Source organism: Myodes glareolus, chromosome 14 (assembly GCF_982192425.1).
Source record: "Myodes glareolus chromosome 14, mMyoGla1.1, whole genome shotgun sequence".
NCBI classification, from domain to species: Eukaryota; Metazoa; Chordata; class Mammalia; order Rodentia; family Cricetidae; genus Myodes; species Myodes glareolus.
The window spans coordinates 57108661-57252839 of NC_142039.1; the positions used below are offsets into that span (position 1 = coordinate 57108661).

Here is a 144179-nt window from a genome sequence, read left to right on the forward strand (position 1 = left end):
CCATATTCATGGAGGCATGAAAGTATGTTAACCTGAGGAGAGGGGAGCTAAGAAGATAGCTTAGTGTGAGAATGTGCATGCTTCAGGGGCACCAGGACTGAGTTGATCCTCAGCATGAAAAACCAAAATTGAAAAGACAGGATTTCTGGATATTCGCATAACTTAGCTATTGGCTCCAAGTTTTGACTGAGTCACTCACCCCCTAAGTAGAAATACTCGATGTTTCCACTTGTCTCCCAAAGGCACCTTCCCTTCCTGGTTTGCCAGGCAAACATCTCTGTCACTCACCTAGAAAGATCCTCTTTGTCACCTGTCCACCTACGCCACAGTCAGGCTGCCCTGCTGATGCTTCCCTACAGAAAACATGGGTCCTTCCACTGTAAAACTATCTCAGGTTTACCCTCTCTATCTCGTCCCCACTACGCTGTTCTACTGAGAAACTTAGACTGGAAATGGTATTTGACTCCGTTGGGTTTCTTCTGCTGTGATGAAATACCATGACTGAAAAGGAAGGTGGGGAGGAAAGGGTTCATTTGGTTGACACTTCCACATTGCTGTTCATCACTGAAGGAAGTCAGGACAGGAACCCAAGCAGGGCATGAACCTGGAGGCAGGAGCTAAAGCAAAAGCCACAGAGGACTGTTGCTTTCTGGCTTGCTCCTCATGCCCTGCTCAGCCTGCTTTCTTATAGAACCCAGGACCAGCAACCCAGCATGAACCATATAGAACCCATAACACCACCCACCATAGACTGGGCCCTCCTCCATTGATCACTAATTGAGAAAATGCCTTACATCTGGATCTCATAATGGCATTTCCTCAACTGAGATTCCTTCTCGCTGATGACTCCAGCTTGTGCCAAGTTGACACACGAACTCAGCCAGTACAATGTTAGGTGGTTTTTTTTTTTTTTTAACTCTTTAGACTAGACAGTCAAAGATCAAGTGGGAAGCATATTTGATGTGTGGTGAGCGCCTGTATCCTAACACAGCAGCAGATTCCATAGTCTCTTCAATAAAGGTACAAACCTTATGCATTCTGGAACTCTCAGGATACTACCACCACCCAAAATCACACACATACAACAGTACTCCAGATTGTTTCAATACAAAGACTAGAGAGGAGGGCGGTGCATATTTATACCATAATTCGATCTATTGAAGCCCCTCTCTTTCTCTATACCAGATTAAAAGGCTGCCCATGATGAGGGCAAGGTTCTGTGAATCTCTATAGTTGTTATTTTAGTCTCATAATTATTAAAAAACTGATAGGTGTTCCCCCAGGGCTTACCCCCTTCTACTTGGGCCTCAGTTGGTCACTAGCCTCCTACAGAGTGATGGTGTTTTGTTGTGGTGACAGTTTGCTTTAGCGCTCTCTGATAGGGTATCATACAGCCCAAGCTGGCTCCTCCATTCATACTGTATTCAAAGATGACCTTGACCTCATAACCATCCTTCTTCTACCTGAGTGCTGCCCAAAACCACAGGTGTATGCCACCAGTTTATGCACCACTGAGGCTCAAACTGCGTTTTTGTTGTTGTTGTTTTTATGTAATTTTTTTATTTTTCCATTTAAAATTCCCACTTCCTCCTCTCCTCCCATTCCCCTCTCACTCCCCAACTTCCCCTCTTCCCTCTGTCTCCAGTCTGAAGAAAGGGCAGGGTACCCTGCTCTGTGGGAAGTCCAAGGCCCTCCCCCCTCCATCCAGACCTAGGAAGGTGTGCATCCAAACAGACTAGGATCCCAAAAAGCCAGTACATGCAGTAGAAACAAGTCCCAGCGCCATTATCATTGGCTTCTCAGTCAGCCCTCATTGTCAGCCACATTCAGAGAGTCCAGTTTGATCCCATGTTCATTCAGTCCCAGTTCAGCTGAATTTGGTGAGCTCCCATTAGATCAGGTACACCATCTCAGTGGGTAGATGCACCCCTCGAAGTCCTGACTTCCTTGCTCATCTTCTCCCACCTTTTACTCTTCAACTGGACCTTGGGAGCTCAGTTCAGTGCTCCGATGTGGGTCTCTGTCTCTATCTCCATCCATCGCCGGACGAAGGTTCTATACTCAAACTGCGTTTTGATAGCACTAGATGAGCGCTTTACCCACAGTGTCTTAGCTCCAGTTCCCAAGGACCACGTTTACAATAGACTCAAAGTCTTCAGGTTGGCTTACGTGTCATAAAAAAAATAGAAATTGAAAAGCGCTGTTGTCATGATGGCTAATGTCCTTGCTATTGATAAACATCTCACATCAAGTAGCTGGGCTGTTGTTCTATACCTGTAATCCTAGAAGGCAGAGGCAGGAGGCTCCTGAGCGGAATAGCAGCCCGCTACATAGAGAGTTCAAGGTCAACTGTCAGTACATATCAGACCTTATGTTAAAGAATTATTTTCACTTCAACTTAAAATAACCAAACACTTAAAACTTTCCAAGACAGGTGCTAAGAGCACTTTCTACTCATGCAAGGGACCCGAGTTCAGTTCCCAGCACCCATATGGCAGCTCACAACTATCTGCTTCTCAAGTTCCAGGGGATCCAATGCCCTCTTCTGACTTCCACCAGTGCCATAACACACAAATGTATAGTAAAGACATCCATACATATGAAATTAAAATAAATAAGCCTTTCCAAAGATATGTGACCCAAAGCTAGCTTCTTATAACCAATGCCGATTAAATGAAAAATCATACTTTAGAAATCGGCTTGAGAGAATTCCTCTGCCAAGAACTCACCTCTTCTGCAAAGGTTTATCCCAAATATTCATCCCAGGGCCCAGGACAGACCCATGTATCTGTCATCACAGCTCCCTTCAACCTGCATCCGCTATGAGCTGCACCTGCTCCAGCCTGCTTACATGTTCAACATGTAACATGAAGCATCTCCAGAGGGACAAATGAAAAATCAAAGCAAAGGGGCTGGGACGGTGACTCAGTGGTCAGGTAGAACACTTGCCTAGTATACACAAGGCCATGGCTCCCACCACCACCCCCCTCAAGCTCTATAAAACAAAACAAAGCAAAGGCAAAAACAGAAGAAGAAGAAAGAGGAGGAGGAGGAGGAGGAGGAGGAGGAGGAGGAGGAGGAGGAAGAGAAGAAGAAGAAGAAGAAGAAGAAGAAGAAGAAGAAGAAGAAGAAGAAGAAGAAGAAGAAGAAGAAGAAGAAGAAGAAGAAGAAGAAAATGGTGAGGTGAAAGATGGCGAGAGTGAAGAAACGGGCAAGCAGTCTGGAGTGAGGGACCTAGAAACCCACAAAGAAGATCGACTCTGACTCTGATGTGGAAAGAAGGAATGGTGCTCTCTCAGGACGCTGGATGAGCATGCAGGACACTGTGCTGAGTGAAATAAGCCAAGGAGAGAGAGAGAGAGAGAGAGAGAGAGAGAGAGAGAAATCCAGAACTACCTGACCTCACTTACCAATGGGATGTGTGAAGTGGGGGCTCAAGGAAGCAGAGTAGAGGTTGATGGGCTGGGAGTGGGCAAGTGTGGAAATGTTGGTGGAAAGGGGTTTCTGTGGTAAATTAGGTGTAAGTTAGTATATGAGCCTAGTACTGAGAAGAATGAAGCGAGAGAATCACCGTGAGGAAGAGGCCATGCTGGGCTACAGAGTGAAACCCTTCTTCCCCCATGTCTCCCCCCCAGAAAAGAACTAAACTCTGGGGATCTCATACATAGCCTGGTAAGTATAGCTAATAATACTATATAATATACTTTAAACTTGTTAAAACTAACACAGTACACACAACACGAGAAACTAGGTAAGGTTATAAATACATTAACTAATTTCATAGTTGTGTGTAGATGAATTAAGTCACTATGTTATAAACCTAAATTGTCTACAATTTTATTCTGTCACTTGAAGGTTGAGGTAGGAGGATTGCCATGAGTTGGAAGCCAGCCAAAGTCTCTAAAAATAAAATAAAATAAAAACAAAATGTATTCAATCCTATTTGTCAAGTATATATCAATAAAACTTTTTTAAAAAATGGAATATCCATCGAAGAGTTTAGAAAAAACCAAGTATGGTGACACATTTCTTTAATTGTAGCATTTAGGAGGCAGAAGCAGACTTCTGTAAGTTCAAAGCCAACCTCGTCTACATAGAGAGTTTCAGGCTGGTCACGGAGGGAAAAATGGGAGGGAAGAGTTTGAAAAGAGTAAATCTATCATAGCAGAGAATGGGGGGATCAATTATTATTCCTTTCTCATACCTATTATTTGTCAAGTCCGACTGCAAATTACTTCTGACGACCTTTCTTCTTTAGTCCTATTTTGTTTTGTTTAAATTACAGCATTTGCATACTAGCAAAGTAAATACTGCCTAATAATACCTGATTTTAAATACACCAATTTTTTCCTCCTTGATTGTATTGCTGGGGAACAAACCAAGAAATTCATATATTCTAGAGAAGCACTTGACACCTGAGCGATACCCGAGGCTCATCTATTTTTGCTGTTGTTTTGAGTAACTGGTAGGTGGGGACGACCTTGAACTGATCCTCCTCTGCCTCTGCCTCTACCTCTTGTGGGCTAGGATTTCAGGTGTGTGCCACCCTGCCCACCTCCCACACATATTTTTATTATAAATAAATAAAAGGAATCTGTCAAGAGGAGAGTTGAAAGATGAGGGAGTTGGTGGAGCCGGGAATGAGGAGAGGTGACATTGTGGGAAAGAGACAGAAACTCGGCCTGCCTCGAATTGGGGCACTTGTTCCAGAAACTGCAAAAGCTGCAGGGGATGTCAAAGTCAGTCAGGAAGGGAGAAAGGTAACAGCATTGGACACCATTTTAACTTCTCGGTGTGGCCCAGCATACCTATTTCCCCAGCCCTTGAGGGGGCTGAGGCAGGAGGATGGATAGTTTGAAGACAATATTGGCTATATATTGAGATTTTGTCTGAAAAAACCGACAAACACAAACATTATTTTAAAATTTTTTAAAAAAATAAGAAATCTGGACTTCGAAGATCACCAAAGGACCCAGGGGGACCTTCGTGGCAACACTGTATGTGAGTTAATTACATCAGCAATATTTAGTAGGGACTTGTCGTGGGCCAGTCACATGCTTATATGAAATACCACAGATTAGATGACTTTTCAACACAGAAATTTACCTACCTCAGTCTGGAGGCAGAACAGTTCATAGGAAGATCCGACAAGTTTACTGTTTGGCAAGACCTTTGGCCTGATTCACAGAATGCACCTTCTTGCTTAGTCCTTGCCTAGAATCAAGAAGAAACTCTGGGAATGGAGAGATGACTCAGTCATTAAGAGCACCAGTTGCTCTTCTAGAGGTCGTGAGTTCAATTCTCAGCAACCTCATGGTGACTCAAAATCATCTATAATGGGGTCTGAGACTTCTTCTGTCCTGCAGACCTAATGGAAGACAGAGAACTCATATACATAAATAAATAAATCTTTAAGAAAGAAGGAGGAAGAGGAGAAGGAGGAGGAGGAGGAGGGAGGGGAAGAGGAGCAGAAGGAGAAGAAGAAGAAGAAGAAGAAGAAGAAGAAGAAGAAGAAGAAGAAGAAGAAGAAGAAGAAGAAGAAGAAGAAGAAGAAGAAGAAGAAGAGGAAGCAGAAGAGGAGGAAGAGGAGGAAGAGGAGGAAGAAGAGGAAGAGGAAGAAACAACTGTGTCCCCATACTAGACACTAACACCTTAGAAGAAACCTCAAGATCTAACCACCTCCCAAGGCCCTGCCTCCCGAGGCCCTACTTCCTGAGACACCATCATGTTGCAGGCTAGGGTTTCAAAGTATGTACTGGGATGTGGCAAGGGGAAACACCTTGGAAGAGAAAGACCAGCTGAACTGGGGCAGTAGTTCAGGTGAAAGGTCAGGAGATATGAGGAGCACGGCAGCTACGGAAGGAGGAAGAACGTAGGTCTGAGAACCTCACCTAAAAGGAACCACCTGTACACCAGAGCTTATCTCCCAGTAAAAAAGGCTTCTGTGATTCATAGGATGCAGAGGCTGATGCTGAATAACCATACGCTGAGGCTTCTGGCCAGAGACTGCACAGCTGGTGACAGCATTATTCAGGAAGCAAGAGGGGGCAGGAGGACGCCCAGCTGGTTCAGAGAAGAACACCATGGGCCTTGGTTGGGACACACAATAAACTGGAGGTGTAGGTAGCGTCTTGGGAGTAGATGACGAAGGAATGTCACAATTGCTGGTGCTGTCTAAATGGATGAAATCATCTAAAGAGAATGGGCAGAGGAGAGAGAGAGAGAGAGAGAGAGAGAGAGAGAGAGAGAGAGAGAGAGAGAGAATTCCTCTGGTTAGAAACGTGCAGTATGGAAAAGGGCCAAGATCCAATGGTACCTTCAAAAAGGAAGATTTTGTGTTTAACAGGAAATGGACATGTTCATTGGCTAAGGGAAACAAGCTAAGAGAGACATAGCAGTAGACTGTTTAGGAGCAGTAGGATGCTCAGAAAAGAATGTGGTGGGCTGAGCTATTTACATCAGGAACTGACTGAGGAGTAAGAACGTGGCTAATCAAGGATGAAAATGAGGGATACTTTGTCATCATCCTTAAAATCTCCATGTCCTCTGTGAAGAGGAAGTGGAGTTACCATGAGGAGGCAGATCAAGTATGCAGCAATGAGTTGGAGTCTGGAAGAGGCCGACTGGCGTAAGGAAAAGGCAGATGTGAAGAATGGGGAGAGAGACCAGCTTTCTGGAGCAGTGCCTCTGTAGCATGAACTGGTCTGTTGCTGGTCTGCAAGAGCTGCTGCGCCCAAGAAAAGGTGGACGCCTCTGAGAGCCTGGAAATGTTCTAGGTGCTGTATTGCTTCATCACTAATAACCTAAGCTCCTTGGAAAAGGACCAAAGGATGGTGACGGGGAGAGTGGTGATGGATTTTGTGGACCCGCCCATTTGACATCTAGCCGCTCCTTCCTCCTTCCCTGCTCTAATGAGGAAGGTGCGCAAAGCTGGAACTCCAAGTGGGTGGAGGGGAGAGCTGCCTCTTTCACACCTTCCTGCAATCGCATGTCACCTCTGCTCCTTCCTCCTCTGCCTGGCTGCCACACCTGGTTCCCATCAATTCAGGGATGTGATTATCAGGAGAAACGGCGGAAAGTGCCTCGCCGGCTATTACAGAAAGAGTGACTCAGTACCTCAGACCCTGGACCAGATGCCCTGCTTCCTTTCACTCGCTTGTCTTCTGCTACAGCATCTCCCTGTGAGGAGCAGCACAGCTTGCATGGACTAGACTCTGCCAGGATGCAGCCTGTTGGACATGTTAGAACACAGGCACAGTGAACTGTCTCTTCCTATCCACATTCTGCCTTCTGATAAGACACCTTACTACAGTGCAAACCCCAGACCGTCTTCTGGAAAAAGCCTTAGACGTGGTGTATTCTAGCCTCCCACAGGAAGCCTCCCTCTCTCGTTCTGCGGTTTGAACAATCCAGGCCTCCGCAGGCAGTTTGCTCCGATGCACATCCCTCGCACTGAAACAGACCCTGAGGCTTGTTTTCCAGGCAGCCAGGAGAAAACATAGCTGCAAAAGTGGGAAACCTCCCAGCTCTCCCAGCTTATGCGAGTCCTCCCTGGGATGAGCAAGAGAAGGGTCATTTTCCTAACCTGACCAGGAAGAAAGACAACGCCAGAAGCATGGCTCCAGTGGGGTCCTGGGAAAGGTAGCCCTTAGGCCATGACTCCAAGAAACCATAGACAGTTTGTCAGCCTTAAACTACCCAGTGGGAGGACACAGCCATGTTGGGTCCTGGGGATATCCTCATGTCAAGTCCAAAACTGTTCAGCAAACATTTGTTTAGATCCCGAAATGGATGCCAAAGTATATGCCCTACTGATGCACATCTCTGAGGGTGATAACTCACAAATCACTCTGAAATTACAAGGTATCTGAGGAAAAAGCTTCCTCATCCAATCTTAATGAGGCTAGCTGGCTAAATCTCTGGTTTCCTTTCAGACTGGTAGACGGACTTACTATGGCCTGCCATGATTGGCTGTTCCTCATCTAGCTGAAACCCCTGTTCCCACTCCCCCACCTGCCACAGGATTGTGCTCACCTGAAGAGGGACAGGGCATTTGATCAGAGAGACCCTGGCAGCACATCTCTACTGCAAAAGCCCCAGCTGTAAGGTGACCTGGGACATTGCTGGCCTGGAGACAGCTGCCTGGAATACCAGTCTAGAAGCAGCAAGCCACCTCCTGAGAACCTCCTTAGCAAAGCAACAGCCACCAGGACTACCGATCTGCCCTCCTGGGCATGTGTATGGTGAGCAAGCAAACAAGCAGAGACAAGAACCTTCATGAGAACTCAGGAAACTATAAATAAAGAAGAAAGTAGGAGCCAAACCTGTTCACACGAAAGGAAGCCAACATATGGAAGAAGTTACTGGAACAAAAAGTAGAAACAAAGGACATAAATGAGTGCAACATATTTGTTGTTTGGTTGGCTAGAACGAGGGCCAGAGCAGACACAGAATGAGAAAGGAGAGAATAGGCCAATATCTCCCTTTTCTGTATCATGCACTCATTAGTTCAACAAAAATGTCAGAGAAATTAGACAATTGAGAGGTGAGGCAGAAAGATCATGAGTTCAAGACCAGCCTTGTCTTTAAAATTATAATATGAGGGCTAGAGAGACGGCTCAGAGGGTAAGAGCACTGGCTACTTTTGAGAAGAATCAGATTCAATTCCAAGCACCCACAGAGAGGCCCAAAATCATCTGTAATTCCAACCCGAGGGAATATGACGTCCTTTTCTGGCCTCCCTGAGCACTGCATGGATGTGGTGCACAGACATACATTCAGGTATACACATACACACACACACACACATAAAATAAAAATAAGTAACCCTCCCCCAAAGATTGAGAAATGTGATTTAACAATAAAACGATGGTATAAGGGCAGGGAATTTAGATTAGTGGGTAAGAGTACCTATGCAATCATAGGGACCTGAGTTTAGAGCCCCTAACACTGTGTAAAAAGCTGAGTGTGACTCTACACATTGTAACCCCAGCACTGTGGGGAAGACAGGCAGGAGGATTGCCGCCATTTGATGGCCGCCAGCCTAGTTGGAAAAACAATTAGATCTAGGTTCAGTGAGAAGCATGTCTCCAGGGGTTAAGGTGGAGAGCGATGGATAAAGATGTCCAATTTTCCCTTCTGGGTTCTGTACACACATGCACATGTATACACACACACACACACACACACACACTGATGAGTACCTAGTAGGCGGACAGGATAAAATTCAACCTGGTCTCTATTCTTAAATTTCCTCCTGATTAGTATTTTCATTGCCTAAAGCTTTTTCAGTTTAGGGTTCTATTAAAATTCCATCACAGGGCACTGGTGAGATGACTCAGAAGTTTAAAGCACTGGCTACTCTTGCAGGGGGCCCAGGCACAGTTCCTAGCACCCACACAGTGGCACGCAACTGTTAACTCCAAACCCAGAGGATCTGACACCCTTTTCTGGCCACTGCATGAATGTGACGCAATACAGCTACATCCATGTAGGTGGAACACCCATATACATAAAATAAATCTTTTTTTGTAAGCAACAGCCTGACTTTTAAAAGCAAGCCACACCCACGTGTAGTGTGGAGCACTATTTTGACAGGGTTCAGAAGTATTTGATCACTAGTTAATTAGAAATTTAAGCAAGAAGGTAATAGTCATGAGACCTAGCAATTCGCGGAGTAACCTGTACTTTTCTGTAATCTGGAAAACATTTGTGCACGAAGGAAAACAACATAAACGACTCTCCCAGACATTCGCACTTACAGCGTATTGAATAAAAAGGAAAATGCTTTAAAAATTGTATTATGTTGTGTGTGTGTGTGTGTGTGTGTGTGTGTGTGTGTGTGACACAAACCTGGAGTGAAAATCAGAAGACAACGTCCAGGAATCTCGTCTCTCCCTCTACTGTGTGTGCCCAGATATGAAAGTCAGGTTTTCAGTATTGACAGCAAGTGCCTTTACCAGCTGAGCCCTCCCACTAGACCAAAAAAAGTCAACTATTAAAAAAGCTAGAAACATTTTGCCTGCGTATTCCAAATTCACAAAAAGTTATAATCACAGTTAAATGTACTATATACAGAAATCCTTTGGGATTTGAAGTTCAAGTGACATTTTGAACTGCCATTATAATATTATATAGTTTTAAGAGATTTTTCCATTAACTCAGGGTTTGGTTTTGTTTTAACACACCATGTGGGAACATTGAGGTTGAACTCACAGACTCAGAGCAAGAAGTAAACAACTGCAATGCCGGTGTTTCCTAAAGTGAGCAAACCTGTCAGCGTTGGTGGTGCCAAGCTGTTTCCCACACAGCGGCTCTGCTTCTCAGAGCCCAAAGCCCATATGTTGTGATGCTCAAACCTGCAGAGCCAAGCTGTGCCGAGCAGTACCACCTGGAAGGATAAAAAATGTAAAAACAACACAGAAAGTAAACATGAACTCGGCCTTCCGGATGCAGAAAGAGCATCATTCTGTCTGTTTCTCCATAAAGTGTCCCGCATAAAAGGGACAGTGTGATGACACACGCGTGATCCCTGAAACAATCGCCTTTAAAGCCTACCCAACAGCCAGCCAAGATGACAACCCTGGCGGTGTGGCAGTACGAGCAAACTATGTGAGTCTCCAGCCCTCCCCCAGAAAGTCCCCACCCACACGGGAGAGCAGATCCCTGTCAGCAACCTACTATTACTCCCTGCCTGGCCAGCTTTGTTTCCGTGTTGCTACAGCGTGCATAGTTCCCATGGGTGCTAATGGGACTTCCCCGCAGACACATAAAAGAACAGCACCTTGAGCCCGAGCAGAAAGGACCTTCTGCTGAACTCAGACATTATCTCATTAATTGACTTCACAGCCTGATGAAGTAACTAGGGGCCAAGTACTATGGTGTCTGGGACCAGAGAGAGAAATTGAGAAACCTCTTGTGTGGTACAAAATCAGATGTTTAACAACAGAACTGAGTTAAAGGCCTCGGATCCCCAAGAATTCAGGGCTGGAGAGAAGGTTCAATGGGTCAGACTCTTGTTGGGCAAAGTTAAGGACTTGTATTTGGATCCCCAGAACCCACGCAAAGCTGGGCATTGTAGGGTATGCATCTGTAATCCCCAGGGCATTGATGGTGAGATGGGGGGACAGAGTCAGGAGAGTCCCCAAAAGCTTGCAGGTCAGCTAACCTGTTGTATGCAGCAATGAAGAATAAGAAACCTGTCTCACAGTGCAGGATGACAGGCAATACCCTAGGTTATCCTCTGATATTCACATACATACCCACAGTGACACATGCATGCCTGGTCATGCACACACACACACACACACGCACACACACACACATGCACACATGCATGCATGCACACACATACATCACATGGAAGGGGAGAAAGATGAGATTTAATAGATAGATAGATAGATAGATAGATAGATAGATAGATAGATAGATAGATAGATAGATAGACAGACAGACAGGTAGACAGACAGACAGACAGACAGACAGACAGATGAATATGGAGCCAATCTGTCCAGGGCAGAAACCATACTGCCATCCTGAATCCTTGTGATTCAGCCTTTCTGAATAACAACACTTGAACACACATGACTAATTTCAAAGTCACTATGAAAATGTAAAATATCTCCTCATTCATAATGCTTGTGCTAATTATATGTTTCAATAGAGTATTATTTTCTATACATTGGCTTAAATCAAAATGTAATTAAATTTAATTTCATCTGCTTTTATTTAATTTTTTGGTCTGTTTATAGCTTCCATCAATTGTACACTGGGCAGAGCTGACCTGGAGTCTAATGAATGCCTTTTCACTGTGACATGTAGTCCTCTGATGCACAAAATTTACTTATGATAAAGAGTTCTGGGTTCCAGTCTCACCTCTACTGCCATCTACTAGCAAGCTGTTTAACCTTAGCTAAGTCTAACCTTGGCAAGTTCTATGATCTTGAAGTTAGGAGTTTTGAACAATTGGTTCCAAAGACCTGGCAATGACTTGAATTCTGCACTTCTGCATCCTGACCAGATTCCAGACAAGTCCTCAGACGTTCATTTTTAAAACAAAGCATGGAGCTGTCTTCTTGTTTACAGGTTCTGCTCTGTTTTCAATGGGATCCAGATGAAAGGATGGTGGGACATGGCAAGAGAACATTAGACCAACTTCCAGATGCAGGCACACCCAAGAGATGTGAGAAACCTAGAAACAGGATTTCTTTGATCCGCTGATTGGACGTCTCTATCAGTCAAGATGGCTTGGCTATGCTGCATAAGAAACAACTGCATCTCCATGGACGACTCAAAAAAAAAAATGACTATTCCTTGATTGTGCTATTTGTCCATTTTGAATAATCAGGAGAGTTCTCACCATAACCTCTGGGAACTCAGGCCAATGGAGAATGACAGTCTCAAGCCATACCAGTGGTTATTCATGATGGAAACATTGTGACCCCGATCATTTCTGTTTTATTTCATCAGTATCTTATTAACCAGAATTGCTTATGTGGCCCTGTGAACCAAAAGAAAGCCAAGAAGTCCGATCCTACTGCCTGACTTTGCTTTCTGTTAACTCTAACAAAATACCTGAGATTTGAAAAATTAATAAAGAAAAGAGGTTATCAAGATGGCTCAGCAGTTAAAAGCACTTACTGCTCTTGCAAAGACCAGAGATTGATTCACAGAACCCAAGTTGGGCAGCTTATAACTGCCTGTGACTCCAGTTCCCTCTCGGGCCTTTCCAGGCACCCACAGGCACATGGACACACACAACACACTTCAAGTAAATCTTTAAAGGAAAAGAGATTTGTGTAGTTCATAATTATGGAGGAAGAAAAGTTCAAGGGCACAGGGTTGTTACCTGCTTAACATGTAGAAAATGCCTCAAGGTGTATTCCAGCATGGGAAAGCCAGTTTCCATAAAGCAAAGATATGTGGGCAGAGGAATCAAAAGTATAACCTAATGTTTCTCTTCTACCCTCCAGTTCTCAAATAACCACTCTGAGACTTATATTATTGTAAATACTTGACCAGTAGCTCAGGCTTATTATTAATTTGCTCTTACATTTTATGTTAACCCACATTCCTTATTTATGCTCTGCCATGTGGTAGTACCTTTATTAACATGGCATGTTCATCTCCTGCTCCCTCTGCATCTGCTGGTGACTCCTGACTCCACCCTTCTCTTTCCCATCATTCTTAGTTTGGTCACTCCATCTGACTGCAAGAAAACTTGATTTGTCACAACACAAAATATCACACAACACAAAAGACATTGGCGTACTTTGTAAAAAACCTTCTCTAACAGGAATTAATCCAGTTGCTTGGCACCAAGCTTATTCCCATAAGACCCAATGCAGTCTTTGAAAGCGAACCCATTCTCTGAAGCCCTCTTGACCTGACCACTCCTCTCCTCCCAGCTCAGACACACCTCTTAAAGGTCCCAGCATCTACCAATACGATGACATTGAGAACCAAACTTCTACTATGTGAGCCTTGAGGGACAAACCATATCCAAAAAAGAGTGTGCCCAAAGGTTGTAGAGGCAGAAATGTTTGCTGTACAGACATAGGACCCCTGTTTGCCCTTTAAAAAGGAACCAAAGTATGTCCCTAGAGTGTCCCTGGTTTTTGCTTCTTAAGCACCAGTGAGAATCCAGCAATATGAATGTCAAGTCAGAGGCGGATGAGAAACCAGGACTACTTTGTCTCAACATTTTTTTTCAGACACTTTATTTTTATTTTTAATTATGCATATGCATGCATGTGGGGTGTGTGTGTGTGTGTGTGTGTGTGTGTGTGTGTATACATGAGTGCAGGTGCCCTCAGAGGCCAAAAGAGGAAGTCAGATCCTTTGGAACTAGAGTTATAAGCAGTTGTGAGCTGTCAGACATGGGAGTTGGAAAACAAACGTGGGTTTTCTCCAAGAGAAGTACTCATGCTGAACATAGTGGTACACACCTTTAATCTTTAATCTCAGAACTTTGGAGACAGAGGCAGGTGGATCTCTGAATTTGAGGCCATCTGGTCTATAGAGTAAATTTCAGGACAGCCAAGGCTACACAGAGAAACCCTGTCTCAAAAAACAAAAACAAACAAAAAATTAAATAAAAAAGAAGGAATTCCTTCTAATCAGTATATCGATTTTTAGGATATTTGGGAACGAATGCAAGCGTTTTAACTCTATGCTTCACATTCCTGACAAGTCGATCCCCATAATATAAGGCCATTCTCCACAAGCCCTTTTCCCAGATATCCTTAGCCTGGCTGATCTCCATCCTAGCAACATTAAACAAATACCACACCCAACCCTCTAACTCTCTTCTCATCACCCAGCCTGTCCTCAGGATAGTGCTGAGCCATCTCTGTGGATGTCTGCTCAGAGGACAACTCAACTTCAAACTGATTTCTGTACTCTGTAGAGATTTCTGCCTGGGACCGGCCCCTTAGGTGGCCTCATGGTTCTCCATAGGATAGCACAGTGCAGGAATCATAGGCTAGACACTGGGTTTTTTCATTCCGCTAATTTATACCATACAGACCTGGCTGTGCACACTAAGCAGACACACAAACAAATGAAGAACAATTACCAACTGAAAACACTGAAGGGCTCAACACAGCATGGGCTATTCTGCTACGAGATGGGTACCTCTCTGCAAAGCAGTCCCTTCTAGCCAAGACACAGGAACATAAGAGAGCTTGATGCACTGAGACAGACATTGTGGGGGTACCCCTTCTTCCCCCGGGGTCACACACACAGTGTTTCAGCTCAAGCAGCTAAGGTACAATCTGAACCTTGAGTCACCGCAGCTAGCTGTTCTTCCCTGGATATTCCTAGAATCATTCCCCTGCTCCCAGGTGAAACCACCCCACCGGCTCACCCAAAGGTACTCAACAGTCCTGTGGTTGTTCAGGTGGCGGGTGGAGAATGGTGGGTCAGAAGCCCCTCTGCAAGCAGACTTTGCCCCCAGATACTTTGCCCCCAGGAAAGCTCAGGTTGGCACAGCGAAGTCCCACAAGCCTCCCTGCCTCAAATAAATTGTGGCATGAAACACACCTAAAAACAGGCCAGATCCACTGCTCCTCCAAAACCTGTGCCAGGAAGTTTGCTGAGTACTTCCGGCGTACTAGCTCATGTCATCCTTTCTGCAGCCTTTGACGGGGCTTTTGATTATTGTCTCATTTCGCAAGAGAAGACATGGAGATTTTCAGCAAAATGACTTGTCTAAAGTCATGCAAATAAGAACTATGAGGATCAGGAGTTAAAGCCAGGGATTCAACCCAGGTGTATTAGTCAGGATTCTTCACAGGGTTAGAATCAATAGAAATATATTAGATATGGACATTGATAGATTGGTGTGTATGTGTGTTTGTGTGTGTGTGTGTGTGTGTGTGTGTTTTGATATATGTACATGTTCATGGGAGTACAGAGACCAGAGAAGGCCATCAAGTGTCCTGCTCAATCACTCTCTACTGTATTCCCTTGATATAGAGTTCCTCACTGAACCTGGAACTAGACTGGCAGCCAGCAAGTCCCAGCAATGCTCCTGTCTCTGTCTGCCACAGCACCAGGACTACAGGCACACAGGGTATATGTAGTTTTTTACACAGGTGCTTGGGATTTGTTTGAACTTAGGTCTCACCCACTAAGCCATCTCCCCAGCCATAGATAAATATATTTTCAAGGATGGTGTCTTAGTCAGGGTTTCTATTGCTGTGAAGAGACACCATGACCATGGCAACTCTTATAAAGAAAACTTCACTGGGGTAGCTCGTTTTCCATTTCAGAGGTTTCAGACTATTATCATCATGATACACGCATGACAGCGTGCAGACAGACGTGGTGCTGGGGTAATAGGTGAGAGTCTTACATCTTGCAGGCAACAGGTAGTCAACTGAGATATTGAACAGGATCCTGAGACTGTAGCATCAATCATCAGACTGCACTGAGCTCTTGTCTCCTCCTACCTTACATTTCTCTCAGCCTTACATTACACTCCACCCAGCCTTATCACCCGTCTCCACCTCCCTCGTGCTGAGATTAAAGGTGTAAGATCCCAAGTGCTGGGATCACCTTTGTGTGAGCTCTGTTTCTCTTTTAGACAGATTCAATCTCACTTAGCCCAGGGTGGCCCTGAACTCAGAGATCCCTCTCCCTCCTGGAATTAGACGTGTGTGCGCCACCACTGCCTGGCCTCTAGAAGTTTGGCTCTGCACTGTGATCTTCATACAAGCTGTATTTGTTAAAACACAAATACACCTTGTCTTACAATTAAAAGTAGCCAAGGTTGACCAGATGAATCAGTGGGTAAGACCACCACTAGGCCTGATGACCTGAGTTTAATTCCTAGGTCCCAGCTGGTAAAAGAGAGAGAACCAACTTCCACAAGTTGTTTTCTGATCTCCATACATGCTAAGTACACCCCATCCTCATCCCACCAACACAGAAGAAATAAATAAAATGTATCTTTTTAATTTAAGTAAAATAAAATAAAAGTAGCCAGGTATGGTTTTAATCCCAACACTCAGGAAGCAGATGTAGGCAGATCTCTACACGTTTGAGGCTAGCCTGGTCTATATTGAGTTCCAGGTTAGCCAGAACTAGATAGGGAGATCTTGGCTCAATAAACAAATTAATTAAATAAACAAAAAGTGAAAAGGGGGTTAGGATATACCTCAGCGATAGAGTGCTCATCTCGCATGTTTGAGACCCTGGATTCACTTTCCAGCACTGAAAAACTGAAGTGTATTAAATTGATGCCACATGGGTCATTTGATTAGCAATGTCCATTCTGAACCCCTCTGCCTTGCCCTGCTTAGTCTCTCCCCATGAAAGCTGCTGTTTTTTACTGTGGAGCAAACACTGTGGGTTGGCTGCTTCCCATCCATGGGATATTTTAATCAGTCTTCTACCTTGGAAATTGAAATGTCAACCTTCAGAGTCCAATCCTGTGGCCATCTCCTTTTCTGCCTACCCTGGCCGTCAGACAAGTTCAGAAGAGAACCCAGACAGAACTGAAGAATGACATCTTTCCTCGAGTCCTAGCACTAATTTACTAACATATGTATCCAAAGGATCACAATTAGCGAGTGCCCCAAACCAGGATAATGGGACCTCACAGAAAAACAATATGATGATTCCTGCCTTCCCATGATCCAATAGAATACTTGACATAGTGGGTGATAAGTAAGTGCCTGCTGAGAGCTGTGGCTTGCATAGTCAATGTTTCTCAAAGGCCTGGGGGTTAAAGACATGAGTCTGGTCATGGTCTTGCTTTTAATGGTTTTGGGTGGCTGGTTGGTTGGTTGGTTGGTTGGTTGGTTGGTTGGTTGGTGAGTGGTTAGTGGATGGATGGGTGGGTGTGTTTGTGGTTATTGGGTGATTGTTCAGTGTTTGGTTGGTTGATAAGTGGTTGTTTGGTTGCTTGGTTAGTGGGTGGTTGGTTGGTTGACAAATGATTGGTTGGTTGGCTGGTTGGTTGGTTTGTGGGCAGGTGGTTGGTTGGTTTTAACTAAAAAAAATTGAGACTCACAGCTAGAGAGATGGCTTAGCAGTTAAGAACAATTATTCCATTCCAGAGTATTCCAATTCAGTCAACAGTGCCCTCATCAAATGGCTCATAATTGCCTTTAATTACAGCTTCAAGCGATCCAACACTCTCTTCTGGCCTCTGCAGACACCTGCACTCATGTTACATACATTAACACAGAAACACACATATACATGATAATAAAAATGAAAATAATTTTTTTAATTGAGAGTCTTAGGCTAAGAAATATTCATGGAAGAGAGAGTGGGGACTGTCTACTTCAGATCATCAAAAACTGGAATTTCCAACTGGGCAAGAGCTCCTGCCTAGCAGGTAGAAAACTCTATGTTTGATCCCCAGCACCACAAACCCAAGATGAATTAAAAAAAAAAAAAACTTGAATTCCAAGAGTGCAATAGAAAAGCCAAGCATGTATGAAACATATCTTTTTGTTGTTGTTGTTTAGTTGGTTGGTTGGTTGGGTGGGTGGGTGGGTGGGTAGGTGGGTGGGTGGGTGGTTTTTTTGAGACAGGGTTTCTCTGGGTAGCCTTGACTGTCCTGGAACGTGCTTTGTAGATCAGGCTAGCCTCAAACTCATGGAGATCCACCTACCTCTGCTGAGGTGTAGGCCACCACCACCCAGTTTATAAAGCGTAACTTAATCCATTGACTCATTTGTGTCATAGGAAAGGAAAAGCAACAGGAACGCAAATCAAGTCTCTACCACTAGAAACCTCACCTGACTGCCGAAGACAAAGGCCTGAGACGAACAGACAAAGAGCAAAGAGGAGAGGTCCCATCACAACTCGCCACAGAGATTCAGCTGCAAAGAGATTGTAGTATACAGAGGTCTTCAAAGACTAGCCCAGTTTGCACAGACAGAAAGAAAAAGGAAGAACATATCAAACCAAGGTACTTTTGGAAGATTTTTTTCCTTGATGGGCTTCAGCCAAAGCCCTGTGTGTTACCTGGCAGCTGGAAGCTGTGTAGGTTCACACAAGCACCTGACAGGAGAAGGGCTAGGGATAGGAGACATTTCCCAGCAGCCAGTGCAAGTTGAAACAACCTGAGTGCCCTCGGCCTGAGGCAGGGAAGTGGGCCTTGTCACCAACCCGAGTTTCCCAAGGCTCTGAGCTGTTCATCCGCCAGGATCCCAAACTCCTCCAACAGGTCTTAGAGGGTGATTCACCTAATTTCTGAATCACAGAGGGATGCTGTCTGTCGTTCCCGTTTCTCCTGTGGTATTTAGTCACACGGCAGCACTGTTGAAAGGCACCGTCCTTCCAAGCCTTGAGAGAACATGACGATCAAAGGCAGAATGTAAAGTCTCCCTTGATATCCATGTCTGCGGGAGGTTAGGCCATGGCTTATTGTTCAGTGTTCACATTCTGTTTTACCACTGCCCCCTCCCAGCATGCTGAAGACTTGACATCTTTTAGGACATAAAACAACATAGTTCATTTTCACACTGAATGAATCTGATTTGATTTACTGGTTCCTTGAACTCACCCTTCTAGAGATTTTTGTGTCAAGCTTATGGACCCCGAAAAACGTGGCTTAGCTGTCAATTCTGAAACCTCCCTACCTGGTTTTTTCCAAGGTAACTACTGCTGTCATGCCATCAAGAGTGGCATTTACGCCAGACAGTGGTAGTGCACACCTTTAACCCCAGCACTCAGGAGGAAGAGCCAGGTGGAACTCTGAGGTGGAGGCTAGCTTGGTCTACAGAGTGAGTTCCAGAACAGCCAGAGCTATACCGAGAAACCCTGTCTTGAAAACCAAAAGATAACAAGGAAAGAAAATACAAAAAAAATCCAAGAAAGAAAGAGAGAGGGAGAGAGAGAGAGAGAGAGAGAGAGAGAGAGAGAGAGAGAGAGAGAAAGCAAGAAAGAAAGAAAGAAAGAGAGATGGAGAGAGAGAGGGAGGCATTTACTATCAAAAACTGTTTTTACAAAGAAAACTAAGGGGATCTAAGGTTTGTTGCTTTCTTTTGTTTTGTTTCCTATGAACAATAGTGTCTACTAGAGGGGAAAAAAAAACAATAGAGCATCAGAGCCCAAGTCCCATCAAGGAAATCAACAGTAGGTCCTAAAGATCTATCAGGACGTAGTGTGACGGGAGGTGGTGGTGTACACTTTTAATCCCAGCTCAAAGGAAGCAGAGGCAGATGGAGCTGAGTTCAAGGCCCGCCTGGTCTACAGAGCAAGTTTAGACAGCCAGAGCTACCAAGAGAAAACCTGTCTCAAGACACAAGCAAATGTAGTTTGGCGCTTCAGAGAATCTAACAGCTGAGTCAAATAGGGTGATGTGCGCCTTGTAATCCCAGCCCTTGGGAGACCAAGGGTGATGACTTTAAGGACAACCTGGGCTACATAGTGAGTCTGAGGGGAAAGATGGAAGCTATAGTTTAGATGGTAAATTGCCCAGTGACCTATGCATTAGAGGAAGGTAGTGGCTCTAAAAGGAAGGAACCTAATGGAAGGTTTTAGGTCACTGGGGACACACCCTTGAAGGGACAGTGAGACTCTAGCTCCTCCTTCTTCCTCTATTACTTTCTAGTCCCAGCCAGGGAGAGGGGAGCACTTGTTCCACCATGCGTTCCCACAACCGTGTACCACCACGTGCTCAAAGTGCAAGCATTGAGGGGAAACCTCCAAATCTTTGGGGCACAACAAACCTTTCTCCCTTATAAGCTGTCCACTGGCGTATTTGTTGTAGCGATGGGACATTGACTGGGAAAGCCTGAATATCTTAGATTGAGGAACTTGGCATCATTCACTACAAGTCTGAAAGAGCAAACCCAGTAGAAATACCCTCAGAACCTAAGAAGAATTTATCCAAGTCAGAAAAGATGCCCTGGAACATTCCAGAGAGGATTAAGATTGTCAAAGCCAAAGACTGTTTCAACATTAGCAGCTTGACTAGACAAGGTTTTGATAAAGTCTCTTTTACCCTTTGGAAATGTTGGTGCAGAAATAGAAGCTGGATTAGAACACAGTTCTAGGTAAGCCAAACTCAGGCTAAGGACCTACTCAAAAATATTTACGTCCTGTAGGTAAGTAGTCCTTTGATGTAAACAAAGGCCCCTGGACTCAACCAATAGCTGGAGGCTATTGAGCAGCCTAGGTGTGTGTGTGTGTGTGTGTGTGTGTGTGTGTGTGTGTGTGTGGTGTTTTAAGAACATACTCCACTGCCAAGTCACGCCCCTAAGTTTACAATCTGTCTTTGGTGCTGGAGATTAAACTGAGGGCCTGCAAACGCTAAACCCACATTCTACTCCTGGGCTATATATCCCAGCTCCTTTTTTAACTGTTCTGAATGTGTTAATATGACCTTCTATAACAGAAGCTAGCATGAACTAAAGCTGTATATAATGAAAATGGAGAGATCAGGGGAATTTAGTGTTCATTTAACTTAAAATTAACTTATAAAACATAAAAAATTCATATAAATAATGCCACCCACATTATTGTCCATAGGTAAATCGATGTTCTTTCTCTTCTTTCATTCCTTCCTGTTTCATTTTGATTTTATAAGTCCAGTTTGGATTTATAAACCAGGCTGTCTTTAAACTTCTAATCCTCCTGCCTCAACCTCCCACATGTTAGGATTACAAGTGTGCACCATCTTACTGGGTCTTTTGACATTCTTCGGCAAGAAAAGGCTTCTTTGCTCAACTTCTGTACCTATTATTTCTGCTACCTCTGTGGGATGCCCTTCTGTACACTGTGAATATGTTTTATTACCAGTGGTTAATAAAGACCATGCTTTGGCCTATGACAGGGCAGAATATAGCTAGGCAGAAAATTCCAACAAAGAGACAGGGAGAAAGAAGGTGGAGTCTATAGAGATGCAAGCAGCCAGGAAAGCAAGATGTTAGGTAACAAGTCACCAGCCTCATGGTAAAATATAGACTAATAGAAATGGGTTAATTCAGTTATAAGAGCTAGTTAATAGTAAGCCTGAACTAAAAAGCCAAACAGTATGTAATTAATATTAAGCCTCTTGAGTGGCTGTTTTAAAAGTAGCTGCGGGACCAGGCAGGATGAGAAACCACCAGCTACATACCTCATTCATTAGGTGCGCACTCTTGGTGACATAAACAATATCAAAATGCTTCTGTGACCATAAGCCTAAAGATCAAGGATGGTAATTATGGCCCTACACTCAGTACATTACCTAGATATTATATCTACCAGCAAAGTCAATACCTCTCCCTGCATATAGCTTCCTTCTCAAGAAACCTGGTGCATACTTTGCTGAACCGTTATTCAATTAATAGATAAATGAATTCATTTTGTGCCCTTATAGTTTTTATCATAGTTGACTTTTCCTAAGATTAAATTAAGAGGGTTTTATTCCTGGAAACAAGTCCACAGAGAGCTTCAATATGTGGTTTTCTGAAGAGCAGGCTCCAGTTACATGTATCTTTAACAGAGGCTGCTATCCTGGAGACTCCTTGGAATCACTAAGAAAACACACTGTGAATTCCACAGCTCCCAGTTCTGTCGGTGACGGTGACGTGATATTAAGAGGCAACATAATTACTAATTTATGAAGTGCTATTGTTATCAATTCTAGGCCATGGGGAAGTATGCAAGGGCAGTTAGGGTCTGCACAAGGAATAAATACAAGGATCACTGCTCTGCAGTTGGCAGGGCTGGCAGCAAAGACTGGTGGTACGAAACCGATCAAGGGTGATGGTTCAATGTAGGACGTCAAAGAGCAAGGGACCCAGCAAAATTTAGATGTCAAAATGCCAAAAAAAAGATGCAAGATCCTGATGGAAAATAATTGGTGCTTATTTGCATATAATTTCGTCTATGTTTGGGAAGTTAATTGAGGTCAAAATGAACATTAAATTCCCCTTGGCTCATGTATTTTCTTGTATGTATCCTCAGTCCCCTGCAGCCTCTGTTGAAGGAGGTCACACTAACCCACGCACAGAAGGCATGAAAGAGAGATGAGTCTAGCATAGCAATCGAGTGTGTGCTTAGCATTCTTTTTTTCTTTCTTTCTTTCTTTCTTTCTTTCTTTCTTTCTTTCTTTGTTGTTATTTTTCAAGACAAGGTTTCTCTGTGTAGCTCTGACTATCCTGGAACTCGCTCTGGAGACCAGGCTGGCCTTGATTTCCCACAAAGATCCGCCTGCCCTTGCCTCCCTAATACTGGAATTAGAGACATGTGCCACCACCTCCTGGCATGCTTAGCATTCTTAAGTCACTTAAAAAAAATTAAAAATCTCCTTGATCCTGCCTAAGCCCAAGTTTTCACCCTCCTATACTGCTAAATTTCCTGGTCCAGCATCTCTCATGTCTTGCTCACCTTCCCGGCATCTTCTCCTCTACTCCCTTCCCACATCCAGGATGGGAATCCAAACCAGGACCTGTGCATGCGAAGCAGGTACGCTGCCAGTGAGCTACATCCCCAACCCTCCCATCTCCTCCTTAATGTCAGGTACCAGTCAGAGCATTCACAACCAGCTAATGTTTACCAGCCCTCCTCAAGATATCCCTTACTTTTTAAACAAGGCATCTGAAATGCAAAGAGGTTGAGTATATAGGCCAAACCTCCAGCTGATAACAGGAATTCACATCAAGCCCATGACTCTGAAAGCCACACTTTTAATTAACCCCATGCTGTACTGAGCCACTCCTGCAGTTATGGGAGCACCAAGTTCACCATACTCAGATGGCTGTCTGAGATCTGGACACCTGTCACTCTAAGCATCTCACCTGGCTGTGCAGCATCTAGGAGATGGCAGACACATAGAAGGTCATCCTGCTCAATTGCCCTTCCCTACCAGCCAAAAAGGACATCTGGGATTCAGAAGCTTGCCTCCTCAGGCTACCCTGATTTCCAAGAATGTATACTTTGTAAGGTGAGAAGCTCTGACATTCCCAGCCTCCGCTGACGTATTTCTCCTACAACTTAGTGCAGAGAATTACAGTGTTCTAACACTGAGGTAGATAGAGGGTGACAAAAAAAACAAAAAACAAAAAAAAAAAAAAAAAGAACTTGTGCCTTTGTGCTTCCTCTTCCTCTCTCCCTAACAAATAGGAAGAAATACTTCTCTGTTGTTGGAGGCTGCTTGTTCATTCCCAGCTGCCCAACCCTAAAATAATCACTCAGAAACCATATTATTTGCAATACTGTTTGGTGTGTAACTTACACACATTTCTGGCTAATTCTGTCTCTCTACTCTGCCTTCTTCCTCCCAGCATTCAGTTCAGTCTTCCCTGCCTAGCTCTATTCTACCCTATCACAGGCCAAAACAGCTTCTTTATTCATTAACCAATAAAAGCAACACATATACAGAAGGACTTCCCACACCACTTCTCATCAAGAGGGGATGGAAATGATAAGATGAAAAACAATGTGTAATAAAAATAAAAATTTGTAATGTATATAAATTAATCAATGACATCAATGACCACAATATAGAGACAAGATTAGGTAAGCTCATAAGGCAGTTTGAATGAGATGTCCCCCTTAGTCGATAGCATTTGAATACTTGGTCCGCATTTCATGGGTTTGGGAGATGGAGTCTAGCTGTATGAAGTATGTCACTGGAGGCAGATTTTGAGTTTAAAAGTTCAAACTGTTTGGAATTCATTCTGTGTTTCATGCTTGTGATTTAAGACGTGAGTTCTCACAAGGTATGGTGGGATCTAGGGAGGCAGAGGTAGACCTCTAGGAGCTCCAGGTCAATCTGGTCTACATAATGAGTTCCAGGACAGCCAGAGCTATATAAAGAAACCCTTTCTAAATGAAATACATACATACATACATACATACATACATACATACATACATAATTAAGAGGTAAGCACTTAGCTTACTGTGATCTTCAAGAACCCACTTTCTGTAGGAGCTGTCATTCTGAGAACTGTTGTGGAACATTATTTTAAGATGTATTTCATTCATTTATGCTGTGGAACATTTGCTTAATGTTGCAAAGATGTGTTACATTCTTTTACGTTACATTTGTTTAACTCTGTGAAGTGGAGTTAGATACTTTGCCTGCCTAAAACACCTAATCTAATCAAGATTTAAACAGCCAATAACTGGCAGGCAGAGATGTAGGAAAAGGCTGTTTATTCATCTCCCGGCTGCCCAGACCTGAAATAATCACACAGAAACTATATTAATTGCAACACTGCTTGGTCAATAGCTTAAGCATATTTCTAGCTAGCTCTTACATCTTTAATTAATCCATTTCTATTATTTTATATTTTACCATGAGGCTCAAGGTTTACTGGTACTGCCGTATGGGTGTCTTTCTCCTCCAGCAGCTACATGGCATCTCTTTTTTACTCTGCCTACTTTTCTCCCAGCATTCAGCTTAGTTTTCCCTCCTAGCTCTATTCTGCCCTGCTATAGGACCAAAGCAGCTTTATTCATTAACAAAACACATTCACAGCATGCAGAAGGGAATCCCACACCAGAGAGAGAATAAAGAGGAGGAGAAATCTAGGAAAGGTAAGGTCAAGAAGTGAGAAAGGAAGGGGCCATCCACCCAGCCACACAACCAGACATAGAATAAGAAGGAAAGAAAAGTTATACAGAAATAGGGAAAGGTAAAATCTCAGAGGCAAAAGGTAGATGGGATAATTTAAGTCAAGAAAGGTTGTCAAGAAACAAACCAAGTTAAGACCAGGGTTTTATAAAAAGAAAACATCTCCATGCATGATTATTTGGGAATTAAGTAGAGGCTCCTAAAAAAAAGTTCCAAGAGTAAGGAGTAACATATCCAACTATAGAGGACTTCCATACATTTTGGAAGACAAGCTCCAAACAATCCATCACAAACAGGGTGGAGAGAAATTTCTGAGTTTTCTTTCATACAGTTTTAAATATATACATATATTATGTGCCAAAAGAAACACAGGACATTTAAAAGCCTAAAGGACTTTAATCACAAATGAATTAATACATGACTGCAAAGGGTCATTCTCCATTCTGGCTAAATTCTACAACCTTGCTGTACAAGAATTCTCTAGCCAGGCAGTGGTGACGCACACCTTTTATCCCAGCACTCAAGAGACAGAGGCAGGCAGATTTCTATGAGTTTGAGGCCAGCCTGGCCTACAGAGTGAGTTCCAGGACAGCCAGTACTGTTACACAGAGAAACCCTGTCTTGAAAAAAAAAAAATCTCTAAAAGAGGAGTGGATCCAGTTGGGAGGGGAGGTGGGGAGTAATTGGGAGGAGTAGAGGGAGCAAGTCTATTGTTAGGGTTTCTTTTGCTGTGATGAAACACCACAGCCAAAGCAGCATGGGGAGAAAAGGGTTTGTTCAGCTTATGCTTCCACATCACAGTTCATCATCAAAGGAAGTCAGGACAGGAACTCAAGCAGGACAGGAACCTGGAGGCAGGAGCTGATGCAGAGGCCACAGAAGGGTGCTGCTTGCTGGCTTATTACCTCATGGCTTGTTCAGTCTGTTTTCTTACAGAATCCAGGACCACCGGTCCAGGGATGACACCACCCATAAAAGGCTAGGCTTCCCCCATCAATCACTAATTAAGAAAACGCCCTAAAGACTGACTTTGGTCCAATCTTATGGAAGCATTTTCTTAATTGAGGCTCCCTTCACTCTGATGACTCTAGCTTGTGTCAAGTTGACAAAAATCCTAGCTAGTACAGAGGGGAAACTCTAATCTGGGTCTATCATATGAAAAAAAAATCTATTTTTTTCTTTCTTTTCTTTTTAATTTTTTTGAGACAAGATTTCTTTATAAAGCCCTGACTGTCTTGAAACTCAATCTGTAGACATGCCTGGCCTCAAAATCAAAGATCCTCCTGACTCTGCCTTTCAGAGTGCCGGGATTAAAAGGTATGCTATCACGCCTGGTGAGATAATAATCTATTTTCAATAAAGGAAGGAGGAAGAAGTCTGTCTATACCTGCTTAATTTGAAGTTGGTTTTGCTGAGGTGGGGCATATTTTTGTTTGTGTATTTCTTTCCCGGCATATTCAAAGTTTAAAATATACGTGTACACACACACACACATACACACACACATCTCCACACCAGGGAAGTGCATACATGCTTACACAAACCTTCAGCAGTTCTGCTGTTTTCATTACTTTGATGCAGTCACAAGGGGACCCACACCTCACCGCCTCCCAGAGTCCTTGATTCGGTGCACCACTCATTACGGTTTTGTATTCTTCTCTTACAAATACGGGAAAGGGGCACAGAAGCATCACCTACGATCCTCCTTTTCCGCATCTACTAATTACCTAATAAAACCTAACCGTTGCATCATTGATTCTGATGACACTCATTCACCTAGAAAGCTGTGGAAGATTTCAGCAGCAAAAAGGCAGCCATGCACACAACAGCTGATACTTCCGTGGTGATATGCTGGAGGAAGTGGTCGGTTACAATGAACAAGCAGGGGCTGGAGAGAAGCCTCAGCAGTTTAGAGCACTGACTGCTTTTCCAGAGGACCCTGGTTCAATTCTCAGCACCCACATGACAGCTCATAACTGCCTGACACCAGCACACAGACGCACATGCAGGCAAAATGTGAATGAGTATGAAATAGAAATAAATTACAATGGAAGAGCAATTAAATTGTGTGCCAGCAACAATTTAGTATTTGGGGAAAGGCTAACTATCCTTGGGAGTGGGTGGCACATGCCCTTATTCCCAGCACTCGGGAGGCAGCGGCAGTCAGAGCTCTGAGTTCAAGGCCAACCTGGTGTACAGAGCAAGTTTCAGCACAGCAAGTACTGTTACACAGATAAACCCTATCTCAAAAATAAATAAATAAATAAATAAAATTTTTAAAAAGGGGGGGGAAGGGAGGGAGAAGACAGTATGGTGGAACATGCCTGTAGTCCCAGCACTCAGGAAACTGAGGTAAGGGGACTGTCATGAGTCTGGGATCAGTTTGAGCTCCTGTGTAAGACTCTCTCAAAAAAAAAAAAAAGTAAAGAAAGTAAACACCTAACTATGAAACTGAAAAACTGAAGCCAGCTTAACACATGAAGAACTAAGTTTAGTCAGCTAGTTTCAGTCCATCCATCTTTCCGTCCATCCATCTGTCTGTCCACCCATGCGTGAAAATGTCTTCTCTAAATGTCCATCCTTCCTGCTAATCTCATCTGATGCTTTTGTCTAATGTTTTCCACTATCAAACAGGGAAACTTTCACTCACTATTCCGATTGCAGCAGCAGGCGCAGCTCATGGGTAGAGCACACATCTGGCATGCACTAGGCATGTTCATCGCCAGCACCGGAAAAGAAAAAAGAATCTGTTTGACCATATATATGTGTGGTCATATGTGTGTGTACACACACACACACACACATCAGGGTCTCACTAGGTAACCCTGGCAATCCTGGAGCTCCCTTTTTAGGCTAGGCTGGCCTTGAACTTACAGAGGTCCACCTGGCCCTGCCTGCCTCCCGAGTCTTGGGATTAAAGACTCGGCTTCACCTCACACTTATGGTTGTTCTGATGTGCTACATTCTGCCAATCCCCATGTGGAGTGGAGACAGAAACAAACCTTATCTGCCCTCGATAAACTCACCATCTGGTGAAGGAAACAGACTTTAACAGTTAATGTGCTTTGTTAACTGGAATGGCATCGTACCTGGAGTGCTCATGGTGACATGTTGAATAACTTTATGATAAAGATAAGGGCTACTCAATAAACACGGATGGCACTGCTAGGCTTGTGCGGATTTAAACAAAAGTAAGGCAATGTTAAATAAAGTTACAAGACACGTGCACTAAAAACTGAGTGGAAGAGACCAATGTTGCTGACGGAGGAGACACTGATGGTATAGGTGCTGGGGTGTGGCTCGGAGGTAGGACTCTTCCGAAGTGTGTGCTACATCACCAGGCTGCTAAACAAAGATGCTACATGATGTAAATTTAATCGATAGGAATAAATTCTGAAATTTCTTTGACGAGAACAGTCAGATTCTAGGCTGAGCAAGGGCAGGACAGAACCCCGTAAGTTCCTAATGCATCAAAAACACAGCAGAAGCTTGGGGCTCCTCTGCCTGTGGCCTTGGCAGTTCTTTCATTAGGACAAAAAGTCCAGGAAATCAGTTTTGGTGAGGTCAAAGCCAGTTTAAGAGGTGTGAAAAGAAAGGGAGCTCCTAGAGGCTGATGGGAAGGCACTTGGTGTAACTGAACTTGGGCTCAGGAATATAATTGTCACGTGAACTCTCCCACTTAAACACAGTATAGACTGAGGCAGGGGGGCAGGGAGACTAGATCCGGGGATATCAGGATGGAAATATCTTCAATAGGTCATTCTTGAGCATACTGACAACCACCCTGAGGTTTTAAGTCACTCTCTAGTTTTACAATAGACTATTTCATCTCGTCTAGCTGGGAGTCAAGGAGATGTATATAAGACATTGTAAGCCAGACAGTGGAGGTGCATGTCTTTAGTCCCAGCACTTGGAAGGCAGAGACAGGTGAGTTCAAGGTCAGCCTGGTCTACAGAGAGAGCTCCACGACAGCCAGGGCTCCATAAAGAAACCGTGTCTCAAAAAAAAAAAGGGAGGGGGACACTATATATAATTATGTCCATATTACAGATGAGAAAAATGGAGCCATACCCATAGTAAGTAGCTTGCCCACCGCGGAACACTGCCCGCCCATCGGTTTCCAGATCACCAATTTTTCCCCTAGACCTCAGCCAACCAACTTCAAACAGGTTCATCTTTAGCTCACACTGGGAAATATTTACTCAAAAGCAGCTTTTATTGTAACTAAAACATTTTGTCTTAGTTAGGATTTCTATTACTGCAATGAAATACCATGACCAAAATGCAAGTTGGGGAGGAAAGGGTTTATTTGGCTTGCATTTCAGTATTGCTGTTCACCACTGAAGAAAGGCAAGGAAGGACTCAAAACAGAGCAAGATCCTGGAAGCAGGAGCTGGTGCACAGGCCATGGAGGGGAGCTGATTACTGACTTGCTTGCCCTGGCTTGCTCAGCCTGCTTTCTTATAGAATCCAGGACCAGCAGCCCAGGCAGGGATGGCACTGCTCACCATGGACTGGACCCTCCTCTATTCATCAATGAATAGAAAATGCCTTACAGCTGGATCTCACTGATATATGTCCTCAGCTGAGGCTCTTTCCTCTAATGGACCCAGCTTGTGTCAAGTTGACACACAAAACCAGCCAGTACACCTTTGAAATACTTGGAAGTTTAAAAGCCAGTGTCCTGGCTCAATGGTTAAGAGCAGTTGCTGTTCTTGCACAGGGTGGGAGGTTAGGGGTTCAGATCATAACTGTCTATAATTTCAGTTCCAAGGAATCAGACATCCTCTTCTGGCCTCTTTGAGGCACCAAGCATGTACATGGTGTACATACATGCATGCCAGCAAAACACTCATATGCAGAAAATAAAAATAAGTCAATCCTTTTCAGTCCAGTGCCTCTTCCCTCTTCCTCTTCCTTCCTCTCTCTCTCTCTCTCTCTCTCTCTCTCTCTCTCTCTCTCTTTCTCTTTCTCTCTCTCTCCCTTCCTCGCAGATCCAGAGTGAAGCAAATGTTAGTAGTCAACTTTTAAACTTTTGAAATGGTGTCATTAAAGGAGTCCCAGCCACAATAACATGACTACAATTGAACAGTCAGTCCTAATATGGTGTGAATGGGAAGAATTGTTGTTCCGTTAGCGGAGGAATGCGGGTCAGCCTTCTCAGGCCTCCCTTGCTGCCTAACAAGTGGCTTTTGTGTCCCTGTCTGTGTGACTACGGAATGCAACTGGGCAGGCAGTCACTTCACACGCAGGGTTTCTGTGTAACGGTTTATATCTACCCATGGCCCCCTCTGCAACCCTCTGACCTGTGGGGATCGAAACGCTATTCCAGCGGGAGACACTGTGGGCTGGATACTTTTCTCAGTCTGTGGCCTCGGTTTGGGAAGTCGCTAACTCCCGGCGGGCTTGCCTTTGTACTTGGTTGGCAGGTTTTCTCCTCGCACAGCCTACCAGGTTCATGGCCTCCTTCGGCACTTTACAGCTACTCAGGCTGTCTTTGTGGGTGGCAGGGCTTTTTATTTTTTAAACTTTAGTGAAGGGGAAACAGAAGTTGTTATCATTCTTTGTAAATGGGGCCATTTCGGGGGGGAAAGTGATTTCTGAGGCCATTTTTGCGCCCCTCTCCCTCAGGCTGCCCTTCTCCCATTACTCAGTAATTATCATTATTTCTGCTTTCTTGATTGTTCGAGTCCAGCTTTTAGCACACTTTCCAAATTTGTCTTATTCCCACCACTTCAGCCTTTACACGGTGAAAAATTCCTTCCAAGCCGGTCTCCGAAACTCCCACGTCTCAAGCTCAGCCATTTCTCAGGTTAAGCTTTGGACAAGATGTAGAAGAGGTAATTACAGATCGTCCAAAGAATAAAAACTCCAAACCAAAAGAACAAATTACGCACAGCTTGGGGAGGAGGCTCATTGCTGTTTCTGTATATTAAAATATGATTCCTTGCCCTCTGCGTGAATGGAGGGGAGCATGCTTGCCCACCTCACAGCCATCTGTGTGCAGAGGGTAACGCGAGAATTCATTTGTGCCCAGTCCCAACCATCTCTAGGTACCAGGGTTTATCTAGAAACTTAGTTTTCCAGTAGAGAAACTGAGACCAGAAGTTGGCTCCCCATGCCTCTCCAGAGATAACCTATGTCTGAGGCAGCCACAGGAGCAGTTGAGAATTTGCTTAGCTTTTTTTTTTCCCCCCCCTGAGATACTTGGGTAGAGGTGTCTCTACCAAGACACAGATCTGGGCTATTTTGTGAAGGTGTTAATGATCGAACCCAACACTCCTGTATCCTAAGCATGCAGTCCACCACTGAGCTACAGCTCCCTATCTCCAGTCAGGAGTGTTTTTTTGTTTGTTTGTTTGTTTGTTTGTTTGTTTTATTTGTTTGTTTTTCAAGCTAGGATTTCTCTATGTAGCCCTGAATGTCCTGGAACTCACTGTGTAGACCAGGCTGATCTCCAACTCAGGACCCTTCTGACTCAGTCTCCAAGTGCTGGGATTAAAGGTGTGTACCACCACACCCACCATAGGGTGTTTTTCATTTGTAAAATAATGACAAAATTTTGGAAACATGAGCCAGGCTGGCCTAGAACTCACGAAGAACTGTTTGTTTCTGCCACCTCCTAAGTGCTTGAATTAGAGGAGTGTCCAACCATCCCTGGATTGCCTTTTTTTTTTAGATTTTTAAAAATAAATTATGTGTATGAGTTTTCTCTATATGTATGTGTGTATGTGCAACACATGTATGCCTGGTACCTAAGGAGGTCAGAAGAAGGCATAGGGTGCCTTGGAACTGGATTTGTGGATGGTAGTTAGCCACCCTTGGGCATTAGGAATTGAACCCAGGTACTCTATAAAAGCAGCAGATGCTCTTAATCACTGAGTCATCTCTCCAGACCTATCACCAATGATTTAAAATATGTATTTTTTATTTTATGTGTATAAATACTTTGCCTACATGTATGTATATTACTAAATACATGTCTGAGCTGGTCAGAAGAGGGCATCGGAGTCCTCGGAGCTGGAGTTATAGACAGTTGTAAGCTGCCACGTAGATGCTGGGAATTGAACCAGGGTCCTTTGGAAGGACAGACAGTGCTCTTAACTGCTGAACCAACCAGCTCTCCACCTTCCATCTTCCACGTCCTTGTTGTGTTTTAGCCAGTTGCCCAGTCTCTTTTTTTCCCCCTCGGTGCTGGGTTGAGCTCATTGCCTCACCCATGTATTCCACCAGTGAGCTCACGCCACAGTATCGCTGGTCTTAAACAGAAGCAACCAGAATTCCCGAGTAAAATTCTTCCAGCTTGGCCAATGGCTCACCAGCTTTTTATTTCATTATCAGCTCCTCCAAGGAGAGGAAAATAAATTCAATTTAAAATCTAACAAGAGAAATTAAATCAGAAGGAATACTGTGTTGTTGGATAGGGTTGAGCACAGAGGATCACAGATCATTGTAGTAGCTGAGATTATTTTGTTCCCCCAAGAGACAAGTTTTGCCCCTTTCAGGGCAACGTCATCCCAATTGGGAACGCATTCCCTAGCATAATTCCATATATCAAAATGAGTAAGTCCCACTTGATGTATAAAACATTACTGTTCTTTTGTTGCACCCCTCTCCCAACACACACACACACACAAAAAAAAAAAACAGCCTAGAAATTTCTAAATAAAACTTTTTTAATCCCATCAATGGAATTCAAGTTTGAGTAGATGCAAGAAACGAGGTATGGAGACCGATGGCTGTAACCCCTAGGAAGCCAGAGTGTCTTGCTAGATCTGCCTCTTCCTTGATTGATGAGAATTTCAAACATTAAAGACACCTCCAGGTGTTGCCCCAGACAAGAAACTAGTGTGCAGAGACACTAAAGAGTTTCAGAACCCTCAGGTTTGCCCACGTTTTGAAGGATGACAGGAGCAGGAGGCAGTCACAGAGACCCGGGGTTTGTTTGATGTCTTTGTGGCCATTCCTCTACTAGACACAATACGGTGTGGGAAGTAGTAATTATGTCGTCTCAGAGCAGCATTGCAAATTTCCGCACAAAAATGAACACTTAACCTTTCTCACTGTAGTGCCTGGACCAATTGCTAAGAGCGCAGGCAACAGCAGGGCTAATGGCCCGGGCAAGGCAGAACAGAGCACCCTGCAATTAAAAGGGAGGAGGATAACCCAAAGGAAGATTGTGGAGGTGGGCAGTAGGCTCACCCACTCCTGCCAAGCCTAAGACCCCACAAGATGCAGGAGGAAAAAAACAACGACTCACCTTATCCCAACAACTATTTCCTTCATTTAGCCAACGCCGTCTTTATACCTTGCTCTCGCCAAATCCATCACCTCCTGCACCCCAAAGCAACACTCAATGGAAGCTCAGTCAACTGTGGCTGCTGTAGAGCAGGCTTTAAGAAATCCAAGCGGCATAGATTAGAAGGCATGCAAAAATAAGTGTAAGAACGCAATCACGGATGGGGTTAGCACTTCACAAGCAGGCTCAGTTTTATCTTCGCCACCCTACAGCTAGGAAAGCTAAGATGCCTGTGGAACTCCTCCAGACTTGTGCCCCAGAGACCTGAGTTCCAGGTGGGGCACTGTCAGTCACCCCTGAGTGTCTAAGGACACTGGATTTGCCTCCTCTCAGCTTTCCTTCGCTCGCTCGTTAGAAAGGATAAAAGGCAAAGTCTGGAGCTGTAGTTCTGTGGTGCAGCTTGTGTAGCCACAGAGGGCTGGGGGAACCCTAGACTTTCTCATCAAAGATGGCTGAGCGTTTGTTTAGGATCTCGAGGCACCTGACAAAGATGATGGGCTGAAATCCATGAGAGGAGAGGAGGGAACTCTAAAGAAAGACTAGGGAAACGGGAATATATGGAAGTGGAAGGGAAGGGAAGGGAAGACTATCTGTGAGGAGAAAGAGAAAGAGAAAAATGGGAGACGGGACTAATGAGAGAGGGGAGTAAGAGGTTGTGAGAATAAGACCAAAGTGAGAGAGAGAGAGAGAGAGAGAGAGAGAGAGAGAGAGAGAGAGAGAGAGAGAGTCAAAATGGCCCAATGTACTGGATGCAGTGATGCAGGTATTTAGCCTGCACTCAAGAGAGGCAGGCTGATCTCTGTGAGCTCCAAGTTAGCCTGATCTACACAGTAGATTTCAAACCAGATGGAGTCATAGAGTAAACACTGTCTCAAAACACGCAAACAAACCAAAAAGCAAAAAAAAAAAAAAAACTGTAACGAAACTCACCAATTTGTAAGCTAACTTTTAAAATACATGAAAATTTGAGTTCTAGGCCAGTCTCATGTACACAGTGAGTTCCAGGCCAGCGGGGAGACATATGAAGATCCTGCCTCGAAAATACATAGATAGATAGATAGATAGATAGATAGATAGATAGATAGATAGATAGATAGATGATTGATAGATAAGTAAAAAAATAATACGTGGAGGGGGCTGGAGAGATGGCTCAACAGTTAAGAGCATTGCCTGCTCTTCCAAAGGTCCTGAGTTCAATTCCCAGCAACCACATGGTGGCTCACAACCATCTGAAATGAGATCTGGTATCTTCTCCTGGCCTGAAGGCAGACACAGAGACAGAATATTGTATACATAATAAATAAATAAATAAATAAATAAATAAATAAATAAATAAATAAATAAATATTTAAAAAATAATACATGGAATATTAAGATGTGCAAGTCAAGTTTTTTTTTTTTGTTTCTTTTTGCTTTCATAGACCGGGTTGGCCCCGAACTCACAGAGATCTGCCAGCCGCTACTTCCCGAGTGCTGGGATTAAGAGTGTGCACCACCACCGGCTGGCTCAAAATGACTTTTGATTTCTCTAGCTCTTGAAGAGAAAGAGGAGCCAGGTGTAGCAGCACCCACCTGTCATTCCTGCATTTAGGAGGTAGAATTAGGAAGATTGGGAGTCCAAGGCCAGCCTCACCACCAAGTTTGAGGGGAAACTGGATTGCCTGAGGCTCTGTCTCAACCAAACAAAACAGAGAAAGACAGAAGCAGACAGAGAAGCATCAGAGTACAGTTTGCTTACTGTAACCTTGTGATCGGATGCATTTGTGGAACACTGACCATACTGCGCCCTTGAGATTCACAGTCTCACTTTGGAATGTTATCAAGATTTATTTAACCCAATTTAGTTAACCTCCTGCGGTAGATCTTCTCAATTTTTCTCTTTGTCAACACACACCAAGGTAGGCATAGAGATGCCCAAATAAAGTTGGAGTGTAGATCAGTGGTAGAACTGGTGCTTAGCACCTGATAGGCCCTGGGTTCAATTCCAGAGAGAAAGGAAGGGAGGGAGGAGGGAAGAAAGGAGGAGGGAAGAGGGGGAGAAGAAACTCACCTGCTCTGGAGCTCACGCTGATCAGCTTGGCTGATCTCTTCCTCTGCTTGGGAAGGCGCCTTTCTCCACACAGGGTCTGATGAATCTTGAGTCTATAGCAAGCTTTCCCTGACAAAAAGGGGCAATTCCGAACCCCGCTTTCCTTCTGACCTGCTCTCTTCTGCACCTCTAGATGTTTGCTGTTGCTGCTGCTGATGCACCTGCCAGGGAGGCTGCCTAGTCCCTGTCTAGAGAAGAAGCGGCCAGCGACCTACCTGGAAGGGGTACAATGGAGTATGGCTGCCCTGGGCCCCAGCCACCTGGTCAGTGCTAAGGCCATTGTTACAGCTGCTGTTTTAATTATGAGTGGAGGTTAAGCGGCACCTTCCTTCCTCTGCCTCCCTTCAGCGGCAATGATGTATGGTTACTTTTGGGTAACTGGATTTCATTAACATTTATGAACTCTCATAAAGTAGTAGAAAAAGCAATTTGTGTGGAAGAATTTTCCACCTCATTAAACAGTGTTCTTTGGTGGGGGGGGGGGGTCAAGCTGATATTTTGTTGTTGTATTTTTTTTTCTTTTGTAGGTCCTTTGTCCTTCTCTTAGCCCTGGGGGGTAGGGGGGTGAAAGGAGAGCTGCCCACATACACCTGGGTCCCTGGGATCCTAGAGAGGGCATTCTAGAGGGATGGTAGGTTTCCCACACAAGCTGTGGGCTTTTAGCACTCCCCAGAGCCTAGGTACACACACCCTTTCCTCCTGGGCCAAATCCGGCTCCTTTGTGATGGGACCTGATTGAGGGTCGCCTGCAGTTACTATCTGCAACTGGCTTCCACACACATCTGGGACCTAAGAGGACTCAAGCTACCTGACCTTGAATAGGGCTCCAGCATTTGGGAAGCCAGGCTTCCAGATGCTGGAGAAGAGGCTTTGGTTCTGTCTTTTCAGTATGGAAGTTATATAATTCTATTGTGTTTTCTGCACACAAAATGCTCCAAATGGAGATAGGAGGTGTTTTACTGGACCCAGGGTGACACCTCCATTGTAACTGTACCGGAAATGCCTCACCCACTTTCAGGCCAGGACTCCTATAAACAAGAGCACTGCTAAATCCTGGTACTGGGGACGGGGACAACTGAGGTTTGTTTGTTTTTTGTTTTTTTTTTCTTTTTCTACTCCTGGTCCAAAGAAATTGGGGGTGTGGCCAAACTGTGAGGGAACATAGTTAGAAACACTCTCCTTTCTAGGTAGATCCACCCCCAAACCCCCAAGAGGAAGGAAATACACCTCACCAGAACTCCAAGATGTCACTGCCTGAGGACACTAAGGACCCGGGTGACAGGTGCTGGGAGAATTTAACATGCAAAGATTCTAGCTCATTCTCTAGTCTAAATGTAAACAGTAGTTCAAACCCAAGAATCTGTAAGTTCCCTACGACAAGGAAGCAAAAGCTCTCCCAAAAAACAGAAAGAAAGACAGGAAAAAAAAAATAGTTATTTGATCCTGGGAGCATGCCGTTCAGACAGCTCTGAAATTAGATGGTATTAGTGGAAGCTCTGAAGCCTTCAGGTGACCAGGACAAGCCCAAAAGCATCTGCCATCTATTCTGGGAAGAGGTCTGTATAGACCGCCCCCCCCCCCATCTCCAGGCGGCAGCGATCTGCTGAGTCAGCCGCGGGGCGCCCGGGCTTAGCCGTTTGGGGGGGGGGGCAAACACTGTGCTCCCTTGACTGGTGTGTTGACTGGGTGGTGTAATGATTGTTTTGTTTTCTGATATGTAATTACTCTTTGTCGTCGCTATTACGAATCCACTGAGCTTGACTGGAACAGCAAGATGGAATCAAGTTTGGGATTGGGATCCAGTGCGTGGGAAACACCGGCTTCTCCCCATGCCTAGGACAAACACGGACCCTCCTGGCATCCCTAGCTCATCAAAAGGGGGAGAGTCTGGGGCCACCTCACTCTAATTTGATAGATTAGAAGCTATCAAACCTGATTCCATACCTCACACCCACTATTCCCAAAATGACTATGAGTAGGGAATTCCTAAGGATCCTTTCTTCCACATTGGTTTTTTTTTTTTTCCATTTTTGAGTCTAGGTCCCATGGATCACGGACTGACCTGGAACTCTGTGTGTAGCCTATGACAACTTGAACTGCCAATCTTCCTACCCCATCTCCTGAGCGCTGGGCTTACAAAAATACACTATCATATTCAGTTTATGTGACTCTAAGATTCGAACCCACGGCTTCCAGCATGTTGGGCAAGCACAGGACTGAGTACATGACGGGGTCCTTCTCCTTTTCGAAATATCTCCAGTGTGTTTATAAGAAACAAGAGGGTGGATAGGAAGGAGGGAAAGGAAAGGGAGGAGGGAGATTGAGATGTTCTTGTTTGGATGCTGGGAACTCCTTTTCCCACTTATTTTTTAACACGCCCTGCCTAAATTAATCCCTAGAAATAGTACAGCTTCAGCACCCGTTACCCTGCTAGGCTAGCCTCGTTCTCTCCACCTATTCAGGTAACAGCTTCTGCCCCCCCCCCCGCCCTCCGCCCCCCGCCCTCCGCCCCCCGCCCCCCGCCCCCCGCCCCCTCCCACCGCAAGGTTGTTTCACCCTTAGATCAGGAAAACGAACAAAGAACAGACTCCACGCGCTTGTCTCCCAGGAACCCAACACTGTAGGGTCACACTAGCAGAGGCTCCAGGCCACCAACAAGGTTCAGCGCTCTCCTGAACAGTCACCCCTGGCTTGTGCTCCTCCAGCCATTCGCGCCTGTCTGGGATGACCTAGTGGTCAGCCCACAGGAAGAACTCGCCAACCCTAGTTAGAAGCGGGAGATCCCTGACCACAGAAAATGATTTTCTTTACCCATTTGTCTCACAACTGTCAGAGTAACTCTGTCTCCTTGGCGGCCAAGAGAAGAAGGTGTTAACAGTTCTTCGCTGGGGAGTCTCCCCCGCCCCAAATATATCATTCTATGGTCATTCTATGGCTTTGCCGACGCCAACCACTGGTCCCTAACCTCAGCCACCTTCTCTCGTTGAAATATGCACATCGCTCTTCAATAATTCAGATACCTGGGAGATTGGACAACTATAATTTTTTCCAAACACCCCAGCATCCGGGTTGTCATCCATCATTCTTCTGTTTTATTTGAGATGGGCTTTGTGTGTTTAGCGGCCCTACCCTGTACCATTTGCATGCGGCTATTTAATGGGCATTTATTTTAGCTTTGAAGATCTGCTTTAAAAACCTAAACCCAGAAAAGAGGGAACGTCGCTTCTCTTGTGATTCAAGTAGATTTGCCTTTGGGGCCCATTGCTTTGAGCAGAAGGGCCCTGCGGGGCCTGATTACACATGAATTTTGATTCTGGGCTGGGGCACGTCATGGAGATGGTTCAGCTCCCTCAAACTCATGGTTTCTTTTTAACCAACCATGCTCCGGTCAGTATTCGTGTAGGACACAAGTAATTGTGCCCCAAATGTTTAAATAAATCACTGATGGGTGAAATCGCTCGTGCTCACTTAAAGTGCAACGTGATTAAAAGATTATGAGTTTGAAGCTAATATCTTTGTCTCCCGGTTCCTGGATCCAAATCTTGACATCAGAAATTTTTCAACTACGACTATCTTGAAATGTTCAGATACAATAGGTTTTCTATGGTCAGTACCTTAAAGGAAATCTCTCAAAAATAAAAATGGTGTGTGTGCGTGCGAACATTCATGATGGCAATCGTGGTTTTCTGAGAAAAGGATGGAAGAGACACGGAGGAAATGGGGAGAGGGTGCTAGCTTGTGGCATCTTTTATTTTAAAAAAAAGTACACGAGAAGGGGAGGGGGCGCCTGTGGCGGGCGCTACGTCTGCGAGCTGATTACTGGGGCTCTGAAAGCCGCTCTATTCCTCGCACGGTGGGTAAGTCCTTTATCGGGGGACGCCCCGGCCTCGCCCGCAGCCATCAGTCGCCCGGAGGCGCTCGCTGGGCCGGGGCGCGGGAGCTGCTCGGCGACTCAGTAATGACCCGGGTTCGCCGCAGCTGCGCCCTGACCCTTTGTGATGGCGCCGATAGCGCTCGGATGAAATTATGTCCTTCTCCGGGTGTGAAATTACCATGTTTATTAATTGAGCTAGACATTAGCTCTACCTTTTCTTCCTAAGCCGTGAAAATTTGTGATTCAGAGCAAATGGTTCTCCGACAGACGCGGTGCTCCATGTCCCACCCCTCCCCTCCCCTTCCCACCCCTCCCCTCCCCTTCCCTCCCCTCGCCTCCCCACTCCTCCCTTCCCCTTCTTTCTATTCCCCCTCCCTTTCCCTGCTCCAACTCCCTTCCCCCACGTCCCGTGCAGTTCGCGAGAGAGCTTTCTAGATGCTGGTACCTCGATCCCAAACAGCAAACAGAGCGAGGCGGCAGGCCTGCGAGCGCATGTGCGTGCATGGTCGTGAGCATACGGGGACGGTTTCCTCTTCTGCGAGTGTTATCAAAAGTAACAACAACCCCCGAGTCTGAATTACGGCTTCGCCCTTGGAATTCCTGATCAGTAAAACCCAAATCGGCTTCAGGACAAAGAAACATCAATCAGCGACAAAGACAGATTTAGCGTATTAAATCTTTATTAAAGTGAAGTCATTCTTATTGGAATGATGTATTGGGTTACAGAAAGATTGGATTTTTTTTCCTCCTGACGCTTGGGATGGAGACGTTGGTAGTGGAAAGCCGCCAGCTTTGCCGCCCGCCCTGGATGTTCTGGGTTGCGATTGGGTGCCCTGGACTCTGCGGGGGAGGGGGGTGTCCCTAGCCGGGCTACAAGGCTTGAATTCTCTCACCCATTCCGGTCCTCCCCTCCCGCCAGTCTGCTCCTTGATGGCCTGAGAATCAAGCATAACCCTGCCCTCCCACCCACCCACCCCCAGACACTTTTCCCTTTGGTTTCTGAAATAGGGAAACTGAGGTACTGCTGGCATTAGAGTGTTCTTAAGTTTGAGAAATCTAAGTCTCCGGAGGCCTAGAAAAGAGAAAGATTATTCTGGTTTTTTGAAACAAGACCCTGCCCCGTACAACCTAAAGAAAGTCCCAGTGCAGGGAGTCCAGCTGGCTCTAAGTCGGTCTCCACCTTCCTTCCTTCCTTCCTTCCTTCCTTCCTTGGGGCAGGATTGAAGGCAGAAGCTGGCAGGACGGATCAGCAGTCGGCAATAGCCTAGTCGAGAGAACTCGGGCTCAGAGAGAAGTCCTCTGCTCCAAAGATGAGCTGCCCAGAGTTTCCCGCGCTGCCTGTGGAAAAAAAGGCTTGAAATTCTTATCTCCCCAGGAGCAAACCGAGGGGGTGGGTCTCCAAAACGCCCGCAGCTTTGCAGAGTGGCAGCCTCAACTCCAACAAGATGTATTTGTGTCTCTCCACCTTCAGACACGCAGACATCCACTCCGACTGAAAGACTGAAAATGAACTGTTGGAATCAATTTCCTTGGAATACTCAACTTCTTTTTCTATCATATTTCAGCAACGGGCTGAACGTTCTAGCCAGCTGATTCAATTTAATATTTGCATAACCAACCGGAGAAGGTGGCGGACCCGATGAATGGATCTCTTGTTTGTTGTCACTGTGTATGTGTTGTGGGGTTGAGTTTTTCAACATGGGGAGGGGGAAGGGTGTCTAAGACTGTGCTGACTTCCCAACCCTCAAGAACAGGGAAGCTGCTGATGAGCTGAAGACAGACGATTGACCCTCCCCACCCAAAGGTGCTCGCTGCCCTTCCTCCCACGTGCCTGCAGAATTCTTCCCGATATTCACTAATGGGGCCTTTTCTTCGCTCACTTCACGTAGCCCCGATCTTAGACGGCCTGAGCAAAACGTTTAAAATCATTTGGTAGCAAGGCAGGGGGACAATGCTGTCCCTTACTTTGCTCATAGGAAAGAGACAAACAGTCTTTTCTAAAATAGAGGCCGTTTTAATAGGATTCCAGCCAGGGCACTAATTAAATATTTCACAGCTCCCCAACTTAATGTGCTAACACTGAGAATTTTTTCCACCAAATCATACAAATTGGCCTTCTCTAACGCCAGCCCCAACCCCTTCCATACTCACTCCCCCACCACCACACGCAGTACCACAAACTCCTACCAACTAGTTTTCTGAATGGCATTACAAAGAATTTTGTTAAAGAAAAGCCAGACTAATTGCTGCCAGAAGACCAGGCTCTTGGAGAAGTCTGGTTTCCATAAACCAGATTCAGTAAAGGCTGTGGTTAAACCTAAGCCTGTGGGAGGCTCTTCAGGTTTCCTCAGCAAAGGAGGGAAACACAAAGAAACACTAAGCTCAGTCAAAATGCTGGAAGGGGGGCGATGGGGGGTCAGAAGAGTTATCTGAACTTTTGTTTCCTCACCGTCCCTTCCCTCAAAAGAAGGCTCTCAAACTTTCACACTTCATCCCCCCCTCCCCCGTGACACCTCACAATTATTCACAGACTTGACTGTCACTGACTGTGACACTCTTAGCTAAGGGTTGGGACCCGAGCTAGAGAGTATATAGAGGGTTTGTTATTTTTAAGACATCCCCAATCCAATGTCCAGTCATCCCTGTCTGCTACTTTGTTTTGGGTTAGAACAAAAGGCCCCCTGAATAGCAAGCAGGTGGCTCTCCCCTCTATGACTCAGTCCCTGAGAAGCACAGGCGCCCCTGAAGATTATAAGGGAGCGCCACTCCTGGAATCCTTGCCTCTGGTCTTCCTGAGCCCTACCCGCAGGATGTCGCTTGCCTTTCTAACCAGAGTTAGAAAATAGTCTTCTGGGTGGGGGTCGTCGAGGTCTTGACCTTTGCACATTTAAAAAGGTAGAACTCCTCTTTAAAAAAAAAATGATCTTGTTATTGGGGAGCTGGTTTCACTTTAGGTTTTCCTGATCTAAATTTACCTCTGGTCTCTTGGTCTTAGAGCTTTCACAGGTGTGGTTCCAGCCCGGGTTAGACACGCCCCCCCCCAACCACACCGTTTCCTAATTATGGGTCTCCCCCAAGCCCATCTCCTTCTAGTTGACCCAAGAAGATGGAAGCACCTGATCATATGTCACGATGAAAAGAGAGGAGAAACTCAAACCAGGCCTGGAAGCAAAGGCCTATGAACCCAACCCAGCATGGCAGGGGAAGGCAAAGAGGGAACTCTCCCGGTCATCTTCAGCCCTTGAGCAAGGCAGTCTGGGTTGTCTGAGAACTCACCTCAACAACCAAACCAAAGAAACCCACTCAGGTTCCGTTCCACAAATCAGGGGAACCCTCAAGTGTGTTTTAGCTTGGTAGAAATGGCTTCAGTTTTGGGGGGAGGGGGGACTTTTTATTTCTATAATCCCTGATACTTGAAGGATCACCTTACCTTTCTTGAAGCAATTGTCATGCTGAACATTTTCATCCACCTGGCTAGGGAAGGCAGAGAGAGAAAGAGGAAGACTCTGCGGTGTTTATTAAGTGCGTTCTCCCCCTCCTCGCTAGCTAGGTGTTCTTAGCCTTTGCCATCCTGCTGGCTCATACTGACCTCCTTCCCAAGATTCTTAGCATTTCTTCTGAACTCACAGCCCTGACCATGTAGGTGCAGGTACAAAAGAGGGGCAGTGGGCTAAGCAAATAAAAGCCAATTTGAAAATCATTCTCTAGAACAGTCATCATGGTTGGGATGTCCAGAGAAAGCGTCCTTTCCCCACTTGCAATCACTGACAACATTGATGTTGATCAGCAAAGAATACTTCCCATTGTCTAGGTCCTGGAAGAATCAACCCCCTACCCCATTCCATATACCCTTCGCTTCTCATCAGAGTCTGAACATTTTAGTGATTTAAAGAAGCATGTTTCCAACCATGGGCTAAAATGTGATCATGGAACTTAAAACACTTACCTAGCCATTGACTGGACTCAACTGTGTAACCTAGTCAGCTGCCCGCAACAGTTTTCCTCAGACTTAGGAAATAGGCCAACGGGGTTGATGCTGAAGATTCATGCAGCTCTATACCTCACCAGATCAAGTACTTGGGCCTAACAATGGGCAAGCAGGAGAGCCGCCCAAATGCTCCAGGGAGTTTCACAACTTCAAGACTTGCTGATTCTAAATCTGCAGGATGAGGGGTGTGCCCGTGTGCCCAATAGAACCGCCTTTTTCCTCTTGACTACCCTGAGACAAATGGTTTGCAGAAAAGAAACTACCCCTGTCATGGAACTCAGTCCCGATGCAGAGTGATGTGGGGTTGGAAATCTGTTCTTTACCCCCATGCTCTCATTTTATTAGTTAGCAGCAAGACTCTTTCTCCTAGCAGAACTACAGTGGCTTCTGCCTGTGTGCATTTGCATAATAATTGCTACGCAAAACCAAGCTTCATACTTCCTTTTATGTATTTGCTTTCTTTTTTTCCCCCTCTAACATAAAAAAAAATTTAATCTGTTTCTCGGGTCTTTGCTAGTGTTTTTTTTTCCCACTCTGTCATCACCTCCTCTTCTTTTCTCCAAAAACTCAGAATACAGTGAAAACACTGAATAAGAGAGAGTGTGCAGCACTCACGATTACCAACAGGGTGGTACCATCAGGTAGAAAGGGTCACAAACAACTTTTATTGGCGCCTGTCACTGGCAACAGAAGAGATGTGATATGTACGTAGAAATCAGCCCCAGGAATTTTTGTCTCAGCTTTCAGAGGCAGAGCCCACCAGTGATGTCCTTCAGGCAGGAGCTCTCCTTGCCCTCTGCTCTCTTTGCTGAACTGGCTTCTGCCGGCCTTTTCATCCCACCAGGTTGGCCAAACGGTACGCAGAAGCAATTCATTTCTGAGATTTCAAGGAAAAATATAAACAAATAACTAAGAAGAAACACGGTTTCCGCTTTGAATGCGACCTTTGACCTTTTCTTTCCAGTACACCTGACACCGGGGGCTTACGAGGAAAGTTCGGCTTTGGGTCTGGCCTGCTGATTCTGGCCCGCCTTCCTTCCCTCCCTCCCTCTCTCTCTCTCTCTCTCTCTCTCTTTCTCTCTCCGTCCCTCCCTCCCTCCCTCCCTCTCTCTCTCTCTCTCTCTCTCTCTCTCTCTCTCTCTCTCTCTCTCTCTCTCCCTCCCTCCCCTCCCTCCCCACCACTGAACTCGGTGAAAAGTTGTTGCTATGAACGCAGCGCCTTGCTCAGGGCCAAGGGAGGCCGGCAGAACACTCGGGGTGTTTTGTTAAATGCTCCCGTCGTTCGCACGGGCTGGGACTTGATAAAAGGAGACAGTTTTCTGAAAAGATTTGATTGAAATGGCGTGTGCCAGGGCTGATGGGAGCCAGCGAGGGACAAAGCGCAGAGAATCCATGGACACTCGAGCAATTACGCCTCCACGCTGAAGGTGGATTAGCGCGCTGGAAAGAAGCATATGTTTGGCCCGGGGCGACACTTCCCCCCGGCTGAGCTTAGAGAATGGGAACGCGGAGAGCGGCTGGACCCGGAATATCAACTATCTGCGAAGCCCCCCTCCCTTACACAACCCAGCTTGTCTCCCCGCCCCAGTCCCCGAAAAGTCAGAGTGGGTTTTTACAAAGAACAGAGAAAGAGGAAAGAAGTAGGGGGAGAGGTGGAGGAGGATGAGAGAGGAGGAAGGAGGGACGGATGGACAGACCGACGGAAGGAGTGGAAGTGGAGAGGGAGTATCTCAGAGGTGCAAATGGGCCAAATATTTGCGTCACCCAAGCCTTTCTTCTAGGGTCGTACAACTGAGACACTCAGGCTTGGGGGTGGAAACCCAGAACAAGTCAGATGAATGGCGTTTCCACGCTATTAACTAGTTTAGGCTGAGATGTTCTCTCAAACCGGTATTGGAAGGCGAATTAAATTGTTAAAATAAACAGAGAGATCTTGATCGCTACAGTATAGAGTCAATGGACAAGGGCCCCTGGGCGGGCGACGCTCTAGGTGTAGGGGAAGAAAGGCCTAGGGACAAGCGTGGGGTAGAAATCGGTGCGGTGGGCTAAAGGCTGACAGCACCTAGAAGACAGTGGCAGAGAGAAAGGGTGAGCGTGGGGAGCCGGCCTGTTTACAGCCCTGGGCTAGGGGTGAGGGAACATGGTGACGTCCTGGGTCTAGTGGAGCCAAAAAGTTTCCCCAAACCTGCCCGCAGTCATTAGAGTCGACCCCCCCAAAAAAAGGGGCCCCTAGAACCCTAACTTCAAACCTTCCAGCTCTCTCTGAATTCTACCACCACCACCACCCCCATCAAGGCAGAAAAATCCTGGAGGTGGAGGCATTTCAAAAGGATTTCAAACTTCTATTTCTGACCTGTTCTTCAGTTTATTTGAATCTAACCTGGACGCTCAGGTGGCAGGGGACCTCCCAGCCGCATTCTTCTAACTGTAGCTGCCGCGAGAGCCCCAACCTTGTCCCTCCCTAGCCCCATGAGCACCCCCAGGTTGGGCTCAAACCTCCCACCCGCGTAGCACCTCCACCTCGGGACCAACAAAATCACTTTGTGAATGGTCCCCAGTACAAGGAGCTCTAACCAGGGTAGGTTGTGGAAATGGAGTGGGCGGAGCCGGTGACTTTAGCAAAAAGGAGTGCCTCTTCAGCAGGCCTGTCGTGGGAATGCTGGATAACCCCCCACCCCCCACCCCCGCCGCCAGGAGGTGCACAAGGTACTGCCCCCTCCCAGGATGATTCCCTTCAGTAGACAAAAGCACAGCCCAGACTTGGGGCTCCAAAAAAGACAAGGGGCATCCTGAAATAGGATTTGGTAGCTGACAAAGCAAACGGAAATTTGATCCTAGCATTAACTCGGTGCCTCGGGAAAAAAAAAAATTATTTTAAGCTGTATTAGCTAAATTTAGTTTGTGTGTGTGTGTGTGTGTGTGTGTGTGTGTGTGTGTGTGTGTGTGTTCCATATCCCTAGGATACGCTGGAGTTTTAAAGAGCAATGGTCTAGAGAGAGTACCCAGAGATTTGTTCCTGGGTGGAAAAAGTGGCCCAGGTTGGTGAAGTTGAAAGTCTGATTGCCTGGGAACTTCAGCTCAGTGGATGGGATCACTTGGAGGGATTGTGTTTAAGATTGTTATTGGAACTCAAAAGGTGGAGGTTGTCTTTGTCTGGTTTTGGTTCTGGGGTGCTGCTGATGGACTTTAGCACCCCAAGAGCTAGCAAAGTGCCCTACCACAGAGCCTCCTCCTCCTCAGTGACAAAACACGACCTTTATTTCTAGGGGGCAAATCATTGCATGGTTTGAGACACTTTAGAAAAAGAAAAGAAAATCCTTCCTTGTAATTGAAAATATCCCCACTTCTAAGTCAATGGTACTGTGGAAAGGGAAAGCCCATCCACAAAGCTCAAGACTGGCAGACCTACTATTCCTGTGAATAGAGCCTGCTCCAAGTATGGGAATCTCCGCCATGCTAGCATTGCTGTTTTGTTCAGAAAGAAGCACACTCTGTGAAAACTAAATTGCTGCTGCTCCCTTCCTGCCATGAAAGACAAAACAAAAGCACAACCTTGCAAAACACAAAGTTTTATTTCTGAGCCCCTCCCCCCATCCTACAACCCCATTTCCTTCCTCTTTTTAAACACAGCAGACTTTTTGTCTTCAACTTGGAACTGTCCACATACTTGAATTACACAGTTTTCTGGTCCAGCATACTTCTATCTACCCACCCCATAGACAACCCTGCAGTCCAATTATTTCTTTGGAGATAGCTTGGTTTGGTTGGGAATATGTCTAATCTATGTCATCACATCCATGTTCCATTCAATGGCACTGCTCAGTTGTTTCTAAATTGCCTGTCTTGACTTAGTTCATCCCTACCTCCTACCTCCAGAGAGGCAGTTAACTCCGATCATTAACAACACCTTTAGTTCTGACTCGTGGTTCCCTGGGTTATTAAAGATCTGCTTCTCCTAGAAGAAATGCTCATGAGGGATACAATTTCAGCTTCTAGTCCCAGGTGGGCCAAAGAGAGGACAGTGTCATTAAGAATGGCAGGAAGCAGAAGTGACATATTTGTACAGTTCGACTATTGAGCCAAGTTTAGTCTAGAAAAGAATGGCTCATTGAAAGCTATAAGGACAGATATTCCAATATATCCTAAGACAGGATGCAGAAGTGTGAGAGACACTGGCTCAGTGATTTTATTCTTCTAGGGTGGAGCGATTATTGACCTTTGCTGGGAGGTGGCTTTTGGGTTCATGGATTATCTTTTCTCCCTCCCTCCTTCCTTTCTCCCCTCCCTCCCTCCCTCCTTCCTTTCTCCCCTCCCTCCCTATTCCTATTCAGCAGTTAGCAATAAGGGAATGTGGATCTGTTTCTTCAAGTCTCCAGATTGGATAATCAAATAAATAAGAGCAAATTTCAATCTTCTTGTCTTGGTTGCAGCCATCTCTGCACCTGTATGTAACTCAGGGATGAAGATGCTGGTTATTTGTGTTGTTGCTTCTGCCTCTAGTGAGTTGACCTGATTTTTATAGCCCTTTTATCCAGGGAACGAAGGGTCTTCCCCACCCAGCCGCCCCTCCACCCCATCACTGAGTGGCTTAAAAGATCTGTAACTGGGCTGAAGCAGCTGTTGGCTTCATGCCCTCCTCTAACTTGATTATTCTTTGGACACGTTAGGCAAGCATTAGTGATTGATAATGACGCTAATTAACCCCTTTCCTTTCCAAAGAGTAAACGGCTGCCAGCAGGATGCTGCAAACAATAAATATAAAACACTGCATACATCAATATCTGCTTAAAGCACAACTTCATTTGGACACATGCAACTGTACTGCTTTGCTTAACAGTTCCTATTTAATTCATGCACTTCTCAAAAAGCCCTAGGGTGGGAGACAAGGGAAGAGCTAGAGTTAAGAAGGTAGCCTATGGCTTTAAGACCACAAAATGCTGTGTACCTGTCAACAAAGTAAAACTCTAATAGAAACCATGCAGGTCATTTTTTTTTAAGTTTCAAGTCTATTCTTTTAAAATGAAGTAATCCCGCTTTGTTTTTAACCTATTTAAACTTAGAACAAGCCTAATGACCATATGGGTTTTTTTTCTTTATGAGGAAACTCTCCTACCTTACATAGGATTATTGTGAACACCCTTTGGGTTGAAGGAACTGGAGACATTGTTATGTTAGAGTAGATAAAATTTGGATTTTAAGCAGGATTTGAAGGAATCCAGGTAAATTGGATTTGATTGTGCAGTCTAACATAACCTGAGTTGTAAAGAAACGTACATTAAATTTGGAATTTTGATAAATGAATATTCCTAGCAAGTGAATAAAATGTATTCAATTAACTAAAACCCTGTGCACTTCTGAACTGAAGTGGAATCGACTGTAATTGATTTATTTGAAACCAGAGGTTAAGGACTGAATTAGCTAAGTACAACTGGGTATTTCAGCCACTGACTTCTCAAATGTCAAATCCCTTCTATTTTAAATATTATTTCAGCTGCGGGGCATTGCAGTCCTGATGGTGGTTCCAGCAAGAACACAAATTGTATTAATATTCGATTTTGGGGAGGAGTGGGTTGGATTGTGCTTTTTAAAGGGAGTATAGAGGGGGTGACTCTGACTAGCCACCTAGAAAGAGCGTTGTGTTTCCATGAAAATTTTGTGTGGTAATTTGCATAGTCTGGCGAGCATCTTTATAATTCAACTATGTATCCTGATCTGGTCTAATCCAAAGAAAATCTTTGTTGTTAGCATGTAAACACTGGGCCTGTTAAGCAATCCTCCCGTGTTTGGGAGGATTAAGTTACAACAGAAAAAGCCAAAATTCACATAGCTAGCCCTTGGTTAACTCAATTAAAATATATATATATAATCACCTCCTGTAATGTTCATAACACCTTTTAATTTCATTGTTTAAAAACAATGGCAATATCATGAGTCCAACTGCAAAGTAAAAATACTGATTCTCCGCATTCGTGAACCATTGTTTATTTTTACCTTGTCCTGTTCCAGCCACCATTTCCTTTCTATCTTTCTTGGGATGCAAAGATTATGTTGGGTTCAGGTTTTCCAACATAACAAGCATCTGTAAATCCAGCTATGAATGAATGGTATTTAATAAGATTGTTTTCGTTTTAAAATGAGTATTTATGTGTCATTGGAGAAAGAGCAGCAATGTATGGCTGTTTACGAATGCTATTGTGCCTGAGGTTAGGATCCCCCACACAATCTGAGATGCAGCCAAGAAAAACAGTCCTGATAGACAATGCTTCACTTCACCTGCTACGACGCTGTGCGCATTTCATTTCTGTCAACAGTATGTACAGTTAGGGTTCATTCGCCTCATTATTTTGTTACATCTACGTTACAGTTAACCAGTCTCTCCAGGAAATAATAAATAACTGCTTTAAAAAAAAAACAATTGTCGCGTTGCGTTCTGAGAATATGCTTTTCATTTGAAATGTTCTTTAACCCACTATGGTTATAAATTCCCTGGCTTTGGAAAATAGAATTTAGACCCCACCAACTCTCGTTGGTTTGTGGAGATTGATTTCACACTGCCTTCCATAAGGAGATTAGAAGGGAAAGGTTGCAAAAATGGACACTTTTTGCCTTCCTCGTCCTCAGCATGCCAAAGCAGAGGAACACAAGTCATCTCTTGTCCGCATGGCCATCTACACAGGTTCCCTCTAACCCTTCCACCTAGCCAACCTCCGTATTTCTGTTAAGATTTTTTTTTTTTAAAGTCAAATAAAAAAAGTCACCTCACTTCCAAGGCAAAGAATTACAAATTCCATTTACAAAACCTCTGGACTCGCCATCTTCCTATGCAAGAAGGTCCTTCCTTTCCCCCAGAGCAGGCACACAGTCCTGTTATTGTGGAAGACAGATAGGAAAGCCTTGCATGGGCCGCCCTCCCCCACCCCCTCCACCTCCCTTCTGAGGCCGTGTGTTTCTAAAGGTCCTAGGAGGAACCAGAGGAGATCGAAAAGGGTGTGTCTGCAGTTGGGGAGGGAGTGCGGTGTCGGAGATTCTAGGGATCCACCTACTTTGCCATTCCCCTCTACTGGCTCCAGGAGCGAATTCATCTCCAAATGAAATATTAAAAGCAAATGGGGGCAACTGGCCTCTTTCTGTGGACCACATACCTTTCTGGTACCTTTCCTCCTCCCAGGGAAATAGGGTTAGCTTAAGCCATAAAAGCCTAGCAAACAAGCGAAGATGAAAATGCGCATCTCCTTTGTGCTAATGAACTAATCATTTCCCATTTGAGCTTTCTTCTGAGACAGATTGGACCGCAGTTATGGGAGGGAGAGCGTCTTCGGTCCTTCCACATGCCACCAGCTTTGTCATTCCTAACGTTTAGTTCTGAGGGCTTAAATATGTTGGTTTCCAAAATGCAAATGAAAAGCTAAAGGATCAACATAAATAAAATAAAACTTTATTTTTAATAATAAAGTTAATGCCCCCAGTCAGGAAGCAATAGCACGTCATTCCTTTAGCAGTACAAACAATCTTTTATCCAAAAGAATACATTGGGTTTTATTGTGTCATTTGTCTGAATACAGACTCAGTGGAATATCTAAATGATACCCTGCTCTGAACTCCAAGTTGAAAGTAAGTTTTTATTATACTTGAGGGAAACAATGGGTTCAGCTGCTTATTGCAAAGAGCAATTGCCAAGGGAGAGTTAAACTCAATTACTGTAACCATACTGAATAAAAAATACTGCCAAGAACAAAAATACGCCTGGGTAAAGACAGCCACTGAATAAAAAAAATCGACATAAAGCGTATCAAATATTTATTTATCTGGGCAACAAAGGACTATGATACATTGACAGGCATGGAAACTACCGCCAGCGCAACTCAGCACAGCACATCTAGAACTGCTTCCAATGTGGCCAGTGAAGACGCAGAATACCAGGTGGTCGCAAATGCTTGAAGTTGAACAAAAAGAGAGAGAGGAAGAGAGAGAGAGAAAGAGAGAGAGCACAGAGAAATCCCTAACCCTTGGTTTAAAGACAATATTCATTTATTGCTCAGAGGACGCTTTTCAGGGAGCACATTGAACTCAAATAAACTTTATTTTTCTCCCCACGATTCCATAGGAGGGTTATCAAACCATTAAAAAGAAAAATCTCTCCAATGATGTCCCAATATCACTCTGTTTTTCCTTTCAGTTCAATGAAAATCTAAATGTAATACTAATTATATATAAAATTTTATTTTACTTTTAAAAAGTTTTGTTCAGCTGTTTCATTATCATTGTTAACATGCTACCAAGGGGCTAAATTCATGAATTCCAGAAGGGGGGGGGGAATCACCCAAACCCTGGGGTTCTAAGTAAGTAAAACCACATGAAGAACTAATAGGGAGGATCCAAAACCCACTAAACAGGAGGTAAACGAGATCACCAGATAAATAAAAAAAAGGTTTAAAACAGACTCACCATATTTACAAATCCCATTAAATTACACATAAATAAATATATACAGAGACGTGAACACTGATTCCCTTATAGAAGTGTGGATTGTGTCATCAGAGGAAGTTCAAGTGGGCACCTTGCAGAGACAACTTCTACAACTGAAGACAGGACATAGAACTTCTGTATTTGTGTTCAAGTTTATTCACAATACTGATAAAAATGTCATTATCCTCTTTGCCTTTTTTTAAGTATGGCTACAATCTGAAGTATGCAAGGGAAGGCGATGAGTTAGTCCCATGAAGCTCATATACTTTTTAAATTTTTTTAACGTTCTTTTTTTTAGAAAAAAAAGTTTTAATGTTTTTTGTTGATTTGATTTAAAAAAAAAAAAAAAAGGTTCACAAACGCGACAGAACTTTTCTTTGCTGGCTTCAGGACCTGTTCTGTTCTTTTAGGCTCCAGATGAGGGAAAGGGAGTGTTGGTGCTGATGGGGAAGTTGAGGCAGGGCGCTGAGTAGGCAGCAGCTGCCTCACTGGCAGTCGAAAGAGCAGTCCCGGGGACCGGGGACGAGGGGCGGCGCGGCAGCGCGGCGTAGCAGCAGCAGAAGGAGTGGCTGGTCCCGGAGCTGTCACCTGCCGGGTGGGGGAAGGGCGAGTGGGGGGCGCGGGCCGGTGAGGCGGGTGGGCTCAGGGTGGGAGGAGAGCCTCACTTTCTGTGTTTCTCTTCTTTGTCACTGCTTTTGGCGCTGTTGTCCGTGTGGCTGTTGGGGTTGTTGCTGAGGTACATTTTGTCCATGGCCTTGAGGGCCTCGGTGAGATAGTTCTGCAGGGCGGTGACTGCGGCACACACCGCCGGGCTGCCGAAGCCATGGGAGATGAGGTTGAAGTGGGTCAAGCAACTCTGGATGCCAGGCTCCAGGATAGGGTTGGGCCGCGAGTTCCCCAGGGGAGATCGGTCCTGAGCCAGCAGGTCAGTGAACTCTTTGCAGATCTGTCTGCATTGAGAACAGAGAGTAAGGTGAGGCTCCAGTCAGGCCTTAGAGGCAGAGGAAAAAGCATCTCTCCCTGCAGTCACCTCTGCCACCTAGGCCTCCCACCCACCACTCCCAGGACCCTAGACCAGGTACTCAGAAGGATGAAGCCTGTCACTGTTAAATCATCTCTCCTCCCTTAAATGAATCCCCTACCAACCTTAAAAAAGACCTCCCTTCTCTCCCCACCTCCCACCCCTCAGGCACAACAAACTTCTGCCTAGATCTTTTTCATTCATAGCAAACACCCTGAACAGAGAAAAGCATCTTACAGGCTAGATGAGGACAAAGTAAAGTTGCACCGGAAGTGAGAGGAAGTGAGAAACACAAGTGTCCCTCTTCAGGACTGGAGAACCATCTGTTTTGCTTTTCAAAATATCACCAGAGTTGGCCTCCCACACCCCCAAAGGAACCACAGTCAGAGCTGGTGGACTGGTGTCTGCTCTCACTCACCTCCAAACCAAGTGAGGTTTGAATTTCGACAAAAAGGCATGCTTGGCTTTTTAAAAACAACAAGCTGGGCTGGGGAGAGAGCTCACTGGTTAAAGGGCTTAACCATGCAGATAAGGACCTGAGTTCGGATCCCTCAGAACTCAGGCAAAAGTCCACCTTGAAGGCTTATATCTTCTACCCCAAGACAGGGGTGCCCCAATGATTTGGTGGGCAACAAATCTAGTAGAAAAAAAAACGTGAGCTCTGGGGTCAGTGACAGACTGTCTCAAAGACCCAGGAAGTCTGTCTGGCCCGGGAAGCCAGCTCTAGCAGGTCTTCCAGAGATGGTGACCCAGGAAGCAATGTCACCAGGCCAGAAACCATCCCACCCAAGCCTCAGCCTTCATAATTCTCGGCTGCAGTGCCCTCCGCCGACACCAGCTTTGGATAATTAAGGACTTCTAAACAAGCCTTTTAAATTTCCAGAAAACATATCAAGACAGTCGTTTTCTTTTCAATCTGGAGAAGTCTATTTTGCCCAGACACCTATGGGAAGATAAACCTGGGCCATCTTGAAACCTGTTTGACAGCTTACCTGTAGGCTAAAACTGCAGGTAAGTGTGACTGTGATGCTGTCTGTGTGTGTGTGTGTGTGTGTGTGTGTGTGTGTGTGTGAGAGAGAGAGAGAGAGAGAGAGAGAGAGAGAGAGAGAGAGAGAGAGAGAGAGAGAAACACTTTTGAGGCTAGAAGAGAATGGAAAAATGGAATCCAGATTAGAGGTGAAAGTAGGGCAGTGTCAGGACTGCACCTATTGCAGGTCCCAGCTTAATCTTTGCCCTTGGAGAACATACTGATAAAAGACAAAATGTGGACCTAGGCGAGCCTGGTTGGTACCTTTGAGCACTTGACTCTGTTTTTTGGTTTTTGTTTTTTTTTTTGTTTTTAATGAAACAATGTTGTCACAAATCCCACACCCTTTCAGTGAAATGCCGGCCACATAACCACGCACACTCCCATTCATTTAAAAGTTAGCAAATAAGAAAGAGACTGGAGTGAGGGGAAACACACGAAGCACACTGACAATGCACTCTGCTTCCTCGGGGAAGCATACTGTGCTCGTTCATGTCTGTGCTCTGCCTTCAGTATTCCCAGCAAAAGCTGCCCCATAAGAATGGAAAAGAGAAGGCAGAAGCTAAGATTCTTTCGACAGTGAACAGCCTAGACCCAGCAGAGGTAAATGCCTTACTTTGTAGCCAGGAGCATGTTTTTTCTTGTCACTTGCTCATTGGGATCGGAATGTTGTCGGTTGAGAAATTCCGCTACTGCTTTGGCAGGAAATTCAGTTTCGCACACGTACCCAAAGTCCCTGGCTAGGTGGACTGCTTCTCCTGGCAAGAGGTAGGAGGAGGGAAGTAAGGGCCAGAGAAGGAAGAAATTGGGATCAAAGTTCCCTTCCCTCTCCACACCCAACTCCCTTAAGTTTCTTCCCTAAAAGTTGGAAGGAACAGAATCCCCTTGTTTTCTTACTTTAGACATTTTTACTCTGTGAGACCTGGAGTCTACTCACCCGTAAAAGTGAGTTGGCTTACAAGGTCAAAATGGTTTGAAAATGTTAATCCTCCCCTATTGCCCCCTACCCATCCCTAACTAGTTTCCCCAACTTCTGTTTGAAAATGGCCCTGCTATCCCAACTCACACCCATCAACACATTCATCCATGATGTTTCATAATTACTCCTCGAGCTTTTCAGCAAGGGAACCAACTGAGAGTTTACATTTTAACTTGATCACATATAATTATCTGTTCATCCAAGCCGATTAACCAGGAGGATTTGAGGGTCACTCCACTGAGTCTGTCTGTGTTGTTGATTTTCGAATCTTTGGTTTTAATTTCCTGAACCAGTTGGTTTTTACTGCAGGGCTTCCTGCCATTAGCTCCAGCTCCGGAAGAACGCATGCGCCAATTAGAGCATCAAAGCCCTCTCCGCAGAGCTTGTTTCCATAAAATGGAGCGGATCACAAACAATAACAGCTCTCCAGAAACTGCCTCCCCACTGCAGCGCAACCCCCAGACCCAGACCAACCCTCACACTCCATCCTCAGCTGCCACCACCATTTTCATGATGTGTAATTTGGGGGGTAGGATATGAACAGTGGGTTTTCTACAGACTACCATTATTTTAATATAATGTAGCTGTATTTGAATTTTGGGACCTGAACAATGGCTGGGGTTGCTTTTTCTTTTTTAAATTACATTATCATCATATCCAACACCATTTAACACATGGAAATCATAGAATTCCTCCTCAGAAGCATTTGTCAGATGCTTTCTAGAAACTTCCAAAAAAAAAAAAAACCAAAAACTTGTATGCAATGGGCAGTATCTCCCCCAACACACTATGCAAATAAGATAAATCTGCCTCACTGAAATACGAATGCAGGCCTTAAATCTGCCTGGGAATAATAAATCACTATCTTTTTAGTTTACTATTAACATGAGATATAACAGGCCATAAAGAAAAGCACAAGAAAATCATGCATTCACCCCAACCCTGAATCCCAACCTTACACCAACTGAATATCAGAAAAAGTTAGGAATCTAGGAGGCAGGAATGTGAGCAGATTCTGGTGACAGGCTTTGTATAACTGGACAGAGATGGTGTTTTGGCTTAAGGAATTTGGAAGGGCATGTGCTAAGAACCTGCCACAAGAAACTCTTTGAAAATGTGTCTGCCTCTTTCTGTATCTGACAATCCAAATTCTAAAATTGCTCACTTCCTGGAGAGAAAGAAGCACAGTGAAGCAAGAGACAAGAAAGTGTATGTTTGGAAAACAACAACCTACAAGGGCTTTGAACCCTGAGCTTTCAGGATGGTCTTAAATCAGGATGCAGGTCAAAGATTCCGAAATTAATTCAGGAAGTAATGGTCACGCATTTCTCAAATGCAGATGTCAGAATAACTTAGGTGATTTACCACTGAGCTCTTGAGGGGAGGCAGGAACCCGGAGAGTGTGTAACTGTTAGATTTGAGCATTGTTTAGGGCAGATTTGTGCTGAGGACAAGATAATTTTGTGGTAGAGAGGAGGAGCAACATATAGGCATGAGGTTTTGTTTTGTTTTGTTTCTTGCTTTTCCTTGACACGCCAGAATTCTGCTCACTTCCAGTTATAGTTATATTCCATGGAAAGGTGAAACCATCCAAGTACACAAAACACACTCAAACATCTGGCCACTAAATATTATCCATTTGCCCAGACAACAATTCCCTTCTAGTCAGCGAGTGGATTCGCTTACCTTCCACTAGTGATGTAAGCAGGGTGACGTTGGCAGCTTTGCGTCTCCCTGCTGGCAGATTTAATCCTATTTTATCCAGTTTTTCTCTTAAAGATCTTCCTCCATTCTTAGACTTCGCTCTGTTTCATAAACACGTGGAGACGGGGATTTAGAAAATGCTGACTTGCTCTTCGTCACATTAAAGCCATTTTGAATACTTTCTCAAACATGTTCTTAAAAACTGAGAGGCATGACCCCAAGGCAGGGGACAAGAACCTAAGGAACTAACCGTACAGAAAGATCGCCTATGATATTGTCCAACTGTAAAGCACCCACTGTGTTCAGTTACAGTTGCAACTATTGTGGCAGGTTGGGAGCTTTTAACTTTCCAGTTCTCTGAAGAGCAACACACACACACACACACACACACATCTAAACTCTAGAGTTGGAAGTATTCTTGAGATCAGCTGATTACTGTGTGTTTTCCCTGTTGCTACAAGAACATAAACCCCAGTGGGGTCTTTAAATTGTCTTCACAAGGTCTGCTGTTAAGTTGTTCCCAGTAACCAAAGTTATCATCATGCGCGCATTTCATGTCCTGGCTTTGGTCCCAATGGGGAATGCATCTCGACAACTGTTTACATGCCATGCCAGGAGCGTAACTGGAAATGCCAAAAGGATGACGCCTGATACCAGCCTCCAAAAATCGCCCCGATTTCAGAGACAATGGAGGCACTTCTAAATAGATGTCTAAATAGACTCCCATAATCAGAAAGTGGTTAAGATAAATTGTTTAAATAAAACAGCAAATTAATTAATTTCAGATTTTATTCCCTACTCAAGTGGTTCTTTAATTGTGTGGATTAGATTATACTCCCTTAGGTAAGCAGGCTCCGATACTGGTGATGGGGGAAGGGGAGGAAAAAGCAGAGGGCAGAGAAAGATCTGTGGCAGTAAAAGAGCTCAGGGAAAAAAACAAATGACTGAACGAAGACGCTGGTATTAATTCTGTAAAAACCCTCTAAGAGGATGTAGGTGGGCTGTACCCACCAAGGCCCAACTCCGGGGGGGGGGGGAGTTAGGCAGTGAATTACAGGTCTTATATGGAGAAGATAGTAAGAGACATACTTTTTGGTCAAAACTAACAGTAAGCCTACAACTCACACCATTGGGTAGACTTCAAAGATGGAGAAGGACACACAACTGGCTTTGAGGAAAGAGACCCTCTGTCTACCTGGCCCGTGTGAAATCTTACCTACTAAAGGGCTCTCAGGAAGGTGAGAATCCTATGTTAACGGATGCAGTCCCCCGAGAGCGACTACATAATAGAAACTGGAAATGTGCCCTGAACACTGCCTGTCACACATCACAGTAAATCAGAAACCTCAAAAGCCAGTGCCTCTGGCACCACCAAGACTGGGGTTGGGGGTAAGGGATGCCTTCAGGAGGGAGATGCCAGCAACCAGTGTAGGGGAAGCATGCGGTAAGCAGAAGTCATTCTCTTGCTTTACTTGGGAACCAGCCTCCACTCAAGGGCGGCCGGTTCCCATCAGAGTCCCTACAGTGTGGTAAGCCAAAGCAAGGAGCCCAGAAGTTTTCCTGAGCTTGTAACCTGTGCACAACCAGGGAAAAGGCAGCTGCACGGCGCCCCATGGCTGCCAAGGCAGGGACTGAGCCCGCAGCAGTGAGAGCTGCGCGTGCGTGCTGAAGAAAGCCGAGTCCCCGGAGTGCGCAGGCGCGCCGCCTCACTCTTTTCGCCCCCACCTCTCACTCCTAGCCCCGCCCACCAGGCTCCCCTCTCCTCACCGCCCCTTTTCCTGCCCGCGTGCGGGACCGCTACTGCCCCAGCGCAGGCGCACTGGGGCCGCGTCCGCAGGGCGGGGCGGGGCGGGGCAAGGTGGGCGGGGCCGGGCCTCACCTCCGCAGCACTCCGCCCAACAGCGACGCGTTGAGACACTCGGGCGGTGAGAGGCGTCGCTGTACTTCCGCCACCGTGACCTTGTACTTCGAGGTGGAGCTGAGGAGCGACAGGCGACCCGGAACTGAACAGAAGACTTCGTTGGGGTTCACCACGCCACCGAAGAGGTTGTCCTTGTTGATGGGGATGGCGGAGACGGCGTTGCTGTTGGACTTGGACAGGGACACAGGGCCTGCGGAGACAGACGCGCGTGTTGAGGGGACCGGCCGACCGCGCGCTGCTCAGCTCAGGAATCCCGCAGCGGCTTCCTGCCATCAGCCTGGCTGCAAGCTGTCTAGAGGTGGCTGGTGCTGTCGCTACCCCCGGGGCTCGCGGAGGGCTCCGGAGAGATGGAGATGGTGTTTGTTTGGGGAGACAGCGGGTGGGTTTCATGTGCAAACCCCAGGGCATGGTTGATGTGGTCCGGGTTTTGTGGACGAAAGGCTCAGTGCGGGGGGGGGGGGGAATTGCCGTTAAAACCAGCGGATAGTTTCGATGGCTGCAGCAGCCAGTAAATGAACATTCCATTTAGCTGACTGGCAAGTGGCGGATTCTGTTGTCACACACAACACGAACGTCTTTTCATCGATAGACACTTATGCTTCATTTTGAAAGACACTCGGGTTTTGGAGACCATTCCAAACCCAGTTTTGAACGGGACTCAAGAATAGGCCTACAGCTGAACACTAGGAATGCATCCTTTTGTTGAGCAAAGACTAAATGAACCCTGTCTGCCTAAGTCCCTTCAAAGGGATGGGGGGGTAGGATATACAATCAGTTAAAACCATAAGCTCTTCATTGTTGGACCTACCATTGTTAGAAAACAAATTCAAGCAAAACGAGGGGTCCATTTCTAAACACCAATATAATTCAGATGCATCGGCAACCATTTAAGTACAATGCATTTGAGTCTTAAAATTCCACATGGAGGCATATAATAATAAACATACAGTCTCATCACAACGCTTCTCATGTATTTTTGGTATTGTTGTTTGTTTTGTTTTGTTAATGGGGATATTCTAGTCGTATGGGGAGGTGAGGGGCTCTAGGTTTTGGATAGATCACTTGTGACATTAATAGCTCTGGGGAGGCTAATAGAGACAATAGGAGTTAAACGAACTCTTGAGAGATTACTAATAAAAGAGCCAATTATCATGTCGACTTGGAAAGAGCACCTCTTAAGATTTATCCCTTGCACATCTAATTTGACATGACAAAGACTTCACAGATGCAAAAATGAAACTTTAAACTAGCTAACAATATACTGATTGGGGTTAGAAATGAGAACATTTTCTCTACCATCGTCCTCTGGTGCGTGCCTAGAACCCTGAAATTATTTCTCCCATAACAACAACAACAACAAAAATACTGCTACTGCATTTAATGCAAGAAACTTTATTTCTACTCACTAAGCACAATGCAGATGATAAATTCATTCAAACCATGTAACACATTTTTTAACAATTTCTTTTCTAAATACGTAGGTCAATAGTGACATCTTCAAGATGCCACTTTGACCAAAAACTAAATTTTTGTTAACCTAATTCTCCAAGTTTTAAAGCCCTGAGACTCCATCAAGAGACTAGAAACAAAATCAGAGAGCATGCAAGTTTTCTTCCCCCAATAGAGTGCTGTTTTTCATCTGTCTTTTCATTAATATTAAATTATTTGTATTATTTCAGCTTGATACACTTTTTAACCCTCATGGCCTTTAACTCCACACAATGAATTAACGATGAAACCATTTCCAAATTGAAATGCCACTTCCAAATCAGGTCAACTATTGCACATTTCATTTTGTTCAAATATGATTAAACTGAATTCAGCGCTGAAATCATGGTCTGAACAAAGCTAGCCTGTTGCCATTACCAAGATCCCAAAAGCCGCTTCTTTAAGCGCTGTTCTTCTATGCCTATCTATTTGCTAATTCTGAGCCTTTAGGAAATCCTATTTGAAAAAAAATAAATACAGCCCAGCAAGTTCTTTTAAATAGCACTCTGCCTGTAAGGACATGCTTGGAATGCAGAAGGAAATGGCTTACCTTTCTTAATTACAGTTTGATCTGGGATGTTAATACCCGGGTCTTCTACATGCTGCAACAAAAGGATACACATGAATGTAAGTGTATAATCAAAACAAAAGGAAATGAATATTCCCTGGAAGGTGGGGGAGGGGAAGGTGGAGGATGGGAGTGCCCCCCCCCATAATGACATTTATATATAAACATCTCATCTTGGCTTACTGAATTTAGAGATTTAAAACTCGAGAGGTTTCACTGTACGCCCACAGCCCATTCCTCCCTCCCTCCCTCCCCCAGTCCCTGCAGATAATCCACGTTGAAGAGGACGGGGAAGGGGAATAAAACTTTCTTTGAAAATTAAATGAAGTTTGGGAGTTCCTAATCTGTTTCACAGGCAGCTCAACCTTTAGAAATGCACCTAGCTTTAGCTGCTCTGCAGCTCTGGAACCTCGGGGGATTCCAGTGTCCAGGCAGCCAAGGCCAAGGAAACACAATAGAAGAAATGACAGGGGCGGGAGCAACAGCAGAGTGTTGGAAACCCTGCAGGTAATGCAACAAAGCACCAACACACACACACACACACACACACACCCCTTCACTCAAGGAAAACTAGAAATATATGTTTTTGTTTTTGTTTTCAAAAAAGCTGCTGCCTACAGTAAATCTGGCAGGAATGTGGAACTATGGAACTATCAGGGACAAAAACCCTCTGAGGCTGCCTTCCCGTTGTCCAGCAGCAGTGTAGGGCGCCCCCCCCTTCTCTCTCTCTCTCTCTCTCTCTCTCTCTCTCTCTCTCTCTCTCTTTACAGATGGATGGGTATACGTGTGCATGGGTGTATGTGTGTGTGTGTGTGTGTGTGTGTGTGTGCTAGAACCAAAACGTGATTAGAAAGTAAAATGAAATCATGTTTTCTAATGCAGAAACTGACAGGCAATATAATGTCTGGCTGTGTTTACAAATTAGCACCAGGGTTGCTGAGAGAGAAGATTTCGCAATCGTTACCAAGCACAGGCATTGCCATTTAAAAAACTATTACTTCCTTCTCTAGTCTTTGTCCAACAATAATACTGATTCGAACACTTTCCATTCTGTCTTGGATTTATGCTCCTGTTAATTGTGCCTGATCGCAATGATTCCGGGTGGATGGTACTAAGTTGCTTTATTACAGGTTTTATTATACTCAATGCTCTCATTTGTAACTTGCCTAAAGTGCTTCTGGATTTAAGTATAATTAAATTGAGAAATGTTCAGAAATGACTACTGCTGCAGTTCTTGTGTTTTAACTATATGGGGAAATATGATCCCTTTATGCATGCACCCTAAACCCATAAAGTAAATGTAGTGTGGCATAATACTTTTATTTCTGTTATTTCTAGCTAGACCTTGTCCAAACAGGGAAGACTGTTAAGTTTAAAACCCCACTGAGATATTAATGATTAAATAATTTTCACCATCGACTTGATTTTCTTAAATATTTAGCAGTCATTCTTATTAAAAGTTAACTGTGGCAGCAATGAGAAAATTGAAAACAACCCTTTTCCTGACCCAAATTCCTTTGAAAGATCTTTTTTTTCCTTGAAAGGTGGGGGAGGGTGGGAAGAACAGCAACTGAGTTTCTTGTTTTTATATGATCATTTGGCTAATTTCTCCTACTGACCAATTTCATCACAAAGAGTGACCACACAGCTATGAAGAATCACCACCAACCACAGGATATTTTTTGCAGAAGTAAATCTATTTCCAATACTTAAGATATTATTCCAAGACTTAAGATATTATTTTGCTATTGTTGTGTTCCCAGAAAACAGGCAAAGAAAAGAATTCATAGACTCTATGAGAACGAAAATTAAAATCATCATAACTTCTAGTTTTGTTCAAAATTAATTTTATGAAATATTGCCTCAGATTCACTAAGCATCATTTTCTAAAAACATACAAATATGAACACACACACACACACACACAGCACACACAGCTCACTAAGCCTTGCATTGGATCAAGTGCCTGCTTTCCTGTGTTCCATGCAAGGCTGTTAAGCATAACCAACAAATTTCAGTGATTAACTGGGCTAAATGAGAGAGGTAATAAATTTTCTATTTTCCTGTAGAACTTCAAGAACGTTTTAAATCTGCCAGGCAATCAGGTAAGTTCATGTGGCCGTTTTCCTTACAATCTAATTCAGCAATCATTAAACTGTCAACAGACATACCGCTGCTATATTTGATGCAGTAATTTGAAATAGCATTTAAGCAAAAATCACATCCAGATACATTTCCTTTCCAAAGAAAAGTACCTTTAACAGAAGCCTTTACAGTGTTTAATATATATATATATATATATATATATATATATATATATATACTCTAATTCCATTTCAGGAAGATTGTGAGAAAACCATAAATTTATAGAGCTGAAGTTGAGATGCTGGTTGCAATTTAATTTTAAAAAGTATTTTCAAATTATCAATAGCCTGAGCTACATTGTAAACAGTACATGTGCTGAGGCCGTCCTTATTTAGAAATCATTTTAAACCGCATTTATTGATAACTGAATTAGAACTCAACGCAGCGCCCAATAGTCTCCAAACATTTAATTGAATATGCAGTGTAGCAGATTCTGATAGGCGTTGGGAACCTAGCTAATGATTTATGAGGTCACCACTTAGCACCCCCAGGAAGAGAAGAAAGCTGCATTTTAAGGTCCCTGTGCTTGGATTTGCTACTTGCTTCCCTTTGATCAGGATAGGGGAGGCATAACTTTTGGGTTTCACTAATGCTTATAAAACCCGGTTCAAGGACCTTTTTCCTGAGTCTCTCACACTTTCTTTTACTTTGTGAGCGCCTTTGAGCAGCAGCTCTCTGGGCTAAATTTAACCTCTTTGCTAGAACAGCGAGAAATCCCCACGACACATTCAGCAATGGAATTAAATCCTCCCCCACAATCTACACAATTTATTGTCACGGAGAGGAGACGCTACAATGAAGGGTGACAATCGCCTGATCTATTTCTGTGTTGGCTCGAAGTGGTAACCCAGGTATTGTTGTGCGAGCCCCAGGAAGCATTGTTCTCAATTACTTTTTCATTTTTAAATTCAGTGGTTTAAGTGAGTATCACTTCCAGTCCCAATTATTATTATTGAGGAAAACCAAGGCCCCGCAGGCCTGGGCTCCACGAAGCTTCCGGGAGGGCAGGTGAGCCTAGGGCTGCGTTCCCTCCCCGCGGCCCGCAGCACCGCCTCTTACCGGGACGTCCTCGATGGCGTGAGGTAAGGAGTGGATCGGGAGGTCCCCGAGCCCGGAACCGAGCCCGTGTGGGCCGTGCAGGAGGTCCTCGTGCCGCCGGTAGTCCCTGCGAGGGTCCAGGCCCGACAGCTGGTGGGGTAACCCCCGGTGCGTGTGCAAGAGCCCAGATTCCTGGCTCTGCCTCTGGCCGGGCCAGCCCGGGTGCTGCGGTTGTGGCTGGGCGTGCAGGGGGTTCAGGCTGTAGGGGTCGTTGACGTGGGAGTAAGGATCTTGCGACTGAGGGTAGATGGGCTGGTAGGGCGGGGGGAAGTAGGGAGGCTGGAAGTCGGCATTGGGGGTATGGGACAGCGGCGGGGCGCTGGTGTAGGGAGATTGACCTACAGTGCCCAGCTGGGGCAACCGTGCAGTCCCGTTGCTGGTGCCGTCGTGACGGTCCTGGAAGAAAGCAAGACGAAAGGGAAAGAATAAGAAATGAGCACAGAGCTTTAGCTGCCCCCACTAAATTCATCCCCCAAGCCGTTGTGGGGAAATCACCCATTCCCCTCCTCAGGACGCTGGGGTGGGGGTATCTGCTCTATGTTTGTTCTCATTGGAAAATACCCAAGAAGTGAAGCAGGCCTTTCCAAAGCACGCAAAGAAATCAGAATATGTAAATCCAGGGGTACAGCAGACTCTCCCAGACATTTTTCTCCAAGGAGGAAAGGAGATGCAAAAAGGATGTCCTGTAGTACAGCCCTTAATACCCGCAGTACCAAACCTCCCTTAAGCAAAATTCAAACAGCCACTAAATATTAAACAGCAGAAGCGGCCTTTGCTTTTCCCGGATCTGAACCTGTCTGCCACTGCGTTATTGTTTACTCTTCCTTTAATCTGGAGGGGGAAAATCATAAACCTTCAAAGACTATTACCATTTCACGACTATTTAAATAGAAACATGTTTCGCACAGGGGCCGTAAGAAAGCACACGTTTAAATTACCAGCTTAAAGGCTTTAACTGCATGGTTGAAGTGGGGGGGTCTGTCTTTTCCGCTTCCTCTGTTAGGAGGTTTTTACACGGCAGGGTCGTTTTATGATATGAATGGAGAGTAAGGGACGCCGAGCCAGGGTTTAAAATAGAAAGATCTGCCTTACTGGGTTCTTTTTAAAAGAAAGAGAAGCACCCGGGGGCGGAGGCCCCCGCCCCTTCCACCCCAGCCCCAAAGGGCAAGAGAAACCCCTCAGTTTACGTTCAAAGCAAGCCAAGAGTGGGTTCCAGAGACCCGGAACCCTCCAAGGTTCAGCCTCAAGGCCCCGGGCTAGAGGGACGCACCGGGGCGTCTTTCACTCCCCTACAGACGGATTAAGCTCAGACGTGGAGAGCGGCTCTGGAACAAGCGAAGACACAAGGAAATAAAGATGAACCAGGCGAGAAACTGGCCCAGGGAAAGAGCTGCGGGGTAGGTTTGCGTGAGCCGAGAGGTCCAGCAGGAACAAGGTAGTGACGACGCGTTGGATTTGGGGATGGAAAGAGTCAGAGTAAGGAGGAAAGGGGGGGATAGGAATGCAAACGGAAAGAGTTGTCCACAAGGAACCCGGGCCGAGAAGCCCTGGATCTCGGGCAGTAACTCGGCTACGGGTTTCGGGAACAGAATTCCTAAGGAAACAGGGATGGGTGGGGGTGGGGTGGGACTCACCATAGCTGAAAAACTGTGAACTAACATCTGCGAAGAGTCTGGGGTAACCAGTCAGGGTGGAAAAAAACAAAAACAAACCAAAAATGCCAAAAACCACCACGCCAGGAGCACCCGGCTGCCCGAGAGAGCCCCACACAAAAGACTCCGAGAGCCCCGCGACACCCAGGACTCCAGTCACCGCGCGGACGCTCCCGCGAGCGCCGGAGCCTCGCTCGGATCCATCCGAACTTGTACCACCGAGTCGCGCGGCGCCTTCAGCTGGTCGAACCCACGATCCTGCCGCGATCGGTTAGGATTCAAAGTTCTTTAAGAAAAAAAACCAAAAACACCAAACAAAAAAATGCAAAAAGAAAAAAAGAGAGAGAAAGAGAGAAAAGTGTGTGTGTGCGCGCGCGTGTGTGCGTGCGTGTGTGGAGTGTGTGAGTGTTCCTTAATCCGTGTCTCCCCCTCTTTTCTTAGCGGCGGCTTCACTTCAGCTTCTGATAACCGCGCTGGGCAGCGTTCCTGGAGCCTCCTAATAGCAGATATTCATGACTATTAATATTACACGAATACTTAATAAGGGAAGAATGCCTGGAAATCGAGCGTGAAGCGGAGAGGCAACTCGCGCCGGAGCCGGCTCTCAATGCAGTCATTGACGGGAGTCTCAGTGTAGCAAATCGGAGGTGGGGAGAGGGAGCGCGAGAGACAAAAAGCGGGCGACGGAGGGAGCGGGCGAGCGTGCGGGGGGCCGCGGCGCGGCGTCTGGCGAATCACAGCGAAGGGGCAACATTTTAAAAGGTTGCAGGGCCTGCAAAAGTGAAAGAGAAAGAAGGCGAGAGAGGAAGGCCGAGGGGCGAGAACGCGAAGAGGGAGGATGTGTCTGCGTGCGTGCGCGAGAAAGAAAGTGTGGGCGACAGGAGAAGAGAGGAGAGGAGAGAGGGAGGGATGAAGGAGGGATCTCCGGGGAGGAGGTAGGGAGGGTAGGAGGGAGGGAGGGGGAGGAGGGGGCCGAGCCGGAGCTGCGGAGGGGGAGCCCGCGGGGGAGGGGGAGGGGAGAGGAAGCGAGGGAGGACAATCGGACCTATAAGGCTGGGGCAGACCTCGGGATGGAGCGGGGGTCGCGCGCCGCGGGCTGGAGCTCCCGGGACCCGCGCGCGGCTGCCCACCGGGTTCTGCGTCTGGGAGGTGCTTCCCGCCGCTCTCCGACCGCGGGATTCTCTGCTGCGCGGCGGGGCCTGGGACTCGGAACTCGGGTGCCCGCTGACGCGCTGCTCCTCCATGACCAGGCGTCCCGCCTGAGACCGGTCCGCCCGCTTCGCCAACCCTTGTCTTCCGCCCGGTCGCGAGCTGCTTTCCCTAGGACCTCGGGGCCGTGAGCTCCTCGCCTGTGACTGTTCTGATCTCGCCTGGTCCCTGTACCGGGTTCCGGGAGCGGGAGCCCGGACGCAGCCCCGGGCGCGCACAGACGCGAAGCGGCCCAGCCTAGGCGCCTCTGGCAAGGGCTCGCGGCTCCCGGCACAAACCCGTCGGACTGGCTGGGCCACTCCCGCCGACACCCCCTAGATGACAGGGCTAGCTCTCCCCGCGCGTCGCCGCTGCCAGTCTGCCCGGCCGGTTGTCGGAACAAGCGGCACCTCGCCTCTTGCGTGTCCCTGCAGAGCCTCAGCCAAATCAGACAACTCCAAGCCCGCTCGGAAACCCGAAATCCCTGCTCTAGCGCTAGCTAACCCGCCGCCATAAAGTTGTTCAAATTGTCCAGACTTTTTTTTTTCTCCTTTCCTACTCCATTCTCATCACCCACTCACTCTCACCCACCTCCAGAGTCTCTCTGGGGATTCAAATTCATCTCACCCCTACTCCTCGAGACCCCTTGGGTGTGTGGAGCCAGGCGAGGGTTATCAACCCTTCCACTCAGGACCCCGGCAACCAGAACTGAGTTTTAGGTTCCGAGAAAGTAAAAAAAAATCACTAGGCTGGAGAAGGAACTCAGAATCCTAAGAAATGAACTACTCTAACAGAGACTCAGTGGTTCCTAGGCCTCTCGGCAAAAGGCACCCTTAACCTCTAAAACAAAGTGTCTGGTCCTACGTGGGGTCCCCCTCGCCCCTCCTGGCCCGCCACAGGAGCCCCCAGAGATGCGCAGATCCTGGTGGGATGCCACCTAGTGTCCCATCCACCTGGTTGGGAATGGGAAGGGGTAAAGGGGGTGCCAGAAAGGAGAAGGCATAAGATAGTATAAAAAAGGAAAAAGGGAGGGAGTGGGTGACACTTCCTTCACACAAACCCAGTTCCTGATTTTAAGACAGAATTCTTGCCTCTGTGCCCGCGCACAGACGCTTCTACCGGAATCCCCAGCTCAAAATGCCAAAGGGAAAAGAAATAAAGCAAAAGAAGAACAGCAAATGTCAAGACTGCTACATATTTATTTGGAAATCACGGGTCTCCCACCCCTCCACTGCACCATGCACTCATCAACTCCTTTCAATGGGGTTTGTAAAACCAAGGTCGAGGCCCGGCTCCCTGCAAGCGGAAGGTTCTTTTTCCATGCCTCCCTGGCTGTTTCAAAAGTTATGCTCCGGGGCCCTGGGTTTTAAAATGTATCCCCAAGGGGAGTGCTCTGTGGTCCCAGCGGACTCTCGAAAACCGGAGGTGATCCTCAGTCATGCCAGGATTCTCAGGGTCCCGCAGCTAAGAGCCCGCAGGCACAAGTTTCCCCCCTGACACAGAGAGACCAGTGGTGCATCTGCACTCAGCCACCACCATTAAGGTGTGTCCACCCCATAGCTCGGCGGGAGAAACTACTTAGAACTTCAAGGAACGTAGGAGCTAAGGAGTGAGCCCAGAGGCTGATTTGAGGGCTCCCAAGCCGAACTCGCTTACAGGGAGGTGCGGCCCAGGTCAGGGCGAAGGGTGTGGACCCTTCTCCAAATGCAAGAAGGGAACCTCTTTGGAAAGAAAAGAATGAATGAAAGAAAAGGGAATATTAATCTCAGAGAGTAGGTGAAAGGGGGAACATTTTCTTTTTTCTTCCTGCTACTGTGGGTGCCCCTAGATTCTTGTCCAAGAGACACCGGAGTGCACAGGCACGTGCCTAGTTGCCAGCAAGTCTTTAAAAAAAAAAAACCAACAAACACAAGCTTGTCTCTTAGTTCCACTCTCAGGCAAACCCAAAAGTAAGCAGAAAAAAGGGGCGGAAAGTGGGACACGAGCTTCAAAGGACAAAAGTGAAAGAAGCAAGAACCATGTGCACCCTCTCCAGCTTCTCCCCCGTGCTCTTCGGGCGAATTCGAGGGGCGGGCGCAGCGCTGGTGAAAGTTTGTTCCACCCGCATTTCTCAGCTAGCTGCGTGGAGAGGAGGAGGAGAGGAGGGTCGATCTCCAAGCCAGTGGCCGCGAGGATGACTGAGCCGGCGCCGCGCTTACCTCACAGTCTTCGTACTTGATATTATCCGTCAGTTTCCAAAGCATTTTCATGGATCGGCGTGATCGGATTTGCCCCTCTGCGCCTCGCACCCCAGCGGAGCTACTCTCTAGGTTAGCGCAAAGTGCGGGCTGCGGGCGGTGAGCACAAGAGGAGGAGGAGGAGAGGAGGGCGAGGAGGAGGAGGAGGAGAAGGGTAGGAAGGAGGAGGAGGGAGAGGAGGAGGAGGGCCAGGAGGAGAAGGGCGAGGAGGGAGGAGGAGAGAAGGGTTAGAGAGCTCCCGTGTGCGCTCGGAGATCTCCCTCTAATGGTAGAAACTTTTCCCTTTTCCTGCTCTTCACCAACAGCCTAATCGCCTCATTAGCATATCAACAATAGTCCAATTGCTCGCCAGGACCACAATCTGCCGCCGGCCGCTTCGACCCCGGTATAAAGGCCTCTTCAAGCCGCGAACTAGCTCCCAGAGCACACGCCCGCCTGCCTGCTAACCCAACAGCTCTGCCCAAAGCTCCACCACCTTCCCTTGCTCCAGAGGCCCCTACCCCGGTCCAATTTCATCCCTTTTCCCTTCGCCTATCTTCGGATCCTGCCAGCCAAAGATGACTTGGATAAAGCTCCGTAGTACGCAGGGTACCAGCGGCGGCGCCAAGAGACCAACTTTTAGTACCCCCTACCCCAGCTACTACAGCCGCCACTATCCGATCTGCTTTTCGTCCCCGTCCGATTTTATTAGAAACCATTATCCCTTTCGCAATGAATCGAAACCACCAAACCAGGACCAGCAAAGTCACTCCAGGATTTTTGCCTAACTGGAGATCACCTCCGCTTGTGGCTGTTACCCCCTCGGGCTGCAGCGCCCTGGGAGTTTTATTAGCTTTGCGCTTTCCCCCGGGTTGGAGATTTCTGCCAACCGGCTCCGGTGGCTCGGTTGGGGTTTGCGATCTCCTAATTGCTACGTGTAAAATAAAAGTTGTACCCTGAAGAGGTTACTCGACAGCTACGAGGGGTTGAATGATTTTGCTCCCGTCGGTGTGAAGCTGGAGCGAACTGACAATTCATCGGGGTGTTTGGGCAGCAAGGTTTCCCAGGTGCTGCGTGGACTAGAACATAATTCGGCTGGCGGTGCACAGCCGTTTCTGGAGGGAGCCGAAAAGCAGACTCATGAGCGTCTGAGACTCTCCGTGCTGTGTCATACGTGCATCAAAATAAATCATTGGGAATCAACTCTTCCGGTGCTAATCGGCTCCAGTTTTCCCAAGATTCTCCTTTTTAATTAAAGAAGGACGCGATCCTTCCTGATTTGATGTTACTAACGCCGGCGCGTTGGCGGCGCAGTGGCCGGCTGGTGAAGAACCCGAAGGAGACACCCCCTTGGCCAAGCTGACCACTCCCCACTCTCCAATTCCACTCAGGGGCTTACTCGCTCCACCGGGGGACCCTTCCTCCCTTTCAGTAATTATTTTAAAAGTAAGAAAAAAAAACCCTCAAAGACTTTAATGTAATAGTTTGATTCACAGGCATTTTTCTGGCTATTTCCCCACTAGCACTCTAAAAAGTATTTTCGTCTCTTTCTCCTGTTAATTGTAGAGAACTGCTCAACAGCAGCAGATCTTATAAGAGACCTCTGATTCATCTGGTTCTTTTCTCTTTGTTTCTTTTCTCTTTTTCTTTTTGTTTTTCCCCCCAGAAAATCTCTAGGCTAGGCCTTCCCTATTATTTCTATGGTGAATCCATCATGGGAGTGAAAACTTCGTCGAATCCAAGCGTTCAGTAACAGGTGGAAGAAAGGCAAGAGAGGGAAGAAGACCACCCGAAGCTGAAGGGGAGTAATTCTTCCTTCTCCAGATCCTACCTTGCCACACCTCCCCCAAAAAGCCAGAGACATGGCCAGAAGTGACAAGGGAATTTGAATGACTGGGTTCTCCCTAGAGATGGCTTCTCACAGTTAAGCAGTCATTTGGCTGAGGGGTCTAGAAGCTTGGCACCCCACTCCGTCCAGAAAATGGTCAACATTCCAAGCCAGACCCCCCCCCCCCCCCGCAAGATTTTCCCCTAAGGCCTGCTGAGCAGCAAAGTGGCTTGAAACCTGGAGCTCAGCCTCTGGGAGGAGCCAGTACCTCCACTTTCCCAGAGGCAGCGATAGCAGGGTGCCCTGTGACCTGTAGGCCCTGCTCCTAGGCCTTCCAGCATGGGTTTTTACATCCTGCGAACTAAGGCTTGCCAGGGTGCTTGAGGGAACTCTTAAGTTTCGCTTTCTTTTCCTTCCGTTGTGACCTAGAGGGAAAGGCGCTTCAGGGTTTAGATCCTCTCCTATGGAACCCTCATCTCCTCCCCTTTTATTCGCTGCTCAGTGCCCCGCAGACTTCTCTCTCTAAACCAGCTAAGGGCTACTAAACTGTTGTTGTATTCCCGCCAGGGGCACCATTGACGTGCAGATTGGGGCCTGGCAGCTCAGTGCCGCCGCCGCCCGCGGTGTGGGCGCTGATGAAAGAAAGGCTGGGGAGAGCAGTCGGATAGCCCCTGAGCCAGGCGAAGCTCACGCTAGCACGAGTTTCATTACTACAATCCATCTCATTGCAGTCAGTGCCTCATCTGGGCAGGGGCCCTAGTTCCCTGGGACAGCAACGCTAAGCCTGGAGTTAGGGCTGAGGATGTAGGCCTGACCTGAGAAAAAGAACTCTATCTCGAGACAGTGACACCAGAAGAAACAAAGAAACACCAGGACCAGAATTATCTTCTGTCTGATCGTCAACAGCCATTGATTGAGTCGTGGGGGCGGGGGTATGCTCGAGTGACCAAGCCTGGTGGATGTAGTCCCGTGGGACTCAAAGCCACCAGCTCCAGCCTCTTGTCAAACTGTGAGGCTCTCTCAGCAGCAGGCCTTGGGCTCCACCATTCCTGAGGCCTGGTCCCAGCCTCAGCAGAGCCTGCGTGATGGGCACCTTCTCACGCCTTGCAGGGGTCTTCAGAATTTACTGAAAGCTGTCCCAAGCTTCAGCAACCAGAATGGGAGTTAAGCCCACACTGTGTGGGGAGAGTATTTCGGCTTGGAGTAGGACTCCCATCCTTAAAAAGTCAACCTAAGTTTGTGGAAGGAGTATTATTTAGTCGTTTTGACTAGGGAGGGAGAATAAAAACATCCACTTGACAAATAAAAGTAATAAATATAAGAGGAAAACAAACGCAAAGCTTCCTTTCTCCAACTCCTGGAAATATAATGGAGATGACACCTCTCAGAACTTTAGGGCAGAACTCTCAGGCAAAATGAGAGAGGGAGAAAAAAAAGCAAGCCAAACTCCAGGGCCTTGTCCTGGGAGGAGCAAAGTTTTCAGTTCTGGATTTTCTTTGGGAAGGTCGAAGCCTTTGGTTCAAATTGCCCCTTAAGCTTGTGGCTTACAGGATCTCCTCGCTCTAACCAGGCCTCTGTTGGCTGGGGCAAAAACAGGGCCCCGCGGTTCCTATTATGAAATCCCCGACCGGGGAGAGGCGGTGTGCTACTTCAACCTGGCTGGAGCCTCCCTTGTTTCCCTGAAAGGAGAATGTGTGGGAACACGTTCCCGGGCGGGCGCCGGGGTCTGTGGCTCAGGAAAGGCCAGTAAAAAGCGCCCATCCGCCTTGGGATGTCCTCGGCCAAGCAGGGTTACCTTTAACAGGCTCTAGTGCCGAAAATTGCAGTCTTTAGTCACCACCCACAATTCTGTAGTCCAAGAACCAAAAACCCATCCTTGGAAGTCGAATGAGCGAATCGTTAAACTTTGGGCAAAGTTTAAAAAAGTGTCTCTCAAGAAAACGTCACCCGGCTCTATTCAGTCTTCCGGAACCCCTTTCACCCACCCCAGAAGTCCTGCAAATGCAGGGATACTAACCGGACAGGTGCACCAGAACCCCACCCGGTCTCGCAGCCCTGGGGTCTAAGGACGAGGCAGGCCCACACTTCCAGGCCTGCGTCCCTCCCCACTTCTTAATTAGTCATGCACCTAAGTTTCTGTTAGGGTGAGGGTGGGAAAATGGCTGGAGATCAAGGCACAAGTGACCCCAGGGGCCACCTGGCCACCTGTGGAACGTGCGCTGGACTTTTCCCGGACTCCGGCCCGGAGGGCGGCACTCTTGTTCCCCCAGTGCTGAGACTGTCGCCTGCTCAGGTTTACCTAGTCTTCTGTCTCCTGGGAGCACTCTTGGGCGCTGCCAGGCGTGCCTCACCAAGGACTCCCCTGCCCAGGGCCACGGCGCTTCTTCTCCGCCTCCCCGCTCCCGGCCCCCTCCTCCGCTCCACCCCCGCCCACCTCGGCTCCAGCCAAGGCAAACCCCCGTACCTGCCAGTCCCCCATTTTGGCAAGTATGGACATCGCGTCTCGGCGCTCCAGGCGACGGATCCCCGCCGGGCATGGGCTGGAGGGCTCTGCCTGGCCCGCTCCCTGGAATCGCTTAGGCAAATCCTCCTTTTTTTACCTGCTCACCAACATCTCACCTGGTCATAAAGAGCTGGGTTGCTACCTGCCGACGCATGCGCGCTGGCCTAGGAATTTACTCCGCCAGCCCTAGTCCCAGCACCTCTCAGAGCTGACCTGGGAAGTGATGGATTTATAGCCACGGCAATCTCACCATCAGCTCCAGCTTTTTCCAACAGCCCTAACCCGCTTTCCCGGTCAGTCCCTGGCCAGTGAACCGAAGCCAGGGACTGGCTGCTGAAGGCTGCTGAGTCCCACGCGAGTGTGAGCGCGTGTTTGAGCAGTCGTGTAGTGGGGACGTCTGCAAGCTCATTCCACCTTTCCCTTGGCCCCGGAACTTTTGGGTTAGAGGTGGGGGAAGGGTTGAGGGGGATGGGCCAGACCCGAAGAAGGGCCCAGACCTAGAGTCAGGGCACACCTGGACGTTAGCGATGGGAAAGGGTCCCCGCCCCCTCCTCCTCATCCGCCCACGGGCTTCAAGGCACGGCCTGCCTTAGCGGATCTGGCTGCCACCCCCAGGGCGGCCTCCGCGGTGGATTCCAGATCAAATGTTGCTCAATAGGTGAAGATATTCGCAATTCTGCTTCATTTCTGTCTCCGAGATTCAGTCTCCTTCCATGGGCAGAGGAGTCGGGTTACAACTACAAACACACACATGCTCTTTTACGTCGGAATATTTAGCACTTAAGTAAAAAGCCCACCAGCCCACGTCCACGGTTCCGGGTCCATCCCCACGCTCCAACGCCCCATACGACTTCCGGACTCTATCTTTTTCATTAAAAACTTTTAAAAGCGAGAGTGGGGCGTTGGTGGCTCTGGGCTCGGCAGCTGAGGTTTTCGGGTTGGGGTTTGCTTTCCCATGACAGATAAAATCGCTCAAGTGACTTCACTCCTGCTTCTAATTAGAGGGGAGTTTAAAAGAAGCCACAGGATTTGGGGCTCCCATCTTGCTCATCTCGGTCAGCAATCACACCTGGCCAGGAACGAGGCGAGGAGATTCGCCCGGGGGTGGGCGCCCTGCTCCCACAGGGAACTGCAGCAACCCATTTTCCCGGGAACCATGAGATCTCCGGTTATAGGAGCTCAGGCCTGGAGCACCCGGGACAGACTCAATCATTCTCCCGTGGCTACCCTCGCCGGGACTTAGGGAGGAACAAAGAACCGGTCTCAAACCATTTCTCTGACAAGTCAGCAAATGTATGTAAAAGGTCAGCTGCGAACGGCAGCGCGAAAAAGACGTCTCCACCCCAAAACTCCTCCTTCCTATCCTGTCGGGGAGGCTGGTCTAGATGGTGCATCCCGCTTGAGTGTCAAGGGGAGGAGTGTTGCTGTCTCTCCTTGGAGTCCCTTCAGCATTTTAATCGTCTCTTAATCTGCTGGCCTTTCATCTCAGTGCCGATTTTCTACTTGATTGGAAACTTTCTTGGACCCGTCTTAAAACCTTGCTCAACAAGTTTGTTTGTAGGTGGAGTTTTTGGGTTGTTTTCCTTTTATTTTGTTTTAGAGACAATTGTCAAAGGGTGTCTTAAACTCATGAATGTCTACACTGAATCCTCCCTTTTTGTTTTTGTTTCTTGTTTGCTTTTTCAAACAGGCTGAACCCCCCTTTTTTAGTCCAAGACAGACTGGAGGCAGTACTTGCAGCTCCTTGTGATTCCCCTGGGGGGCGCTGTGCTCTTTTACAAGTGAGCAATGATTACCGATCCCGGCAGCCTTGTGGTCCCTAATACAAATGGAACCATCGCGCACCCTCAGAGTGGGCCCGGCCCTGAAACACCGAACAGGATAGTGCCAGGGCTGGGGTACAGCATGAGGATCTCCATCTTCACCCTGGGTGTTTTGTGTTGGCGGACAAGGCGATGCACGCAGGAAGAGGCAAGCAAGGCCGTCGGTGGTGGTGTGTACAAAGTCAGTCACTGCTCAGAGCGGCCAGGGAAACTGGAAATCAAAGATCCTGAGACTTGGGAAGAGTCTTGGGGATCCTTCATCAGAAGATGGAGGGTGGAGAAAGAAGATCGGAAAAGAGAAAAGATCTAGAATTTAGCTTTCCTGTAAAACTTCGGTTCTGCCCTATTCATTTGTTGATTGTGTCTTAAGCAAATTTCTGAAGTTATCTGAAACTCGGTTTCCTGATTTCAAAGTGGGTAATTGGTGAGAATTCAGGAGGAGAGCCTGAGAAAAATCCCTTTAGGAAGTCACATGACCTTCGCTGAGCGCTGGAGAGTCTGTCTACCTAGCTCCCACAAGGAGGTCCATTTCTACCACTCCAAACACACCTTGGATTCATAGCACCCCCAAACCAGTCTTCAATTGAAGACGAGGCCAGCTCCATTTTAGACCCCTCCCAGGACTCCCTCCTCAGAGACCGGTCCATCCAAATTTTGGCTGAGTCCTGTTCCCCAGACACCAGCTTCCAACGTCACAGCCTTTCCATAATGTACACTCTCTCATCTCTCGTGACCCATCCGGGCGCAGAGGGGCTGGAACACCAGCAGTGCTCAGGGCAGCATTGAAGGGCTGACCTGAGCCGCCCCCCAACACCCCCCCCCCCCGCCCACTCCCCGGCTTCATCTGAATTTAGGCTTACAGCGGCTCTCCTAGACAGGCAGCAGTACCCAGTACTGGAGCCGGTAGACTCCGCAACTAATAGGGCCTTAGCACTGACTTAGCAAACTTTCTGTGCGCGTCCAGAACGCGCTTTCCGGGAAAGGCAGAGAAGACCGAGTGACAGATGGCAGCAATTCCAGCTGCAGGTAGAGCTGTGTTGGGGCTCTGCCAGGCCTGGGGTATCAAATACACAGAAATCCATTTCTCTCTCCTTTAGCGCCACCAGCCCCGAAACCGCAAAAGGAATCCCCAACTAAGATTACTCTGTGCACCTCATTTTCATCCGCCCCGGGGCCACCATGACTTCTCATTTGTGTCTGGTGAAGTACTTCTACCGCTGGCCCCTGAAGCTCCTTAAAACTACTTGCGAATCTAGATCGAAGACTGAAGAGTGGGTTAACTCTAAAGTCGCTGTTATGATGACCTGTGTGTGGTTCGCTTTCCCGTTTGGGGATCAGGAATCAATGAGCAAGCCCACAGAACCGCCCTCTTTCCCTCATCTTTCTGGTTGCCCTTGGGCCAGAGAAAGTTCAACTCAACTTTGAATAGTAAAGTAGTTCTTAGGGTTCCGAGTCAGGAAGGGAGGAAGAGAAAAAAGTTGGGGGGGGTGACGTTTTCCACTGTACCTGAGGCCTTCATTGGAAGCAATGTCTCCAGGGCCCCCAAAGCGCTCTGGACTCTCCAGAAGGATTAAGGCAAAAGAAGAGGATTACCAGAAAACCACAGGAGAAAGAAGCTCTACTGCTTTGCAAAGGTGCCTAGGGAGAAGATATTGAAACGAGGACTTGGGACCTCGGAGTGCATCCGGACGGTCTTATATTGACGCTCCCAGATGTCAGAAAGAGCCAACGTGTGCAAAAGGCCCTGGGTGTGCACCAGAGGGAAGGAAGGGACAGTGACTGGGAATGTGGCCTGAAGGCTGAAAGAGCGCGCCGCCACTCGGCGGAGACCTTTCACGCCGGGCCTCCGGGCTCTCCTCTGCCCTGGGCGACAGGTGCAATGGTTGCCTCCGCCGACCGCTGTGCCAGGGTGGCTGGTGCACTGGTGCGGAACCACTATCGGAACGAGTTTGTGCTTCTGTTTACAAAGCAATCCTGCCATCAAAAGAGGAACAAAATCACCACTTATCACACCCTGTCATAAAGTGATTTGCCCGGGAGCGAAACTATGCAGAACCGCGTGGTGCTGTGGATGGGGGGGGGGGGGACGACAGAAGAAAAGGGGACTAACTTCGTGTAGAGTAAATCGTTTGGTCACAGCGAGTCCCTTCGTGTCCTGTCCTGTCAGACCGAGAAAGAACCAGGGTACCTGGGCTTTGGAGCTTAAGTGGGGGGAGTTTAGGAGGCTCCTACGATTGGGCTCTTTGGAATGAGCCCACCTGCTGTTCCCTAACTCCAATGCTAACTTTCCCCAAATCTTCAGAGTCCCTTAAGGCCCTTAAAATAGGTGTGTGTGTGTGTGTGTGTGTGTGTGTGTGTGTGTGTGTGTGAATTCTTGGAAACTGTGCCTCCCTTTTAGTGTTCTTGGCTGCAGGGTTCTCACGAAACTCGTGACTGGTTCCAGTAGATATCTCGCCCCCTTTACCCGAGGTCATTCTTCTGATTGTGTACTGAAGGAGAAAAAAAATTGAAGTAGAGCCCGTTGGTACCCACTAAATGTCAAGGCAAAATTGAAAAGGTTGATGTCCTAAGAAACTCCAAGGGGTTCTTGCTTGGAGTCTTCTAAGCATTTCTAGGTCTAAATAAAGCAGAGTGAGAGGAACTTTGTGTAGCCAAGTTACAGACTGGGGTGCCTGGGGGTTCCACCCAGATGCCTCTGCCTGCCTCTCCATTGCAAAAGAAGGGGGTCCTTTCCTTTAGATTGCCTCTTATTAATCTAGGCATCACTCCTCACAACTTACTATAACCCTCTGAGTTGGTATCCGAACATTCAGAACTGTGCCACCCCCAACCCTGGTCATTCTATCCTCCCCCATGGAGATTTCTTGAAGGGCTGGCATCCACAAATCATATGTACCACCCACATTTGGCAGTGGGTGCATGCAAGCCACTCTGAAATTGGGAGCTTCTGTCTCTGCCATTCCAGCCTGTGGCCACTAGCCTTTCAGAGCTGGGAGGCAGGGGTGTGCCACTATTGGCTTCTAGAAGGCTAGCTGAGCCCAGGGTGAGAAATGGAGTTATAAGCTTGCCCCAGATCTGGCAGTATTTCCAATGTAGAATTCTCATTTGCACTTGTTGAAGGCCCAGGAGAAACGGTGCCACCCGTTAAAACTCTCATACAGCCTGTGAAAGCCGAGTCAGTGCTATGCATAAGTCCTGGAGCCAGATCTCTGTCAGATGTAGCAGTGTGCTTTTCATGGGGCTGTGGAATTTAGGCTGGAAGGTCTTCCAAAAACCCAAGTGTGAGGCCACCCAGCCTCCTCTCCAGTTAAAAAGCTTTCAGGGGAGCAAAGGATGTGTAAGACTTTCAGGCTCGGCTCTGCAGCGAGGTCACCTGCGGAGTTTTCCAGTGTGGATGCTTTCTGATGCAGTTACATAAGAATGTCTCCGAGCAGGAATGGAGCAAAGATAGTTTAAGAGGATTTAACTCCATGACACTGGCCTAGCATGCGAGGCCCTGGGTTTGATTGATTCAGCACTGAAGAAGAGGAAAAACAAAAGAACACAACAGGTACTGCCAGCCTGCGAGCTTTGCAGGAAAAAGTTCCTATCAAGAGGGAGCTCGTCGGATTCTCCACGTCCTCAGATGCCACTTTTACCTAACTCTGCTGAAAATTGTGGGAATTTGTCCTGGCAATCAATATCTTAATCAGCTGCTTTTTTCGCCTACCCCTCAGACCGCTACCACACACTCAAAGCAATTTTTTAGAATAGATAAAAAAAAAACCTTTTATTTAAATGTGTATTTGTGAAGGTGACTGCAGAAGTCAGAAGAGGGTTTAGGATCCCTTGGGTATTGTGAGCAGCCCGTTGAGAGTCCCCGAACCTGATCTGGGGTCCTTTGAACAAGTGCTCCTAACTACTGTGCCCACAGAGGCTGACTTTTAAAATCAGCAGCTACAGTTCATTTTTGGCCCTAAATTATGCGGAGGGGAAGTTTTCTCTTGGTCCCATCCTGTCTTCTAACTTCGCCTTCTCCAACACCCTCCCTCTCCTGGGACATTTTCTTTTCTTTTCTTTTTCTTTGTGCAAAGGTGCTTTTTGTGGTCCCAGCAGCTCCAATGACTTTTCCTGCACCAGCCTGCCGGACTTGGTGGCACGCGCGGTTTTGCGCAATAACCCTAAGGCAACATCTGCTAGCCTGGGGGCTCTGAACGCAGCTCTTGGCCTTCGGGCAGCTTAATCTGCAAGAGGCTGTGTGTCCCTATGGTTCTGCCATGCCTCTGGTGGAATCTGGCCCCTAGTTGCAGTTTCTTTGCTTGAATTGTACCTTACATGAGCAAACAGGTGGGTGTCGTCTGCTGGCGTCTCCTCACCAGCGGTTTCTGGCCAGCTGAACGTCCCAACAACTCTGATCCTCCCAGCTCCAGGGGGAGCTAGGGCCGGTGGCGAGAGTCCAGCTTGGGGGCGGCGCCGAGCACAGGGCGCCCCCTCGGGATGGACGGTCCCCGCTGCGCACTACGGCGCCAAATCCTGCCGGGCCAGGGGGCGGGGAGCCTATCTGGCTCCTTCCCATTCAGAATTTAGAGGGTGGTGGAGACAGAGAGTCTCCTAAATTGAAGCAAGTCTCCTGGAAGTCTGGGAAGGAAGCCTCAAAACTTTCTGCCATGCAAAATCCAGGCTGTCGCCAGAGCTCTGTCCTGAGTCTCTTTACCCAGCCAGGTCTTTCCACTTACTTTCCCGCAGCGGCGGAGGACATGGGGGAATCCGAGTACCGCACAAGCGTGGATAAGATTGCATTTGCTCTCAATTCATCTTAGATGACTGCCTGAGCTGCAAGGCGTGGCCTGAGACTTTGCAAGTTGTTACTCTAATCTGGAAATACCCGATAGGCCTTTCTTTTTGCAGAGTGGAGACACTTGCTTTGCCTCTTCCGTCTCCTTAAAGGGTCCACCTGATGCTGATGGTGCTAGGCCAGCGGATCCTCGGACTCCACAGTTCTCCCAGCACAAACCTCGGGTGCCATTAAAAGCAAAGTTCTTTGAGTCTCTCCCTCCCCACCCCCACCCTCCACCGCGTTGTCTTCTCTTTCTCTTTTCTTTTCTAGACAGGAGTTCAGTATACAGCCCAGGCTGGCCTCATGCTCTTTGCAGTCCTCCTGTCTCAGCTCCCCTCTGCCAACACTGGAATTTCAGGTGGGAGCCACCATTCCTAGCACTAGCGAGTTGTTGTTGTTTGGTTTTTGGTTTTTTGAGACAGGGTTTCTCTGTGTAGCTATTCTGGCTGTCCTGGAGCTCTGCTATGTAGACCAGGCCGTCCTCAAACTCAGAGATCCACCTGCCTTTGCTTGAGTGCTGGGATCAAGGGTGTGCCCCACCACTGCCAAGCCAAACTAAGTTCTTTTCCTTTCTCTCTTTCCTTCCTCCCTTTCTCCTTCTGTCCCTTCCCCCCTCCTTCCCTCCCTTCCTCCTTCTTTCATCTTTTTGCTATTTTGTTTTGCTTTGGGAAGCAGGATCTCTCCCTGGCTTTACTGGAGGGAACTCACTATTTAGACTCTCAGGGTTTGACCTGTCTCTGCTTCCCAAATGCTGTGATTAAGGGCTGGACCCCAAAGCCTTACTAGGCAATTTCTTAACATCAGACACTTGTTTATTTTTTACTGTAAAGACAGCTTTTAATGCCTGTAGATTTGCTGGACTTTATGGGACTATTTATGGACAATCACAAAATGTCAAACCAGACACCTCTGGGTTCCAGATATAGCTGGATTTTCAGTCTGGGGAGTTTGTTGCGGTTTTTTTAGGCATTCCATCTCCCCCCACCCCCAATAAAACAGTATTTAACACTGCTTTGGCACTTGGGGAGCCCTTCTGATAGCATTGGATTATCTTCTATCTTCCTTTTAACACAGTAATTTTTATTCAGATTTTAAATTGGCAGCTTAACAAAGTCAGATCAAACACATGCCACGAGAGTGGGAGGAGGCTGGGGGATTTTTGACAGACCCTCTGACATCATCTGCTGTCTAACATAAACCCTCTGGTACCGAAGCTCACAATGTAAATTGTGTAACCTTGTTAATTAGATCATTTCCGCCACAGGGCTGGGAATGCGAGAGTTTCACCATTTGCCTTTGAAGAGCAGTGCTCAGAAGAAGGGAAAGGACTGCTCTGCCGCCCCCCCCCCCCCCCGCACCGGCCCCCATGAATGATCGAGAACAAATACACAAACCTGACAATTTATACACACTTTCTGACTTTGAGAATTACTATGGAAAATACGCAAATTATAGGATCCTAGGATAATTGTGGTCTTCAGCACAAATAGTTTATTTCTAATTATGAAAAACTGGTTTTCATTTGCCCGGGGAACTTCTAAAGGCACAGTTGTGCACGACACTCAGTTGAGCAAGGGTTTTACAGGAGCGTTTGGCTGTTCTGGGTTCCTATTTTAATTGTTTGAAAATTTTAATTTGAATGAAAGTCGTATGTGTACTAAATAAAGAATATGTACTTAAGACTGTCTCCTGTTATTAGAATATTCTATTATGTAAGATGCAGGGTAAGTACAAGCATGTAAAGACACATATCCAGGCTGAGTATTTCTATTTCATTCAGATATTTAATTCAAAAGAATCCTAGGATGTCAGCATGCGTTTTAACATATATATGTTCCTTTTAGTCTTACTACTAGAAAGAGAGGCTATCAAATGGGCATTCTTTGACTTTGGCAAGTTCCAGTGTGTTGAGAGGCCAGCATGCAATAGGGAAAATTTGACTTGTGGTGTTTGAGGTTAAACAGTGGCTTGGCTCAAAGAGATAGAATTCAGTACATTTTCCATCATTTTATCCCGAGGAAGAAGTCACCCGAATTAGACACTGAGAGCCTTAGGGTTTTTAATCATAACGTCCCTCGTAAAGTTTTCAGTGTGTATTTACTGAGCTCTCTACAAATGTATATACTGATCCCAGCTACCAATGTTTAATGATCCCAGAGGGACTTAGGTTCTTGTGGTAGGAACAGTGAGATCTAGATGCCCAGGCTGGAAGCCTTCCCTCTCTACACACATTTCCTCAAGGAGCTAGCGCACCAACGTGTGTCTGGAATTAAAGACTTCACTAGAATATCTTTTTGACTAATGAATGTTTGTAAACTTGGGGCGGGGCTGAATGAACAATTTTGTTATGTATCCATTGCTCGGGTGTGGGCAGGAAGTGTGCAGAATGGAGAGGCAGAACTCCAAGCCTTGGTTCTGGACGACATTAAGACAACGCTCTTCTCTGCTGTGTAGTACTCCATTGTGTACCACATTTTCTTTATCCATTCTTCAGTTAAGGAGCATTTAGGTTGTTTCCAGGTTCTGGCTATGACAAACAATGCTGCTATGAACATAGTTGAGCACATGTTCTTGTGGTACAATTGAGCATCCTTTGGATATACATCCCAGAAGTAGTATTGCTGGGTCTTGAGGAAGGTTGTTTCCTGATTTTCTGAGAAATTGCCATACAGATATCCAAAGGGTCTGTACCAGCTTACACTCCCACCAGCACAGGCAAATGGATGGAGCTAGAAAGCATCATTTTGAGTGAGGTAACCCAGACCCAGAAAGACAACTGTCATATGTACTCACTCATAAGTGGTTTTTAAACATAAAGAAAAGAAAACCAGCCTACAAATCACAATTGCAGGAAACCTAGAAAACAATGAGGACCCTAAGAGAGACATACATGAATCTAATCTACATGGGAAGTAATAAAATACAGGATCTCCTGAGTATCATGAGGGAGCATGGGGACCATGGAAGAGAATTGAAAGGGAGGGGAGAGGCAGGGAGGAGAGCAGAGAAAAATGTGTAAAATCAATTAAAATTATTAAAAAAAAATTTAAAAAAGAAGGGCTCTCCACTTCAGTGTTGACTCTCTCCTTCTCTCTCTTTCTCTCCCCCCCTCGTGTGTGTGTGTGTGTGTGTGTGTGTGTGTGTGTGTGTGAATATGCTTTCCAGCAATGAGTTCAATCTCCTTTGAAAAGGAAGTAGGAAAATATGAATGTCACCTGATTATGCAAACCTGTGCCTGTGCCTGCCTGTGTTTTTGAGGTGCCTCAAAGAGTCTGGACACTGTGAGGTTGAAGCAGTGTCTTAAAGGTGAAGAATATTTGATGTCTGGTTTACAGAGCAAGTTCTAGGACAACTGGGGCCACACAGAGAAATTCTGTCTCAAAAAAACAAAGATACTTAATGTTCTACCAGAGGACCAGGTTCAGTTCCCATCACTCAAATGGCAGCTCACAACACTTGCAACTCCAGTTTCAGGGGATCTGATGCCCCAGTTGGCCTCCAAGGGCACCAGGAACATGGTTGCATAGACATACGTGTAGGCACAGACATATATGCAGGCAAAAAAAAACCCTCATATATATACATATATATATATATATATATATACACTAAATAAATAAATATTTTTAAAAGACAAATTCTTTTATGAGTATTTTGTGATTATAAAGTCTCAGTATTCTTGGTATGTCCTGTACCAGCCCCTCCAGTCTGTCCAGTCCCATCCCCCACCCTCATTTCCTTTCCTGCAAGCAATCCTTCTGTCTTAGCCTTCTGAGTAACTGCAGCTACAAACACATGCCATCATATCCTGGAACTCTCTCTGTAGACCAGGCTGACCTCAAACTCACAGTGATCCACCTGCCTCTGCCCTCCTCCCCAGTGCTGGGAGTAAAGGCGTGTGCAATCACCGCCCCAGCAAGTTTCTTGATTCTTAATCTGCACATCACACTAAACCTTATAATTTATGGAAGGATGTGATTCAAAATTAGCATTCAAAAGGGGACAGGCTTTCAGCTTCTATTTTAGCATTTATTTTTTGTTTTATTTTATTGTGTACATGTGCACGTTTGTAAAGGCCAGGGGACAGCAGAAGTCTACTTTCTCCTATCATGTGGGTCCCAGGGACTGAACTCAGGTCACTGAACTCAGGTTGTCAGGCTGGGGTAGCAATCACCCTTTCCTACTAGCCCCTTTTACCAGCCCACATGTCCGATTTTGCTAAGGAGAGCTTTTCACTATTTCTTAGCAAAAGTACGTTTAGAAACAGATTCAACTATGGTGCAGAACACGTCTTCTGACAGCCCCAACCCCTTGTTGAAAAGTACAAATAACAGTCTCCGGACTATCGAGTAAACAAGCGCAAGACAAAAGCCCCAATAATTCTTTCCCAAACATTTTGCGATTGTGGTGGCCAACGAACCGGACGTTTTCCCTAAGCCTTTGCTGCCCTCTTGTGTCCCTTTAGAGAACTGATGGTTAAAGAAAGCTAAATCCTGTTCATGCGGGATTTTGCTGGGAATAGTTCAGAGTATAGGTCCCCAGAGGCACAGTCAGAGAAACCTTGGAAGGTGTCATTGATCACAGAAAGTACAACCAGAAGAAGAATATAGAAATGGAGGGGAAAGTCCGGCCTTTGCCACCAACTTCTGGGACAATGCTGCTGTTGTTCAGCCCCTCCGTCCTGAGCTCTTCAAACTTGAAGCCAGTAGCAACCGGTGGGAAGATAAGGCGCATCTTCTCTGAGGTCTCTTCTGGCTCTTAGAGTCCGCCATTCTCCGGGAGGTTAAAAAAAAGAGACTTGGAAAACCCAGTTACCCATTTCTAGCCAAGCCATCAACTTAGAGGACACTGTGCCAAAAGCCTGTGAATGAGTTTCCTGTTTCGTCATTGGAATCCATGACCTCGGCTCTCTGTCATCTTGGCAAACCTGCATCAGTGTCTGGGTAGCTCTGACAAGAAGGAATTCATTTCTGTAATGGCCAGCCATTGTGCTCTGTTCCACTGTGACTTCAAAATGAAACTGGTCTGCTGTGGTTACAGGGGGAATCAGGAAGGTGCTGTCTCTCCCCATTCCTCCCAGGGTTTTTATCAGGCAACCAAGTGTCTAAAGAGAAGACAGGACCCTCCTTTGCCCAAAGGGATGAATCTTGACTTAAGAGTCGCACATTTGAGCAAGCAAGATGGTTCTTCGGATAAAAGCACTTGCAGCCAAACCCAGCAACAGGAGTGCAATCCCTGGGAGCCACATGGTGGAACAGAACACACCGAGAAAGCTGTCCTTGGAACTCCATACTCTGGAGACATGGTCAACTGCGCCGCAGCACACGTGGAGGTCGGAGAACAACTTTGTGGAATTTGTTCCCTCTTTCCACCATGTGTATTCCAGAGATTGCGCTCAGGTCAGTGGGTGTGGCGGTCAACATCTTTACCCACAGAGTCATCACACCTACCCCTCCCCACACCCCCAAAAAAGATTCACACAACTTACTGACTCATATTCCTGTCTGGAGAAATTCAGGTTCTTCTGGGGATTCCATAAGCAGTCTTAGACCAGGGCTCGTTGGTTAAGAGTGCACACTGCTCTTCCAGAGGGCCTGAGTTTGGGTGCCAGTCCCCACGTCAAGTGGCTCACAACTGCTTGCACCTCCAGCTCCAGCGGACTCCATGCTTCTGACCCCAATAGATACCCGCATTCAGGCGCACACAGAGCTCCCCATTTACATAATTAAAATAAGAAAATAACTCTTTAAACAGAAAAAAATTGCTAAGGCCAGAGCTACCTGCAAAGACTCAGGCCTAACTGGTAGCTTTAGAAAACTCCAAGCATATGCAGGCTGGATCCTAAATCAGGTTATGTACAAATTTTGCGTGAGCTTATCAGTAAGATATGGATCTTGCAATGCAAATCAGATGAGCATACGTCTGTGCTCCTGTCTGAAAGAGTTATTACTGATCAGCATCCTAAACTTTAAGAGTTAAGAAATCCCAGCCCCAAAGGCAGAAAAAAAAAAAACCACTTTAAGTTAACTCAGTCAGATTTTCAGCTTCTCCACTACCAGGTGGCCTAAGAAGCAGCTGAATGTTTACAGAGTAGAAAACGCCCCTGTGTTCTCATCTAAATCACAGACGTGTTATTTGATTTCTTTCATCAGTGGCATTTGATGAACAGCGTTATTGATAAGGTTGATTGTTATTGGCGGTATCTAGTGTCAAGGATGTGCGGACTCACAGTCATGAAGTCATCCTGAGGGTCACAGTTTATTCTGATTGGAAAGCAAGGTCCTGGAGCTGTTTGAGTCCTAGTCTTCATCCCTACAATTCTACCACTCTGGCCATGATCCTTAGATTCCAAACCTTATTCCCAGGCTTTGACTATATCTTTTCCAAATCTCCACAACGGGTTTCAGCATCACACATCCCTCCCACAAAGGCCTGCATCCATGCTTACCAGCGTTTTTCCCAGCACTAGGCAACTGCAGTCAGAGAACCCGAGTCTAACGTCAGCTACCCACAAACTGCCTGGATGTCCTGGGCAGGTTTCTTCTTGTCCTGGAGTCTTATTTCCCAACCAGGAATGCAAGGTTGTCAGTCTTAGTGATTTCTGAGCCTTCTCCAGATGGACAAGCTCCGCAAGTTCACCCGGCAACTCAGACTAGAAACGATGGTCCGGCTGAAACACACAGGTGAGAAAGCAGAGTTGGGAGGCTGGAAGGAGCCGGGGGATGTCTTCTGTCACTTCCCCATGGGACAATTCAGAACACAGCGGTACCGACCCCATTTAGATTTGCCATTATTTGTGTATGAGGCAAAACATTTTTACTGGTTCATATCTCACGCTCTAAAACCCAAGTGACTTCTCTCTGGTACAGAAATAAGGTAAAAACTACCTTGTTGATTTATCATCTTCTATGAGAAGTATATGATAACGTGCCAAGGACACCCAAGAATGTCAGATGTACAAATTAGGTGTGCCCTTAAGGGAATTGGATTATATAAATCCTGAATGAATTCTGTATAATAATTTATATAATTGTTTATGTTATTTTTATTAAAAATTGCATGATTTGAAAAACCATAATTAGTGTTACAGGGTTATGCATCATCTATGCAAATAATCATGTTGCAGTTGCATATTCAAATGCACAGAAGTTGCAGGTGGTGCATGCCTTTAATCCCAGCAACCAGGAGACATAGGCAGACAGGTCTCTGAGAGTTCGAGGCCAGCCTGGTCTACAGATAGAATTCCAGGACGGCACAGAAAAACCTTGTCTCGAAAAAACAACCACCAAAAAAAAGTACAAAAGTCCTATTAAAAACACGTTTATTTTAGCCATAAGCACTTAAACCTGGAAAATCAGGAGACATTCCCACCTTGTCCTCCCAGTCCTCAGAAACACCACCAGTAAGTTAAAGCTCCGCCTGTTTACCAGTTCTTGCTGTGATTGGCTACTGCTCTTCTATCCTTCAGTATTTCCCGCTGCAGTTGGTTTTCTTGGGGCTGTGACCAAATACCTGTCAGAGGCAAATTAAGGCTCCACGGGGGCAGGAGTGAGGCTGTTTCCTCACACACCTGCAGAACAGGAAGCGGAGAAAGGGGAGTGTGGGCCGCACTCTGGCTCCCCCAATAGGATGATGCTACCCACCTTCTCTCCCTAACTCAGTCTGCTTTAGAAACGCTCTCCCAGATACACCTGGAGGTGTGCCTCATCAGTGTGGTTTGACTCTGAAACATCCTCCCTAGGCTGTGTTTTGAACATTTCTCCATCAGGTGGTAGGCTGTAATTTCTAGCTGGTAAAAGTCATGAGGGGAGAGCCTGGAGGATTATATCTGGCCCTTCCTGTTTTCCTCTCAGGCTTCCTGGGATGTGATCTTGTGAGCTTCTCCAGGGCAGCTCTTCCCCAGGGATTGTCTACCCTGTCACAAGGACCAACCAATCACCCTCCTTAGAAACCATGAACCTAAGTCAACCTTTTCTCCTTCAAGTTGACTTTCTCACATATTTTGGTAACAGGGACCAAAGAGTAACCAATTCTCTGGTTAAGGTTGCCTAGGGAGTGGTCACAGATGAAGAAGAAGACAAAGGTCATGGATGAACCCAGGACAGAAGTTTGGGTTCTTCCACTCGAGATGAACAACATCTACCAGGCACCCCCAAGAAGTGTGGGGACAAGAGAGAGAAGGACAGTCTCTGAGCATGACTCTTAGCACCCAAACTTCCAGGGAGAGGAGTGACTGGCTATATCTGCAGCTGTTGTGACTCCCAATGAAGCAAAGCCTGGGCAGGAAGTCAGTGGGTGGGGGAAAGGGACCTTGTAATCAGAGCAACCCAGCCTTTTTTTTTTTCATCTTTTTTCAGTTTATTTAAAAATAAATCTTTTTTCATTTTACATGCCAATCCCAGTTCCCTCTCTTTCCCCTCCTTCCACTCCTCCCACCTTCTGCCTTCCACCCACCCCACTCCCATCTATTCCTCAGAGAAGGTAAAGCTTCCCCTAGGGAGCTAACCTCATCCTAAATAAACACCTCAGGACTGTAAGCTGCTCCTTGCCCCCAGGACCCTCCTGCACTCACTAACTCCTGCCCAGGGGCTCCAGACAGAGACTGCAGAGCCCATACTGAGTCATTTTGCTGGGGAGCCCAACCACAGACCCTCGGAGCTCTGACATTTGTTCTCTCACAGTTCTGGAGACCGCAAGTCCAAGCTCCAAGTGCCTCCTGGGCTGCCGGTCCCTGATGCGCTCATTCTTTCTGGTTTGATGGCAACTATGTTCTTTTTGCATTTTTTTACTTTATATTTCATCTATTTGTTTACGTATATATGGGTCTTACTATGTTGCTCACAATGACCTTAAATTCAGGATCTTCTTGGCTCAGATTCCTGTGATCTGGGATGACAGGTTTGTAAGATATATGTGCACCTAAACAGTGACTCTCTTGTAGAGTCCTCATGTGACAATCTACTCCGCCCTCTCTCTGTATGTGTGCGATAGGTTAGAGTTTCTTCCTTTCCTTCCTTCCTCCTTTCTTCCTCTCCCCCTTTCTTCTTTCCTCCTCTTCTTTTTCTTCTTTTGCCTATGGCATCAGATCCCAGGCTCTTGCCAACCTAAGCACCTGCTTGTCTCTGAGCTACACCCCCAACCCTTCCTCCTCCTCTTGTAAGAACACTAACCTTAGCTGATTGGGACCCCACCCCGAGACCTCATACAGTTTTATCTTCCTAAATCCCTATTTCCAAATACAACCATATTTTGAGTTCCTGCTTGGGCCTATGAATGTGTGAAGGAACACAGCTATATCAACAACAGCCACCAGGGATCAATCCACCATCTACTCACTCCTTAGAGGTTGTTATTGCTGGGGTGTTGTTGTTGTTGTTGTTCCTTCGTTGATTTTATTGTTTTATAATTTATAGTACGAGTCATAATCAAAACACATACAAGTGTCATTCAGAAATTCTAAAAGATATTTATTTAGCCAATTATAATCAGCAGTTTCAGGCAGTCACTGTTTAAGAAAAGTTGGACAACACTGCCATCTAGTGGAAAATTTTCAGAGTGTTTATTGGATTTTTATTTAACTTCTGTCAATTCTTTAATTTAACTACAGGTCTATTTTTCCTTTACTAATGGAAGTAAAAGATGCCCTGACTTTCAGTTTAATCTAACCAATATTGAAAGACATGTACAAGGATCCTAACATCACAGGCATGATCTTTATGTGACTCCAGGATCCAGTCCAAACCTGTATCTCTTCATTGTACACCTGTAAAATGTAAACTTGAAAAGTATATACCTGCAAAGTGTATATATGTAAAGGGAATACTTGTAAAGTGTGTACCTGTAAAGTTTACACATGCAAAGTGTGTACCAGTAAGGTATATACCTATACAGTGCGTACCATAAATATGTGTACCTGTAAAGTGTGTGCCTGTAACGTGTACACCTGTAAAGTATACACTTGTAGAGTGTATACCTGTCATGTATGTGCCTGTAAAGTGTGTACCTGTAAAATATATACCTGTAAAGTGTGTACCTTTAAAGGGTACCCAGATAAACTATATACTTGTAAAGTGTATACCTGTACTGTGCAACTGTAAAGTGTATACCTGTAAAGAATACACCAGGAAAGTGTACACTTCTAAAGTATATACCTGTAAAGCATACAGCTCTAATGCATAAACCTGTAAAGTGTAAAGTGTATGCCTATAAAGTATGTACATGTAAAGTATACACCTGCAAAGAGTGTACCTGTAAAATGTGTAGCTGTGAAGTGTATAACTGTAAATTTGAAACTGTAAAGTGTGTACCTATAAAATGTGTACCTCTAAAAGCTACAAATGTAAAGTGTATATGCCTATAACGTGAAAACATGTCTACTGTATACCTGTAAAGTGTGTACAGTAAAGTGTGTTCCTGTAGTGAACACATTTAAAGTATATACTTGCAAAGTGTCTACTTGTTAAATGTATACATATAAAGTGTACACCTGTATGTGAACACCTGTAAATTGTATAGTTGCAAAGTGTCTACTTGTAAAATGTGTACATGTAAAGTGTAACTTGTATATGAATACCTGTAAGTTGTATACCTGAAAAGTGTGCACCTGTAAAGTGTACACCTGTACTGTGTGTACCTGTAAAGTGTGCACCTCTACTATGTGTCCCTGTCAAGTATGTACCTGTAAAGTATACACCTGCAAAGTGAACATTTGTAAAGTGCATACCTGCAAAGTGTGTACCTGTAAAGTGTGTACATGTAAAGCACAAACCTGCAATTTGTGTACTGTAAAGTGTGTACTTGTAAAATGTGTACATGTAAAGTGTACACCCTTAAATAAACACATGTAAAGTGTTTGCCAGTAAAGTATACACCTATAATGTGTGTACTTGTAAAGTGTGCACCTGTAAAGTGTACACCTATAAATTGTTTACCAGTAAAGTGTACACCTGTAATGTGTGTACCTGTAAAGTGCACACCTTTAAAGTGTGTACCTGTAAAGTGTATAACTGTAAATTATGAAACTGTAAAGTATGTATACCTATAAAATGTGTACCCCTAAAGTCTACACATGTAAAGTGTATATCTCTAAAGTATGCATCTGTAAAGAGTATACCTGTGAATTGTGTATTTGTAAAGTGAGAACATATAAATTATGCACCTCTAATGTGTATACATGTAAAGTGTGTAGTCATAAAGTGCATATCTGCAATGTGTGTGAGTGCAAACTATATAGCTATAAAGTGCATATATGTAAAGTGTGTACCTGTAAAGTGTATACCTGTAAAGTACATACCTGTAAAGAATATACCTGTAAAGTGTATAACTGTAAGTGTATACCTGTAAACTGAACTTCTATAAAGAGTATACCTGTAAAGTATACATGTGTAAAGTGTGTACTTTTAAAGTGTGTACCTGTAATGTACACACCTGTAAAATGTGAGCCTGTAAAGTGTGAACCTGTCAAATGTGTAACTGTAAAGTGTACACCTGTAAAGTATACATGTGTAAATTGTGTACTTTTAAAGTGTACCTGTAAAATGTAAGCCAGTAAAGTGTGAGCTTGTAAAATGTACACCTGTAAAGTGTGTGTCTATAAAGGTGTACATGTAAAATGTACTCCTGTAAAGTGTATATCTTTAAAGTGTACACCTATACAGTGCATACATGTGAAGTATGTACCTCTAAAGTGTACCTGAAAGTTTACACTTGTGAAACGTGTATCTGTAAAGTGTGTAATTGTAAAGTGTCTACCTGTAAAGTATACATTTTAAAGTGTACACTTGTAAATTATACACCTGTAATGTGTATACCTATAAAGTGTGTACCTGTAAAGTATGTACCTATAAATTGTACATTTGTAAAGTTTGTACTTGTAAAGTATGTACCTGCAAAGTGTACAATTTTAAAGTGTACACATGTAAAGTATGTACCTGTAAAGATTATAATTGTAAAATGTGTACCTGCAAACTGTGTATAGCTGTAAAGTGAACACTTGTAAGGTGTGTACCTCTACAGTGTGGCCTTGTAAAGTGTATACGTCTAAAGTGTGTACCTATGAAATGTACTTCTAAAGTAAACATCTGTAAAGTGTATACTTATGTACGTGTGTACCTCTAAAATGTGTACCTATAAGTATGTACCAGTAAACTTCATACCTGTGAAGTGTATACCTGAAAAGTGTACACCTGTAAAGTGTGTTCTTGTAAAGAGCATACTTGCAAAGTGTATACCTCTAAAATGTACAATTGCAAAGTGTATACAGATAAAGAGCCAACCTATAAAATGTGTACATATAAAGAGTGTATATTTTAAGTGTGTACTTGTAAAGTGTACCTTTAAAGCATATACTTGTAAAGTGTGTGTCTGTAAATTGTGCACCTGTAAACTATACTCTTGTAAAGTATACATCTGGAAAGTGTGTGCGTAGAGAGTAAACACCTGTCAAGTGTGTACCTGTAAAGTGTGTACCTGTAAAGTATGCACATGTAATGTGTGCCCCTCAAAAGTATGCACTTGTAAAGTGTGTACCTATAAATTGTACATTTGTAAAGTTTGTACTTGTAAAGTATGTACCTGCAAAGTGTGAACCTGTAAAGAGTACACTGGTAATATGTACACCTGTAAAGTGTGTACCTGTAAACTCTACAATTGCAAAGTGTATACCTGTAAAGTGTATACCTGAAATGTGTATACCTATAGAGTGTGTACATGTAAAGTGTACACATGTAAAGTGCATACCTATAAAGTGTGTACCTGCAATTGTACATCTTTAAAGTATATACCTGTAAAGTGTATACCTGCAAAGTGTGTACCTGTCAAGTGTACACATGTGTGCACCTATAAAGTGTTTACCTGTAAAATGTGAACCTGTAAAGTGAGTGGGTACAAAGTGTATACCTATAAATTGCAAACCTGTATAGCATGTACCTGTACTGTATACAACTGTAAAGTGTACACCAGTAAGTGTATACCTACAAAGTATGTACCTTTAAAGTGTATACCTATAAAGTGACTACCTGTAAACTATGTGTCTGTAAAGCGTGTATCAGTGAAGTGTACACCAGTAAGTGTATACCTGTAAAGTATGTACTTGTAAAGTATATACCTGTAAAGTATATACTTGCAAATTGTGAAGTATACACCTGTGAAGTATATACCTATAGAGTGTGTACATGTCAAGTGCATACCTGTAAAGTGAACACCTATAAAGTTACAATTGTAAAGTACATACCTATAAAGAGTGTACCTGTAAAGTGTGACCTGTTAAGTGTATACCAGAAATGTATATACCTGGATAATTTATACCTTTAAATTTTGTACCTGTAAAGTGTGTATCTGTAAGGTGTACACCTGCAAACTGTATACTTGTAAAATATACACTTGTAAAATATGTACCAATTAAGTGTGTACATGTAAAGTGTGTACCTGTAAAGTGTACACCTGTAAAATGTATACATATAAGTGTACAACTGTAAAGTGTATACCTGTAGAATATATAACCTGTAAAGTACACACCTGTAAAATATACACTTGTAAGGTGCATACCTATAAAGTTTGTACCTGCAAAGTGTGCACCTGTTAACTGTATACATGTAATGTATATATCAGTATAGTGTATACCTTTAAACTGTGTACCTGTCAAGTGTGTATCTTAAAGTGCACACCTCTAAACTATACACTTGTAGAATGTGTACCCGTAAAGTGTACACCTATAATGTATACATCTGTAAAGTGTATAAGAGTAAAGTGTGTACTGTCAAGTGTGTACTTGTAAGGTGTACATCTCTAAACTGTACACTCATAAAGTATATACCTGTAATGTATACACATGTAAAGTATACACCTGCTAAGTGTGCTTCTGTAAAGTGTGTATCTGTAAAATGTGTACCAGCAAAGTGTGTAAAGTGCACACCTTAAAATTGTGTACCAGTAAGTGCATACTTGTAAGTATACACCTATGAAGTATGTACCTGTTAAGTGGGAACATATAAAGGGTGTACCTATAAACTGTATACCAGTAAAGAATACACTTGTATAATGCATACCTGCAGAGTGTTTACCTGTAAAGTATATACCTGTAAATTGTACCCCTATAACTTATACACCTGTAAAGTGTATGCCTGTCAAGTGTGTACTTGTCAAGTATGTACCTGTAAAATATACACCTTCAAAGTGTATATCTGTAAAGTGTACACCTGTAAAGTGTGTGCCTGTAAAGTGTATATGCATAAAGTGTATACATGTATAGTGCATACCTGTAAAGTGTGTACCAGTAAAGTGTGTACCTGTAAAGTGAACACATATAAAGTATACACCTGTAAAGTGTGTACTTCTAAAATGTGTACATGTGAAGTATACACCTGTGAAGTGTGCATATGTAAAGTGTACACCTTTAAAGTGTTTCCCTGTAAAGTGTACACCTTTATACCTTTATACACCAGGTATACTGTGTATACCTGGAAACTGTATACCTTTAAAATATGTACCTGTAAAGTATATATCTGTCAATATAAAACTGTAAAGTGTAAACCTGTAAAGTGTGTGCCTCTAAAATGTGTACCTGCAAAGGCTACACATGCAAAGTGTACCCCTCTAAATATGTACCTGTATAGTGTGTAACTATGAATGTGTACATAAAAATTGTGTACATCTAAAGAGTATACCTATAAAGTGTGTACCTGTAAAGTGTAAACCTATAAAGTGTACACCTGTAAATTGTTTACCTGTAAAGTATGTACCTGTAAGAGTATACATGCAAAGTTTTTACCTGTAATTGTATACCTTTAAAGTATATACCTATAAAGTGTATATCTGTATAGTGTGGACCTGTCAAATATGTACCTGTAAAGTGAACACCTGTATACTATAAAATATACACTTATAAAATGCATACCTGTAACATGTGTACCTGCAAAGTGTGTACCTGTAAAGAGTATACCAGTAAAGTGTATACCAATAAAGTGTGTACTTATAAAGTATGCACATGTAAAGTGTACAACTGTAAAGAGTATACCCGTAAAGTACATACCTGTAAAATGTATACCTGTAAGGTGTATATCTGTAAAGTGTGTACCTGTACCTACCATGTACAACTATAAAGTGTGTATTTGTAAAATGTACAGCTGTAAATTGTGAACCTGTAAAGTGTACACATGTAAAGTGTATACCTATAAGGTATGTAGCTATAAAGAGTATACCTGTGGTGTGGGAAGTTCTTCTGTATATGTGTTGCTTTTATTGGTTAATGAATAAAGAAGTTGTTTTGGCCTGTGATAGAATAGAGAAGAACTGGGGGTGGGGAGACTGAACTGAATGCTGGGAGGAATAAGGCAGAGTCAGGCAGATGCCATGTAGCCACCAGAGGAGAAAGATGCAAGTTACCAGTTGGAACCTTGGCAGTAGGCCATGAGCCTTGTAGCACAATATAAAATAATAGAAATTTAAGAGATTTAATTTAAGAGATACGAGTGAGCTAGAAATATGCATAAGCTAATAGGCCAAGCAGTGTTGTAATTAATACAATGTCTGTGTGATTATCTTGGTTCTGGGCATCCAGGAACAAATAAATAACCTCTTATAACATACCTGTAAAGTGTACACCTGTCAAGTGTGTGCCTGTGAAGTGTACAGTTATAAAGTGTGTACTTGTAATGTGTAAGCCTGTAAACTGTACACCTATAAATGTATAACTATAAAGTATACACATGTAAAGTTTGTACCTGTAACATGTGTGCCTGCAAAATGTGTATCTGTAAAGTGTTTACCTGTAATGTGTATACCTGTAATATGTGTACCTGTAATATGTGTACCTGTAAAGTGTGTACCTGTAATGTGTGTGTTTGTAATATGCATACCTGTAAAGTATACACCTAAAAGTATGTACCTGTAAAGTGTAAACCCATCAAGATGAGTTGTCCTTTACTTCTGGGTACAACCTATGCTCTCCTTATATTTAGGTTGATTTTAATTGTCTATCATAAAGCATTTGATCTCCTGGATTATTCAATCCTGAACTGAGAGAGGGCTCCCCCAGAAGCCTGGTGGTAGGAAATGAGAGTTTATGACCCAAACCTAACAAATAGCAGTGAGAATCAAGTTCAACAATACAGAGTTGGTTTCAAAGGCTTCCAGAACTATGGGAATCAGTGTTTCCTCAGAAAGTCAAAAGAGAATTACCTTATGACCCAGTCACACCACTCCTGGCCATGCATCCAAAACATTCCCAGTTATTGTACCACAGAGGTGCTTACACATTCATGTTTTTTGCCATGCTACTCATAATTGCCAAGATATGAAACCAGCCAAGATGCCCATCAAGAAATATTATAGAAGAAGCCTGGTGGTGGTGCCCACCTTTAATCCCAGCACTTGGGAGGCAGAGGAAGGCTGATCTCCATGAGTACGAGGCCAGTCTGGTCTACAAGAGCTAGTCCCAGGATAGGTTCGAAAGCTACAGAGAAACCCTGTCTCAAAAAAACAAAAAACAAAAAAAGAAAGAAAGAAAAGAAAAGAAAATTATGAAATATTTAGAGATTTGTAACTGAGATTTTGAAAAAAATATTTAATTGCTTAATTATGCAAAGATGTGTTGCTTTTGTTTAACTATGTAAAGATGTGTTGCTGTTTTACCTTGCCTGCCTAAGGCACCTGATTGGTCTAATAAAAAGCTAAATGGCCAATAATGAGGGAGGAGGTATAAGCAGGACTTAAAGGCAAGAAGAGTAAGCAGGAGGAGGAATTTAGGTTCAAGGCAGAAAGACAAAGAAATGCCACAGAGACACCAGGGGCCAGCCAATCAGGCACAGAGGAAGCAGGAAAGTATAAAAGTTTGAGAGACATAAAGCTCAAGTTGTTTAGTAAAATGTTTTGAGGTCTAAAAAGATAGTTTTGGGTTGGTAAGCAAAGTTAAGATAAAAACATTTTTAGGTATAAAACTTTGGAGTCACCAAAATAGGATAGACAATAGAGTACTTTTTTCAAATCTGCAAAATACAGATAGACTGGACATTGTAAATGTAATTCTTAGCTAATAATTATCCTTATTGTATATAGCTTTACTGTGTTAGAGTTAAAGCCCTTTCCTTTTTATTAAAAAAAGGGGGGGATGTGAGATATTTAACTACACTGTGTGAAAATGTGTAACTGTAATTTTTGTTGTTGTTGTTGTTCTTGAGGGGTTTTTTTTGACAACATTTTTCTGTGTAACCCTGGCTGTCCTGGACCTTGCTCTGTAGACCAAGTTGGCCTCAAACTCAGAGCTCTGTCTGCCTTCGCCTCCCAAGTGCTAGAATTTGCACCACTGCTGCCCAGCTAGTCTCACTAAATACAGGAAAATTAAAATAACCCCTGTATTTTACCAGTGGAATAAAGTTAGAAAAATAAAGAAGCAAGTGAGGCCATAGGAAATACGTGACATCTCGTCTTGGAGATCAAACAACACAGTACAGAATGGTGAATGGATCACTGAAGAAATCAAAAGGGAAAAAATAATCCTTGAATTGAATGAAATGAAAGCACAATATAACAAAACCTCTAAGTCTTTACAGTTAAAAAATCAGAAATGTAGCCAGGCAGTGGTAGAGCATGCCTTTAATCCCAACACTCAGAAGGCAGAGGCAGGCAGATAGATCTCTGTGAATTCGAGGCCAGCCTGATCTACAAAGTGAGTTAGGGTTGTTACACAGAGGAGCGCTGTCTCTAACCCTCCAAATCATTCATCATAATCAAGTTAACTTCATTTCAGAGATGAATCAACATGTGTAAATCAATAAATTCAATTCATTGCATAAATAGACTCAAGAACATAAACAACATGACCATCTCAATAGACACAGAAAAGATCTTTGGCAAAAATCCAATATCCTTTCATGATGAAGACCCTGGTAAGACTACTGATGGTGGGAATATATTGCAATGTAGTAAAGACTATATATGACACACATAACCAACATCATGATAAATCCACAAAAATGAAAAACATTACCACAAAGATTAGGAACGAGGCAAAGACGTCTACTCTCCTTACTTCTACTCAGTACAGTACTTGAAAACTTAACTAGAGTAATACAACAAGAAAAGGAAAGAAAAGAGATACAAAGAAGAAATGAAAAAAATCAAGGTATGTCTATTTTTAAATGATATAATCCTATGTGTATAAGACCCTAAAGACTCCTCTAGAAAATTTTTTATAACTGATAAACTTTCAGCAGTGTCATAATAAAAAATAACATAAAAATCAATAATTGAAGTGCAGATAAATGACTGTGAGGTGCTTAACCCTAAGCAGAACAGCTGTACCACCTCTTCCAAGACTCAGGGACATCTAGAAGTTGGAAGAGACTTAATGTAAGAGCCAAAGGTTGGGGAGGACAGCTGTGAAATGATGTCTTCTGGTCGTGAGATGACATTGAACTCACTGTGTCTGTCCTGCGGAAGACTGAGTTCACCAGCATTTCATTGCTCATGGGAAAAGCACTCCTCACCCCACTAAGGGCTTCCGATAGTAGTTCTTGGGTACTGGGAGAGGGGTGTTATTTTCTTCAGTGGTGTAGCCACTGGTAAGTTTCCCGTGTTCCAATAAATAACACCCAAAGCATGCTCAAGCAACAACCAGAATGAAGCTCAATGGGTCAAAATAACAAGGAAGACACCAAAGAAGAAAGGTACTGTTGGGAGGAAGAAGAGTTTAACAGGAGAGAGAGTGGGTGAAAGGAGGTAGCTAGGGGGTGAAAATGACCAAAAGTTCAGTGTGTACCTGTATGAAAATGTCAGGGTATAAAAAGAATTATGTTCCCTGAAAGCAATAATAGCAGCCTCATCCCTATTTCTCCTGTTCCCTTCTTCCCTCCCTCATGTGTGTATGCACACATGCACATACACACATACACACACACCCCAAATATTCCCTGGCCTTGGCTTATAAAAAGATTCCATGATCCCCAGGACCCAGATTATTTTTATCTTGTTGTTCTCCCATCTTGAGTGGCTGCTTTACAGTCGAAGGAAATTGTTTATACTGCAGCCAGCAAACCCACATCCCAGCTCTCAAAGGAGAGAAGCTTTAAACAATGCAGCAGAATAGATTCTAGGCACCATATTACATGCACAACTACATTGGCAGGTAAGAGAAAGGCAGAAAATGCAGGGGGGGGGGTTGTTGTTGTTAGTTTTTGTTTTGTTTTGTGTGTGTTTCGAGACAGGATTTCTGTGCATAACAGCTTTGGCTGTCCTGGAACTCTCACTTTGAAGATCAGACTGGCCTCAAACTCACAGAGATCCACCTGCCTCTGCCTCCCCAGTACTAGGTGGGATTAAAGGCATGTGCTTCTACCACCTGTTGGAGGAGGCTACTAGTTTGTTTCCCAACCACCCTGACTTGAAATAATCATGGAGGAGGATGCTAGTTTGTTTCCCGATCACCCTGACTTGAAATAATCACACAGAAACTATTTTTTTTTGATTTATTTATTTATTATGTATACAGTGTTCTGTCTGCATGTATGCCACCAGACCAGAAGAGGGCACCAGACCTCATTACAGATGGTTGTGAGCCACCATGTGGTTGCTGGGAATTGAACTCAGGACCTCTGGAAGAGCAGGCAGCGCTCCTAACCTCTGAGCCATCTCTCCAGCCCCACACAGAAACTATTATTTGCAATACTGTTTGGCCAATACTTAAGCGTATTTCTAGCTAGCTCTTACGTCCTAAACTAACCTATCTTTATTAATCTGTGCATTACCACAAGGTCGTGGCCTACTGGTAAGGTTTCAGCAGGCTCTGGCAGAGGTGGCTGTCTCCTGTAGGTGTATACATAGCTTTTCTTTGACTCTGCCTACTCTCTCTATATATCTCTTTTAGCCTGGCTTTACTCTGTTAAGCCATTGACTGAAAGCAGCTTCTTTATTAACCAATGGCAATAAAACATATTCACAGAATATATTACCTCTCCTTTTCTGTCTAAATAAAAAGGAAGGTTTTAACTTTAACATAGAAAGATAATATATAACAAAACAGTATTAAGCAAGAATTATAGTTACAGTATTTATATCTACTTTATCTTTTATCATAACTAAGAAATACTATAACTATCTATTTCTTACTTCATCAAAGACTCCATAAGGATACCATATTACCTAAGTAAACAGGAAATGCACTGTAAGCAACTTCCACAATTTCTAGAGGAAATTCCAAACCTCTAGAATTGACAGAGATATCTCGCTGCCTGTACAGTCACCCAAAGTTCTTAAATAACATTGCGGGCACCTATTTTCAGCCTACTGACCCACAGTATCTGGCAGACTTTTCCATGAAGCAGGAAATTTCAAAGACAGTTCCACTTATATTGTCAGTTTGTCAGTCACTTTCTTCTGTATCCTGCAGAATGTCTGGCAGACTCTTTCATGAATACAGAATCCCGAAGGACTGTCTCACCTTCTTTAGGCAAAAACTTTCAGCTCCAGAGAGTAAATCTTAACCATTTCCACCACACATACATCAACAAAAATGGCATCTGCATTAGGTAAGGGTTGTGTTAACTAGGTTGATGTAGTCATTGTTTTACAAGAGTAGGCATGAACTATGAAAATTCTACATCAAAACATTTCATCTGGGAGTGATGTGCACACCAGTAAATCCCAGTTCTGAGAAGGCTGAAGTAGGAGGATTAAATCTGAGGTCTGGGCAATACAGTGAGTTTGAGACCATCCCAGGTGACGTCATGAGAACCTGTCTCAACTCCACCCCTGAAACCAAAAGACAACATAACAGAAGCATTATTATTTGATTTTGTACATGTACAATTTTATTTACCACTTAGACCTTGTAAAGCAATAGTGGGAGTTTTGGTTAGCATCCAAGACCCAAAATAAAATGCTAGTGTTAACATTGCAGGTTTTATGCTATAGAAAACACCAGGTTGTGACATAACAAAGACCATACAGGCAACTTCCTAAATCTGTCTTTGTTCCTTCTCTCCAATAGACAAACCTCCAAAGACACAGACTGTCCCTGGTCACTTCAGTCTCGCCTGTCAAGATTTCCCAACATATGCCTATTTAATCCCCCATCACATAACTACTAGTATACCACAGCATGAACTACCAGTTGTCTGTACTGACATTGTTTATGCTACTCTTTCTAAGTCAGAACTCTCAATTTTGGTGCATTGTTTTTTGCTGTCCGGCTTTTAAAAAACTTGCATTTAAGCTGGGAGGTTGATGTGGGAGGTGGATCCCTTGAAGAGGTGAGGTCAAGGATCTCAGGTGATTGGAGTTGGTTTTGTAAGTTTGTTTTTAGAAGGGGACAGAGGGTCCTCGGTCTGTTGCTCTTTCTTTCTCTTTTCCAGCATCAAGTGAAGGATTTTGTTCTGATACATGTTCCCACTGTGAAATGCTACCTTAGCATAGTCCCCAAAAGCTGGAGTGAAAACTGTGTGCTGGAACTTTGTCTTTGCCCTTTTGTTGTTTTTATTGTTTGTTGATTTGAGACAGATCTGAAAGGCTAACCTTCCTGCCATTAAAGAGGATGGGAGAAGAAGGCAGCATGGGTCTGGTATATCTGCTTAGCGCCTGTAGTGGGGATCATGCGAGTTTTGATCACACAGGGGCTGTGCCTTGATGAACTGATAAGCCTGTTCATCAGTTTCAGCATTCTATACACCTTCCACTTGGCAACTCAGAGAAAACCAGAAGTCTCGGGTAAGGCTTGGCCTGTGAAACAGGACTGAACTGATCCGCCAGAGTACATCAGCAGTCGGTACAGGGCAGAGCAACAGCCAGACACAGAGAGGGAATGGGGTGTGCAGAATGAAGGTGCCATCTAGAATGTTGACAGAGAGAAGCAGATGTAGTTGGATCTTCTTTGTACTGTCAGCTCCCAAATAATGACATGGAGACTTATTAAGTATAAAAGCTTGGACTTAGCTTAAAACTTAAATTAACCCATCTATATTAACCTACATTCTGCCATGTGACCCGTTACCTTTCCTCAGTACCACACTTCAGACTCTCTCTGCATCTTTTTTTTTTTAAAGAAAAAAAGATATTTATACAGTGTCATGATCAGACTATTACATTTAGCATGGGTGAAAAGAGGTCTACAGTAAAACCCTTTGTTGGAATGCTTTACACTTTCCACAGAGCAGAAGCTAAAATAACCTGTTAGACAATTAGTCACAAATACAGTCCTGGAGGTTTTCTGCCAATACACATGAGTATTGTCTAAAACATGTCTTCTTTGTAGCAGCTAGGCCCTGCCACCACTGTGCTTGGCTGAGTTCACAAATCTGTTGTAACCTGTAGCTTCCCTGTCACTTCTCTGGCTCTCCTCTCCTGCTAAGCTTTGTTTCCTGGCTGTGATTAGAACCTTCTGCCACTGCCATAGCTGCTGCTGCTGGAACCACCATAGCCACCTTGATTTCGTGGTTTAGCAAAGCACTGGCCTCCACCACCATAAGGGCCAGAGCTTTCTGCCTCCAAAGTTTCCTCCTTTCATTGGTCCAAAATTTGAGGACTGATTGTTGTAATTGCCAAAATCATTGTAGCTTCCACCACCTCCAAAATTGCTTCCGTCATTACCGAATCCATTATAGCCGTCCCCACTGCCACCATATCCACCACCACCACGGCTGCCACCGAAGCCACCACGACCACTGAAGTTTCCCCCTCGACCAAAATTGTCATTGCCGCCAAAACCGCCTCCACGGCCACCACCAAAGTTTCCAGAACCACTTCGACCTCTTTGGCTGGACGAGGCACTCGCCATCTCCTGCTTGGATAGGGCTTTTCTTACTTCACAGTTGTGCCCGTTCCCAGTATGGTATTTCTGAATAACAATCTTGTCCACAGAGTCGTGGTCATCAAAGGTGACAAAAGCAAAACCTCTCTTTTTTCCACTGCCTCTGTCAGTCATGATTTCAATCACTTCAATTTTCCCATACTGCTCAAAGTAATCTCTCAGGTGATGTTCTTCCGTGTCTTCTTTAATACCACCAACAAAGATCTTTTTCACGGCTAAGTGGGCACCTGGTCTCTGAGAATCCTCTCTTGACACAGCTCTCTTAGGTTCCACAGCTCTTCCATCCACCTTATGGGGTCTTGCATTCATAGCGGCATCCACTTCCTCCACAGCGGCGTACGTAACAAACCCAAAGCCCCTGGATCGTTTGGTGTTTGGATCTCTCACTACCACGCAGTCCGTGAGTGTTCCCCATTGCTCAAAATGGCTCCTCAGACTCTCGTCGGTTGTTTCGAAGCTCAGCCCTCCAATGAAGAGCTTCCACAGTTATTCCGGCTCCTTGGGAGACTCTGACTTAGACATGACGGCAGGAAAATGGGAGCCCTCAGTGATGCTTCCTCGGCCGCGTCAATAGGCAGAAAGGAGTAAGCCAACGAACGTATCCCCTCTCTCTGCATCTTGATGGCAAACTCCACCTCTCTTCCTCCCAGAGTCCCTATCTCTTCCTATAAGTCAAGCCTATCCTCTTCCTGCCCAGCTACTAGCCATTTAATTCTACATTAAACCAATCAGAAGGTGCTTTGGCGGAGACACATCTCTATAGTGTGATCAAATATCTCAGAACAAGCAGACATTGTTTTAAGGAAAACTGCTGGGCTTAGAGTCAAGACACAAGAGGAGGGAGCTGGCCAGGATAAGGAGCATTCTCGTGACACTCCCTTCCCAGAGGAATGGCTGTTGCCATAACTTGTGTTGTTTCTTATGGGGGTGAGAGACAGAGTCTCATGTCGTCCAGGCTAGATTACAACTCTCTATGGAGCAAGAATATCCTTGAACTTCTAATTTTCATACATCTCCTAAGTTTTGGAATCATAGGTGTAAGCCACCAACCAAATTTAAGCATTGCTGTGAATCAAACTCGGGACTTTGTGATTGCTAGGCAAGGGCTCTACCCACTGAGCCCCATCCAGAGCCCATTTGTTAAGTAAGACAAGATTTAGAGGTACAGATAGCAAGGGGACAGTCACCCAGCAAGCTACTTGTGGCCTCTTATGTTTTCCTCTCCATCAATGTGTTTTTGTGGATATTCACTTAAAAGTCAGATTTATGTGATTGAAACACTGACTTCAGATATACACAACATGACTGGTTTTTTTAAAAAAAAAATACCAGTTTTTAAAAAATAAAATGAAAATACTGTTCATTTCATTATATTTTTTTAAGGTAATTTTTAAAGGAATTGAACCCAAGTCCTCGGGCATATCCACCTAACACCTTGCCTGGAATCTCCCTGGGACTTTTAATTTCAACTATATTTTGAGATTTGATTTTGTGTGGATGGCTCTTTTCCTTGCATGTATGCCTTTGCACCATGTATTGCAGTGATGTTTTGTTTGTACTCTAACAAATAAAGCCTGCCTGAAAATCAGAGTGCAGAGCTAAGTCACTAGTTTAGCTTGTTAGCTAAATTAGCCACTAGTTGCCACAGAGGCCAAGCAGTGGTGGCACACACCTTTAATCCCAGCACACAGGAAACAGAGGCTGATGGATCTCTGTGAGTTTAAGGCCACCCAGGGCTACACGGGATTAAATCTGTCTAAAGGAGAAACAGAGCTCACACAAAGGTAATCCCAGTACTTGGGAGTGACAAGCCTTTAATCCCAGCACTGGGGAGGTGAAGACAGGAGTGATGTGGCTGGGTGGAGAGAGGAGTATACGGTGGGAGGAGACAGGAGCTCAGATGCACTCTGAGGATTCAATCTGAGCATGCAGTCTGAGGCTTTGTAGAGAGGATTCATAGAGACAGGATCGCCCCTTTGGTCTGAGCATTGGTAGAGGTAAGAACTCTAGTGGCTGGCCATTCTGCGTCTCTGATCTTCAGCATTAACCCCTGTATCTGACTCCAGGTTTTTATTATTAATAACAGTTGGAATTTGTGCTACAATGTATCTGCAGTGTCTATGGAGGCCAGAACCAAAAGGGCACCAGATCCTCTGGAGCTGGGGTTTCAGATAGTTGTGAGCTGTTCTGTGGGTGCTGGGAACCAAACCTAGGGGCCTCTATATACTGTGGAACAATCTTTGTACACGGTAAATATGTATTACTCTCTTCAGTGAATAAGGAACTGACTGACCTATCGCTGGGCAGGAAGAGATTGGTCAGGAGAGCCAGGGTAGGAGGATGCTGGGAAGAAGAAGGGCGGAGTCTGAGAAGTCATGAGCAGATGCTGAGGGAAGCAAGATGAATGTGCTGTGTAGAACAAAGGTACCACCACATGGCAGAGGGTAGATAAGAGACATGGGTTAATTTAAAATGTATGAGTTAGCTAGTAACCAGTCTAAGCTGTCAGTAGAGCATTTATAATTAGAAGTTCTCCTGTAGATATTTGGGAACTGGCTGGTGGGAAAGAAAGGTAACATCCAGAAGTGCTCTTAACAGCAGAGTCCTATCTCCAACCCCTTCAATTTTTACATTTTTAAATTAGCACATCAAGAGTTAAATTTCACTATGTCATCTTAAAAACAAAATTGGCTTTGATTGTTCCTCCCCCTTTACTCAACCCCAATTCTTCCTTTACACCCTCTCAGTCCCAGGATCCCCTTTCCATTCAGCAATCTGTTCACTCATTATTTTGAGGAGTCTCACTAAGTTGCCCAGGCTGGCCTTGAGTTTACTCTGCAGCCTAGACAGGCTTTGAATTTACAATCCCCCAGCCTTGGCCTCCTGAGTAGCTGGAATTATAGGCCTGTGCCACTAGGCCTGGCTGCTGTTCATTTGCTTTTTTTACCCAGTCATCTTCCAGTATCTAGGGTTCTGAATTAGAGTATCACGGGAAAAATTGGTCTGTACCAAGCACACAAAGACCCTTTTTCCTCATACTTTCTAAGCTATACAACGTAACAACTGTTTCCAATGAACACTGCACTGGGCATTGAAGGGACCTGGAGATAAGTTAAAGCATGTGAGAGAATGTGTGGGTGCAGGTTCTGTGCAACACTGAGACACTTTGTAGAGAATGCGTGTGTGCAAGTTCTGTGCAACACTGAGACACTTTGTAGAGAATGTGTGTGTGCAGGTTCTGTGCAACGCAGAGACACTTTGAAAAAGAGCCATGGGATAGTTACTTTTGTCAACTTTGTGAGATTTAGAACATGGGTGCAGCCCATGGTCAAGTCTGTGAGGTACTTTCCAAAGTGTGTTGAGTTGGAAAGACTTGTCGTAAATGTGTGTGAGATCCTGGCCTGGAAAAAAAACTGGTAAGAAAAGCAGAGAACCAGCATGCATCCTTCTCTGCTTTTTGATTGCAGATCCAACATGCCCAACTGCCTCAAGCTCCTGCCACCATACCTTCCCCACCACGATGGAATGAATGCATGGCCGGAAACAGTGAGTCCAAACGAATGTGTCCTTATCTAATTTGCTTTCATCAAGTATTTCTGCTGTAGCAAGGAGACGGGTAACAAGTACAGAATATGAGCAGAATCCCCGAGCATCCCCCGCATTTCAGGATGAAAGACCCTGAGAACAAACTCCCCCAGAACTTTGACAAATGACTGTGTACCATTGTGTGTGTGTGTGTGTGTGTGTGTGTGTGTGTGTGAGAGAGAGAGAGAGAGAGAGAGAGAGAGAGAGAGAGAGAGATGAAAAATTCTAGAAAAAAATCAAATCTAATTGAATAACAAATTAGGGAAGGGGCTGAGGAATCTAGACAACTGGGTTGAAAAGAGTGAGGGCTGACTGGGCTAGAAAGCTGGACGTCTAGAATTCCCTGGAGAAATGTCCTACTAGATTCTTCCAGAGATTTGCCTAGTGTAGACATATGGCATGTCTGACAACTCACCAAATGGCACATTTCATTGTTGCAAATCCTTCCAACCCATAAACAATCACTGAATTCTCATGAAGACGACCCTTGGGGAGCCGTGAGAGGCTTTCCTGTGACACACTTCGAAATTCATCCTCCAAAAAACAAAATGCACCAATCAAGGTGGACTGGTGAGTAGGGAACAGGACAGGGAGATGGACAGGTGAGTGGACTGGGGCGCTAGTAGTGACAGCTGGTACGCGTGTAACTCGTACAGCCTCTTCAACTCTTGCGTGCGTTCAAAAGCTTTCTTAACAGCATGTTGTCAAACTGGTAGGGAATTAAAAGTTCCAATAGAGAGGCTGGAGAAATAGCTCAGCAGTTAAGTGCACCCCTCCTTTGGCAGAGGACCTAGGCTCAATTCCCCGCACCCACTTGGTAGTTCACAACTCTCTGGAACTTCAATGCCAGGGGATCTGATGCCCTGTTCTGGCTTCTGCAGGCACCAGCAAAGACGTGTGATCCCGCTACCCCCTACTCCAACTCCCCCACTCTCCCACCACCCCAGCCCTTGCCATAGAAAGTGTTCTTATGAGGCTGGGACAGCATGTGGGTGGTGGTGTTCGAGATGTGACTCCAAATGAGAGCAGTTTCACTGGACTTGTTCGTGTCTTCTAAGATGACACGAAATCCATGCCTTTGGAACGGATGATGAGAACAAAGGACGGGAACAGCCCCCAATTCATAACCAAAAACAAGAGCGGAAGGGTGGTCCAAAAATGAATAGCACAGGAACCACGAGTTTGCTAGATCTGGTGGTACAAGTCTGTAAGTATTCCAGCCAGTCAGACAGCTAAGGCAGGGCGCTCTCAAGTGTAAGTGCCACCTGGGTAACTCTGAGGGCCCGTGGTTGTGAGCTGCCATGTGGGTGCTGGGAACTGAACCTGGGTCCTCCACACAAGCAGGAAGTGCTCTTAACCGCTGAGGCAATATTCTTGATGAAAGTTCATTTGAAGGGATGAATTTGAAATAAATTCTAACTCTGACCACTTTTTAATAAGAGCTTCCTTCTGCAGCTTTCCTATGGCCACAACATCTATTTGATAAATATTGCCGCCGTTCCCACTTATTTAGTGTATTGTTGCTTTCAGTTTGTTTCTAGACTCAGTGCATTGTTTATAGAATGTATTTTCTGCATAAAAATCAGGGAGGAAACTGGGAGCGTGGTTCAGTGGTAGAGCACTTGCTTAGCATGTGTGTGGCCCTGGGTTAGACCCCCAACACTGCCATAAACAAACATTAAAAAATAAAAATAAAAGAAACGAAGAAAAAGCTGTAGAGAATGCATTTTGAGACTGATAAATTTCTAAGTCATCCTCCAGTTAACACAGCAGATTCCAGTTATTTACTCTCCCTGATGTTGATGGACTTCAAATGCATTCACTACATCAGGAAGGCAAGGAACAAATACCACTATATTTATGCAGCAATAAGCAACATGGAACATTTAAAATAATATGCATTCATAAACAAGCGCAAAGATAGCATGGCAGCGAGGTTAAGGATATTATGACCCGGCTGTGCAGGGGGAACCCAGATGGCTTTCTGCCACCAGGCACTCTCAAGACTCATCCATATTCAGCGACAGCCAGAGCGTGCCAGTGAGCTCAGCAAATTGCAACCAAAGAGAAGTGTTATTTCCCTGCATCTGTTTGTACAAAGTGCATAAAATACTTAATGCAATGTGTGTTCACTGCAATCCTGTTTCTGTTTCTCTGTCGGTGACTTTTTGTTGAAGTCAGTATGTATATTTGAGAACCACCTATGTGCATTTACTGAAACTAGAAGACAGAGACCCAGGCCAAACTTGTGCATTTTGATGACACTCAGCCAGTTTTCCTTGACTCACCCTTATGATTTCTGGGAGTGTGAAACCCCCATGTGTTGACAACTCTATCCCATGATGAGACCAGAAGGAATACTGAGGTCTTTTATTCTAAAGGAAGAACATGGGACCTGACCTGGTGGCACAAGTCTCTAATTCCTGCACTTCAGAGGCAGAGGTGGGCAGATCTCTGTGAGTTTGAGGCCAGCCTGGGCTACATAATGAGACCCCGTCTCAATCCCTTCTTACTTCTACCCCACTCTAAAAAAAAGAAAGAAAGCACTGTTTTGGGCTAACTCCTTTTGAGAAAGAAAACGAAGGGCAAGTGATAGAATTGTATTTTAATTTTTAAAAAGAAAGGTGCAGGGGCCTCCTTGCTGCAAGAAGTGTATTTTCTAGCCCGGCCATGTTGGAAGCACCTGGGGCTGGATAGAAAGAACCTGGATGTATTGTAGACTCTGAACTTCATGGCAACAAGATCTTGAGCTGATGGTTTAAACAGTGAAACTGGAAAAGCACCATGTGCCAACAAAGTGCTAAAGGCCCACAGTGACCTTGTATTAGCAAGGGCTTCTATTACTGTGAAGAGACACTATGACCATGGCAACTCTTGTCAAGAAAACATTTAATTGGGGTAGCTTACAGTATCAGAGGCTTAGTCCATTATCATCATAACACATCATGGTGGCGCGCAGGCAGACATGGTGGTGAAGCTGAGATTCCTATATCTTGATATGCAGGCAACAGGAAGTGGTCTGCTTCACTGGGCGTGGCTTCAGCAAATCCCGCCCACAGTGACAGACTTCCTCTAACAAGGCCACACCTCCTATAGTGCCACGCCCTTTGGGGGGCATTTTTTTTTCAGACCACCACAGACCTGCAGAGCTTAATATACAGCATGAGGGCAACTAATGATGATGTCACAGACTTGAGCTTGGAGTAAATACCACCTAAGTGCTCTCAGGACCCTGAAGAGAAAATTGAACTAGGTAACATGATGTCAATTCGCTTGGTTGGTCATCATTTCACAATGGTACACATGTTAAAACAGCACAGATACACCTAGAACACGTACGATTATATTCCAATAAGCATGAGAAAAAGCAAAGGCCCAAGGTACACAGCCTTTCCAGCAGCCAACTTAGCTAAAACAAAGGTTGAAGCCAGTTTACTCTATAAGAAAGCAAGCTCAGGCCCTTTTTCTCTGTTTTCTACAATGTTTCCTGAACCTTGAGGTAGAGGTTGATACAGATCTCCCATTTAGAGCCGAGCACTCAACGGTTGCTTATTCTCAGCCCTGTGACCAGCTATGAGTCTCTGCATTGACTGATGCCCTGTGCAGAGAGACACATCTCTGGCCAACCCTATGGACATAAATGTAAATAAGTGGTGTAGGAGGGTCTTCTTTCTATGTGTTGCTTTCATTGGTCAAATAAAGGAACTGCCTAAGCCTTTTGATAGGGCAGAACTTAGGTAGGCAAGGAAGACAGGCAAGGTAGGGAGGAAGAAGGCAGTGTGGCAGACGCCATGGCTCTCCTCTCCAAGATGGATACTGGTTAGACTCATGCCGGTAAGCCACAGTCAAGTGGCAATACACATTAATGGAGATGGGTTAAACTAATATGTGAGAGTTAGCCAATAAGGGGCTGAAGATAATGGGCCAGGCAGTGTTTAATTAATACAATTTCCATGTGTTTATTTGGGGGGTTAAGCTAGCCGGGTGGCGGGACACAGTCCGCCACTCCCCTTACTACAAATAAGGATAACTTTATCATTACTTCATAACATAGTTATGAAAATCCAATTAATAATAGATACCATCACCATATATTTGTATAATCAGTAAGGTATGTTGCAATGTACCTGTAAAGTGTGTATCTATAAAGTATATACATGTAAAGTGTTTACCTGTGAAGTGTGTACCTGTGGTGTGGGAAGTTCTTCTGTATATGTGTTGCTTTTATTGGTTAATGAATAAAGAAGCTGTTTTGGCCTGTGATAGAGTAGAGTAGAACTGGGGGGTGGGGGCTGAACTGAATGCTGGGAGGAAGAGGGCAGAATCAGGGAGATGTCATGTAACCACCAAAGGGGAAAGATGCAAGTCTTTGGAACCTTGTCCTTAGGCCACAAGCCTTGTAGCAAAATATAAAATAATAGAAATGGGTTAATTTAAGAGATACGAGTGAACCAGAAATATGCATAAGCTAATAGGCCAAACAGTGTTGTAATTAATACAGTTTCTGTGTGATTATCTTGGTTCTGGCCAGGAACAAACAAATAGCCTCCTATAACATACCTGTTATACACACACACACACACACATAATATATATATATATATATATATATATATATATATATATATATATATATATATATAATCAGTAAGGAAGTGGTTCCCAACCTGTGTGGGTTGCAACTCCTTTGGGGGGCAGTCGTGTGACCCTTTCACAGGGGTCACAGATAAGATACCTACAGTATGATTCATAACAGCAGCAAAATGACAATTATGAAGTAGCAATGAAAATAATTGTATGGTTAGGTGCTGTAGGAAATCCTTCAGCCAGTAGCCTTTAAATTACCTGCCCATTTGGGTGTGGCCTAATACACACTCCCTCTGGATTCAGTTGCTGTTCCCCATTTGAGCAGAGGACTATGATCGGTGAGTCTACCCCTAAATATGTAACCCTTTATTATACTCAATTCTGAGCTGGTGTGGGATTTCTTTTTAGCATCCATCTTCAGTTAGGAACCACCTGTAGCAAGCTTTCTTGCTAGACTATCTTTGAACTGCCAGTCCTCAAATAACAACATGGAAACTTATTATTATTTATGAAAACTTGGCCTTTAGCTTAGGCTTGTCTCAACTAGCTCTTCTAACTTAAATTAACCCACTTATATTAACTTACCTACTGTCAGAAGGCGTTGCCTCTCTTTCAGCTTACACCTCCTGCTTCCTCTCCAAGTCTTGCTGGCGACTTCTGTGCACTTAGATTCTTCTTCCCTCTCAGTTTCTCTCTCTCTCTCCCAGGAAGTCCCACCTAAAATCCCCTGCCCAGATACTGGACATTGAGCTCTTTATTAAACCAATCAGAAAGTGTCTTTGGCAGAGACAAATCTCTACAGTGTAAACAAATATTTTGCAACAATCACCACAACGTGGGGAACAATATTAAAGGGTCACAGCATTAGGAAAGTTGAGAACCGTTGCTCTAGAACATAAATTAGAATCCATTAAATCTTTACCAATGGTGAGTAGGGGGATATTTCAATGATGGGCCTAGAAGGTGAAATGAAGGCCTGGGAAGGTGGCTCAGCAGTGGGGTATTTACTTAGTACACAAGGGCCTGGGTTCAATCACCAACCCTAAAGGGGAAATGAAATCATAGCTGCTTTCAGTCTCAGCTGTGTCTCTATTTTTGATAACAGAAAACAGAGCCAGGCAGAGGCCCTGGGTCTTCTCTGTAAGTCATGATGGTGACATATATCCATGATCACCTGTCTTCTGTCATCTGGGACTCTGCTCTACTTTATTGAGATGAATATCAAAGCACTTATTCTTTGCTGCGGTGTCTTTCTCTAACACTCTCCCACTTCCCTCTCTAGGCACTCGGAGATATCTGTGAGACACAGGCCAAAGCTGATATACAGAAAGGAGGAGATTAAAAAAAAAAGTCATGTGACAGAGTGTAAATTTATAAAAGCAGGTTAATTTACATTATAAGAGCTAGATGGGGACAAGCCTAAGAAAAAGGCCAAGCTTTCCTAATTAAGAAGAAGTCTCTGTGTTGTTATTTGGGGGCTGGCGATCCAAAGATAGTCCAACAAGAAAGCTTGCTACATTTGGTGCCCAAAATGGGACATGACCACATAGATAGACTGAGAAGTCATGTCAGCCAGCATCACTACCTCGGCCTCTCTGTAAGCAGTCAAAACAGTTGGCTGATGCTCACAGGGACTCCAGAAAGTGCTTTCCAGAGCTGGGGTAGTAAATGCAACTCTGGGGTCAACACCCACCAGCATGAGGCCATGCTCTCATAGAAGTGAGGGGGCGGAGCAGGCCACCAGCGCCACTTTGCAGCAGGGTCAGGGAAAACTACAAGTGCATGGCTGCAGACATGCAAAAAGCCAGGTCCAGACCAAAAACATCCTCTAAGCAGGTACAATATGTTTTAAAATGTGCTTAGGTACTCAAGAAAGAAAAGAAAATGAATATAGACAGTCACAGAAAAAAAAATAGTTTTAAGATGAGAAAGTCTTCAAAGAGAGAAAAAAGTTGTATAGAAGAATAAGCCACATAAAGATGGAAAATATACAGGGTGTCTGGACTCTGTATGGTACTTTATTGATTTTAATTTTCTTGAATGCTGATGAGCAAAGCATAAATGTGGTTGAGAGATATTGAATTATAGAAAAAATAATTATATTAAACCAGCCTATATATGTCAAAGAAGGCTTAACTTTAGAATTAAAGTAAAAAAAAATGTATTGCAGCTGCACAATTTTAAGTTGGACATTCATAATGGAGAGGTTAAAAAAGGCACATGGCAGAACATAGTTAAATAAAAAATTAATTTAAGTTATAAGAGCTAGTTAGGGACAAGCCTAAGCTAAAGGCCAGGCTCTCATAATTAATAAGAAGTCCCTGTGTTGTTATTTAGGGGCCGGCGGTCCAAAGATAGTCTGGCAAAAAGCTTGCTGCACAGAACACAAAGTGCACCCTTCAAGGCACGTCACCAGAGACTTCTGACAGCCGGTCTGACCTCCTAACTCTTCCACACACTCCCAGTAGCCCGCTAGCTATGACTCCATTGATGATGTCAGAGTGTTTGCAATCTTATCAAAAGCCCCACGGGCCCCACAGGCCCCGCAGGCCCCACCTCTGAACACCACTGCACTGGGTGCCAAGCCTTTAATGCTTTTGTTTTGGCGGACAGGGCTAGAAGTAATGGTACGCACCTGTGATCCCAGCAGCGCATGGGATGAGGAGGCAAGAATCAGGAGTTCCAGCTTGAGCTGCAATACAGATGTAATCTTTCTCAAGAATCAGACCAGTGGGGCTAGTAACATGGGTAGCAGTGTTTGATGACAAACCTGGAGACCTGAGTTTAATCCCTGGGACCTAAGTGGGAGAAGGAGAGAGTCAATTCTAGCAAGTTGTCCTTTGACCTCCGCGCAAGCACAATGGCAATTGAACCCACATATTTATGCGTACACACACACACACACACACACACACACACACAAATAAGTAAATGTAAAAAGAAAATAAACTCCGGATGTCAGTATAACATCAGTTTATTTCTGGAGAACACTGAGTTCATCACTGGAGTGAGTGTGGACCTAATAGAAAAAGGCTCCAAACCTGGAGCCCTCGCTGCCCCCCGCCCCCAGCACCCCCCCCCCCCCCCCCAGTCCACTGAGGCCAGTCTCACAAACCGCCTTAGACATACCACATCTGAACTGCAGCTCTCAAGTCTGGAAAGCCCGTGACCTAAGCACCAGAGTATCCAGTATCTGGTGAGAGCTCCCTATATAGACTCATCTTTGTGTTTTGTCCTCGCGTGACCGGGCTTGCTCCTCCCCGCCCCCTCCTCTTCCCTCCTTATCCCTCCTCCTCCCTGCCCCTTCTTCTCAGTGCTGGAATCCAGAGTCTTAAACACAGTAGGCAAGCACCCTACCACAGAGACACACCCAGTTCCCACAGACTTGAGGTATGCAGACGTCACAGACGGCTCAACCCTCTCTTGTGGCAGCACTGGCTGGGTAATCCCGGGCAAGAAGTCGGAGGATCCAAACCTCTCCTTTCCTGCCGATGGAAGCCGCACTTCTCATGGGCCAGACTCGCTTGCAAACCTTTCCATAAGGGCACCCTGCAAGCGCATACCTGCTCTCCCGACATCCACTCCTTTCTTTATGCCTTATTTCCTTATTTCTAACTAAGTCAGAGCTCAGCAAGGTCCAAGGAAGAGGTACGGAACATTCGCATCCCAGTTTTCTTATGCATACACGCAGGAAAGCATGGTTTTGCTAATGAGCAACTATAAACCCATTATGCACTCTGGGAGGATTTTTGTCTTTGGGATTTGTCTTTCTGCAGTAGGATGCCACCTCGTAGTCTATGCTTGTCCCCAGTTCCCAGCCTCCTCCTTTCTCCTGCCCAGTGCTGGGATGAAAGGTGTGGGCCACTGCACCCAGCTAGCCCGATCTGAATGGCAGGGATAGCCCTAAGAACACCACTCACACTGGCCACCACAGCTGCAGCCTTTCTAGGTCACCAAAATGAGCTTTCCTGGGTGACTCTGAATGTCTTGGTTTATTCATATGGAATCCATCCAGTGGTCTGTACCCAGATAGATTCACTGTGAAGGAGCCGAGGCAAGGGATCTACCGATAGGACTTGCCGATTCTGCCGTTTGCAAAGAAAAAGAAAAACATGTCTCTTCAGTCCATATCCGGGGCAGATGGAGGAGCATCGACCAAAAAGCTACTGGCCTGATAGGCAGTTGGGATGGACTCCTGGGGGCAATGGGTCTCTAGTGGGGGCCCAACCACAGGAACCAGGCGTTGTCCTGCAAAAACAGAGGGTGATTGGATCTTCCTTCAGAACAAGCTGCTAGGGTCTTCCTCTGACGTTTCTAAATTAGAATTCTTTACAAGGTTCTGAAATGACTGTCAAACAAGGCAAACCCGACTCAATTGTAATTTATAATATAACCTGCAGATGGCGCCACATCACTGCTCTTTCTGCCTTTCTCGCTCTCTCCCGGCCTGCCTCTTCCCTTCTTCCATTTATTCCGTCTTTGCTTTTCTCTCTCTCCCCTTTCCTTTCCTCACCCTCTCCTCTCTTTTCTTTCCCCTTCTCCCTCTCTCCCCCGTCACTGCCTCCCCATATGCATTCATTGATTCCTGTGATGTTAGGAGGCCTTTCACAAATAGTGCCTAATGGGGGTAAAATGAGTTATTTCTTCATTTTTTTTTTTTTTTTTTTTTTTTTTGCTTAGCAGTGACTGTCAAGGTCCAAACTGTGCTTTTCCATTTAGACTGAGTAAGTTACCTAGTTGTTATTTCTTCTGCATTGGGAGAAATATTGAAGTATTTGACAACATCCTAACAGTAGACAGATGCAGTTCAAGGCTAGCCCCCAAGGACATTCGGTGTTTCCATTCTGGGACATGACATTGTCATCTACAATTTTTGAGGCTTTTTTGTTTGGTTTGGTTTTTCCTGAGACAGGGTTTCTCTGTGTAGTCCTAACTGTCCTGGAACTCACTCTGTAGATCAGGCTAGTTTTAAACTCACAGATTGCCTCCTGCCTCAGCCTCCCAAGTGCTGGGCTCAAAGGCATACACCACCACCACCCAGCTGTCATCTATAACATTTATGCTCAAGAACCATGCAATGGAGCTACAAGGTAGGGGACTGGATCTCATAATCTTTTAAGTGAGTTTATAATTTTGTGTTGGATGGCATTCCTATCCATCTTGGGGTATATGTCTATAGTCAATAAATATTTGGTAATAGTTTTTCCGTGGCAAGTGAATGTATGAAAACTTGTACCAACTGTCCCTTCACAGGGAGAGAGGAGAGCCCTGGTTTCTATAGAGTCCTGCCAATATTTTAGCATCCAAATGACCTAGTACCTTTGAGTGTTCTCATTGAACAGTGAGGAAGAGATGCTGGGTCCTCCTCTCCAAGGCACCTGCGTACATTTGTAGATATATTTTACAAACCAGAAACCCCAGCGGCACAAATACTGTCATACTCCTCTTTCTCTCTCTCTCTCTCTCTCTCTCTCTCTCTCTCTCTCTCTCTATTTCTCTCTTTCTCTGTCTCCCTCTGTCCCCCCCCTCTCTCTCTCACACACACACGCACACACACACACATTTTTATTTTATGTGCATGGGTGTTTTACCTACATGTATGTCTGTGTACCATGTGCATATAGTGCTGGCAGAGGCCAGAAAAGGGAGTCAGATCCCTTGTGTCTGGAGTCACAGATGATTGTCAACAGTCATGTGGATGCTGGAACTCAAACCTCGGTCCTATGGAAGAGCAGCCCGTGTTCTTATCCTCGGAGCCATCTCTCCAGCCCCCTCTTCTGTCTTTAAGTGTGTATCTGGTTCTCTGTGTTTACCTCATCTTCTAAAGTTTTTGCGTCTTTTTAGGTGTGTCTTTGACCATGCGCCACCTTCCCACCCCCTAACCCCCACCTCCATCTACCTTCTCAAATTGCACACTGCAAGTTTGTTTGGTTTAGAATAGGAAGGCCCTCTCCTCTGTGGACCCCAAGTAATGTGTGGAAAGGAGAGGGTGCAGAGCCCAGTCTTGGGTTACTGCGTGTGAAAAGAATATGACCAACTTGTGTTAGAAACTGAAAGAAAAATTGTGTCCCTGGGGTTTCTTGAGTGCCTTCCAAAACTGTTTCCAACTTCTTGGTAAACACCTCACTTTTTTTTTTATTTCTTTAATGTATTTTGAATGCTCTATTGACTTTATGCCAGAAAAGGGCACCAGATCCCACTACAGACAGCTGTTAGCTACCATGTAGTTGCTGGGAAATGAACTCAGGGCCTCTGAAACAGCAAGCGGTGCTCTTAATGGCTGCTACACCTCTTCAGACCCCAACTCACATGTTTTTTTTTAAAAAAAATCATAAATCTACGATCTTATATCCAGCACACAATAAAAAGAATGTGATATATTTAAAGAGATGGTGTTGGCATTGATTGTTAAGTTATTCATAAACCAGAGCTAGGTATCACTATTCATTGTGCTTCTGCAGAGTCTTTGCTTTATGAAGATTTTTAAAATATCTTCAAGTGGGATTTTTTAAAATTTTTAATCTTTATTTTTATTTTTTGTGTATGGATGTTTTGGCTACATGTCTGGGCAACATCTATATGCAGTGCCTGCAGAGGCCAGGAGGGGGCATCATGGTTCTCAACCTTCTAATGCTGTGACCCTTTAATATATACAGTTCCTCATGCTGTGGTGACCCCCAAGCATAAAATGATTTTCATTGCTATTTCATAACTATGATAATTTTGCTACTGTTATGAACTGCAGTACAAATATCTTATCTGCGGGATACCTGATATTTGACCCCACTCAAAAGGTCATTTGACATCCCTGTCCCCAAAGGGGTCAAGACCCACAGGTTGAGAACTACTGCCCCTGAACTAAGAGTACAGATGATTTTGAGATGTCACGTGGGTTCACGCGATTGATCCCCCACCCTCTGGAAGAGCAAGCAACCAGTGCTCTTAACTACTGGACTATCTCTCCATCCCTGTGAAGGTGTTTTCGCATTAAAAAAAAAATCCTTACATGTGGATTGATTGGACAGGTACAGAAGGCGTGATGTACAGGGGCAGACGCTGCCGCCCTGCTCCAGACAACTTCTACGCCAAAGATTTCCACAGCACGTGAGCACCTTTCCTCTCTAATCTCAGGCAGCAAGAGTACAATAAACTTTCTAATCTTAACTTTATTTCCAAAACAGGCGCCTTGCCTTTATTTTAGTCTCACTTTGCCCTTTTGAATGCTGTGTCCACATTAGCTTATAAGTTTTGTTTCTTATGTCAATCGCCCTATCTTGTGCTTATTTTTCCGTTGGATTCGCTTCTGCTTATAGAGTGGTGTGAGTGTTTTTATCTTCTTCATTTAACATAGCTTGGTCCCGGAAACCTGACCGGGGCAACAATGGAATGAAGAAAGGACACACACGTGCATGCGCGCATGCACACACGCGCGCGCATACACACACACACACACACACATATGCCACGTGCGCGCGCACACACACACACTGAGATCAAGTGGGCCACTCTCACTCTGATGGGGACACTTACTACACCACTGAGAATGTCAGATGTCTATTATATATATATATACAGATTGTCTAGCACAGGGAGGGGCTAGTTACTCTCCACGGCAGGACTCAATGGAGGAAAGTCATAGGCTGTAAGCATCTGGGAGAAGGATGCTGTGGTTGAAGCTTTCTGTCTGCTCTATCAGCATCCACACTTGGACCAGAGGAAGGCTTTTTGCCAACTCCCTGAACATGACCTGGGGAAGCCTTTGATGATTCTCACATGGCCGAGGCATTTAGGATCCTTGTTGATAATACATATTTGCTCAGGACTGCTTCTGCACCCCACAGTACATATTAATCATGTCTGGTTTTTATGTTACAAATATCTGCCACCAGTTCCCTATGATTAGCGCTGGTGCTTTTGGGTGCACATTGACTCAGGGAGAGCCCCGGACCCTCCAGTCTCCTCCTTCCTCTGTCTTCCATCCCAGGATGACAGGGGAGCATCTCCTCACCTGACTTTTTATGCTAGATGCTTGGGATCTGAAGTCAGATCCATCGAATTTTACATTTTACAAAATTAATCCATGGCTTAACACGCACATCAAATGGACCAGCGGATCGAATTCCTAAACTAGGTAGACACACGGCATCCAAGCAGGACCAAGGGTCTGCTCAGGAAAGACATGGTGCAGAGAACCCATATCCTCCAAGGGAGCTAGCCTCCGTAGAAACAACAGAGCAACTGAGCCAATTAAAGTCTATTTTTTCCTAGGTAAGTCTCTCTTCTGAGACAAATAAGGATGGGAACTGTGGTTACCCAAACCACTTTCTGAAGGGAGAGAAATGCATTGTAAAGAAGCTCTCCATTTTCTTGTTTCACTGTGTGGCCTATGCTGCCCTTGAACTTGCTGTGCAGTTCAGGCCAGCCTGAAACTCTCTCTTTTTATTTTTGGAAATCCATTTTACATATCAGCCACAATTCTCCCACCCTTCCCTCTTCCTGCTCCCCCTTCCCTGTACCTTCCCACCCCTGTTCATTCCTCCAAAAGGGTCAGGCCTACCCTGGGGAGTCTTAGCCTTGTACATTCAGTTGAGGCAGGACCAAGCCCCTGCCCCTGTATCAGGGCTGAGCAAGGCATCCCACTATAGGGAATGTGCTCCAAAAAACCAGTTCTTGTACCAGGGATCAATCCTGACCCCACTGCCAGGGGCCCCTTAAACAGACCAAGCTACACAACTGTCTCCCACATGCAGAGGGAAGGGAAAAGGGTGCAAAATACAGACAATAAGAGATGTTCAGTTGGAGCCATGGTTAGGAAGAGGTCACAGTCGGAGTCAGTCCCTCTATCACGTAGGCATTAGAGAAATCTGATTGCTAAGGACTTTGAACAGTGAGAAGAGAAATTTTAATCTTATCACACAGGCCATGTGGTATCATTACTGAGTTTTGAGCAGTATAATTCATGATATTTAAGATTATAAGTTTGACTAGAGAGAATAAATCCAAATTTTAGATTAAATTTTATTGAATTTAGGTTTTGTCTTGTTTTTGCTTGAGACAGGGTCTTGCTATACAGTCGTGACTGGCCTGGAACTCCTTGTGTAGACCAGGCTGGTATTTAGTTCTTGTCTGTTTCATTTTATTTTATTTTATTGAAACAGGGTGTTTGTTTATAATGCAGGCTGGTCTCAAACTCCCAATCCTCCTGCCCGTGTGTGCCACCACCTCCACAGGTTAAGTATTTCAGAGGACTGTTTCCTTCATCAGGATCTTCTTCCCCACATCCTGCATGCCCCTCTGACCCCTTCTCTGGGGACCTATGGGGGAAGCTTATCTTGGCCTCTCTTTCCAAGTCCCAGCCTGCTTCCTCTCAGGGCCTCAAGCAATGACCTCACCCAGCACAACATTTCCTCTTCCTAGAATTTCTCACCTCACCGCTCGTCTTACTTGTGTCCCATAGTCCTCTTGCCCAAGCTTTACTGAAGTAGATTCGTTACAAAAAGCCCAGGTGCTGAAGGGGTGTAGCATGATGGCTTAAAAAGTATCTATCTATACATCGTGAGTGATTCCTAAATATCTATCTATACATCGTGAGTGATTCCTAAGTATCTATCTATACATCGTGAGTGATTCCTAAGTATCTATCTATACATCGTGAGTGATTCCTAAGTATCTATCTATACATCGTGAGTGATTCCTAAGTATCTATCTATACATCGTGAGTGATTCCTAAGTATCTATCTATACATCGTGAGTGATTCCTAAGTATCTATCTATACATCGTGAGTGATTCCTAAGCTCATGAACACACTGATCATCTCATATCAGCACCCTTTGTGTATGTTATAAGAACTTTAAGATCTATCGTATTGTCAAATCTCGAGTTCACATGGACCATATTGTTTTCCTACCCCCTCTCCCTCTTTCCTACCCCAAACTAAACCCCATGAAGATAAGCATCCACTATGCGTGTCTGGCATACAGTAGTAGGGACTAATGACATGGGGACAGGCAGCAGGTGAAGACTTGTGTCAGCATTGGGCATGGAGAGAGGAAATGAATCAGGAGAAAGTGTCCACAGACCCTGAGATGGACAGAAGGAGGAAGAGTGTTTCACAGACTCGATCCTCATACTGGTGACTGACACCTTCTAGAAACACCACTAAGCAACTCCGGAGGGGCTAACCTGACAGGGTGATTTGGGTGTCACTCTTGTGAGACTTGAAATAGTGGCAAGGAACTCCAGCGACACCTCTCGGTTAAGTATTTTTCCTTAGCCGACAAACCTCTCCGCCAACACAACAACACAATAATCCCAATCAGACCAAATTAGAAGACACTCAAGTTTAATGGATGGCAATACTCCCAGGTGGCCCACCAGGAAAACATGGAGAGGGGGACAGAGTACTGAAAGGTCATGGTAAACCGGGAGACCATGTGTTCATTCTCGGGGGAGGGGGGGCAGTTTAAATAGCCTGTGGGAGTGGTCTTGACCTTCCTTGGGGAGGGGTCACCCTTTGGTGGGCTCTCTTGGAGGTGGAGTTTGGACTGAGGCAGCTCCCAGGGGAGGCAGCTTATGCCAGGATCTGGGGTGAAGTTCCCAGCTAAACATTCCAGGCTTTTTGGATAAGGATGTTAGGGGCTGAGGTGATGTTTTTAACTAAACATTTTTTAGACTCCTTGTATATATGAATGTCAGGAGGGCTGGGGTAAAGTTCCCGGCCAAACAATAATAAAGAGAGAAATATATAATACCAAAAATATTGCTGTTAAGTCTGGTAAAGAAAATAAAAACTGCATTTATTTCATCTAAATAAAATGCAAATTTTGTTTAAAAGGAAAAGAGGAGGGGTAGGGAAAGATAAGAGGAAACAGAATATTTATAATCCTCATTTGTTTTCCCTGCAGCATAGCTAAGAAGCATGAACTGGGCTCCATCCACCAAGTTGCCTGTCTACCCTTAGACTGGAGTCTCATTTCTCCACATGTTGTAACTTTTACTGCCTATTTTACAACTTTCATAGTTGGGGAAAGAGCGTGGCAAGCTAAGGGGCGGGATGGGTGAGTTGCAAATTCAGTCTCCAGTACCAAAAGAGACAGAGTGAATATTCAAGGATTACCAGGTAGGCACTCCGTGAAAACTAACAAAGACAGGCATGGATACCAATAAGCTTTCCCAATGAGGGAACTCGTGGAGAATTATGGGAAGCACAGTAATTGATACCCTCAGAGAACTGCAGACGCAATTATTCCAATCACAGTTTATGCGCCCGGGTGGCCTTCCCATTCATTCTGTATGGAGAAATCTGATCTTCAGGTTTTTAGTTCCACACCAAATGTTCAGGTGAGTCACAGTATGACTTGTTCATCTGCAGTAGGGCAGAGGACACAGTTGGCTGGCTGAGACCACTCAGCTCCCCATCTTGGGTCGTCAGAGAGTGTTTCCCGTGTTCTACCAAAAGAACTTTCCACTTCTTTGCTTTTGTTGCTTCCTCTCGGGTTGCCTTGCTCCACATCTCATTGGCCTCTTTCTAGTCCCCAAGTCCTGAGGAAGGGAAAACTGCATTTGTAGAGGTACACGTGAACGTTTGCTGTAATACTTCGGCTGGAGTTTTTCCTTGGACTCTTGGTTTCCGAGGAGGGAAAAGATTACACAGCAATAATAAGAATAGTCGGGGATGTATGGCTTGAGATGTCCCCTCCCCAGAGAGCTACACACTTGCCATAAACACTTTGAGAAGAATACCATAATGAATGGTCAGTGCTTAGGAGGCTTACACAGGAGGATCTCAAGTTTGAAATCACCTTGGGCTATGTCATTGCGATTCTGTCTCAATGAATACATAAGCAAAGAGGAAAGTGAAGTATATGAGAATCAAAGTAACTATGAACCCCTGGAAAAGCAAAGGTCATACAAATACAATCATAGCAATCGGTCCCTGCCTTGAGTTCCTCACCTGATTCCATCAGGGATGGGCTATGACCTGAGAGGCGAAGGCTGAAACAAACGCTTTTCTTCCCAAGCTGCTTTTGGCCGTGGTGTTTTCCCACAGCAATAGAAATCCTAACTAAGACACCTTAGGTTCATGTGCTGAAGAATGCTGAGTTCCATGGGCATGGCAGGACAGTCTGCTGCACATACCAATGTAAAACAATACAGTTGAAGGGTTTTCAAGGACTTTGCATCTAAACATCTGTTATTTTTTTTTTGATACATTTAATTTCTCTATGTTACCTATCTCCCACCCAGTTTTCAACAGTGGAAGTTGCTTTGGAGCCTGTGATCCGTATCCAGCCTTTGTTTGTTTTTTGTTTTATTGTTTTGGTTTTTGGTTTTTCGAGACAGGGTTTCTCAGAGTAGCCCTGGCTGTCCTGGAACTCACTCTGTAGACCAAGCTGGCCTCGAACTCACAGAGATCTGCCTGTCTCTGCCTCCCAAGTGCTGGGACTAAAGCCATGCACCCCCACTGCTCATCATATCCGGTCTTAACCTCTTACTGGTTGGCTATCCTGCGACAGAAGCCTCTGACATCTTTAAGAAATTGAACAAGGAAGTCTATGTTATTGACAGAATAAGAACTAAGTCTTTTGGGTAATTTCATCAGCATTTAGTGTGTGTTAATATCAGACTATGTCCTGTTCTAAGCTACTTTATATGGTATATAAAACAGCTTTGCAGGTTGTGTCCTGCCCTGAGAGACTCCATTTTGAATGAGAAGGAATGACTACAATCCCAAGTAGACCCTCAATGCCACCATCTGTTCAGCATTACCTGTGGAACATAGACTAATAAATGACTTATGCTGGGTTAGAAAGGGTGCCACCTTATATATTTGCCATGGTGAATTGAGACTGTCAGGGCACATAGGCATGTTAAAATCATGAACTTATCATATAGCAAACAGAGCAAGAATGTAACTCCTTCACCTGCACCCCATGAAGTAAAGGACACCTGACACCGTCATGACAGCACCCTACACCAGCCTGGTATCTTATACCTGGTGTACCTATCAAGGATCTACAGACTGAGAATTTCTGGGTATTCCTGGGGCTCAGTCCAATCACCCCAGTGTTGACAAGGCCTATGTTCCCTTGCTCACCGATCTGGACCTGAATCTGCTGTTCCTGCTCCAACCCAGTGCTGTAATTTACCTCACAGCTGCTCTCAACTCTACGCCTTCACGCTCACCCATGACTGCTGGGGCTTAGCCGCAGTTTCTTCCCTATGGTTTGGGTTTGTTGTCAGTACACACTCTACTACATTTCTATCAGCCCATTTCTAAGACCTGCTGAACTCTGCTTCAGCCTCTTTTACTTATATTCATTCTGTAACTCATGTATCTACACACTGTGTGTGTGTGTGTGTGTGTGTGTGTGTGTGAGAGAGAGAGAGAGAGAGAGAGAGAGAGAGAGAGAGAGATCTACTGTGTGCTGTGTGATGTGAGATTAAATTAGTAATTAAAATTGGAATAAAAAAACCCTACGTTTGCCTTGGCCAGATCACCAAATTTAGTGGGGACAACTTTCTGCCCTTGAATCTCCTGACTCCCAAAGAGCTGGGACTACAGGCATACGCCACTATACCTGACTCTGTTACATTTTCTTACAGAACAAATGATGTTACAGCATTGCGTGTGTGTTCTTGTACATATATAGGTGTGTACACACACACCTAAATATCTGACTTACAAATGATGTTACAGCATTGCGTGTGTCTTCTTGCACATATATAGGTATACACACACACACTTAACTATCTGACTTACAAACGATGTTACAGCAGTGTGTGTGTGTGTGTGTTCTTGTGCATATGTTGGTGTATACACATGCACCTAAATATCTGACTGGTGCTTCTATAACAACCATTGTTTATAAATCACCCAGTCTCAGGTGTTTGACCCTGAGTCCAAAGGGACTAAGATAGATACCTTCCACTTTAAATGCTGATCATAGATGGTTATCTGCTGTAACTCCATAGAGGAGACTATTCCTAAGACAGCAGCCAGCCTGTAGGTTGGGGACTGGGGCTACAAGGCAGAGTATTTAGCGGAGATGGGACACTGCCTAATTCTTCACAAACAGTGAACATCTGAGGGACCACCCCAGAGGCAGCAGCTGAGATTAATCACCTGCAGGCTGTGTGGCACTGACCTTCTGATGACTAGGATGTTCCCCCACTGAACATGCCTACCAGCTAGATCATGATAAGCCTCTGACTCCAGTGGCCCCCTTCATGTAAGTGGCCTTCTTTACTTGCTGGTGCAGAAGCGAACCATCGGAGAAGCCTCATCAGACGTGCCGCCTTGGCTTCTCCACCATGGGATTTTGGATGCCAAGAACATGAAAACCATCTGATAGAAAATGGAAAGAGACTGGGTAGTGGTGGTGTACGCCTTCAATTCCAGCTCTTGGAAGGCAGAGGCAGGTGATCTCTGTGAGTTTGAGGCCAGCTTGGACTACAGAGTGAGTTCCAGAACAGCTAAGACTACACAGAGAAACCCTGTCTTGTGTGTTGTGATTCAGAAATCTTTGAGTGAAATGATTGGGTGATTTGTGAGATTGGGAGGGGACAGAGAACAAAGATTGAGGGGATTAAGGTTAAAGCTTAGGGGGAAAGTGTGTGTGTGTGTGTGTGTGTGTGTTACTGTGAACTGCGCACAGGACCTCAAATAACCCTTCACCACTGAACTTTGTCTTCGGGTCTCGAACTTGTGACCCTCCCTCCTCAGCCTCTCAAGTAGCTCGGATTACAGGCTGGCACCGCTACACTCAACTTCATCATTTGCCTATTTAGTTAAAGGCAGGAGTCTCAGTGCGTCACCTAGGCTGACTATGACCCCTGGGCAGAGATCCTCTTGCCTGGTTCCCCCACTCTCAATGACCACCCTTTGCATTTATTTTCGCTTTTGAGACAGAGTCTTTCTATGTAACTTTGGCTGTCCTAGGACACACTGTTGACCAGACTGGCCTCAAACTCAGAGATTTACCTGCCTCGGCCTCTCTAGTACTGGGACTAAAGACATATGCCACTATGTCCCTTAAACATGCCCTGCTTTTGAATAAACTTCATAAGCGGTATTAATATCTCCTCTACCTGCATTTATTACTGAAATAGATATTAGGCCTGATGGGGACTATTTCCCTTTATGTGATATAAAAAGAGGCAGTCTGTTCTGTTACGTGTACAGCCTAACTGGAAACAAGTAGAACTTTCGGAGGCTATACTAATGGCTAACTTAAAACAGTTTAGAAAAAAATAAGACACCAATTTAATTAATGACGCATTCGTATGCGGGAACTGACAGTTCTCTGTGCAACAGCTTTTTGTGGCCGTGATGATGGTAAATGACTCCTGAAACAGTCTTCTTTGGTCCGCTTCTATTGCTGTAACAGACACCATGACCAATTGTAACTTGGAGAAAAAAGGTTTTATTTCAGTTTATAGTTTACAATCCATCATGAAGGGACATCGGGGCAGGAATCTGGAAGCAGGAACTGAAGAAGAGACTTTGGAAAAACAATGCTTACTGGATAGCTCCTGCTTGGTGGGCTCAGCTTTCTTTCTTAAAAAAGCCCGTGTTGTTAACTATGTATGTGTCTGTGTGTGGGTATGTGCACATGAACGCCCGAGGAGACCAAAACCATTCAATACCCCTAGGCTGGAGTTACAGGCAATGGTGAGTTACCTGATATCAGTGCTGAGAACCAAACTTGGTCCCTTTTAAAGAGCAATTCATGCTTTTAACCACAGAGCCATCTCTCATTCCCATTAACCTGACTTCTTATACGACCCTGCCTAGAGTCGGCACCACCCACTGTGGGCTGGGTCCTCCTGCACCAATCATTAATAAAGAAAATGCTCCAGCAGGCATGCCGACAGGCCAATCTGATGAAGGCATTTTCTCAACTGAAGTTCCCGCTTCCCAAAAGAACCTGACTTGTGTCAAGTCGACAGAAACAAAACAAAACTAACCAGTAGGCTGTCTTAGTTCCATTTCTGCTGCTGCGATGACAGAAAGGAGCTCACGGGGCTTTTTTCAGCTTATGGCTCCAGGGTGCAGCCCATCACTGCCGGGAAGTCAAGGTGGAATACAGTCACGGCACATCCACAGTCCAGAGCAGAGAGAATGAACAAAGACTCGCTTGCTTGATGCTTGTTTGTGTTCAGCTCCCTTTCTCTACTCTTGCACAGTTCAAGACAACCTTCCTAGGGAATAATTCCCCCAGGATGGGCTGTATGTTCTTCTATCAGAACATTTAATTGAGCAAGGTGTTGGTGACACACACCTTTAACCCCAGCACTTAGGAGGCAGAGGCAGGTAGATCTCTGTGAGTTCAAGGCCAGCCTGGTCTACAGGACTTGTTCCAGGATATTGGAACTTCGGGCTAGGAAAACAGTTGGACACTTTAAGTGGTGCTTAATGGGTCATACTAATAGGGGGCATGGAAGGCAGTGAGGAGGGAAATTTGAATTGTGGAGCCCAACTCAAGAAATTTCAGAGAAGAAGAACATTAGTAAGCGGCCTAGAGATCATTCTCGTGATGTTTTGTCAAAGGCTGTGGCTGATTTTTGCCCTTGCCCCCAAAAAATCTGCCTGAGGCCAAATTGAAGTTTGGGATGGCATTCATAGAGGAGATTTCAAAACAGCCTAATACTGACTGTGTTGCAAGGTTATTCGTGGCTACTCTTACACAGATCTATAATGACGAGCAGCAAGTTGAGCAAGGCAGAATGCAAACTGTACAGTCTGAGGAGAAAAGGAGCACCAGGAAGCGGAAGTCAGCTGAGAGCTGCAGCTGATCTGTGGCTGTGTTTAAAGCGTTGGCCATGGCTCCTGTCTGAATAAGAGAGGTCATAGCGGCTGCTCCTCCAGCTACCGCAAGCAAGATGGCTGTGCTGATTGCTGTAGTTAGTACAAAGTCTCTCTTCGTTCTAGTGGGACTCCTAAGTTCCACCTTGTGATAATGGGTAACATTGATGATGTGCACCCAGAAGAATGAGGGAATACATACCAGGACCACACAAGGGGCTTCTTTAGGATTCCAGGAGGCACCCAGCCTGCAGGGGCTTCATGTACAGGTTCACATCTGCTGTATTAGCGTTGGTTAGTAAAAGGAAGAGGGGGAGATTGACACCGCTGGGCGTGCCTTTGAAAGCAAAATTAGTTTTTGGTGTTATTTGGACAGCGTCCGCAAATGATTTATTGCCCTTAAAGATTCCATTATGGTAGAAAAATTGGTTAGGGCTTATCTAATCATTAGCCAAGGGTACGCTCATCCAAATGAATAAATTCCTTTTCCCCCTAGCAACAAACAACCCAGTGTTTATAAGCACGGTTAAGACCCTCCTCATCAAAGGCCAAGAATTTTTTTTTTTTAAAGAGTACCTCCACCAAGGCTTCAGGAGGATCCTCTATATTTTTGAGGAGACCTTGGCCAGCTCTCCTCTTAGGGAGCAGTTTATTCTTTACGCAATAGCCTGGCCTTGGGCGTTATAGGGAATCCCGGCTGGGTGTTTGATTTTCCAACTCTGTAAGAAGTCCTTAAAGGTTTGAGAGGCATACGCTGGGCCACTGTCAGTTTTTATTGCCCAGGGTACCGCCATAACCAACATGGCTGTCTTTCACACCTTAATAGCTTATGTGGCCTTCTCTCCTGATTGGGCTAACGCACACACAAAAGAGGAACGGGTGTCAATAATTACATGTATATACTTAAGCTTACCAAATGAGGCATAATGAGTGATATCCATCTGCCAAAGTGTGTTGGGAACCAATCCTCTAGGGTGTACGCCTGCCTTATTCGGAAGCCCCAAAGGGGCCAATGGAGCAGATGTGGTACAAGTTCCAGTTAAGAGTTTACAGCTGGGCAAGGGTAAATCAGATAAAGCTTCTCCTTAAGGGCTGCCCATAACTCCCCTAGCTGTACTGATCCAGAATTTGGTTGGGTATAGGCCCTTTCCTTATGATTAACTGTAACCCCTGGGTCAGGGAGTACACCAAGTACCCCGAACAACTGCCGACTGGTTTGAAGGGCAGCAAGTGGCTTCTTTTCATAGATTGTCCTGGGAAGCTGGCTGAGCACATAGAACATGAGCAGCCCCTGCATCTCGGTCCCTGTGCTCAGCTCCAGGTCAAGCTAAAGGAAGTAGAACTGGATTGGTGAGAAGAGAGACCAGGAGAGGAAGTCCTACAGTTCACACAGCGAAGAGCAGCCAGGACTCCCTCTGTGAAGCAAAAGAGCTCTCGGACAGGGGGAGTGGCCCTGGGCAAAAGTCATCAGTTGCTCTCAGGCTGCAAGGGAGTCCATGTGAGGACAAGGACAGAAGAGGAAGAGCAATTAGTGTTTGCAAACCAGTGTGCTGCTTATAGTGAGGGACTTCTGCGGTTTATTCGGCCACGGCCATGTGCTCACACAGTGTCTCCGAGTGAAAAGGACCTGTCGTGGTCCTTTATTGGTTCTACCCTTGTGGGTGGTCAGCCCTTGTGAGGAAGTACCTGGACGAACCGAGTCAAGATGGGGAGTTCCTAACCAGGCAGACAAACAGGAGAAAGAAAAGAAAATGTAGGGATAGAAAAGAAAGCCCCAACTCACCAAAGGATTAGAAAATGAGAATGGGGTCAACTCACCCAAAACAGCCAAAGTGGGTGAACCCAAGATGCCAGCGGAGAAGGCATCCGGAGGAGCAAGTAAGGAAGAAAAATGCCCAAAAGGGTGTAAGGAGGACCCAAAAAGAGAGCAAAAGGAAAAGGTTCATCCACATCAGGCGCCAGTTGTGGTTTTTGCTGGTTTGTTGCTGCTGCCTGTGTGCAGTCCCCTTTTCTGGGGGGAAGGGGGAGCAGGGAGTGAGAAGACACGGAGGCAACAGCACAGACTCCGGGAGATCCCAATACAGAAGCTCTTTCTTATAAAAAGGTTGGGGGTTTTTATAGAAGAGACTTTGAACTTTCGATTTTTAAATCTTGTTGAGACTGTGATAGATTACAGGGACTTTTGAAGTTGGACTAAATGCATTCTGCATTATATGGCTTCAAGCCTATGGGGACCAGAATGTACTGGTTTGAATGATTTATTATTCATTATTTATTAGCCCATAAGCTAATAGATTTATTGCTTGGTCTCCAGGGAATGGCACCATTTGAAAGGATTAGGGAGTCCAGCCTTGATAGAGGAAGTGTGGCACTACCGGTGGACTTTGAGGTTTTCCAAACCCTCTGCCCACTGCCTCGCTTCCTGCTGCCTGTGACTCTGGATGTAGAACTCTCAACTCCTTCTCTAGCACCATGCCTGTCTACACGATGCCATGATTCCCGACCTGATGATAATAGACTAAACCTCTGAAACTGTAAGAAATCCCCAATTAAATGCTTTCTTTTATAAAAGTTGCTGTGGTCATGGTGCCTCTTATCAGCAATAGAATACTGGTACTAACATGGAACATGACAAACATGGTAAGAGATACTTCTAAGGAGGTAAATTAACTGTTTCTTTAAATCTATCTCTAGCCTACTCTGACTTTGCCGAAGAAGATCGGCACAAATACGTGGGCATGTTTGACTGTGTCTGTTTGGCAATTACTGGTCCAAATGTAAGTGTGCCAACAGTCATGGTTGTTAGCCATGAGGGGTTTGTGGTTAGAGAACAGGAGGGAGGCACTTTATTCTGTTCTCATAGAATAGGAAATATGAATTGGATCTCTGTCCTTGTTTCCTGACATAAGACCCCCCCCCAGCAACAAGAGCTTACCCTGATATTCACAACAAGCTGCATTTGAGATTATGCTAATGAAGTAGCCCCGAGTGGGCCTCTAGTTGACCTTGGGAGGGGGTTTGGTTGCCATAAAAGCCAGCCATGTAATTAGGAGGCTGAAACTTCAGCCCCACCCCAGACATCTACCAGAGAAAGCATGCTGGAGATTGAATTCAATTACCAGTGGCTATGATGTAATAAGTCAGCCTGTGCAACAGAAGCGCCACTCAAACGCCCAAAACAGTGAGACTGGAGCACTTCCAGATGGCAAGCATGAGCCTGTGCCAGGGGGCCGTGCGGGGGGGCCGTGCCGGGGGGGGCATGCGGGGGGGGGGCGTGCAGGGGGGGCAGGGGAGGTGCATCAGCTCTGCTGCATCCTTTTAGATGTCACCTCTTCGTTTGGTGCTTCAGGCGTAGCTTTTAAGGCAAACCTATAAAAGCAAGCACTGTTTTCTGGAATGCTGTAAACCATTCCAGAAAGTTATCATCAAACCTGCAGAGAGGGAAGAGTGTTCTGAGCGGCCTCCAATTTGGAGCCGAGTTGGACCGAAGCGTGGGGATTCCGAAATCCCAGATGTGCTGCCATCTGAAGTGGGAGACGTTGTGGCATTAACACCAAAGTCTGTGCAGTCTCACACTGCCATGATTCTTTTTTGATTGCCCATGTGATGGTGTTGAAAATCACCCAGGAGATACCGCCCTGTGCATGAGAGAGCAGCTGCAGAGGGGATTGAGCGATGAGGGAAGATCCTCTGAATAGGTGAGGTTCCACCCCACAGGCTAGGACCTTGAGCTGAATAAGAAGGTGGGTCAAGGCACCAGCTTTCTTTCCCCTCTGCTCTGGACTCTGGCTGCAATGTGACCAGGAACCTCAGCCTCTGCCCCCATGCCCTCCCCATGAAAGGGTACTGAAGCCCCTCAAACTGTGAACCAAAGCTGTCATCAGAGACTGCTCGTTTGTTCCCAGCTACCCAGGCCCGAAATAATCACACAGAAACTATATTATTTGCAATACTGTTTAGCCAATAGTTCCAGCATATTCCTAGCTAGCTCTTATATTTTGAATGAACCCATTTCTATTGATCCGTGTATCACCATGTGGCAGTAGCTTACCGGGTAAAGTTCTGGGGCATCTGTCTCCTCTGGCAGCTACATGACTTTTTCTGACTCCTCCTTTTTTCCTCCTCTTTCTGTTTAGATTTCCCACCTTGCCCTATTCTGCTAAGCCACTGACCAAAACATCTTTATTTATTACCCAATAAAAGCAACACACAGACAGAAGGACTTCCCACACCTCAAAACAAACCCATTTTTTTCTTCAGGTATTCAGCCAGATCAGGAAGAACAATAACTCCTATAATTGCTGTCTTAGTTACAGTTATTATAGCTGTGATAAAACACCATGGCCAGAGCAACTTGGGGAGGAAAGGGTTCATTCAGCTTATGCTTCCGTGTCACAGTTCATCACCAATGGAAGTCAGGACAGGAACTCAAGCAGGACAGGAACCTGGAGGCAGGAACTGATACAGAAGCCATGGAGGGGTGCTGTTTACTGAGTTGCTCCTCATGATTTACTCAGCTTCCTTTCTTATAGAACCAGGATGGCCAACCCAGATGATGCACCCACCATGGGCTGGAGCCTCCCCTGTCAATCACTGATTAAGAAAATGTTTTACAGCCCTGCCTACAAGTTTGTCTTAAAGAGGCGTTTTCTTTATTGAGGCTCCCTCCTCTCAGATGACTTACGCTTATGTCTAGCTAAAGCTTATATCCAGTTCCGAGGCAGTCTTTCAGAAATTAATGCCAGAATGGAAGTGCATCATAGCCTTTGTCCAAATAGCTGGAAAATTCATTGATGTTAGGAAATGGTGTTAAACACGCTGTGAGTGGCAACAGCTCATTTGGAGTTGGAGGGATGGCTCAGTGGTTATGAGCAGCTGGTGTTCTTCCAGCAGACCCTGGTTCAGTTTTCATTCCCAACCACAGGCTTCATTCACACATTACCAGTAGAGTGCGAATCTTGTCCTAACTGAAAGCTTCAGAGGCTAAACTCCTTTCTTTGAAGAGATGCGCCTTGGATCTGTCAGGCTTTTCCTGTGTATTTTCAGAACTCGGGTTACTTCGTCATCAGAGAACCATTGTGAGCCCCTGCTCTGACGTGAGGGTTCGCTCACAGTGCTCTTTCTGAGTTGTGTGAATAGGAAGTTCTTTGGCAGCATTGCTGTGCACACAGCTAGCCGCGTGTGGTAAAGCAAAGGCACACAAATGCAGGGAGGCTCTGCTCAGCCAGGCTGGGAAATCTGCTGCTTTTCCCTTGAACTTTAACTTTCTTATTGGTTAGCATAGGGATTTGTGTGTAAGCCTGGCTGGACTAGGATATGCCCCGATAGCTCACCAAACATTATCGTGAGCTTATCTGGGCGGATGTCTCTGCATGAAACTCACATTTGAATTGATACACAAAGAAAAGCAGAGGGCCTCCCCTAAGCTGACTAGTTATTAGCCAATCAACTAAGAGTTTTGAATAGGATAAAATGTGGGTTCCACCTGGCTCCTGAACTGGGACATAGTCTTCTTTTACTCTTAAATCGGAACTGTAACGTGGGTTGTCTTGATGCCTCGGCTTATGAGTTGTAGATCTAGGAACTCTTTAGCTTCGACAATCATTTAAGTAAATCCCATCTATTTTAAATGTGTTTGTGCTTTTGGTCTGGTTTTCATACACTGTGACACAGGCAAGCTAAGGAGAGGAGTTCTGATTACCTTCTCGTTCCTAGATCTCTTCAACGCTACTGTTTTTCTGTGTCCCAATGTCTCCAGACTACAGACACTCACATAGCTCTCCTAATCTAGACAACTCCTTTAAATGAGGAGTTCACCCTGAATGCTATCAGGCCTGCTTCTTATCTAGATAGAGGAAATGTGATATGGATTGGCAGATTGTAAATATGAGGGGAAAGTTCAGAGAGGATGTGTAAGAGAGCCATTAAAGGCTCCATTCACCAGGGAACTGGGACTCTCTCTACCTCATATGACCTTTAGAAATCGCCTGGCTTCCTGATGTGTGAGGGTTAATATACTCATTAGAGGTTTCTTTGGATGATAGATCCAATTACAGGTAGGCAAAGACCAAGACGTTTTCATCAAAGTCACAGGGTGTCCCAGCCACGTGGAGTCGCATCAGTAAGAGCATGTGGCCTTCTAGGTTCCCCTTTCTCGTCGCCCCTAACTCAGGAGAACAAGATACAGGAAACTCAGGTCTCCTTGGGTGAGAGCAACAAGTCCCACAGGCTTCTTCTGTCCTCCAAGTAGCTTACCAAGGGAGAAAAGATAGGGGAACCTCTAGAGAATGCAAGGATGGGGAGGACAAAGGAGAGAGGGAGACATTCAGATACATGTTCCTTTTGTGTAACCAGCTACCCCTACACTGTATCAATTTGACCCAGACATTTAAAAAAAAAAAGAAAGAAAGAAAGAAAAAAGACAATGCAAATGGTTTTCTCCACTCAAGCCTGCCCTTAATTAGAGGATTTAAAAGTGGTCTCTAGTGAACGATATGACAGTATTATCCTACACTTTATTCCTTTATACAAGGGAGGTTACTCATCAAGTTTTTCAGATTATCTGCCTCCACGTGCAGACACACGCTAACTAATTGTGAGTACAGTCTTCAAGCTGATGACCCCTTGAAGCCTAGCCAAGGAGGACTCAGTTTAGACACTGGCAAAGGTAGATACTTCTATTAGCTTGATCTTCATGAATTAGCGGTACTCGCTGCCTTACACCTATGGCTTCATAAAATTTCGTCATATCAGATGGTGACCCTTCAAAATCAACTCTTCCACCTCTGAGAGCATTCTAAATGGAAGCAAGACTGCTTTCTGACTCTTATCACTTTCCATCTCCAGTGCACAACCCAGCAGATGATAAGACTCATTGGGACAAATCTACACAGGTTTAGAAGGATGACAGGAGCTTTGGGTTCCTTCTGTCAACACCAGATGCAACGCCAAGACTCCTGCCCAGTGTACATCTCCAGGTCCCAACCTCTCCTCTGACCCATTAGAAAACGCAACCGTTTGCTATCCTCTTCTGTTTTACAGAGGAGCAAATGCCTTTTGTGGATCCATTCTGTTGTTTGAGTTAAGTAAGAAGCTGGGTCTGGAAATGAGATTTGGCCCTTCCTTCCATGTCATAATCAAGCATGTTTATCTCAAATTTTCCTCCTAAGAGCCCCTGTCCTTGGTCAGACTGACACTTGCCCCCAACTCTGTGACAAGAGGAAGGAGAAGAGCAGGCAGACAAGAGCAAAGGCATTTTGCCTTTGAAAAGTCAAACCTATTTCCAGTGGAGCGGGCTATTATTTTTGACATTATATAAAATTGCTTGTAATTAAAACCTTTATTGGAAAGCTCATCCACCATTAGGACTCTTGGCTAGAAATCTCTCCAGTAAGAATCTCCAATTGTCATCGTTTTTAACAAGGCTTGAAACTTCCTTAGCTGATTTTTGCTGGATGCTGTAAACATCAATTTACATTGATGTTTTGCTATTTGTCTGCAACTTTTTTTTTCTGATACTTGCATGTATTCAAAACTAAAAGCACAGATATGGTAGATCATGTTATAGACTGCACAGAACACACACACACACACACACACACACACACAGACACACACACACATTCACTTTTTTTTGTTTCTTTGTTTTACTGTTTTGTTTTCTGTCAGGTTTCCCTGGAAACTTACAAAGCCTCATAGTGAGATTAAAATGGGAACTTTGAAGTGATCCTCTGAATTCAATTGGTATAATTTGCAAGGTTCTTATTTTCATCTCTAGTTTCATTAACTTGAATCCCTTCTCTTTTTTGGTTAGCTTGGCTAAAGGTTTGTCAACTTATTCTCTTCAAATATAAGTTTCAAAGTGAAACTCTGTTTCACTGATTCTTTGTATCAGTTTTTCCAGTCCTCTTTCATTACTTTAGCCCTGATCTTTCCTTCTTTCCATCTATTAATTGCTGGTTTGGCTTGTGTCCTAGTTTGCGTTCTGTTGCTGGGCTAAACCACCAACCAAGAACAAATGGGGGAGAACAGGGTTTATTTTATCTTGCACGTTATAGTCCATCATCAAGGGAAGCCTAGCAAAGAACTCAAAGCAGGAACCTGGAGGCAGAAACTGAAGCAGGGACCATGGAGGAATGCTGCTTGCTGGCTTGCTTTCCTGGCTCCTGGCTTGCTCAGCTACCTTTTTCACACAACCCAGGCCCATCTGCCCATCAACTCCATCAACTGTACTACCCCCAGTAGGCAGGGCCCTCCCACACTTTCCAAAAATAAAAAAAAAGCCACCAAAGACTTGTCCGCAGGCCAGGCCAATCTAAAGGAGGCAGTTCCTCAAATGAGAGTTCCTCTTTCCAGGTAAGTTATTTATTTCACACACACGCACATGCATACACACACACAAGGAAGAATCTCACTATATAGTTCTGGTTGATCTGGAACTTCCCAAGTGCAGGAATCAAAAGCATGTGCTGTTGTGCTTTTCTGGTTTTCTGGTTTTCTTGTTTTTCTGGGCCTGTTTTATGTAGGGGATTATAGCTATGCACTTCCCTCTTAGGACCGCCTTTTTTGTATCCTACATATTCTGATAAATTATGTTTTTATATTCACTTGATTATTGCAATTATTTTGTTTCCTCTCTGATTTCTCCAGTGGCCCTGTTGACCATTCAATAGTTTGTTTTACAGTCACCATGTGTTTGTTTATGTCTCCGAACTTTCTCTTACTATTGACTTCTAGATTTACTCCACTGTGATACTGGCGAGACAGGAGAGCTTGTTTTCTACTTTTATATTTTGTTACAACTTGATTTAGGGCCCAGAATGTGGTCTATTTTGCAGAAAATGTCATGTGCTTCTGAGTAGAATGTGTATTCCACAACTGGATGTAGATATCTAGTAAGTCCCTTTGATGTAGAACGTGGTTTTGGTCACACCTTTCTTTGTTGATTTGTTTGGATGCCCAATCAATGAGAGTGGAAGACAGAAATCCCTGTAACTGTATCAGAATATATCTTCCCTTTATGTCCAGCAGTGTAACATGAGGGGCCGGCTTGTTGGGGTTTCTGTCCCGCCTGGTATCCCACAGTCGGCAAGTCCCAAAGAAAATCACACACAGGACTCCATAAGATTATAAACTGATTGGCCCATTAGCTCAGTCTTCTTATTAACTAATTCTTACCTCTTACGGTAACCCATAATTCTTGTCTGTATTAGCCATATACCTTTTCCAGCGGTCAGCTCACGTGTTGCTTCTTCAGTGATCTGGGTAGGAATGGCGGAGGGAGCTTCCTCCTCCCTAGCCTTCTCCTGTTCTCATTATCCCGCCTCTACTTCCTGTCTGGTTGACCCGCCTATGCTTCCTGCCTGGCCAATCAGCGTTTTATTAAAATATGTGATTGACAGAATACAGATAATTCTCCCACACCACAGCAGTGTTTGTTTTACGACATCAAGTATACCAGTGTGCAGTAATATGTACTTCTAATCATTATGTATTCCTGAAAACTTGTTGTATTCAGTCACATATAGCAACTCTTTCCTCTTTTCCAGCTTTAGTTTGATGTCTACTCTGTCAGACATAAGAATGACTATTCCTGCCTACTTCTTGCTTTTGGTTATTCGGAGTTTTCCATCTTCCAATTATTGTCCTTGCCCTTGAGGTGTGTCTCTTACAAACAAAAGATACCTGTTTGTTAATCCCATCAGATTTTTTAATGTTTGATTGTTAATAGAACAATTAACATTTGGGGTTATTTTGAGAGATAGTTGCAGTTTTGTTGGTTGTTTTCTGAAGGGCTCTGGTAGGCCCCTGCATGGCAAACATAGCTCTAGCAGGCCTTGTCTTCCCTCTTACCTCCCCCTTGCTAAGAACTGTTAGATTGCAGTACTAAAACTGGCCACTAAGATCTGTTCCTTTATTCAGAGGCAATCTTTTGTCCCTCTGGGACAAACAGCCCTTCCCTGTTTCTCCTCTTCCTTGTTCCTTTTCCCTTCTTCCTTGTTCTCTGTCTCCTATCTTTGTCTCTTATTCCTCTGGGGCAAATAAATCTCTTTTGTGCTGAGAACTTAGTGCTGGGGTGTCTTATGCCAACTCCAGGCCTTTCAGTTGTCCTGGTTAGGCAGAATGCTGTCAGTTCTTTTCTTTGTCCTTTATTTGTCTTAAAGGTTTGCTTACTTACTGAGTACATGTGTACGCCCAGTTCTTTCCTACTTTTTATTATTAATTTCTCTTCAAAGGAGATGTATTCTTTCCTGAGATTTTGTGTTGTGACTATTGTCTTCCTCCTTTGTGTGTACAATCCCTTTAAATCACTTCGGTGATAATAGCTTAAAGGTTGTAAATTGCTTGTTTGTGCTTGACTTGGAAGGTCTTCACTTCTCCACCTGTCTCATATTATTTGCAATAGGGTCTGATGTAAGCCAGGTTGGCCTTGAACTCCTTAAGTTGTTAAGAATGATACTTCTGATCATTCTTCTTCCACCTCCCAGGTGCTGATATTACAGGAGTGCACAAATCAACACCATTTTACTTCCTTTTTGGTTGAGTAGTAAGGCATTGTTTTGTTACTACTTCTCTCCAAATGGTAGTAAGAAGCAAAGGTTTAAGGGAAGTCTACCCACTAAGAGTATCTATGGATATAAAATAGATAAAGGAGCAAAACGCAGACAATACAGGATTTTGTGGTGCTAAGGATCAAATCCAGGGCCCTGTGTATGTTAAGTGAGGTCTACACCAACTGAGCTGCATTCCAGACCTCTGACAATTTAGAGGCTATCTTTGCTGGGTATAATAATCTGGGCTGGCAGTTATTGACTTTCTGAGGTCAAATGTATAATTATGTTTTTTCCAGCTTTACGAGTTTCCTATTAGAACTCCAAGGCTAGTCTAGTGGCTTTGCCTTTGCAAGTTGGCAAAGGTGTAAGCAGTTTTTGTTTGGAAACTCTATCTTTATTTGGCATTTTCTCTTGCAGCTTTTAAATTGTTTTTGTTGTGTAGTTTGGGAATTTTTGAGATTTACTATATATACATACATACATACATACATATATGTATATATATGTCTTATACATCTGTGTACATATATGTACATATGCCTCTAGGTGCCTGGGGAAGCCAGAGAGTGTTAGATCCATTGGAGTTATAGGTGATTGAGAGCCACCTGATGTGCATACTGAGTAAGCAGCAAGTACTTTTAATCACTGAGCCATCTCTCCAACCCCAGTTCTCCAGAATTTATATTTTAAGATGTGTCTTAGAGATTTTTTTTTTCCTGGTCACATCCATTTTGGATTTCCAACTTGTTTTAATTAAATTCACTCATTTATTGAAGTTCTTAGGACTGTGCCTAGAACCTCATACATGCTAGGCTAGTACTTTCCCAAGGAGTTCTACATCCAGGACCATTTGACTGGCTAAATACCCCTTTTTTGGTTTTGCCATTCCCTAGATTTGGAATTTTTCTATTTTAATTTCACTGAGTAGTTTTTCTCAACTTTAACTTTTATCTTAGTTACTTCTTCTTATTTGGTTTCATTTTCATGTCCCTGAGTTCTTAAAAATTGTGCTGTATCTGGTTGTTTTGTTATTTATTTCTGTTGAATATAACATTCCTTGACATGGTCTTCTGTCCCTGAGATTCATTCCTCCTGCTTGGTGCAGTCTCTTTTTTTTATTAATTAATTTATTTGTTTATAAAAATTTCCACTTCCTCCCCTCCTCCCCATACCCTCCCATTCTCCCCACTCCCTCTCCTCCCCCCCCACTCCCTCCCCTCCTTCCTCTCCAGTCCTAAGAGCAGTCAGGGTTTCCTACCCTGTGGGAAGTTCAAGTTCCTCCCCTCTCCCTCCAGGTCTAGGAAGGTGAGCATCCAAACAGACTAGGATCCCAGAAAGCTAGTACATGCAAACAAAACAAGACCCAGTGCCATTGACAATGGCTTCTCAGTCAGCCCCCATGTCAGTCACATTTAGAGACTCCGGTTTGATCACATGTTCGTTCAGTCCCAGTCCAGCTGGCCTTGAGCAGCACTATTTGTAATAGCCAGAACCTGGAAACAACCTAGGTGCCCCTCAATAGAAGAATGGTTAAAAAAGGTGTGGAACATATACACATTAGAGTTTTACTCAGCGGTAAAAAGCAATGACATCTTGAATTTTGCATGCAAACGGATGGAAATAGAAAACGCTTTACTGAGTGAGGTAACCCAGACCCAAAAAGAGGAAAATGGTATGTACTCACTCATAAGTGGATTCTAGCCATAGTTAAAGGGTCTTTGAGCCTATAATTCGTGATCCTAGGGAAGCTAAATAAGAAGGTGAACCTGAAGAAAATCATATAGTTATCCTCTTGGATATTGGAAGTAGACAAGATTGCCAGGCAAACTTTGGTGCAGGGGGGTAGGGTGGGGGGTGGAAGTAAGGGGAGAGGGTTAGAGAGAAGGGAGAGGGGGAGGATTGGGGATGGCTTGGGGGAATGGGAGGGGGGAGGAAGGATGGATATGGGACTAGGGAAGTATATATCTCAACTAAGGGAGCCATTTTAGGGTTTGCAAGAGTCTTGATTCTGGAGGGGTTCCCAGGCCCAAGGAGAGGTCCCCAGATTGTTCCCTGGGCAGCAGAGAAGAGCGTACCTGAACTGGCCTTGGTCCATAACCATACTGATGAATATTTTGTATATCACCATAGATCCTTCATCGGGCGATGGATGGAGAAAGAAATAGAGACACACATTGTGTGAAAAAAAAGAGAACACTGGACTTAACTCCCTAGGTCCAAAAGAGAAGCAGAAGGAGGGAGAACACGAGCAAGAAAGGCAGGACTAGAGGGAACCTTCATCTGACGATAGATGGAGATAGAGACGGAGACCCACATTGGAGCACTGGACTGAGCCCCCAAGGTCCAAATGAGGAGCAGAAGGAGAGAGATCATGAAAAAGGAAATCAGAACCGTGTGGGATGCGTTCACCCTTGGATACAAGGGGACTGATCGAATGGTGCAGTCTCTTAACCATGCTTTCCACTGAGTATTTTGTTTGGTTGACTATTCCAGTATCTCGCTTTCCTTGCTGAATTCCCCTCCATGTTGTTAAAATTCTCATACATCTTCCTGACTTTCTTGTCTGGATTCTACATTGATTTTCTTACTTCGTTCATCTACTTGTTTGAATCCTCTTTGAAGTCACTGAATTTTATTTTAAGTAGGATTTTTAATTCTTTGATGTTTCATCTAGTTAATTCCACAAATGTAGTAGAAAAACCACTGACACAAATCAGGGCCAAATTAAAGCTTTATCTGTGTACATGGGCTTTCTCCCCCTAAGGAGGAGCTCAAGAGTCAACCCCTGATATGGGAAATATAGGTTTTATAGCTCAGGAGTAGGGGATTTCCAAATAGGGGATTTGGTAGGCTATAGTCAGACTCTTTAATACCACTAACTCCCAAATAATGACACAGCAACTTCTTATTAATTATGAAACTTGGGCTTGTTCCCAACTAGCTCTTAAAATTTAAATTAAGCAATTTAATTCTTCCACCTGACTCTTTACCTCTTCATAGTACAGTATATCCAAACTTCCTGATTCTTCCTCTTCTCAGCTTCTTCTTCCTTGTTCCTCTCTCCCCAGAAGTCCCACCTATTCTCTCCTGCCTAGTTATTGGCTGTTCAGCTCTTTATTAAACCAATCACAAGGTACCTTAGCAAAGACACAGCTTCACAGTTTACAAAAAAAGATTATCCCATAACATTTCCCCCTTTCTAATCTAAATAAAAAGGAAAGGTTTTAAATTCTAGCACAGTAAAACTATATGCAATAAGAACAATTATCAGGTAAGAATTATACTCACAATGTCTAGTCCTTTTGTATTTGGCAACTTTGGAGAAAGTACTCTATTATCTCTCCTATCTGGGTAAGTCCAAAGTTTTGTATCTAAATCACTTTCTATCATAACTTGCATTATCAGCCTAAAATTATCTTTTTAGACCTTAAAACGTTTTCTTAGATAAATAACTTAGCCTTTCATGTCTTTCAATCTGCATAAACCTTTTACATCTCTTTTGTTTCTTTTTTGAATTTGGTAACGAGGAAAACTGTAAAACTATAACTATCTATTCTTCAATCCCATCAAAGACTTGAGAAGGATAAAATATTATCTGCGTAAACAGTAAGTAACAAAAAGAAACTTCCAAAACTATAGTAATGACAAAGACAGCTGATTGCCTAGATAGTCACCCAAGTTTCCTCTACAATGTTGGGGCATCCATCTTTGGCCTACAGACCCAGAACATCTGACAGACTTTAATGTGAAGCAGAAATTTTGAAGAACTTGCCTACCTTGTCTTTGCAAAGTTTAGTAGTCAACTTCCTTTGTTTCCTGCTTGTCCAATTTGAACATCATGTCAGCAATCAAAATAAGGAAAGTTTTCTGTCCAATGGGTAGCTTTGCCACAATGAAAGCAAGCTACATATGAAGGTTCTTTGATGTCCACCATCTTCTTTGAAGTAGATTTGTGCTGATGTATCTCACTGTCAAGAAAAGTCTTATGTTATTAAAATATTTTAAGTGCCATATTATGTAGATCTCTGTAATGTTTGAAGATCACATATCTATCTAAAATATACCTGTTTAACCTTAAAAATATACCTATCTTGACTACAAGTTCAATTGTTATAGATTACTAACTAGCAATCTGCACTTGTAACTATCCTAAACAGTTTGTCATAGTAGCTTTTAAGAATTAGAACTTTATATTACATTTTAAAATGGGCTGCGTAGGAACAACACCTTAAACAAGAGTAGAAACATAGATACAGTGTAACAAAATAACCTTAAATTTGTGTTAATGTACAAAAATTCATGCCAATATAAAATATTTGATACTAGTAGTTGCTTTTTAGTTTAAAAACAGATTCAGTAATCTACCTTTTAATCCTATCATTTCTATACCTTCACCTTTTTCACTAGATCTGAGGAAGGGAAGATTAGAGGAAAGAAAAAGAAAAAGAAAAAGGAAGGAAGGAAGAAATCTCTTAATCCAACCTCCTTTGTTTAGTTTCCTCCCCAACCATGAGCAATGACAACTTTAAATAATCCCCCCCTAAACAATGACAAATATCCATAACCCACTGAATGACCAAAACCCACCCATTCTCTCTCTTGGAATGTGGCTGTCATGTTCTTTAAATTACTTCCTGTTATCTGGGGGCAACAGCATATTTAGGACCCTGAAAATTGGGATGGTGGTCAAGTCCTGGGAGAACTATCATTTGTATCATTTGTTATCCTGCTTCTGTGTGGTGGGAAGGTACAGGGTTTATCTGAAGCTCAGGCTGGAGTAGTTTATGAGGCTGCTTAGCTAGCCACTTTGAAGTTGTCCTGGATGCATATTTCTGAGAAAATGGCAATAGAGGCATTTTGAGAGGCTGAGCCACCGTGGCTATTAATCTTCATTGGTGTCTGGTCCTTTTTTTCTGAAAACACACACACTTTTAATGGTAACATACATATCTGCATTAACACAAGCATGGAATGTGAGGTGTGCACAAATCAGCTAAAGTTGATTCTCTGCTCTGTGTTTGAGCAGGTAAAAGACATCTGTCAGCTTTATAAGTCTGTTTGGACTGAAAAACCAAACTGTAATTTAAATCTCTATCCATGCAATATAAAAAGATGATATGTAATAATAAAACATGAGGTCTCTGTAGCCAGCAAAATTTATCGTGTCTCATCTAGTCTCAGAACTATTCCCATGTAGAGGACTCAGCACATTTGTCATCTGTCTTGTAGCTTTTCTTGGTTTCTTCCTTTCTGCCAACATTATCAGGAGGTCTTCCCCAATCAAATTTGATCTTTATTAATTTTGAAGAAGTACTGTTTCCTGTGGAAACAAAGGCATATCCTCTCCCCCAATGAACACATTTCTTGACTTTTCTGAAGTTAAAGCATTCTTAAAATATATAGGCTTGTTCAATTTAGCAACCTTCTCTACAATCCAGTGTCTCTAAGCAGCTATTGTTCTATGTTCATTAGCACATATGATATTTTCTATTACTTTCTTCTCTCTTTAAAGACTCCCCTTTATTATTTTTAAACTACTTTTTTGATGACTGTCTATACCCATTTTCTTTTCTTTCTTTCCCACCTAAGCACATTTTCAAGCATGTGGTACCTGTGCAGAGGTTTTCTCCATCTGGATCTGCCTTTTTGTGTAGCTCTCTGCATGAACCATGCCTTAAAGGGCCAGGCTACCTGCTGTGACTGACCAGACAGGAAGGGGGTGATCACATGCAGTGAGCAACGACCACAGCATCTGCTCACTGTGTCTCTAAGAAAATGTTGCAAAAATGTTGCAAAACCCTTGTGTGCATCTGCAGGCTTCTTCTACGACTCTGCCTAGCATATGGTGCTGGCAGCTGGCTCTGCCCACATACCTCCAGGTTGGTAAGAGCTAGAAGTCAAGTCTACCCACCCCAACTCTAGAAAGTTGTTGAACCTATGCTGCAGCAGGTGTTTCTATTTCGTCTCCCACAAGGTAGCATGCCAGCTGCTCTACACGTGGATATATGCGGATGCTAAATATAGTGGGACTCTCGATCATCAGCTCCCAAATAATGAGATGGAGACTTCTTATTAATTATGAAAGCCTGACATTAGCTTAGGCTTGTTCCCAACTAGCCCCTAAA

At 44.8% G+C, this 144179-nt stretch overlaps 1 protein-coding gene, 2 long non-coding RNA genes and 1 pseudogene across 7 annotated transcripts; 1 reads left to right on the forward strand and 3 right to left on the reverse strand.

The window, feature by feature from the left end:
• Positions 1–51063: 51063 nt before the first annotated feature.
• On the reverse strand, positions 51064–73207 carry Tfap2a (transcription factor AP-2 alpha). Of its 5 annotated transcripts, none has more exons than XM_048422215.3 (7): positions 73049–73207; positions 63662–64096; positions 60440–60491; positions 58360–58591; positions 56463–56581; positions 54414–54555; positions 51064–52699 (listed from the first exon to the last, which is right to left on the reverse strand). In XM_048422215.3, exons 1-7 carry the CDS (start codon positions 73079–73081, stop codon positions 52411–52413), a joined length of 1302 nt encoding a protein of 433 aa, XP_048278172.1. In that variant the 5' UTR covers positions 73082–73207; the 3' UTR covers positions 51064–52410. The 5 variants fall into 5 exon arrangements, with proteins under 5 accessions (XP_048278172.1, XP_048278056.1, XP_085555536.1 ...); XM_048422099.3 differs by lacking the exon at positions 73049–73207 and adding an exon at positions 68739–68924; XM_085699410.2 differs by lacking the exon at positions 73049–73207 and adding an exon at positions 66483–66730.
• Positions 66799–70029, forward strand: LOC146892042 (uncharacterized). The gene is made up of 2 exons (XR_015005154.2): positions 66799–68849; positions 69083–70029. It is a non-coding gene; the product is annotated as an uncharacterized LOC146892042 (long non-coding RNA).
• Positions 73208–83503: 10296 nt separating the features above from the next.
• Positions 83504–113486, reverse strand: LOC146892043 (uncharacterized). The gene is made up of 3 exons (XR_015005155.2): positions 113329–113486; positions 111279–111420; positions 83504–86396 (listed from the first exon to the last, which is right to left on the reverse strand). It is a non-coding gene; the product is annotated as an uncharacterized LOC146892043 (long non-coding RNA).
• Positions 101910–103058, reverse strand: LOC148119881 (heterogeneous nuclear ribonucleoprotein A1-like; annotated as a pseudogene).
• Positions 113487–144179: the final 30693 nt, after the last annotated feature.

Coding starts and splice junctions, on each gene's coding strand:
- Tfap2a (XM_085699409.2), bottom strand. CDS start 66,596: ATGGAGGAGCAGCGCGTCAGCGGGCACCCGAGTTCCGAGTCCCAGGCC. Junction 64,097..66,416: donor GACCCCCGCTCCATCCCGAG/GTCTGCCCCAGC, acceptor GCTTTCTTCCAG/GACCGTCACGACGGCACCAG. Junction 58,592..60,439: donor TCAAACTGTAATTAAGAAAG/GTAAGCCATTTC, acceptor CTGTCTCCGCAG/GCCCTGTGTCCCTGTCCAAG.